This window comes from Sinohyriopsis cumingii, chromosome 5, assembly GCF_028554795.1.
Source record: "Sinohyriopsis cumingii isolate HCF-2022 chromosome 5, ASM2855479v2, whole genome shotgun sequence".
Taxonomy (NCBI): domain Eukaryota; kingdom Metazoa; phylum Mollusca; class Bivalvia; order Unionida; family Unionidae; genus Sinohyriopsis; species Sinohyriopsis cumingii.
In genome coordinates this window covers 55,539,773-55,683,951 of record NC_142965.1, presented here as the reverse complement: position 1 = coordinate 55,683,951, position 144,179 = coordinate 55,539,773, and the positions used below count along the sequence as shown (strand labels likewise).

The 144,179-nt window shown below is 34.6% G+C and overlaps 2 protein-coding genes across 4 annotated transcripts; one reads left to right on the top strand and one right to left on the bottom strand.

Annotated features, from left to right (window-relative positions):
* Positions 1 to 3,060: 3,060 nt before the first annotated feature.
* LOC149799217 (uncharacterized) lies at positions 3,061 to 19,816 on the bottom strand. Of its 3 annotated transcripts, none has more exons than XM_089958486.1 (2): positions 19,784 to 19,816; positions 3,061 to 6,380 (listed from the first exon to the last, which is right to left on the bottom strand). In XM_089958486.1, exon 2 carries the CDS (start codon positions 6,353 to 6,355, stop codon positions 5,360 to 5,362), a length of 996 nt encoding a protein of 331 aa, XP_089814612.1. In that variant the 5' UTR covers positions 6,356 to 6,380; positions 19,784 to 19,816; the 3' UTR covers positions 3,061 to 5,359. The 3 variants fall into 3 exon arrangements, with proteins under 3 accessions (XP_089814612.1, XP_089814611.1, XP_089814614.1); XM_089958485.1 differs by lacking the exon at positions 19,784 to 19,816 and adding an exon at positions 14,350 to 14,724; XM_089958488.1 differs by lacking the exon at positions 19,784 to 19,816 and adding an exon at positions 8,305 to 8,391.
* A 14,841-nt stretch (positions 19,817 to 34,657) lies between these two features.
* LOC149799216 (sodium/hydrogen exchanger 9-like) lies at positions 34,658 to 120,616 on the top strand. Its single transcript, XM_089958484.1, has 18 exons — positions 34,658 to 34,934; positions 43,210 to 43,406; positions 54,589 to 54,666; positions 59,916 to 59,992; positions 64,920 to 65,023; positions 67,510 to 67,615; positions 74,299 to 74,440; positions 78,060 to 78,165; positions 80,940 to 81,028; positions 85,919 to 86,032; positions 89,677 to 89,788; positions 92,433 to 92,586; positions 98,171 to 98,207; positions 102,080 to 102,157; positions 113,511 to 113,596; positions 116,149 to 116,257; positions 116,858 to 116,998; positions 120,521 to 120,616. The coding sequence occupies exons 1-18, from the start codon at positions 34,664 to 34,666 to the stop codon at positions 120,581 to 120,583; spliced, it is 2,064 nt and encodes a 687-aa protein (XP_089814610.1). The 5' UTR covers positions 34,658 to 34,663; the 3' UTR covers positions 120,584 to 120,616.
* Positions 120,617 to 144,179: the final 23,563 nt, after the last annotated feature.

The following is a 144,179-nucleotide window of genomic DNA, read 5'->3' as shown; positions in this document are numbered from 1 at the left end:
GCAACACTGTTGCCGTTTATCCCCTAATGTTCAGTACAGTGACGTCACTGACGCTGGAAATTTTGAGACTATAAATATCGACTTGGGGATTTCCACATTTTGTAGCTATACATATATACTAGAATTCATAAACAGGAACGTCACTCAAGCTGAGGCTATAAAAAGATAGTGGGATTTTCCAAAGGAAAAACCCACAAGTTGGAGCTATAAATAGATAGTGGGATTTCATAGGAATTTCAGATGATTATAGATACATAGGTATTTATCCACGATCGTCACAGAAGTTGATATTGTAAGTAGTTACTAATTTTATCCATTTTAGTCTAAACCATTGTAACTTAATTTTCGGGGATATGTTTATTTTCCTTTAAATTCTGGGACAATTTCGTCATTTTAACGTTACTTTTAGTCACATCCATTTTGTCGTTGAGCATTTCCTTGATTATAGCTATTTATAGCATCATTACAATTATGCAAATGTTTGAACACCCCATCAAGATTTCAGGTCTTGGTAATGCTTTATATATAAATCTCACGCTTGTACTACTGTATGTATGTCTCTGTCTCCGTTGTGTTTGGCCCTCTACCATCATTGTCCCTAGACAGGCCCACCATGTTAAATTCGTGTGTGTGTGTGTGTGTGTTTTATATCCCTCTCCCCTGTTCCATTTCCATAGACCCATCAGGTCGGGACCGTATTAAAATAGGGTCCCAACCCTATTCCATTTCCCATGTTAATTTCCCCTTGAGGCTATACAGTCCCACTATCTATTTCCATGTTCAATTCCCCTTGAGGCTAGAGTGACCCAAGACTTTTTCCCATGTTCAATTCCCCTTGAGGCTAGAGTGTCCCAAGACTTTTCCCATGTTAAATTCCCCTTGAGGCTAGAGTGTCCCACGATTTTTCTCCATGTTAAATTTCCATTGAGGCTAGAGTGTCCCAGGGGTCTCTGTAATGCTAATTCCCATTGAGGCTAGGGTATCCCACTTTACTACTCGTATATGCTCATGGTAGTACCCTGTCAGCGAGGTAGGAGTATGGGTACTAATATTAGTACTAAGTAGTACAGTCGAAGTAAACATTGCTTTTCACACTTTGCACCTACCAATTAGCACATAATGGGTTTCAGCTAATGGAAACCAGCTCATGACATTTCAAAGCTGTGTCACGTGGATGAAAACTTTTAAGATCATGCAATTCCAAAATCACGTGGTTTGCAAACGTTAAGATTTGAGAAAGAACAAACAAACAAAGGATATAGTAAGTAGTTTTATGCTGGGATTTTATGTTGACAGAAAAACTAGTTCTCTCTCTATAGGGGCAGGATAACAGTCTCATGTTATCCAAGGCCTCGAACTTCTCTCTCTCTCTCTCCAATCTGCAGGGTAACCACACAGATAGTACATAAAATCCTTAATTTCATCCCTAATTCAAGAACATGTCCCGCAGTTAGACTAAAATAATGGCAAAATTTGTAAAAGAAGCTCCAATAATTCGAAGTATTATCATTTTCATAATCGTTTCTCGAAATGTTTCTCTCTGTTTGCAGTATGTTCAAGTAATCGTTTGAAAAGAAAAGGAAAAGTAGATACAGGATTTGGAAAGAAATGATTATAGTTCTGTAATTTTTGCCGTGAACAAAACTCCGCACTTTATTTATTATCCGTCCGTTTCTCCGCAACAATCGCAAAAATTCCTGAAAATACGGAAAACATTCATGGATGTGGTCAGCCAGAAACTGAGGTAATTTATGAATGTCTTTATTCGCTCAGCATTAATTAATTAATACAGTAGATACAAAAATGTGCCTTGAAGTACTGACTCTTTATTGCCAGTCCTGCTTCAACCACCCGCTTAGTGGGGTAATGTGTTATCAATTGATCATTTTAGCTTTTAGCTGTGCAACGACAGAATTCAGTGGCTGAAAGGCCGCGTATGTACATGTCATTATAAGAGTACATCAAAAGAACATGACGCAATAGCTGGGCGGCAAGTTGAAAGACTTAGACTAGCTGATGAGTGGCGGGAAAATGTGCTGATATTTACAATGACTGAATTCAGAGAAAGACTAAGAGATATACATGTGGTCATTATAAGAGTACATCAAGTGAACAACTTGTGCCTTCATTATCTTGATAGTGCAGCCGAATTAGTAGTGCATATGACCGCAAAATAAAGGCATGTCAATTACTTCACACTAGATAAATAAGGGTCCCTTGAAGGGACTGACGCTAAAACGGGGGGAAAGAATTTCCATGAATTCAAAACAAGACCAGTTCTTCATTTTAACTGTTGAGAGTTGAACTCATCTCCGTTATTCTTCAGCGATAACAAGATTTTCAAATTAGCAGCTGTGGTTGGAAATACTGGATGTCAGATAGGCACCATTTACGTTTAAGACGAACTATATACATCTTTAGACGTTTTTTCTTGAAAACCTTGTGTCATAAAGATTATCCATTAAGGGGAAGTAGTGACACGATTTTTAAAGTTATTATGGCAGTCATATTAGATGTATGACTGAGACTATTATAGTCTAGGCCCAGCTGGTATCATATGAAGGTTATCGGTGAAAACACAATGTTGATATGACAATCCATGCAGAAGAAGCAATAATATTTTCAAGATGATCGATGTGGTGGCCACATTGTGCGTCAAATTGGTATCATTTTCATTTAAGATTGAACTAGCCATCATAAGAAGTCTATTAATAGAGGAATAGAACTGTCTGTTGTTTCGACCATATTGGATCTCAGATCGGTACTATTTTCATTTTGGACCAACTAGACCACGGGATGAATGTGTATAAAGTATCATGGCAATCCTTAAATGAGGTCAGGAATAGTAACGATAACAAACTTGTGCTAACGGACGGAGGGACGACGAACGAACTACAGACAACGGATGAAGAACGAAAAACTGACAACGGACGAAGTACGGACGACGGACTACATACGAAAGACCATCACAAGAACTTTTCTGTTCTATGACCAGTAGAGCTAGAAACTTGCTTTTCCAATTCGTGTAATTGAACGAGATACAAGTTTGGAAAACATATGGACAGTTAACTTTTTTAATCAATCAACAGCAAAAGAGCAAATTCACTAACTTGTATTTGTTAAACAACATAAATGTCATTTGGCACGTATTGATTACATTACCTTGTATGTAAACTCCCTGAAGGTTTTGCTTTTTTCGGGATCGAAATAACCAATAATACAAACACAAACAGTATTCCGTATAAAAAAAGCCCGCTTGACTGGCGTTTAAGCACAGTATTCATACTATTCGTCTAAATATATGTATACTTTTCCCAGGTTTCGGATTTCATATTAAAATTTGTTTTATTTATTTGCATACCTAAAGTACGACTTACGTGCGAGAAAAATGAGTCACTCTTGTCTAAAGCTTTAGCAGTAATGGCTCGTTTCATTTGTCAACTCAGAATTGAATCAATTTTGTTTATATTGAATGAATAATCTTATCAAGACTCGACAGATTCATTTATAATCTCGCCACCAGTTTACCTCAGAATAACTCTTACTTGCAGCATATAAAGCCAACTGACATTGTGGTTAGGAAAATTTGGATCAGTGGGCTAAAGAGGCTTACCCAGTACAAGCAATGGACGACGAATTTTGATACGTATATCGCAGGCAGCGCTAAGAAATATATAAACCGATTTTTCATATATGTTGGTCTATCCTGGATTCGTTTGTGGCCCTCATACTGACAATGTTATCGTTTAAAATTTCACCCGAAAGAGCATATTTATTGACCGTCGTTATCTCTTGTTCATGCCTTAGCTGTGCAATCACAAACATTAGTGCGTAAAGTAGGTCAATGTGATTTATTTCGCTAGGCATTATGCTTATGGCAACGTCATAAGTAGATAAAAGGAACGTTGTTGTTGTTGTTGTAGGGTTTAACGCCATTTTTCAGCACAAGATAGGCTATACATGGTGGCCAGTATAACTGGTGGAAGAAGAACCCTGGAAAACCCCGGGAAGAACCACCGACCCACGAGAAGCTACTGGCATATAATGAATGTACTGAAAATTAAGAAAGCCATCAAAACAGTTTAGCCAGCACATTAATAACAACGTAGGTAACCGTGTACAAGATACGGGTCTGGGGTGTTTGTGCAGTTTTGTTTCGAATGATCTAGCGCAAAAGCAAGGCTGAATAGTCAAAATTCATTCTCGTCTCTTCTGTTGCATACCAGTACAAAATCACATAATTAAATCAGAAGACACTTAGCATGGTCTCGAATTTGAAGTCTTTGACTCTGTTTCATTGTTGAGCACGGTCAATGCAGATCTTGATGAACTATGGTATCTCCTTGATAAAGTTTACTCAACTTTCGAATAATAGATGTTACTTTCTACTTGAAAATCGTATGTGTACAAATGTTGACTTTTTTATTGGTCAATATATTTTCTGGCACGATTTGAGGTGAAAGAAAGGCTTCTGGCCGATTGGCCAGGTTTGCTTAACAGAATAAAAGCCTATTTGGCAGCAGAATACTAATTTTACCCTAGAAGCTAAGTCACCGCTATCCAATTCCAGCCCAACAAATTTTCTGTTAGAGGCTATTTCAGTATGTACCATATACGCCTTAGCAATCATGTGAGTGCCAATAGCCAAACCTGTAGCATGTAGCCCGTGCTTAACAGCGGCCTAGCGGGGAAAAAAATTAAATCTGGTACACATTTTACAATGAAAATAGAATTAAAAAGATGAAACAACGTTGTCCCGACCCGCATTTAAGCTCTCTGTAGGCCTGCAGTTTCTTGTTTGTGAATCAGATGTGAAAATATTGCTGTACTAACACGCTCTGCGTCAACCGATAAGTATTCTGATATTATTCGCACTTCATGTATAGAAGAAGGCCAGTAAACTCGAAGCCAAGCTCTTATTTAGACCTAAGTTTTCCCCGAGTTCATATAAATGGACCTTCCTCCAAATATAAAATTCTTAACATTCGCTGGTATCAATAGACTGTCGACCAACAGTATCGTTTGCGAATGTGTTCAGCAATAAGGCAATTACAGGCATACTGGTAGCCATCCGATATTAAAGTCTGATGTCCGTCAAATAACCAACTGTTTGTCTTTACCCGATTCTTAAAACAGATAAATTCATACTGTCATAATTGTAACATTTACAACCATTATTCAAGAATTTTTCATGATATGATGTATATTAAATATCTGTACAATTTTATACAGGAGTAATTATCAAAATCACATTAGCGTTATATAGCATGATATCCTAATGAGCAGGTGTGACGTTATTTATCTTGGCTCTGGTTTAATTGAAATAAACAACACTAAATATCACTGTCTCTTTATGACGTCACACCATTTGGGGCTTTAAGTAGTATTTCTGTTTAATGCCAGGCTTTGGTACACATGTCTTCTGTCCACGCTCACGGAATATTTGGTTCATAGTTCCTCTGCTCTTTCGCAAAATTGCAGAACCTTCCGAATATCTCACTCTAGGTGGCATTCTTGGAGATTCTGGAAGACTATCTACACTGTGCATAAGTCTCTCCATTCTAAAACCTTGTCCTAGTCTTGCGTTATCTTCAGCTTCTTTCTTTACCCTAGGAACAGCTTTGGGAGACAAAGGAATTATTCCGTATTTGTGAATAATTGTGTTCATTCGTTTCCCTTTCCCAAGTTCTGCATTTTCCTCGGCTTCCAGCTTTACTCTTGGCACGGTTTTTGGTGACCGCGGTATGTTACCGTACCTGTGTATTAAAGTATTCATCCTTTTTCCTTTACTTACATCAGCTATTTCTTCTGCCTCTGGTTTGACCCTCGGAATCGCTCTCGCTGATAATGGCAGCCTACCGTAACTATGAATGAGATCGTTCATCCTTTTACCCTTTGACACCTCCGCCGTGGACTCCGCTTCCGGTTTCACTCGAGGAATTTTTGGTGTTGGCGGTGACTGACCGTATTCAGATATCAATTGGTCCATACGTTTTCCTCGACTTACAGTGGCGATTCCCATTCCTTCTTGTTTGATTCTAGGTGGCGCTGTTTCCGGTCTAGGAGTCGCTGTTCCGTCTAAGAGCGGTCGTATTGTGCCATCTTTTCCGAGTTTGTAGTTTCCTTTTGATTCTGAGGTCGGGCACCTGGGAATAGGTCTAGGAGATTCATATGTACTCTTATGACCGTACATCCATTCGTGAACGGAGCCTCGATTTCGGTTATAGTATGCCTGTCCTTCAAACTTGACACGCAGAGGTGGTGACTCTGGTCTGTAGCTACCTTCAAGGTCAAAACCGGGGTAGGGTGGTACTGGGGTTGGAGACCGTGGAGATTGCACAGCCAGAATGGTCATTTTCTATCGAGCCAGAGGAAAAATTCTGAATAAATAAATAAATGAATAAATAAATAAATAAAGCCGTATACAACACTGCAACAACTGACCCCAATATTGTTCACAGAAGGGTTATTGTAAAGAAACAAAACAATCAATATTGCATTCCAAACTAGAATGGCAACGAATATTTATTCTATACATTTGCATCAAGTCAATAAAAACACTTTAAAGCCCATCGCTGGAATCAAGATTCATAATTTCTTAAGCATTATTGATTATTATCAGTCATACAAATGAAATTCAAACGCAACGATTTAACCTCGCAAGATTTCTACTGTGTGTGATGAGCAATGAAATATTAATAACTCAAAGATAGACATTTAAACAGCATATGCATGTCAAAAATTCGTCCAGTTCTGATCTAATCTTTGAATGGTTTTACGATTCCAAAATGATATGAAGTATTATTTGTAAAGCAGTTTTCACTTATTTCATTTAATCAATACATTTCTCTTTTGTGTCTTGGGATTATGCCTGGCATAACCATGAATACTAGATCAAAAGCTTAACGTCAGGAGACTGTAGTCTAGAGAGTAACGTCAGGAAAGTATTGTCTAGAGAGTAACGTCAGGAGAGTAAAGTCTAGAGAGTAACGTCAGGAAAGTACTGTTAAGACAGTAACGTCAGGAAAGTTTTGATAAGACAGTAACGTCAGGAAAATATTGTCAAGAGTGTAACGTCGGGAAGGTATTGTCTAGGTCTAGAGATTAGCATCAGGAACGTATTGTCTAGAGAGTAACTTTACTGAAGATAATATACAGACACTTCCACCCAAGCCTGTGCTTAAGCTGCATTTCCCTCCCCCACCCACCCATCCATGTTACTTGAAGGTAATAATTTTTCTTAACCCATCTTCACGACACATCTATTCACTCTGGGCCCCGACCAGAGACTTTATCACACACCTAAGCCACTTTTACATGTTTTTGGAACTCAACTTCTTAGTGGTACTATATCGCCAGGATTGTACTGATGTGCTGTTTAAACATGCACACATTCATTTTGTTAATTTCCTCATACGATTCCTAGTTACAACCGGACTTTTAAATTTCTGTGATAAACACAAAAGGAACAAAAACTGAGACATCGCTCAAAATCGGCACGGACGAGAAGAGTTATTTACTCGCCTTTTCTTCAAGATGCGCGATGACAACAATGACACTTCTAAGACAATTATAATCGTCTGTGTTCGTAATTAAACCATTATAGGCCCCATTTTTGGTAATACATTTTATAATGAAAAGGCCCGTTCTCTTTTCATAAATATATTTTATTATACGACAGTGATTAAAACAGAAATACAATAAACTATCTGCGCCCACTAACAGAACCAAAGGAAGCTTCAGGTCACGTAGACCGTTTTACCGGGGTATTATTATTTCCCGGTGGTTCATACTATGGTACTTTTTCACTATACCTTGTACGTCGGTAGTTTCCGTCAGTAAAGGATTTGCGGAAATTCCCGAGGAATGAAAATGGCATTTATTTTTCTTTTAATCACATATTTGATGCATGTCACGTATGCCAAAGCCATGGTGAAATTAAATGTTTTGAGACATATTCGCGCCAAATCCAACTTTCGGAAATATTTCCGATTAAAAAGAAAACCAAAACCATGTCATGTCATATTTTAATTATTTACTAGCGTACGTGAATGTGATAAGTATACGTATTCCTTTGTAAGACTGCGAATCATCCTATGATTTTCAGGAGTGCATTTGTTTTCTGTCTGAACTTTACGTAATTTCTTAAGTCCGCGAAATCTTTTCTCGTTTAATAAGTTAGCGTGTTTTATGTTTACTGTTCATCTCTGATAATTATCTTGCCCAGTTGTTGGCATCCCATTCAAAAATATACTGCTTCCTGTATCAATTGTGTAACAAGAATATTGTTGCTTCAGTACTCACACTTCCTTGATCTTTAATGTCAGCATGTCTCGTCGGTATCAGCTCTAGTGGAAGCTGAATCAACCCACTTTTGTTATAGCTTTTAGACTGCAACCTGTGTAACAATTAACATACACATAGCGATTCATCTTTTATAAGGTACTGGCCATTTAATTTTCAGGGAGATGGGCAGTGATTTTCTTTCAAACTGAAATAGTTTTCAGTTCTTTTATCTCAAGTACTTGCATTCTGTATTAAAAGTGGTCTAAAACAGACATGTAGAAAACTCCTGTCAAAGACGAATGCGGTGGCTGGAGAAAACCCCGCATACTTAACAGTGACTAGTTTAGAAGACATTTGGGGTGGTTCTGATTTAAAACATTTGGGGTGGTTCTGATTTAGGACATTTGTGGTGGTTCTGATTTCCCTTCCATTTATCAACCTCATTTACTCGTGTAAAATAGTGCATTTCGGGGGGGGGGGGGGGTAAGCCTGAAAGGTTGGCGACCGTAAGGAAGACACTACTACTCCTCCTAAAACCGAAATCTTATTAAAAGAAAATCGTGTCCCTACCCCTGCTTAAAGTGCATAACTATATGTTTTGTTATTTCATACATAAATATCGAAATGAGAAGAAAAAAGAAGAATTTTAACCAAAGAATGGGAACCTCTGTGAAAACATCCTAATTTGAAATGACAAGGAGAAGCGGAATCAGATATGTACCTAGGTATTACAGAACTCTATGCACTAATTCAGCTCCCATTGTAAACATATGCAAACACCATGATATTAAAAATTCATTAACTTTGAATTTCTGGATGCTCACGATCAAAACCATATTCATCAATACAGACCCATCCTTGGTTAAACTTGTGTGTGGTGAAAGCCATTTGCTTAATTTACGTGTTTGAAACATTTTTGTTTTTAATTCCGCTCTAAAGGATCAGGTGCCAATTTCAATAATTAGTTTTGCAAACTCGAGTCTGCAAAAGGATTGAAGCTCCATCAATTAAATATTGCCTCTATTTTTCCCGTTACAGCTAGAATAAGCTCTCAAAAGATTATTTTCACTACAATTTTACTTTCATTATTAACCAGTCGTGGTCAGTCAACCCCATATATACTCTATTTTATGTGCACCCATTGCTATACTGGTTCCCATTCTTCCCCGTAATTAGTATCATGAGTCCTACATAGTTAATTGATTACTACAATGGCATTTTGTGTAAAATGATCACCTTCTCCTCACCTAGTTTAAGATGCTGGAAGATGCTGCTATAACATCCAAGTCAGCCTTTCCAAATTTTGTTTACCAAGTTTGACCTGCCTATTCTCAATTAAACGACTACGTCATCAAGGTAAGCCGATTAAGTAGCAACCGCCTCCTGTTGTGGTTGAAAATATATGACTCAATGTCAGCACAGACGGCTTGTGTACTGCACCTGAGAATTTCAGCTAAAAGCGATACTAAAGCACACAACAACATTTTCGCACTTCCTGAAACTTAAATATTCATCAGTCCACTTCAAATTAGGAGTTCACGGTAGATATACTACGCATCTGCAATAACTCGTGATGTTTGATCCAGCCATAGAATAAAATATATTCAATACAATACGGGGCAAAGTACGTGACTTCCTATTCTTGGCAACTTCAATTTGACAACCTGGATTTTGGGTCATTATAGTAATGTACCATTAAGAGAATAGACAGATCTGATCATATTATCCCAACTTGCATTATGCCACATCTAACTTCAGCTGTATTTGTAAACGTGGGACACAATACCGCCATCGACCCTTAGTGCTAATGAAGTAACAAAAGTCGATACAGGCTCGACAGTGGTTTTCCTTTGTTTTGTTTTTTATTTTACGACTCTATGGTCATAAACTAAGTAACCAAAAGAAGCAAAATCAGCAAGTTTTGTCAAACTTAACAGAATCTTTAATTATCAATGCTATAAAAATGAAAAGTTAGGAGGAACTTACATTATTGTGAATTATATCTAAAATATTCTTGAAAAAGTTGTATTGAAGTCCAAAAGAATAAAATGTTCCTTATAAATTTGAGATCAAAGAATATACAGTAATACCTCGAACATTCGCGAGGTTAGGTTCCAGAACCAGTCGCGGATCAGAAGGAATCGCGAATGTTTGGTACGAGTCACTAAAAATGCTAATAAATGCTTATTTCTAGGGTTTAAACCCTAAATGTGACCCAAATTATGCTCCCAAAGCACTTTAATTTCATTTAAAAGTTAGCTTGATACATTACCCTTAAAAAGAGAAATAAATAGTTGACGTAAAACTAGAGTACAGTATCGCCTAATGGGTATTTGCCACACTAGCGCATTTACAGTACGGTATACTAATATTACCCCTATACTAATTCATTGGCTGCCGTTTTCTTTTGCACTCACAGTAAGGTAAAACCAAGTAACGAATGGGACTGTAAACTTAATGACTGACGTTTTCTTTGTCATTGTCAGGAAGGTAAACTAGGTAAACTTCATATGTCACAGAAGTCATATAACGAAGGTACAATTCAATAAAATAAAGAAAACATGTACGTAGAGGGTACCAATGAAAATTTCGCGAATCCGTGAATTCGCGAATCCAGAAACGCGAATGCACGAGGTATTACTGTACTGGTCTGCAACAGTACTTATGTGTCAGAACCGTGGCGTCCGGAACTCCTTTGAATAATTCACAATAAACGAACAATATTATAGTCTAATGAACATTTTCTATTTCCAATGAATAATCGTGAAGACAACATTAAACACAATTGCAGACTGATTTCAACATATCCAATAAGAATCCGAAAAGGGAACGAATCCAAATAGGAATGAATCTGATTGATCGGTTCTCTCATCATACACACCTTCAAAAGCCTATTGCGATTATATGTCGCAATATTCCCCATGTGACAGATACAACTCAATCCAATATTCCAAAACAACTATTCATGTGACCTAGCCCATCCAATGAGAAATAATTCTTCTATCAACCCACCTGACCTAAACCCGTCCAATGTAAAACAACCCAAAATTTCTCAACATGTTCACCACTACCATTATTATTAATAACTGTCAACACGAACGTAAGCATCTTTTTATAAATCCTACGCAATGTTAATTTCATAATATCTAAAAATAGAACCTATACGTGTACTAAATTTATATATAATTGTAGAGTTCTTATCTGTTATGACGTTTGAGAAATAGAAGATATCAAATGGGTAATGATTTAATATTGAATTTATTAAACTAAATGAGTAATGTCCAGCTTTTGCGAGCTTTGACGAGCAAATGCTCGACATTTATCAATGAGTTCTTCTGATTGTAGTTTATATGCCTACACGCATGCGCACGCACACACACACAGACTTCTTGAAACTAAAGGTATCTTTTGTTTAATTTATTTTAGATTTCTGGACATTTCGTCAAGCAGGGATTATAAGAGAAGAAGGTGTTATTTTTGACAATTTGGTATACCGTCCTCGACATCGCACAGTTCATTACTACTACCTGCGACCCCACCCCACCCACTTCTCTCTTTGTTTTACATGTTGCATTTGTATGGATCGTTCCAATGTGAAATATTTAAGACAGACACATGTCTCGCAAAAATGGAGGTGACCGCTTTTTAGTGTCTTATTTATGTTTACTGTTCGGTTAAGGTTTGAATTTGTCACTCTAACGAGGTCCGGGTCGACTATCGCTTCGTTTCTATGGGAAAGGCGGTTAGCTCCCTTTTCCTCTGCATGATATAGAAAATAATATGAGAAAGCGCCGATAATTACCAAACGTTTGATTGTCGTATTAAAGAGTAAGAAAACTTATTATTATTATTATTATTATTATTATTATTATTGTTGTTGTTGTTGTTGTTGTTACTAATTTTATTTTGTCATGTTATAAACAAATCGTGGAGAATATAAGATTATTGCTAGAGGTTCATTCATTCGTACAAAATGATTGTATGTATGGCATTTCTCTCTTACAGCTCTTTTGTGTTGAACAGTTGTGAAACACTTATCGATCGATCTCTCTTTTATAACGCTAGATCATATATTTTTCAGAGATAGGTATGTGGTAATACAAAATCCTTTAATGGCATATTGTGGTACAGACGAAGGAGCAATAAATCACTCAACACAAGCAAATATTACTACGGGTATATTTAACGTTTATACTTGTTTTTTAAGTAATTTTGGAGTTTGTAAATGACATATCGTAGGTTGAATCGAGAAATCAAACAAGTCAATGTAATAAGATGGTTTTCTTGAATCCAAATGTGATTTAGTAATCTAGAGGTCTACCACACACTAATTCAATGTCTGATCGATGTACCGGCAAGTATTCTGCGGAATCCAATGTCTCTCCTGCGTCCGTGCAACGAAATATCCCCAACGGTATCTGGTTTGCTAAAATTAGAACATCAAATCGTCGCCAGAAAATTGATAACAATATCCAACTTCGCTTAAAATCGTACTGAATTTCTTCCAAGAGAGAGGGACGGAGTGGGAAGGGGAGGGGAAGGGGGATATAAGGCGGAATCAGAAAAATTCAGACATAATTAGAAATACTGGGACTCGTTGATGGCAGATAAAACGCAGCAGAACTCCATTTATCTGAACTCATCTGAAGACAGTGAAACAATCTACAAAATGAGAAAGCTGGAATGAACGAGCTTTTATCAGCCAAAAAGTCCGTATAACCCTGGACTAGTAGTTTGTGTACTAAATCCTCTCATTTGGGAAACGTGCTTGCCGAGTGCATGATGCAGCCGTGTTACACAAACACGGAGACGGAGACAGTTGCAGCGCAATTTTAAGAACTCTCATCCGTTTCCATTAACCCTTAAGAGACTCTGATAGTGCTCAGACATGTTGTTTACAGCAAATTAATGTAAATCTTGGCAGGAAATTATGGTACCTTCAACAAAGGAGTGATACTATTTCTTAGCATAGCAGCTGGTATGAAACGTTGTCATTCCTATAAATAGCCGTGAATAAATCGGACGTGCACTGAGGTTCTTTCGCGTCCGACAGAAATGGTAAGTTGTTGTTGTTGTTGTTGTGGGGTTTAACGCCATTTTTCAGCACACGATAGGCTTTGCATGGCGGCCAGTATTAATGGTGGAGGAAGAACCCGGGAAGAACCACCGACCCACGAGAAGCTACTGGCAAGCTTTCTCACATACCCACATTGGCCGAATCTTAGACTCGAACCCACGCAGACAGAGGTGAGATGGCAGTGATCCGTAACGGAGAGCGCTTTAGGCCCCGAAATGGTAAGTGGTACTTCAATTTGGCGACAGCGACGGACTTGTAGAAAGAAACCAACAAAAACAAAATATAAAAAATAGAGATATACATCCATATGTACGGGTGGAGACGAGGTATATTGTCAAACCTATGTATAGTTGATACCTGTGTAATATAAAGAAAATGGCATCCTAAGGCAAGGGGTTGCTTAAATCATTTGATATAATGAACAAGGAAAAAGTGAATATTTAAGGCAGATGATTGCTTGGCATACGTAAACTTCAAGACAGGCTTGACTACATGTATATTCCCCGATAAGAACCACCAACCAGCTGGAAGCTACTGGTAAGCTTTCTCATGCAGGCCTAACCATTGTGGCTGAGTCCGAGACTCAAGCCCACGCTTTTGTGTTAGTAATTAACAAATAAAGTACGTCTCTAACAAAAGGTTGCATTACGTCTGACAGTGGCGTCTTAAAATCTGTCAGCACCGAAATTGGCCTCTTGTAGGGTCCATGTGTTTTATAGCGGGCATTAAACTGGTACAATACTTTTGTAACACACGTTTTCAATAAAAACACACGTCCGTTGGTACAGCTGTTTTCCTCCTCTTGTAGAATAGAATGAACTCAAACTATTAGTACAAGTTATAAAGAATGTGGGAAAACAATAGTGTTTAAGTTATTTTAAATTAAATTTTAAATTTGATCAAATATGTATAAACAATTGCAGATTTGCAGTTATCTTGTATAATTTACAAATGCCCCAAAAATATTTATTTAAATAATTACTTACCAGAATTCCCTTGGAACAGTACAATAGTAATCCGTTAAAGACCTCTGTATTTAATGCCTTCCTTTCCTGAGGTTAATATTCCATTTAAATAACATTACAATAGAGCCGTGTAGTTGACCGCACTTTGAGATAACGCCTTTATTAGCAACACTGAGGTCCAAGGATTTATTTACAAGTGTACCATTATCCCATAATAGATTACTCAGTCGTAACCAGACGTCGATCACGTGACTTCGATTGCCCTAAGAGAAATATTCATTCAAGTGTATGGAGAGACTATCGATTTTGGACATGTATCTAGATATGTTATGGAAGGGAAAAACAAGAACTTGTAAATGTTGATTCAAGACAACAAAGCTATTCAACTTCAATGTTTTCTCGAGTTTTCTATGTTCAACTCCACTTCTAAGTGCAGGCATTGATACTGAGGTCACGTGTATACGTATTCATTGTATAAACAGCAGACGTTGACACTGGGGTGACATACGTACGTGTAAATGGTATACATAGTGTGGTCACGTACATACGTGTTCATCGTATATTGATATTGGGGTCATATACGTGTTCTGTTCTTGGTATGAGCAGCACACATTGACACTGGGATCATGCACTTACGTGTTAATAGTATACTGACACTGAAGTCACGTACATATGTGTTCATGATAAAAGCAATTCTTCCATATATTAATCTAATATTGTAGCATGAAAATAAAATTAGAATATTGAGAATGCGGTCCCGTACATACGTGATCATGTATAAGCAATTCTTCGAAATTTAAATCTAAAACTCTAATATGAAAATTAAACTGTGCTTGTATTGCGTGTTTTCTTTTTCCAGTCATGTACAATTGTACAAATTGATTTACCTACCTACTTACCTATTTACTAATACATACATACATACATACATACATACATACATACATACATACACTGCTCCGGTGACCTAGTGGTTACAGCGTCCTCCTCGAAAGCGGGAGGTCGTGGGTTCGAACCCTGGCCGAGTCATACTAAAGACTTACAAAAATGGTACTAACAGTTGCCTCGCTAGGCGCTCAGCATTAAGAGGTTAGTGTTAGGACTGGTCGGCCTGGTGTCAGGATAATGTGAATCGGTGGGACATCATGCTACATGTCTGCGGCATGATGCCCCAGTGCTAGACATCACTTTAAGCTGCCACACTACAGACATCGTAACGATATGACCGGAAAATTGTTAAAGCTACGTTAAAAATCTAAATCACACACACACACACACATGTACATACATACATGCATACATACATACCCTCAGTCTTTCCGTCCATCTCCCTATCTATTTATCCATTTATGTCTGTGCATCCGTCCGCTCCACCTCTCACCCTTTATATATGTGCCTTTCAATCGATCTTAAAAAGAGGTGCATGGTTTATGACACGTGTTATAGGTTACGTATATAAATAATTGGAAATATGTCAGACATTGGTTTTGTGTCTGAATCAATAACGAACATTCACGAACTGTTGTATATGTTGTGCAATTGTACGGATTCCAGTTATCGTGAAAGGACAAAACATTCTTTGTAAAAGCACAACACTAATTATACTAACTGTACTACAGCAAAATAGCTCTTCAGACTACGAAACGGATAGAAGGTGCGAGATGGAACATCGCTAAATAATTTGAATTAAAAAAAGTCAGACATGCCTGCAAGGGTATGCGTACATTTAAACAAAACTCCGACAAATGGCACATACCTCTTGCTTGTTTCACCGTCATATACTAACCAAAAAAATAACCAAAGGAAAAAAGCAACAACAAAGTAAAAAAGATCACTAGAGCAAGAAAACTGGTTCAATGTGACCTTCTTTTGCCAGGGTATATATGTAGAAACACAGTGAAAAAGCAATAAAGAATCATGAATGTACGTACCAAAGTGAACGAGATGTCCAGGTAAATGCAAAATATACAGTAATCACTTGAGCACGATCAGACACTACGAAAGAACCAATCAGGTATCATTATTGTACGTGAAAAAACGAAAGAGTAGTCAAGCTAAATGGAACATGCAATGTAATCACTAAAGCGTGAAAAGCGAGTCACCGGGACATACTTTTGCCGGGGGTAGGCTTTACCGTCCAGATCAATTTAATCCGACTTTATGACTACAACCAGCAAAGCCAGAAAAATGAAGCTCAGTGCAGTAGTTTAACAATAAAACATGTGTCAATAACATATCCGTTGTGAAAGTTATATATATATATATATATATATATATATATATATATATATATATATATATATATATATGTCGCCCACGCTTTGCAGGCAAGATAAAAATGGTTGTGATTAGGTGTTCATGGCAGATTTAGTTAATATAAATGAGATTTAAATTTGAACAGTATATTGGCAACCGCTAGGTTCCTATTATTTACGCGTATTAAGTTAAGCCAGCTTATTATTGTCCCGTTTCGGTACTAACGGGTGTTTTGAACAAACTTGAGTTTATATATCAGCCCTTTTAACCCGTCATAAAAGGCACTCGCATACATTACAGAGGGAGTGAACTTCGTAAGAGAAGGAAAAATCAGCAGGAAAGATAGAGAGTTGCTCTTTCTGACGAGTACCTCGACGATATATCAATACTGACGAAAACATTTGTAAGTTGAAAAGATGAACTTCTTAGTGCAATCGAAATAACCAGTAAAGGGGTCCCTCGTTTTAAAGCAAAGTAGCATACCACTGCTGCTCAAAGGAAGGATGTTTTTGGTCACGTTTAGAATTTTGTTTTGTATGGAAAGCCATCGCCGCCAAAAATATATAATTAAAATAATATTTGTAAATTTAAAATAAACCAAGAAAGCCCTCAATGAAACAAACATGCTTGTAAAATAATAATGATAAATCTCAGAGAACAAGATCAATACTCAGATAAAACAAACGAGGCACAATGAAAACAGACATATCTCTAAAGAAACAAAAACATACCAATGAAACAAGCAAACGCCAAACGAAATAAACGGTATTTAATCAATAAGATCAATACTCAGATTAAACAAACGAGGCACAAACAAAACAAACAAATATATCTATATATATATATATATATATATATATATATATATATATATATATATATATATATAAACAAACAACATATAAATAAAAGAAGAAAGAAGCAAAAGTTAAACGAAGAAGTAAATCGTATTTACATGAAAGAAACAAACACTAGCTGGTTAAGCTAGCGTCAAATGATGCAATGTAATAACAGGAATGTCAATAAAAAAAATCAACATATATATACAACACCCATGCGCAAACACTGCTGAGAAAAGAACGAAACACGATAGTCAAATGATCAACTCTGTTGAAAGAACAGAGGGCGCCCCTGCATTTCAGTGGATATTACAGCCAAGAGCGCAAAATATTTTACATGACGTAGAAGAACAGGAGTTAACTAACGGTGGCGTTGGGGACATCGCAACTTTTGGTGGCATCCGCCCTCGTGATAACAAATCGTTGAGAAGCCTTACAGCGTTAGTTATGTCCTGTCTTCTTACGTCATGTGCCATTTTGAAATATTTTGATCAGTTGGCTATCGTGTTTCGCTCATTTCTCAGCGGTGTTTGCGCAGGGGTGTTGTATATGTATGGTGATTTTTTTTATTATTGACATTTCTGTTGTTAGATTGTTTCATTGTACGTTAGCTTAACCAGCTTGTGTTTGTTTCTTTCGTGTAAATACCATTTACTTTGTTTGTCGTTCGCTTGTTTCGTTAGTTTTTTGTTTGTTTCTGTAGATATTTTTCTGTTTTGTTTGTGACTCGTTTGTTTTATTTGAGGATAAAAATTATTGTCTAAATACAGTTTATTTCATTGGAAGTTTACCTGTTTCATTCTTATTTTCTTTGTTTCTTTTGACATCTGTCTGTTTCGTTGGTGCATCCCTCGTTTGATTTGAATATTTATCTTACTGTCTGCGCTTTAATATTACTATTTTACTATATTTGTTTCATTGTAGGTTTTATTGGCTTATTTTAAAGTCGCTTATATTATTTCAGTGATATTTTTCTGGCGGTGATGGCTTTCCACATTTTTGGTCTTTGAGAATCCAATATAATGTGGCTTCACATCATTTAACATCTTATTTGGTTTGTTTGTTTTGTGCAATACTATGACACCGCCTTTTCTAACATACCTCGGTATAAAGAGACTTTACTTATCGCGCGGGTCCGTTTCATGGATATCATGAACAGCGCTGTGTAGTGGGAACGCTGCATGAAGGGTGAAAAACTACACCAGAAACTAATTTTTGGTATACGAGTAACCAAAAATGTGCACCAATGGTACATGCTTTTCTCAATTATATTCTTGTATTACAGTTTTAGCTGTGTGTGTGTGTGCGCGCGCGTGTGTGTGTGTGTGTGTGTGTGTTCTTTTGTACGGTTCTATTTTTCAAGTTTCAATGAGTGGTCTCCTTGCCCTAGTCCATCATAACAGACGTTATTTGTCAATGTTCATAACATCAGTACGAGAAAGCATTTTGTAGATTTGTATAATGTCAACCAGGAATCCATTGTAGTATAAACCTGATAGGCCAAGATCATGCAGTATTTTCGAATATATTGTTCTTAATGCTTTTATGTTACAGGTCTGAATGTGTGTGTGTGTGTGTGTGTGTGTGTGTGTGTGTAGGTTTTGCTTTTGTGGGTTTACAGCCAATTTTCAGCACATGAAAGGTTAAACATGGCGGCCAGTATAACTGGTGGAGTACGAACCTAGGAAACCCTCGGGGGAAGAACCACCGACCCACAGAAAGGTACTGGAAAACTTTCTCACATATCCACATCGACCAAGTCCAAGACACTAGTCCACGCGCACAGAGGCGAGATGGCAGTGATCAGTAAAGGAGAGCGCTTTAGACCACTCGGCCACCCAGGTCCCATAATGAGCAAGGAGTTGGACAATCAACATAACGCGGAATGGGGATGCTGTATAGCTGGACTATCCTGACTGTAGTGATTCCACTAGAAGATTAAGTTTAATCGCTATTAGTTTGTGAAATATCCATCACGAAAGATGACGATTCATCACGAAAGATGACGATTCATCGAAAACAGTATATAGAAAGAGCATCTAGATATATTGAAGAAATATCCTCCTCCAGCTTTTCAATTACGAGATTTTTGACCGTCAATTACAATTATAGTGAATACAGATTATAATTTTTACTCTTTCAATTAAGAAATCAAGCAGGTAACACGTGGGCAAAAAAATTAAAGAATACCGATACAAGAGAGTGCGGATATTTTCATGGTTGTATTTGACGTAACATAGCGATGCGATATGTGACCTAAAATTCATTACGACGTGTTTCTAGTTCTTGGACGTTTAAATATGACACTGAACGCGAAAAGGTTGCAGATATTAGGCTGAATTATTCAGTGCATTTCCTACCTTTTGTGTCAGAATATGAAGTCCAAGCTTTTTTTCTTTAGTCCTGGTTCGTGTGTATTTCTCAGTTAACTGCTTCGCTATTCACGACTGAATATTAATGCACGTGATGCACGTGAAAATTACAGTTAATTACAAGATTGCATCACTCCTACGAAAGATCAACGTATATGCATCCAGATTAGAGACTAACAACCTAATGCTTAAACCATTTGATGAAAAAACGCATGAAATCCAACAACAATTCTGATAGAGATACTATCCATGAATTATGTTTAGAGAGATATACCCATTAATTATGTCCTAGGGATTTTTTGTTGTTGTTGTTGTTGTGGGGTTTAACGCCATTTTTCAGCACACGATAGGCTATACATGGCGGCCAGTATTAATGGTGGAGGAAGAACCCGAGAAAACCCCGGAAAGAACCACCGACCCACGAGAAGCTACTGGCAAGCTTTCTCACATAACCACATTGGCTGAATCCTAGACTCGAACCGCCGCAGACAGAGGTGAGATGGCAGTGATCCATAACGAAGAGCGCTTTAGACCACTCGGCCACTCGGGGCCCCATGTCCTAGGGAAATATTATCCATAAATTATGTCCTAATGAGGCACTGTCCAATAATTATATCCTATATTTGAATAATAGTTTCGCTATTTCTACACAGATGCATTCAAGCTTTATTCACCAAAGTGTTTGGTCCTATCAATGATTGGTTTAACAACGTTTAAAGCGCTTGGAAAATAGTCCAATAGTCGCGATAAGTTCAGTAATTCGAGATTATATTGCATATTGTAAACAGTACCAAATAGGTGAACAAGCCGTATTTTGTAATTAGGGTACAACAAATCTCCGAATATGTATCTCAGTTATGAAGGTACTGTTATGTAATCTGAAACATTTTAGGCTGCTTAACATCCCAATGTCAGATTTCATGTTCGGAGTTAATACACATCCCAAACGACGTACACTGACGCCGCTTACAACATTATAAGTCGTACACCTTTCCGCAGAGTGACATGCACAACTTTGTTGTGTCCATTTACTTTCAGAATGCTCAGTCTCGCCATCTGACGTAACAATCATCTAGATCACTTCGGGCTTTTGTATCAGCTTTAAATCTCAATCGATCTATTTCAAACAATTTGAGCCGCTGAGACAAAAAAATAAAATAAAAATACTTTAAAGTCTTTGGTGTGCTATATTGTGTACATAAAACATTGCTTACAGAACAAAAACAAAAAAATACCATCTTCGCTAGCCAAGGTTCCGATAACCCTATCTACACATTGGATATCGAGCTGATATTTCTGTGCTTCGGATCTGTGAATTTCATTGAATGCAGCGACAAGCCACCGCATCCAATCAAAATTAAAATGTTCAAATTTGAACACCGTTCTACGTGATGGAGACAAGGAGAGCACACAACTTGAATGACTGATAAATAAGCAATTTTCCAGTGCCGGTCTGGGTTTGCACAAATACCTTTCATTCAAATCGCAGGAGTCTGAAGTTTATCAATAAAGTTCGATGAAATCTCTGACAACACGAAATCACCTTATCGGAACTATAAATTAATACAAGGAGTGCAAGCATGACCCCATCCCTCCGCTCGATTCGACTTTTGTCATGCGTATTTTATCGCTTCAGAATCGCCAAAAGACTAAAAAGCTACACATATCCATTCAAAATACAGTAACATATCAACGCATAACTCTCGGACGACCATTGCATGAATCTAATCCGGGAATTAACCTATATTGTCACCATTTCGGCCACAAAGTTCTTCTGCAGAACTGCATTAGACAGAAGTAGCCCATTCTGCCACGGGATGAATAACACTTTGAAAGTAATTTCACAAAATAAAATGTTTGACTTGTCTTTTATATCAGATTGTATCATATGATATTTTTATATAAATTTCCTGAATAGAAATTTCTAGTTAAAGTTAGGATAGTAGAAATGACGGTTGATGGCGTCATCACACATCCAATATTAAAGCCGAGACGAATGCTGGATTCGGTCGTATTAAAATATAATACATACGCTGTTCCGTGATCGGTACGAGTATTAGACCATAACGCTTATTTACTACAGGGTAGAATCTGGCGAAATAGGCTTCTTCCGCCTGATGGTGTCCTGTAGAAAGACTTTGTGACCCGTAATGGTGAAAATAAATGTTAATTCGCCGGATTAGATTCATGCGATGGCTGTCCGAGAGTAATGCGTCAGAACGTTACTGACTTTTAATCACAATTAGAGAAATTCATAAAGTCATAATTATATCATAATTTCGTCGGTTTGTTTAAAAATGGGCAGAACTGAACAGCCGGTGATTTCAAAGGAGTTTATGTGTCCCAGTAGCTCTTGTGCAGTTCGCTATTTAACCTAACTGAGCTGGTCTACTGTATATACGTGACGTATTTGATGTGGAGTCACATCATTTCAACATGTATGTATAAGGTTTAAGGACTTCTGGAAATGCACACTTTAGTACAGGTGGGTGGGAAGGTACTCTGATTGTTAAGAAATGGCTAAAGATTATGGTAATAGTGATGTCCCATATATTTTAGTTAAGTATCATGCAACATTTAGCATTGGCAATTCCATACCATTTTGTCCACAGACTTTGCTGCGGTGTACAGTAATATGGAGTCTGCATGTGGTAAAAATTAGATGCTACTGACACTTTTGATTAATCCATTTTGTGGCAAGGAGAAGTGAAGAAAACTTAGATAGAACTTGGAGAAATTGAACCTGAACTCTTTGTGCACATACTTATTGCAAACCAAATGGATTCTAGACATTTCTGAACAATCGTGACAGTAGTTCTAAGGTAGGAAGACCTGTATGTGCCATAAGCAGTATTTCATGATGAAGACTACAACACAGTTCTCAGTGTATTTCGGAAATAATATTAATGTCACAACTTTAGTCCCACACATTATGATGTTCCCCAAAATTAATAGTCTGGAATATTCATGTTCTCTATTCATGTCTTTCTGTACATGCTGAACAATATATTATATCACAATTAGTAATTCAGTTTTTGAAACTTTATTAATTAAAGAATTTTGAGTTTAAATATCTAACCATTTTGTTGGTATCCTAATGGGTTCAAGGCAAAATGTACGAAATCTAGGACTTTGGTCTAATATTTCAACGTTATGTAGACCCCCAGCCACATTAAACTGCATCATTGATTGTGTCCTGGTTTCTAAAGCATCCGTGACCTTGTGTGACGTCGCCCTCGTAGAAAGAGGGCTGGTTAATTGGGTTTGGCTGGCGTTATCCAGAGGATGACCTCCCTCCATATTATAGCCCGGCGGGAGTGAAAGAAGAATGGAATTTCAACAGAGAACTGAGCGAGAATACTGGGAAGAAATAAAACAATACGAGCCCCCTTTGACAAGAAAATAACAAATTTAATCAGAACAAATTAATACCGGCAATTCAAATTCAAGTTAGATTATATAAGTAGAATTTAATCTGGATTTATTAGATCATCATAACGAGAGGTGAAAAGAGCGCAATGTCCACCATCGATTGCATCACCTACATTCACTTTGACCGTATATCGACGTCTCCTAGTTCATTCTTCCAAAACTCTAGGTTCCGCCCCTTCATGGACTTCCTGGTCCTTCTATTCTGACCTCGTCCTTCTTTCTTTCTTTTCCCCGTACTCCTGTCTTCGGACTGTCTCGTCTTCCTCTCCGAAAGCTGTTCCTTAAAGGACAAATTTACCCATAATACTGTATACCTTCTGTTCAGAGTCACATACAATTCACTTAATCGTTATTCAGAGCCTGTGGCCATCCACACATCGCGTAAATTCTGACTTAGTACGGTAGGACATTGACCTAGCTTTCCAGCAGCTAGTCTTAAATTACCACGTGAACGACTACTAAGTATTTACATATGCTACTACATGTTCGATTACTATTGCATGAAATTCAAAAGAAATGTAACTCACGGCATTCCTTAACTACAAGATTATCCAAGCATTACAAAATCAGATATAATTAGGTAATTATCGTTAACTCACGATGATCTGTATCGTCCTAACAACAAAGGACGTTATTTCATATAACCATATGAAATCTTACACATATGAACATTTGGATCGTATGCAATGGATTCTACCAATGGACTAATAACTGTATAATCAAAAGGTAAGTTGCATAACAATTCTATCATCAACACTTTACATGAAATTGAATAAAATATATTGCATAATAACTCTAACATCAACACATTTCCATGAATTGAATAAACGATACATAATATGGAAACCTAGTCATAGCAAACATTTTTTTGCATAAAACAAGCATCAAATAATAGAATATTACGTGAAACTAAAATTGCGTACCTTGTCGCTATATATTTTCTTTCCTTCCTTCAGGACTTGTGCGTCCTAGAACTAAACAAGCCTTTCTTTTTACACGACGACAAACTGGTCCCTTTTCTTGTTTCACGAGGAAAGCACTAATCTTTAGGCTTCGGAATCGATACAAAGTTTCCTCTTCTAGGAAATTTCCAGGCTAAAGAATTTACGCTAGGGTCGTCACTTTAAAGTCAGATTGCTCTAAAGTGTACGTCCTAATTTATTCTACCCAATCGTAGGCGGTGGTCCCTAATCTTTCCCAAAGAAATAATTTCTTTCATCAGATTTAGACAGCTCAGAATCTGTGTACGACAGTGCGTGACAATTTTTCCTTTGAAAATATGATATGTGGACATAGGTTCCTACCAAGCGGTTGGGGTTGGTTTCTCAAATGTGTACTTTCTAAGGACCATGTTAAGATACCCCGGTCACTTTCACTGGGTTGGAAATATTGTTCCTTTGAAGTTTACACTGACATGTGGGAGATGCACGACGAAAGTTCGAAGTGACCTTTCACAAAGACTTCTCTGGCTTAACTGTGATAAGACTTTAATTGCTAAATGCATTCAACTTTAAAATTTCTGTAGTTCAAAATTCGACACTGCATACGTTGTAAATGACTAAACTGTGCAACGTTAAAATTTAATTTATCCAGTGTTCGAATGTCGTACCAAAGACAACACACAAACGGCTAGTTATCACGAATACTTAACATGTCACTAAATCAAGAATAATATGTACATAACTAATTGTGTGTGTGTGTGTGTGTGTGTGTGTGTGTGTGTGTGTATATATATATATATATATATATATATATAAAAGTGTAAACTCTCTTTCTGTACGTGGCCTATTCGACATGCCGTACAATCTAACAGCACATGGATATATACATGAATACATGTCATATTTATCATTATTAAGCATGCTGCGCTACTTCCATCAGAAATGAACGAAGTACCAACTTGTAAGGTATGCAGCTGGTCATATCTCTCAATTTGTAATCTTGTTTAAATGTGTCTTTTTCTTAATTTATTAGGCAATATTGTTTTGCATGAAGCGCCTTCTCACACACTAGCGGAAATGCATACCACAACTAGAATAGTCCTCATATTTGGAATCAAATTCAATATACATCCCATTTATGCATACACATAAGATTTATGTAGCATCAGTAGCTTACGGCAAGTATGTTTCGTTACCTTTAGTCTGGTTTTAAGAACGAAAGACTGATGATACTTAAAGATATAAACTTTGGCTGATTAATAATTACAGAGGTACATGCCACGAAAGATGTGATGAAAAAACGTAAAATGTCAACAAGAAGTAAGTCTTTTATAGTATGCATTTCAGGAATGGTTTGCAATTATCTTTGCTATTATCAGTACAGACATTAACTGAGCTATCAATATGGAAAGTTTGATAGCCGTGGGGTTACAGGTGTGCGTGTAATATGACTGTCAGTCAGCGGATCGGAATGACGGGAAGGAGACCAATATGGCAGCGCCCATTGCTTGGCATCGTGATATTTATCACGTGCATTGTACGCGAGGCCCAACGTATATGAAAAAAATGTAACGCTCCTTGCATCTTGATTAATCTTCATACAACAACATAATTACAATGCAATAGATCAATACTATGTCAATACCACGATTTGTTGCGCGTAATATAGTATCATATTGCTTAAATGCATTTTCCGAAAAACGAATTGTACCTACCATTTTAATCAGTTTTTACAGTTAATATTATATAACTTTAAACTCACGATACTACACCCACCCACCCGTTAAGCCAATTCGTATTAACAATCGCCATTTAATGTGACATCAGCATAATCCGTTAATATGATGCAGAGTAAAACAATCGATGGGTAAACGGTAACAGCGTCAAAATGCGTATTAATATAGTTCTTCCCGTTTGCCTCTACAGTGTATTTAGACAAATGAAGAAATATGTAGACATATAATTCGAAACCTTTTTTGCAAAAAGTATATATGGCTCCCGGTGATCATCAATTTTCATTAATCTAAGAATCTGATAATTTGTTAAATATTATCTTTTCATCAAGGGATTATATGTCTTCTTGCTGGAAAATACAACAGCATTTACTATGAACTTTACGGAGGAGATGGGTGGAGTGGAAGTTTCTGATTTTGGTTAGACTTCTTGCCACACTGCAATAGTGGAAATATCAATCGCAAATATAGTCTCCAGTTCTATTAGCTGTGTTATTTTGTTGTCTGCCTGAAAGGTTGAACGGCGTTAACTTCAGTATTTACCTTTCATTGCCAATATCTGGAAATGAGATGCGACTAGTTCGAGAAAAGTCTTTATTTACGATTCGACTTTTCCTGAACATCACCATGCCTGGATTATTATCTCTACTACCAACGTCAGAATCTAGTTATCAGATGGCAGTTTGACGCGGATTGGTTTTGTATATAACTGTATTGATTTCCTGAGTGAAGAAATGCTCTGTCTGAAGCAATCAGAATAAAAACCTAGTTTCCGGAAATTCCACTCACCATGCTAAAACACACACACACACACACACACACACACACTAATGTACAGTCACACGTCACTTGATATTTGACCATCGTTTTACTCTTGCACACGTTTACTGGGTATTATGCACACTTTGTATAAATATACACATAGACTTTTGCTTTCGAGGAAAGTCAGGGCCCTTTTGAAAATTTGGAATCCATTCCCCCACCCCAACACATTGCCTGATCCGGCCTTGTCATGTGGCGAAAAAAATGGCATTCAGCAGGCAACAGAAACAAGAATCGGGTCTTGAACCTTAACCACGGTTGTTTTTAACCTTAACCATGGTAGATCGGGGATAGAGTAAATAGAATGGTTAAAATTCTGAACTATATAACGTATCAGATCAATATGAATAACAAAACGTGTGGAGGGTATGAGAGTGGTCATATGATAAAGTGCCCCTGAGTTAAGTACATGTCAAATATTGTGTTTCAATTTTCCTTCATTCTTATCTTGGAGCCCCAGTACATCAGGTGCGTCAGAGTCGTATTTCCCACGTCTTAGATCCCTGTTTGCCAGCCCAGGTCGTCTGCAGTGGCGTGTAATTGGGAAAGGCATTTAGCTCCCATACGGTCCGCATGACATTGCATAATAATATGTTAAAAGTGATGTTGAAAACCAGCCAACGTCTTTTTTTTCTGCACATAATATTTTATGAAAAAGGGAGTTTACTCGTTACATCAAATCTACAAACATATTGAATTACTTCCCCTAAATTGATATTAGAATTTTGTGGATAAGGTAATTATTTGGAAAGGTGAAAAGGAGTCCTTATTTTTTTTTTTTAAATGACACTATTTGTGCGTTTTAGAAAAAGATGGAAAATACAGTTAAGAAATCAAACGTTGCGAATAGTGCCGGATTTAGGCATAAGCTAAACAATCTACAGCTTAGGGCTTCACATTCTGAACTCACAGGGGCCTCTCAAATTTCTTTATACCAAATAGGGCCTCTACAGCTTCCCATAGCATAGGGTCTCGCTATGTCTAAATCCGGCACTGGTTCCGACACTGTTCGTGCAAATTACGTATTCAAGAGTCCAGTGGCGTCACTAGGGTTGGTGTCACCCAGTGGGTAACTCGTGGTGTCACCCTCATGGACCTCCTTCCTGCACAACAATTCAACATTTTTATAGACAGTCATGTGCGTTAACTCATGGTGTCACCCCCATGGACCCCCTTCCTGCATAACAGTTTAAAAATTGTATAGACAGTCATGCGCAGTATCTCATGGTGTCACCCGCATTGACATCTTTCCTGCACAGAAATTCAAAAATTTTATAGACATTCATTTTGGTGTCACCCTCTCTTTGATGGTGTCACTCGGTGCTGTCCGCATCCCCCTAGTGGCGTCACTGTTCTAGAGAACTACTGATTATTAACACTATAATCATGAGAAGGCTGGCGTTTTTTTTTTTTTTTTTTTTTTTTTTTTATTGTTTTTTTTTTGTAATGACATTTCTTAGCGCAAGATAGTCCATTCATCGCGACCAACATAACTGGAGGAGGAAGAACCCGGGAAAACTCCAGGAATAAGCAATGACCCACAGGAAGCTACTGGCAAGCTATCTCGCATACCCACATTGGCTGAGCCCAGACTCGGACCCACGCGGATTGGGATCAGATGGCAGTGATCGGTAAAGGAGATGGCTATTGGCAACTTGGTCACCGGGGGCCACTAATCCGTCCGGCGTATCTCTATGGCGACGATTACAGAGGGGGAAGGTACATTATGCTGGAGAAAGAAGGGGAAAAAATGATTTATTAAAATTGGTGTCATCAACGGAAAAAAAATCCTTTCACACATAAAGAATGTTGTGATTCCGTTTGTGAATTCGTTCATAAGTTAAAATTTTGTTGATCACATCTTATTTTATAGCCCACATAAAAGTCAATAATTAATGGAATTTCAATGCCATTTTAAACACAAGTTTTAAAAATCTTTTAAAATCCTGAATTTTGATTTTATTTAAATGACATATCGTATGTAATTGTACTAAGCAAAACATTTAAAATAGAAAATGTGAAGAGGTGTACAATAAAGTAACCAAATGTGAACAATTATGTTGTTGTTGTTTGGTTTAACTACATTAAAACATTGGTCAGAAGAATAAAGCGCTTTTGTAATAGGTACAAAATAGAGGTGAATCGATGTACAAAGACACACATAAACAAACACGCACACCCTCCCCCGTGTAATCAGAAATGTATAAATTTCTGACAGTGCTAGATACCTGAATTCTAGTAAGCATATTTATATACATGTACAAATGATATGATATGTGCAAAAAGCATACATGTATGAAATATGGAAGGGAATAAATCCACCAACTGTACAACAGCCTGGTTCAAAATGAACCAGTTACTAACTCTAGAGGAGTAAAAGGATGATCGATTCGTGAATTGTTGTTGTTGTTGTTGTTGTAGGGTTAAACGCCATTTTTCAGCACAAGATAGGCTATACGTAGCGGCCAGCATTAATGGTGGAGGAAGAAACCGGGAAAACTCCGGAAAGAACCACCGACCCACGTGAAGCTACCGGCAAGCTTTCTCACATATCTATATTGGCCGAACCCGAGACTCGAATCCACGCAAACAGAGGTGAGATAGCAAAGTTTTATTCGATTCGTGAAGGGTCAAAATTGGGAGGGGGGGGGGCAATTAAAAAACTATCAGACTCAATTTAATTATTCAGCATCCGAAACGTAAAGTTAAGTGAATTCTTCCGAAGACTGGTAACAGGACTGCACAGAGCGAATGATATGATTCAAATACAAGTTTATCGATTATACGTGTTTGTTCTTTGTAAAAGGACGTTCGCTGTTAAATGTTGTCCAAGATTATTCTTGTTGTTGTGTTTCTGTCGTGGGCTTAACGCCATTTTCAGCACACCATCGGCTGTACATGCCGGCCGGTATAACTGATGGAGGAAGAACCCAGGAAAACCCCAGTAAGAACCTCCGACCCTACCCACGGGAAGTTATAAAAGCTTGAAATGTAGATATCTGCAGTGATCGAATAATACGGGCCTGTCGGCATTAAATGCACGAAAAATGCATAATGAAAATAGAGACCCATTGATTCTGTTCTATTCCTCTCATAACTGTCCATAATAATTAATTATAAAGAAAGAGTAGAGCAACTGTATAAGTGGACAGGTATGTAATATTAACAAGACTGGGGTATTCCATTATCTGACAAGTTACAAAATTTATCCTTATCGCTATTCGTAGCATTCATCGTCACACTTCGGAATGTTTTACTGTTTAATGTATTCAGTATGTTCAAGAAAGAAGACACGTCCTGGCCAACTTCCCTATTTTATTGATTATTTCAACAACAAAAATGATTTACAGCCTAACGAATATTTTTTTCTTAAAAATAACATTTCAAAATTTCCTTCCGTTTTTTTTTTTTTTTTTGATATTATCGGTTGCTCTCGATCTAAGGTCGCGTTGATGGATAACAAATAAATGGGTATTAGATAGTAGATAATTACGAAAAGATATAGACTAATACAATGTTTTAAAATCTTTCTGACAGAAACGAAATTCAGCGTTAGTTGGTTGCTAACATGACTCAAAATGCAATAGACTAATGTTTCATTACGACAACAGAGGACTGATTACGACAACAGAGGCCTGATTACGACAAGAGAGGCCTGATTACGTGAATAACTTTACATGTGATAGAGATTTTCTTTTTAAGATAAAAGCAAATCGAAAATATTTATGACATAAAAATGTTTAATCGGTTTATGAAAATAAACGAACACATGGCTATGTTCATATAGTTTTCAGTCTATGTTCAGGGCTCTAAAAAGTTGAAGAAAAAAATTAAAATCTTACTTCTTGGTCAGTAATACGATAATCATACAGAATTCATAAACGCTTTATAGTTAGTATGATATTTATTTTAAAAGTTAAACTCCATAGTGTCATCATTGATTTGTTAACAAAGTTTCATGTGGTAAATTCGGCACTTCACACAACAGTTTAGATAAGCAGAACACCGTTTAAGCGAGGAATGTTTCGATTCTAACTATTTCACAAAACCTGTGTGTTCCATAAACAAAAACAAATACAAACAGTAAACAACATCAAGAACAAACAATATTTTTAACTAAATGCTTGAAAAGGAATGACGGTGGTGGGGAAACGGGCAAAAGGCATTTGCGATGTTGCAGGTAGGTATAACTACTTGTCATAAAAATAGCAGCAAAACAATCCACCATTTCTACATTATAATTGCTGTTTACATGAGATGAATCAAACAAATAAAAACAAAATGCAATCAAATAAACTAAAATATACTATTAGTTTTAAAACGATAGGGTGTCAGCCTAGGCTTTCTTCATTAGATAAGCCTATCAAATTCCTATGCATTTTATTACATATTACCTTATTTGAAACCGAAACATACGTAATATTAGAGAGTTGTATCCAACAAAAAACAGATACCCCTTTAAGACGAATTTCAATATCAACAACACATGAAATAAGTTTGGAGGCTATTTGGAACGAGTTATATTTACAGACAAAACGGACGAACAGACAGAACGTGTGAATCACAGAATGACACTCAAGCGTGTTCTAAATCTTATTATAATAAGCAACTATATCTGATGATTAACCTATTTTAGTGAAATTGCAATGAAAAGTATCTGATTCCAGATCATCTCTCTCTCTCTCTCTCTCTCTATCTCTCTCTCTCTCTCTCATGCTTTGAATCTGCAATATAATGGAGTCAGGACAGTTCTACCTCTTAAGTGATTAATCTAACAGCTCCGTCCGTTGTCATATTGGGTCATTACAATAATGCACACTTAGGACAACAGATGGTGTTGATTACAATATTCCAACCAGCATTATGATATCATTCTATTTGTAACTTGCACTGTGCTCCATTCTAACTTCTGCAATGTTGTGTATTTTTACCGTTATGGTGATTAATATGTAATGAAATGGACTGTCAGAATGTATGTACATGGAAGCTGAAGGTACGAAATTGCAGCATTCCAATATCATGCATATCAAATATAGCAAGTACTATTGACAGATGTTCAGATGCAATCCTGACTGTACTTCTTACGAACATAGAAAATTCAAAATAGAATAATGCAAAATAGAATATATAGCATATACTGATAAATATACACAGAATTAAGGCGGCAATTCTCCTCCATGCTAGATAACCTTTACAATGGCAAACATAAACTTTGACTAATAATTCTGGCAGCGAGTGTCCGGGTGGTCTAAAGTGCTCACCGTTAAGGATCACTGCCATCACACCTCTTTGTGAGTTCGAGTCTCAGACTTGGCCAGTACATGAGAAATCTTGCCAGTAGCTTCGTGTTGGTCGGTGTCCCGGGTTTATCATCCACCAGTTATGCTGTCCACCATGTATAGCTTGACGCCTGCTATAAAAAATGGCGTTAAACCCCATAACAACATAACAATGGCTAATAATTCTGCAACACAGAACGTCGTTGATTAGTTTCTGTTTTCCGTGGAAATGATATGATTGTTTCATTATTAATTGAATTTGATTGGCATAGGATATCCCATTCTCTCTCTCCTACCCTGTGTGCGTGGGATGGTAGTTTTGTTCAAACATAAGAGAGTAGTTAACGGTAAGGACATTATAGACGGTGGTAGAGCTTTTTTACTTTATAATTACGATTATAGGGTGGTAAAAAGATAATGAAGTTTGTTTTGTTGATCTAAATGGTATTTTATACTGCTTATTTTACATCTAAAGCTGTGGAGTCAGTAGATGAGTGGGTGTTGATATGCAAGGATCATGAGGATGATAGTTTTCTTTTTGAAAAGGAGGATATATGTTGGGTGGGGATATTACAGAAGTGGGAATATATTTTAACTTTATTAGTGTTCCAGAGAGAGTTGGTTGTAGATAACTTGGTTAGTGGATAACAAATAAATAGGTATTAGATAGTAGATAATTGTTTAGCGGATAGTAAATAACTTGGCTCTGGACAGTATATAATGGGGTGTTGATAGTTGATAACTGGTTTGAGTATAGTAGATTACTGGGTACTGGGTAATGGACAGTAGAGAATTGTTTTGTGGATAGTAAATCACTGAGTGCTGGATAGTAGATAACTTTGGGTTGATAGTAGATTATTGGTTGATGGATAGTATATCCCTGGTTGATGGATAGTAGCTAATTGGGTGTTGATGGTATATAACTGGATGGTTGATAGTATAACACTGGATGATGGATATCAGATAACTGGATTCTTATGGTAGATAATTGACAACATATCATAGGGTGATGGATAGTATATAATTGGATGTTAGATATTACATAATTGGGTGTTAAATAATAGGTAATTGATCGGTCGATACTAGATAGCTAGGTGTTGATAATTTATTATTGGTTGATGGATAGTTCATATGTGGGTGCTGGATATTAGATCACTAGGAAGTGGATAGTAGATACGGATATTGATATGTAATGATCATGAGAATGGTAATTTTATTTTTAAAGAGAAGGGTAATTGAAGGATAGGAAGATAATATAATACGGTACAGATTGTAACTTTATAAGTGGTCTGAACGTTGGGCTTTGGACAATAGATAGATGGACAGTAGATAGGGTGATTCATTCTCCTTTTTCATCCTACCCTTGGTGCTCAGTATAAATGCATGATTCCTCTACGGCAGTTCATTTAGAGCGCATACCAGCTCATATTTTCCCGACTGACCAACTCGAACACATTTTATTTCCCTCCGAAACAGAACCAACTTGTTCCAAACAGACAAACTCCTCGTGTGCAACGCGTGTCATGATACAGCATATAAATTCGAGAGCAGACAATCACTTCTTGGCGGCTTAATTTTAATTTCCCGTTTATTCCCATCAACACACAACCTTTTGTGTATTTATACCATTACTTTGCCCATGTTCATTGTTCCTTTGTACCCTGATTATTTAACCCTATTCAACATGGGACCCCACCCCCCCACCCGTTCTTTCCTAAGGTGCCATCCTCTAGTACTTATGAGGTAACAGAAAGCAATTTACTGCTGTCGCCCATGGAATGGCATCTTTTTAATGCAGTGTAATGTATCCTCCATGGAGTAATGCGATTTTGATCGGCAGTAATTTAAAGCAGTAGGTAAATTTAATCGTTTGTTGTGTAATAAGATCGTTTACCAAGTAAACGTTTACGCTCTCTCTCTCTCTCTCTCTCTCTCTCATATATATTGTAATTTGATATATGTGGCATTCGTAATTACTCTGTTGCTCAGTTTCAGGCATATTTATGCAATTCAAAGTTTGCATTCATATTTATCGTAAATAAAAAGTAAATTGAAATTGCAAAGACGCAAGTTTCTTGTTGAACTGGCTACCGTAAGCATTTCGATTATTCACTATATTCATACGAAACAGGTAAAACATCGACGTAATTTCCAGTTGGTTCATTTTTTGCCCAGACTTTAAAATTTGCATCCAATTACAAGAGGGCAAGAAGCGAGAAATATTTAATTTCATCAGAATTTATATTTCTTACAATGTTTCACTCGCGTCCAATTTGGTACTTCTGAAAAGACGAATTCTGTTTTTGTTATACAGATGGACCATAAAAGCCATCCACGTACCCTTTAACACTGACCGGTAACTGGCCTCTATTTCGTCTTTCGGTGGTTTTTAAATAGTGCAAAATCACTTATATGATATCTTATTTAGAAAAATTATATATATTTATATATACACAACTGCTATGTAATTCCAGTTATTAAAAGGGGAATGAAACCGAACCACCCTGACAACAATGTTAACGAGTTAAACAAGAATATAATTAGTAAGTTACAAGATACCGAATAATTTTGTATACTCGAAATATGTTTGTAATTATAGGATATAAACTCTAAAGGAATATGTTTATCTTAACACATTAACATAGGGGGCGTTATTTCAAGATGGCTACGTCCAGGAAAATTTTGATGTTTTTTAGCTTCCTCATGACAGTTATGACAGTGAGGATGGCTAATAGTCCTGATGTTCCATTGACTCCATCAGATGCAGTGGCAGAGGCAAAAACTGAGGAACAAGTAACAAAAACGCATCAGACGGATAGCTTGACGATTTTGATGTTGCTGGCACTTCTTCTCCTAACTGTTTTGACTATCTGGCTGTTCAAGCACCGTCGGTTTAGATATGTGCACGAGACCGGCCTATCAATGATCTATGGTAATTTGGCGCACTGACACCCTTATTAAAATGTACAGCGAGATGCTTTCCACAGAAAACAAATTTTTTTGCATGTTAGAGTTACCCGGTTAGAGAGTCCTACATGTAAGACCATGACGCCGATGTTTATGTTGTGGGCGTCAAGGTCTTACAGCCTAAGTAACGGCGCTGTATAGCTTGTTTTGATATCGACTAACATCGTTACGAAAGTCAAATTTTCAGGAATATTTCACACAACTGACAACTAAAATAACTTCACTTTTCTATAAAGTAAAGTCATAATGTTTTAGTCGGACTTTACTTAAAGATTTTTTCTCTAATAAATTTAAATTCTCGCAGAAGAAATAGACCTGTTTTCAACTTTTATTGGCCTTCATTTCAGTTGGCTGGAAAGCGATGAAAGCTGGGAATGTCGAAATCAGGTTAAGTTGAAATATTATTTAACGAAACGAATAAAAAATATATTATGCTCCAAGAAACATATCTCTAACATGTACCTCCTTGAACTTACTTCGACATACTTCGACTACTGTCGCATTGCAACATATTCAAATGTATATCAACGGAACGTAAAAATGCCTCCATTTGCTAGTATCATATTTTCTTAACGCCACGACAGGGCTCGAATTTAACACAAATTTCTTTGTAGCCAGAAGGACTAGTATACTGAGAAATTTACTAGTCCTGCCAAATCTTTATTAGTCCTGTCCACTAAACAATGTCACAGACTTGTATTGAGATTAACAACAATTTTATTTCATAAATAACATTATCATATGAAATGCAGAAGTACAGAAGTATAAATCTCGCTTCAAATCATCAATCAGTCAATTCACATTTCTTGTTTCTCAAGATAACCTGGATCCAATTCCAGAAAGGGATCCAGGTTCCTTTCTCATCCTCTGCCTGCACTCGGGGTCCATATGGGGTTTGTTCTGGTCTACTTACCCGTCTCCGTAAAACATTGCAGTGCAGTGGTGATCACCTTCGGGATCCCTTCTGCCTTTTCTACATTATCAATTGCCAGGAACGATTATTTAATCTCTCCTCCTTCGCGAATTCTAATTCTCTTTGTGTTGCCCACAGCTTTCATGTACGTTTACTGATTCAGTTTTAGAGTTCGAACAACCGGCAACAAAACTGGATGTTTTCTCTGTGTTTGTTTTTGCAAATTCCGTACACCAGTTAGACCGCATAACATTCTTTTCCTCATCATAATTCATCCATTCCCTCTCTTTTGTCCATGTCTTCTGAAACATTTGATTATGCTTTTCCCTATCATAAGACTTATTCCTATCTTTCATGTCATTTTCATTCAACTTTTGCTTTTTTCCTGTGGCTAAACACTTTCTATAAAATGCCACATTTTGCTTGTTTTATAAGGAGGGAATTGTGCCTTTTGTTGAAATACAAGATGTTACAGTATAGCTGATGCAAATTAGTTAAAGTGAGAAAAGGAATGGCACAGTGTCCTTTATATCAGAAAGTCAGAGCAAGAAACACGTTTCAAAACACGTGCCTTTGCCCCAACTTCCCCTAAAATTAAATGGCCTCTCCCTAATAAAGACTTGACTTCAGCGGATGTTCTGCAGGATCAAAGCAGTGGCTATTGTAAACAATGTTATAAAACATTAGCATCAGAAGATGATTTTAGTTTCAGCTTGGAAAAGGTGTGTTCCCATTAAACAAATCCATCTGACTCGTCGCGATGTATTTAACAGCTCCAATTACAGTCTCATCATTAATAGTGTAAGTTTGGTAATTTTTCCTAATTAATCAGACCTCAGTGTATTGCTGAAATTAATAAGGCGGAAAATTTTCAAATCTTAGATGCCCATGCTCAGAGATTTTAATTCCCAACAAATATACGACATTCTGCTATCAGACTAATTAGGATCAATTACCCAAGTCCCATTGTTAATGACGGGACCATAACTGGCACTGTTAAGTGAAATACACAAAATTGGATGGCTTCTAACGCACATTTTCGAGGCATAAATTGACTTCATCTTTTCATGCTAATATTTTATGACTGTGTTTACAATGGTCATTGCTTTGGTTCTTCTGCTGAAGTCAAATCTTTATTAGGGAATGGCAAAAACCAAACGCTAACTGTTGATAACCGAAACTTACTAGCCCATCGGACTATTAACATTATGAAAGTTACTAGCCCGACCGGAAATCTACTAGCCTCGGGCTAACGGACTACCGCTAATTTCGAGCCCTGCATGATAAAGACAGCACAATAAGTATATTAATTACACATAAATTAGTGGAAGAGTATTGATATAGGTTGCCACGTGTGTGTGAGATGCTCCTGAAACTTTGATTACTCATTCTGATGTCAACGACATCAAACACGCTATACAAGGCCGTTATTTGAATAGTAAGGCATAGCACTAAAACAAAAACATGTGCTATGTCTTACATTGTAGGACTACCCCGTTAGATAATTTTTTTGGACAGTTATATACAAGCATGATGTCAGAGAATGTTACTCTTGCTTCTTTTGATGGAACACTGTTGATTAAAATTCTATTTCACTGGTACATTTTATTGGCATCGAATTCATGTTATTTTCCATTAAAATTAATGAAGAACTTTATTGTGCCAAAATTGCCTACTGCATTACCTGCAATGATCTGAGGGTTAGATTGCTGTTAACAAAGGTTTGGTTTACTTTTAAGAGTGAGGTCTAGAACAAGTCAACCAGCTATGTATTTGGGGGAGCGTCCACCTTGGATCTGATAGTTGTTGGTTCAAACCCCAGCCGAGTCATACCAAAGACTTAAAAAATGGTACCAACTGCTGCCTCACTAGGCACTCAGCATTAGCAGGTTAGTATTATGTCTGGTCAGCCTGGTATCAGGATAATCTAACTGGGTGGGACATCATGCTGCATGTCTGTGGCATGATGCCCCAGTGCTAGACATCACTATAAACTGCCACATTGCAGACATTGTAGTGATATGACTGAAAAATTGTTAAAGCTATGTTAAAAATCCAAATCACAAACAAAACAAAACACAATTATTATTATTGGATATTTTTTCTGTGCTCGATTTTAATGACAATCAGTTTCCCTGCAGTTACTGACATTGCTTCTGGATCACTGAAAACCATCTGTCACTAATCCATTGGAGGAGTGAATTACTTCATGTTATCATAATAGTTTAGAAGTAGTAATGGTTAATATAACTGTTTATTGTACCAAGCAACGTCCTGCACTTGACAAGTATACTAAAATCTCTTGGCAAGCATTAAACTACTCATCCACTCATCAAGTAAACTGGTGTTATTATATTTATTGATTGTTACAACAATCATGCACATGTTGAACTTGCAAGAACTGATTTCATTACTGATGATAACAAAAAATGAAAGGCTACAGGCTAGTATTGACCAGTTGGAAAAGATTGCATTCGCCAGCTCAGTGAATATGCAGAATAATCAGAACAAGGTGTTTAAGTATTTATGTCTTTGTTTGTAAATATTTACTGTATTTTGTATGATGACAATTGTAAACCTGTGGAACTATTTGCAGGGTGTGCAGTTACCAAGAAAGTGGCAGAAATTAGTTGATGATAAGAGAACACATGATCAAAAGTATGATCAAGATTAAAGACTAAGAATGTACTAGAAATGCTGAAATTTTTAATATCAATGGCTGAAGTTTGACTCTGGAGAGGCTGTGATGTGCACTTTTTGCACTGAGGGGACAGAAATATGATTGTGTGTTTTGAGTTAATTTTAAAGAATAATAAATGTTGCATTAGTAGCTTCTGTTTAATTATAGAAGGATCGGTCAAATTTATATAGGTTTATTTTAAAAAAATGATTTTTGGTAATGCTTCTCATTATTGACAAATTCTAATTCAAGCCCTGTGTATTTTACACCCTTGTTGCTGGTCCTAAGGAGGGTACTCATGAAAATTATGTATGCTTGACCCAGTAAGAAATCTAGCTGATTTCAGCATTGGCACCAGAGTCTGTATCTCAGTAACAAATATTGACTCACACATTCATTGTTTGCAGATTTTAACAAGGCCAAGACTAGTCACATGATCACATGAAATGAGGGTGGAAAAATAAATCCAATAAAAGAAAAACAGAGTTTGGAATAAGGTCACTGAATGTTGATTGTTGGGGGAAAAACTATTTGTATATGTCTTTCTTATAGTAGTCTCACCTACTGTGAAACAGTATGAGATTTCTTGTTGACATAATAAGCCATCAGTTGTATCACTTACTTTATTCACTGCAATGAATGGCTCCCTCTTCTTTGATAGATATATCACAGTACTAAATTAAAATTCAAGTCCTTATACTTTGTGCCTCAAGTAAATTGATTTATTTACAGAAAAATATTTCAATAATATCTTTACACATTACTTGGGCTTTAGGAAGTACTACAAAATAAACTAGCTCATTACATGATAGAGTTTTCACATTAGCTGAATAAAAGATCACCTTAGAATACCCAGATATTAAAACTGTTCTGTAAGTTATCCATTGTTAATATCTGCTGATGTTGATGAATTTGAGGGACAAATAGTTATGAGACGATCTTAAAAATTTTTAAAACATAGCTGGGTTTTCAACAGCTGTGTACCCTTAGGTTATGATGAATTAGAGGGACAAATAGCTATGAGACGGTTTAGAATTCTGTTAAAACATACGGGGTTTTCAATAGCTGTGTACCCATAGTTTATGATGAATGAAATTTAAAAGCAACCCATTTTTGATGCATGTAAATGCCAGCCTGTATTTTGTTTTACACATATTGATTTGGGTTGGGGTATCAGTCTTGAATACTCTAGATTAATAATTTCCTGCTGAGTGCACACAAATTTATGGTATTTGCCAGTGATTGACATTTGCATGACTACTGTTTACATCTTATTGGCCAAACTTATGTTGATGTAAAGTCAATATGAACTGAGCAGTGCTAACAGAATACAAATGTCACACTGATGTGTGCATAAATGAATCGAGATTGTTTTGAGAATATCTTTCTTGTTGATGATACATAAAGAGTAAATAATTCTGATTTTTGACCAAATTTCGTCAGTGTGTTTGCCATTCAAATTATAACAGCTTAGACAAAGCTGTGGAAAATATAGCTGCTCATGACACCAGTTGTCAAAAAGTAAGTAGACAAGATTTAATAGTGTTTTTGGCAATTAATTTGCTTTAGTCAGATGCTTGCATATCCTCATGGCTCATTCAATGTGCAACAGATAAGTAATCTCTGGCCCAATTGGTGTGCAGTTTTGTATATAATGTACTCTATTTTTTTATATATAGAAATTTCTTTGTGGGGTTCAGAATCCTGCAGGGAGCACTGACCATTGATTTTAGGCTTTATGATGGAGCAATAAGAATGACAAATGTCAAATCGGTTATGTTGAAATACTATGTTAGGTAATTACTGGTAGGTGGTAACACTTACAGTGGACAGAGTTCCATTGGAGGTGCACTGCTAAATAAACACTGGGTTATATGCCATGGTAAAGACCTCTTGTTTTTAATATTGTCAGTTACAAAAGACCTCCTATTTAAAATATTTCTTGTCACAAAAAGACTCCAAATGGTCAACTCAGATGCGCTATATACCCCTCTAGAGTTGTCCAGCATGCAAAAGTCAACATTGGAACTCAGCAAGAATACACACAAGTCCAGTTTTACGCATTGATTAGTGCTCAAAGACCTGTCTATTTATGAGTAGAGAGTTCAAAAAGACATTTATTTATAATATTATTCATAACATTGTAGTATTTATGAATAGAGAGTTCAAAAAGACATTTATTTATAATATTATTCATAACATTGTAGTATTTATGAGTAGAGAGTTCAAAAAGACATTTATTTATAATATTATTCATAACATGGCAGAACACATACCTACACATTTAGTAAAGTAGTGCTCTCTATGGTCACCATGTACTGTTTCAAAGAACTGCAGTTTATTTTTCTGGGGTTATCTATAATTTTGACAAAAAATAGGGATCTGATCTATTTACATTGAATTCTTGATATGGTTTATATATGTGAAAGTGAGAAAATAGGCCAAAATAGCATTTTAGTGTCTGAATGCACATTTTAACAAATAAATTCTTTCTAATGATTGTCATTATTTGATATTTATTGACCCAAAGGACTTATTAGTTGGTGTTGTTGTTTTTGTAGCGTTTAACACCATTTTTCAGCACATGATAGGCTATACATGGTGGACAGTATTAATGGTGGAGGAAAACCTCGGAAAGAACCACCAATCCACGAGAAGCTACTGGCAAGCTTTCTCACATACCCACATTGGCTGAACCCGAGACTCGAACCCACGCAAACAGAGGTGAGATGGCAGGGATCCGTAACGAAGAGTGCTTTAGACCAATGGGCCACTCAAGGCCCCAGGACTTATGGGATGATGTGTTTTCCATGATCAGTCCAACATGCGTCATCTGTCATTCATCCATCTGTTGGCACAAGTTTGTTATCGCTACATAAACTATTTTGGAAGATGGCCTTCAAAGTTCACACACACATTTATCCCATGGTATAGTTGGTCCTGGATGAAAATCGTGCTGCTTCTACATCTAATATGGCCACCACAGCAACCATCTTGAAAATCTTTTTGCTACTACTCCTGAATGGATGGTTGTACCAACATGGGGTTTTCACCAGAAGATTTCTTATGATGTCTAGTTGGTCCTAATTGAAAATGGTGTTCATGTGACATCCAGTATGATCGCTCTGTCGGCCATCTTGAAAGTCTTGTTATTGCTACTTGTCCTGATTGGATGGTCATATCAATACTGTGTTTTTCTCAAAGAGACTTCTTGTGTAGTTAGCAGTGTATTTGATAGATGGAGTATTGTATACCCAGGAAGCACAGGCCCTGTGACTGGCTTAAACTTAGGACCTATAGTGACAGAGGCCAATGTGCTACTCATGTTTTCCATTTCCTTGCACTTCATATCATGTACGAATTTTTTCTTTGGCTTTGAACATACTGAATTCACTTAAAAACCAGGTTCAGGTGTAAGTAACATAGACACTGATGTGCCATCTCATAATGCACTGGCAGATCAGGGTCTTTGTTGTTTTCTACTGATTATTCCTTACAAACTGCTTAAACATAGATGTCCTGGCACATTATGCAATGACAGATATGTATCTATGTAGTTTGCAGTTGGATCTGACTTGTATGCAGATTATGTACATCAAGTGCTAGATAGAGCTCTGCATGATATAAATCAAATTATCCATTTTTGAAAATAGTTTATTTTTGTTGTGTTTTTTTTCTCTCCCAAGCTCTGTACTTTTTTCTTGATCTGGTAAATTAAGTTTATTTACTCTTATGTTGATCACATGGGCTATGTGATGAATTAAATGTTAAATATAGCTGTACTTTTTAAATATGCATGCATATCTCAATATAAGATGAATACGGATTTTACTTCCATTAAATAAAATTGGTCCAGCCATCATATTCAGTTAAAGTTATTGTATTTTTACTTTTTCTGCGAGCTGCAGTAGATCAGTGGTTGGTGTGCTGGACTTTTGAATGAAAAGATTTGGGTTAGAATGCTACCATCAGATCAGCCTGGCCTGGTTGCCATGTTGAGTCCTTGGATAAGGCACATTGTTCTATTTTCCTTGGCACCAAATAACCTACGTGTGTTACTATGTCAAAAGTATCAAACCAGACCAGGTCATGTTCCTTTTTAGTGACTGAAAACTGGACATGTTTTTAATTTCATCTGGGTCCTCCTTTTCATCTAATATGGATCCTCATTAGACTGTCAAGAAAAATGTCATCTTGATGTGTTCATTGTTTATATATAACTGTAAAATGTTAGATTCCTGTTGGTCCTATGATGGCCAGGAAGGACACAAATTGAAGAAGTAAGTGAATTTTCCTTTTGGTTGTCTTATGAGTCAAAAATATCGTACCATTGCAGAATTGAAATTAAAATCTGTTTTCATAAAATAGTTCTCATCCACTACTTTTCTGTTCCTTTTCTCAGCCAGCATCAGTTGTTTATTTTCGAAATAAAAATAAATACTTCCATTGTCATGAGTGTTTTGTAAGGCAGTAAGTCACTGAAGAGCTACAGCATTAGATTATTCCCACTGTCATTGAGTTTGTCATTACCAGTCCATCACAGGTCAGTACAATCACATATATTACTAATCCATGCTTCCATGCTTTAGTTTTAAAATAATCATAATCAATTTGTTACTCATATAGCTTTGTTTTTGTGTTGTGCAGGTTTAATTGTGGGTGCAATAATAAGGTACTCCAACAGTCCAGTGAAAGAAATAATTGCAGAGGCAACTTTAAGGAACTTCAACTTATCTGAAAATCCTGAGACTATTTACATTACAAGATACAACCAAACACTCAAATATGATTTAGTTGGTTTAGTTAAAAAAGTTGCACTTGAAGAGGTTCCCTTGGAGAAGACGGTAAGCATTATATAATAGCACTTGATAGTGGAATGCATAATTATAGAACATGATAGGTGAGTGGTACACCGTTGCATAATTATATAACATGATAATAGAATGGCACACCATGGCCAAATTTATAGAACATGGTACACCACTCCCTTGATAACTCACGAACCTGCTTATAACGCAGAATCAGGTGTGGATTCCACTTTTTAAACCAGAAAATACCAATAACTTTATCCCTATTTCTTGAACTTGAAGAAAATCGCGATCAAAATTGGTAACTGAAACATTTATATGTCAGTCGTTTTGTGGTTGAAAATGGTAGATAGGACCTGTTAATTTAATCAACATTTTGAAATTATCAGCTTTTAATTAGAAGTCATATAAATGGGTACATTTTCTTTCCAAATGACATTCTTAGCATACCATAATTAAAGATATCCAAGGAAATTTTTGTCAATTAAAATGTCACTTATGCCTAGTGTATGTTGTACATTAATATTTAAATGCCAGGTAAATAATTTTTAAAAGCGAAATTTGTGTTTTAATTCTTTCTTAGTTCATCTTAAGTGTAATCATCATAAATGCATCAATCTACCGTAACAACTATGTCCACAAGTATTTCTCTGAGAACCTAATTAAGCAGGGCCGGCACCAGACCCGGCCAGACTATCTGGCGCCCTAGGCAAGGTTAGATTCTGGTGGCCCCCCCCCGAAAATATCAATTTCAAAAGTTATAAACAATAAAAAAAATTAAAAATGTGCCCCCTGAAATCAGCGCCCTAGGCGACTGCCTGATTTGCCTATATGGTAGCTCCGGCCCTGTAATTAAATGCTGACCGTGTTTAGATAACTGACTTGCAGATGTATTTATCATATTGTTGCACGGAATTAAAAGCTGGCCTCCTTTGTATTATCACACTAATTACGTCTTTTGAATCAAATACAAAATGTGAAATAAAAGAAAAGTTAAAACTAAAAGGCATTCTAATACTATGTACCTAAACTATAAAATGTCGTATGTCAGGTGAACTCATTTCTGTTGATCAGTTGAACACTATTACAAATTTTATTGTGTATGTAACATAATTAAACCTTAAGTTTGGTTTCACAGATATGGACCATTGTGGGCAAGCGAGTCTCAGAGAATTCCTGAATTGGCAATTAGAGTTATGCTCAAGGACGTTAAGAAGTTTCACTGTTACTTCCAATGAAATTGTGACATCAATATTCTACTAATTGAACAATACAAAAATTGAGTTTTGATGTAGATGATTGTCTCACAAAATAAATGTCGCTAGTTTTTGAAGAAAGAAAAATCTGGTTTGGCGGTGTATCAACAGTTAGTCTAGTTCCCTGCTGCTTTGACTCCTGACTTGGCACTATACAATTAAATACCACTCCAGGAACCAGACTAATCAGCAAAACAAAAAGCAGTGACGTAATACACAGATGATTTCATGTACACGTGATGGTTGTTGAAGCCAGTAGAAACGATCTTTCACATGTTGGATATTTTAAAATAAATGTTATTTGTACAGAATAACAGACAACTTCATTAGGAAAAGCACATTATTAACAATTATTGACAGGACTGTAAAATGTGATTTCATTCTTTAAACAGCCCAATTCCCTACCCCCCCTGGTTTTCACAATGTGTGAGCATTTTTTTGGGTACTTTTGGAGGTCCCTCACGCCATCGCTTATAGTGCGGCCTGTGTTTGTGGACTCCGTTGTGTGCGAGTTATCGAGGGAGAGGTGTAGTAGAGTGGCACACCATTGCATAATTATATATCATGATAGTAGAGTGACACATCATTGCATAATTATATATCATGATAGTAGAGTGATACACCATTGCATAATTATATATCATGATAGTAGAATGGCACACCATTGTATAATTTATACATCATGATAGTAGAGTGGCACACCATTGCATAATTATGCATCATGATAGTAGTGTGACACACCATTGCATAATTATATATCATGATAGTAGAGTGGCACACCATTGTATAATTTATACATCATGATAGTAGAGTGACACACCATTGCATATTATACATCATGATAGTAGTGTGGCACACCATTGCATAATTATATATCATGATAGTAGAGTGACACCACTGCATAATTATATATCATGATAGTAGAGTGACACCATTGCATAATTATACATCATGATAGTAGAGTGACACACCATTGCATAATTATATTATGATAGTAGAGTGACATACCATTGCATAATTATATATCATGATAGTAGAGTGGCAAATCATGGCATAGTTCATAAAATGATAGCACCCTGGCAAACCATTCTATAATTATATAACATGATAGCACAGTAGCAAACATTGCATAAGTATATAACATAATAGCTTAGTTGGAACCATATAGGAAATCCCTTTTTAATTTCTCGAGAATATCTTAGCCAGTTTCATGCAGTTTGGTTGGAATGTTTGTTAGAATATGCTATGTCAGAATTATGACCCAGGTGACTTGATTAGCAATGGTGTGGCAATCTTTGCACTAGAGTGGGAAAACTTATTTTCAGCTACATGTATATGTGGTCGATAAACGCCAAGCACATTATGGGCCAACAACATTGTAGCAAGAATAATAAACAGTTATATGAACATGTTTGTTTTTTAGCTGATGAATGCCAGTTGGAAATATAGAAATCATTTTAATTCCTGTAACTTCATGTATATACATTCAAATCATGGTTTACATGTAAATTTGTCAAAAGAAAAATGTTTTAAACTGGAAATGAAGTTGTAATACTTAGCTTCCTGTTGTTTGCATTGAACCCATGATATTTATTTGATTGACCGATTCAAGTCAAACCCATCATACATTATTTAATAGACGAATTCAAGTCAGACCCATCATACATTATTTGATGGCTCAATTCAAGTCAAACCCATCATACATTATTTGATAGACGAATTCAAGTCAAACCCATCATACATTATTTGATGGCTCAATTCAAGTCAGACCCATCATACATTATTTGATGGCTCAGTTCAAGTCAAACCATCATACATTATTTGATAGACGAATTCAAGTCAAACCCATCATACATTATTTGATGGCTCAATTCAAGTCAGACCCATCATACATTATTTGATGGCTCAGTTCAAGTCAAACCATCATACATTATTTGATAGACGAATTCAAGTCAAACCCATCATACATTATTTGATGGCTCAATTCAAGTCAGACCCATCATACATTATTTGATAGACAAATTCAAGTCAAACTCTTCATACATTATACATTATTTGATTGACACATTCATGTATTTGCTAGACCAAATTCTTTTGGATTACTTTTTTTTTAGCTAATGGAGGTTGAAAATCTTAAATTTATTGTTTATATTTTTATTTAAAAGTATTTTATATGTTTGGTCAGGGGCCTCCTTCATTACTGTGGTATTTTGGGAATTGCATTATAATGAAAGGCATTACATTGAGCGAGAGCTATGTTGTTGAACCAGTATTTCTTCAAACACATTACACAATCATAATATATACCTCGAGAATTACTACTACATGTACTTCACATATCTGGCACTCCCAGGTTAAAACTTGCATGCTTTTACTGCATTGTAAATTTTATCCTATCTGTAACTCTGTAATATTTTAGGTCAACATCATCAGCATCATTAATTGTAGCTAAAAAGTATATAATTCATTTAAAATACTTCATGTGATTGAATTTGGTACTTTTAGCTATATTTAATGTGCTTACCTGAAAAAATCTACTGAGTTACTTATGTGATGCAGTGTGGAACAAAGTGTATAACAAACAAAGCTGTACTGATTTACTTATGCAGTGTGGAACAAAGTTTGTAACAAACAAAGCTGTACTGAGTTACCTATGTGATGCAGTGTGGAACAAAGTGTATAACAAACAAAGCTGAGGTATTGATCAGACCCTGTCCTAAACTCAGACTTGACTTATATATGGATGAAGGAATAACAATTTATGAAATTTACAGTTTCGACTTATGCTCTGCATCACATTATAGGCCAGCAAATATGGTATAGTCATATTTAAATTCCAACTTTTCTGTTCTTCCTATCATAGATGGCAAAGTTTCCTAACTTTCAGTGTTATCACTTTGCTATCTTCACATTCACATAGTTGCCTATATACCTGCGCTGGTCGTTCCCACACATTGCTATAGCCATATTAATACATCCATGTGTGGTGCGTGATATAGAAAACTCATTTAGTATTGCTGTGTAATTTGCAGTGAGTCAGGACACATGCAGTTAAGTTTCTTTATTAAATTGTCTTAGCATCTAATTTCATATGCATGACACCTTACTGATTTCACCTCTATAGAACATCATTTGGCCTTTCCTACAGTTAGCATGGTCTCATAATGGATATTTCAGTGTCTACTTTGTAAGTATTGGTTTCTTTTTTATGTGCAGGTTTTGTGTGTAATGTAGAAAGCTCGTTTATTTTAATGTATAGCTACTGCTGTGGTTGGATAAGTACAGGTAAGTTTTCTATACATTATTTACTCAGTAGTGTCCAACTCTTGTGTAATTACAGTGGGCAATGCTTCATTGATTTTACCTGTATATGCAATGAAAAATTGGCCTTCATACAGGTAAGTTATTATTAAAATTGATTATTCAGCTTCCACTTTGTACATGTAGTTACTATAAGTGATGCATAAGTGATTTTACCTATATCGGCTGTCAGAATTGACCTTCTGATAGGTTACTTGTTACTAGAATTGATTATTTTGCATCAGGTTTGTAGTATTAATATCAGTACTCTAATTCTCTACCTGTATAGGTCACATTTGCCCATTACAGGTATTTATAAAATTGGGTAACTCTGCATGGACACTCATAAGGTCAAGAAACAGGTCATCAATACATGATGTGTATACATGTATATTGTCAATTCTGTTTTGTCGTAGATATTTAGACCATGAGTGAGTCCAGTCTGAAAAAACACTCAACATGTAGTTTTCTCTGGTTGTCATTCCTTAAATACATGTTGGATTGATTGAATTAGGTACTTTCAGTGAGTGGCAATTCTTCAGGCACTAAGGGCAAGGTGCAGAAGCATAACTAGAGGGATGAGAACATCAGCTTGCACACAAGGGTCCGAAACCATGTCATTTATTTACTGGGGTATGAGAGCAACAGCCTCAGTTACAGTCTCGCATATCAGAATTATGGACCAGCTACATGGATCAATATTCTGTACCCCATCTGAACCTCAAGAACTTGATGTCATGCCAGTCAAGATGGACATGTTCCTTCATGACTGGACTGTCATATAACTCTGATTGCAGTGAGCCACAACCACAATTGATCATACAGTATCTGAACTTGTCCAGTTCTATGAGTTGCCTAGTGCTGCAAGGCACTTACTGCATACAATTCCCGGTCTAGTGTCTTAATACCCAAGTATCCAATTCGTGAAAGCAGTTATGCAGCAGATTAACCCACATAGTGCTGCTAAGCACTTCCTGTGGACGGTGAAAAGTTCATTCAGGCACTGTCTTGGATCAGTCTAACCCCCATAGTGCTGCTAAGCTCTTCCTGCAGATGATGCAAAATCTATTTAGGCACTCTCATGGATTAGTCTAACCCACATAGTGCTGCTAAGCATTTCCGGCAGACAATGCAAAGTTCATAAAGGCACTCTCATGGATCAGTCTAACCCACATAGTGCTGCTAAGCACTTCTGCAGACGATGCAAAGTTCATACAGGCACTCTCATGGATCAGTCTAACCCACATAGTGCTGCTAAGCTCTTCCTGCCCCCACACCTCCTCTTATCACAGATCCCACTAGGAAGAAGGCTTCAATTTTTATTTTCTGAAAGGTGAAAATTTACCATGACATGTGGATCTGATAAATGGTTTCAGGAGTAATCTATATCATGTTCAGTGCACTCCTTTGCCCAGAGTACTTTCAGCTACAGTGCAGCACTTGTCACTTGATCATCAACCTAAGCACATTCAGTCAACTCTTTTATGCACTTGGGTGTGTGATTGGATGCAGCAATGGGTTCTAATATTGTCCATTGTAGAGACTTTGCAATCAGTGCAGACTTGGAAGAGGTGTGGCTTCATGTCCCCACTTGGACGGCTTCCAGAATTTTTGTGATTGCAAACAACAGTCTACAAAACATAAGGCTAGTTATTTTCTATAGCAAGACATGATTTCATGGAATACCCTCCTTCTTATTCTCAATCTACTCAAGAAAAACGTTTACAACATTGTACCCTTTCAAGGTAAGGTTGACTAGGTCTGGAACCAATATTCAGGTGCGAATGTTTCCCCTCAGGAATTAGAATTGAATTAATGCAATGATAGATTCATTATCTATACAGAGTAATCCATCTGAATGAAAATTCATATGCTTGCTGAGTTTCACTCTTTGCTCAATGCTGCAGCAGATGTCTATGTCTTAGGTTGCTTTCTTGGGCTGCCATAACAATGATTCTGTAGTCCAAATGGAGACCAGACCTTGATCATTGGACCAACTTTAACAATCTGCACAATATGACTTGCATTTCAGAAGCATGGATACCACTCTGGACTTGCATTGGGGATGCCTCTGCAGGTACAATCCCCAACAATCAAGATAGTACCAATGCAAACACAGGACTGGGGGGAGCAAGTCTCCTACAATTTCAGGATGCCATAGGAATGTGGCCCAGTCAGGATCATTATTTACATATCAACATTCTTGAGATGAAAACTGTTTTGAAAGCTTTTCATCTGTGCCTGGAGAACCTGCATGGGAATGGAGTTCATTCTGTCAGAAAACTCCACTTTTGTGACTTGTCTCAACAGTAAAGTAGAACCAAGTCCCAAGACCATTATATTCTTGTTTGGGATTTTCTAAAATGGTATCTTCAATGACAAGTCTTTGTTTAAATTTGACATATCCAAGACTGATCAATGTCATGTAAGCAGGAAATTTATGCAAATGGAATGGGCTCATCATCCATCAGTTTTTATTTAATCGTTGCACAGTGGGGTTGACTTATGATGGACCTATTGGCGACAAGGTAGAATGCCAAATCCTAACTTTTGTCTCACCAGTCTTGGTTTTAAAAGGTCTGGATAATCAGTGTTCTTTCTAAGGATTGGAATAGCCCATTGTATACACTTCTTGGGTTCTGGAGATAATACAGGAATCAAAAGAATCAGTGTCTCATCCTGATTGCTCCACTCAGATGGGAATCTTGGATCTTCCTCATCAATCTTGCAACATAATTGTCAGGAATCTAGATATTCCCTCATCAGCATAAAGCAACTGTGATTGCAGGTGTTTCATCCTAACCCAGAATTACTAAACTGGATGTTCGGATTTTATTGAAATACAGCCTTAAGAACAAACAGTTCTTACAAGTGGTAGAGAATTGCAAGTGAGATTGCCATCCACCTTAGAGGTGTTTGAAGGCAGTGGAATATATTATCAATGGAGTACACACTGGCACATTGTTATCATGGAAGAGAGGATATCAGACAAACTAAAGACCTATTCAATCTTCTGTTCATTTTGGATTTCACCTAGTAAATGACACTGGATCATTGCCCAAGTGGAATTTATAATGGTGATTAACCTGGCTGAACAAGATACCATTTGAACTGCTCTCAAGTGCTTAGTTAGTTCACCTCATAAGTTCTGCCTCACTGCTTTGGCAATCGGCAGGCAGAATCATTGAATACATTTTGTGTTGGTTAACCCATCTACATGCAGTACCAACAATATGGATCAGTATCACTCTTGAAGACCCCAGCTTTCATTGATAAGAACAGGCTACCATTCTTGGGTATTCCGATATTGGTAATAATTCCTGTCATCTTTGGGCACTTCATCTCAAAGTCACCTACAGGACCCAGTGCAAGGTCTGAAGTGGTATTTCAGGAAGAGTGGGTTGTTGCATAGAGGAAGTTAAGGGACTCATTTGCCTTCAAAGAGCAGAAAGACAAAAAGGGCTATCTGTTCCGCATATCAGATTAAACCCATACCAATTAATTTGCATTGAATATTTACTCACATAGTTAGGACAGTTGCCACAGACATTGCATATGAGAAAAACTGTTCTCTAACTGTAATTATCCCTGCCATGAGATGGAGATTTGAGTAAACTTCTCCATTTTTTATGAGATCTTTTGTCCAAAAAAGCTGAATTCAATCAGGAAGAACCTTTACCCTTTCAAAGCCGCTCGCCGACATTATAGAATCTATTTTCCATTCAGGTTATCTAGAAGCTGTCTCATATACCTTAGGGGACCAGAGATGGTCTCTCCAGGGTATGGGGATGTATCTCCCTCCACCATTTACCTATTCTCCTAAGGCATTATGATTGGGTAATGTATTTGAAGAAGAAACCTTTTGTTCCAGTTTCTTTGAAAATACCTACCCAATCATAATACACAAACACCCTCCCAGCCTCTTCACAGTTAGATCCATATATAGAGTTTGCCTGATCAATTCATAAGATTTCGCACCAATCCCTGTATCAAAGGGAGATCACTCTAACTTCCACCTAGGTGAGCAGATAACCTTTAGCTATTTAGCAAAACAGCTTTAACTGGAGAGTGCTGGATTTGATGTAGTAGCAGTTCTTCTAAAGTATTTATGATTGTACAAGTATTATTCAAGAAACATATTTGACTAAAAAAATTGATTTTACTTTTCATGTTAAGTTATCATGATTATCAAAGATAGTACAATTAAGTAGACAGTAATTATACATATTGAGTGCATATACAATAACTATACATATTGAGTACATGTACAATAATTTTATGTATACATTGTGTATACAAGAATTATACATATTGAGTGCATGTACAATAATTATATATATACAGTGTATATACAAGAATTATACACACTGAGTGCATGTACAATAATTATATTTATTCAGTGTATATACAAGAATTATGCATATTGAACATGTACAGTATATAATAATTATACATATTGATTGCATAGAAGTCATGCATGTAAAGCAAGAAGTTCACTTGAAATATTATAAAATGCTATAGTATTTGTCAGCCACCCTGGCAGCTTGGAACCCTCTTAGAATTTAAAAAATGGAAAGCATTAAGGATTAGAAAGTGCACAAAACTTAGTATTTTCGTTAATTAATTTACAGTTTCTAACCAGATTGTTGCAATGGGGACCCTGATACTTTTGTTTGCATTTCATACTAAACAGAAGTTCAGGGTAAACAACGAGCCTGTTTTCTTGTTCCCTGGAAAAATCCATTTTCAGTGATACATAGAAGTTAAAAACTGTTGTCTGCATCTAGTATTTGTAATGTACAACTTTGATAGATCTCTAAAAACAAAAATATTGAAACGGCAAGTAGTATAACTTTTACAAAAGTTTATTCAAAGAGATGTAATGCCAAAGTTACAGACATTAATGGAATAATTTAGCACTTATCAAAGACGGTAAACAAAATCACTTTTATAGTTTGAAAAAGTACACTTGCTCATGCAAATATGGCAGCCATGCAAATAAATGCAAATAAAGAATCTCCTGTTTAGTTTGATATCCCCAAAAGTAAACAGTGTTAGTGACCCCCTGGCAATGGTCAGGTTAGAAGTCATACATTAACGAATGAAACAACTTAAGTTTTGTGCATTTTGTTTAAATTGTTCCTTTTCATATTTAAATTGGTACAGGGGATACAAATTGCCAGATGGCTAATCAGATACAATAATTCACATACGTAGTGCAGGTACAGTATCCACCATTTATGATGATGACAATTATTATTATTATTATTATTATTATTATTTACTGGGGGTATTATTATTGTTTATGTTATGTGATTTAACGCCATTTTTCAGCACACTATAAGCTATGCATGGCTTCCAGTATTAAGGGTTGAGGAAGAGCCTGGGAAAACCCTGGGAAGAACCACTGACCCATGAGAAACTATTGGCAAGCTTACTCGCATACCCACATTGGCTGAATCCTAGACTCGAACCCACTCAGACAGAGGTGAGATGGCAGTGATCTCTAAGGGAGAGCGCTTTAGACCGCTTGGCCACTTGGGCCCCATTGTTATTGTTTTTATTATGTTTAACAGAATTTGACCAAATGAGATAGATAGTGCTCTGGCAGAAGGACTTTTCAGATTGGTTCAAATGATGCTGATTATGCCATCAAAAATAGTAGCTGCCACAAAAAAATAAAAATATGATCAAATTCGTTTTGCATGATCATGTACAAAACCACAGTATGTATCATGCAAAACAAATTTGATTATATTCCTATAAATTGGCATGTAAATTCATTTCACTGTAAAGAATTAAAAAAATGGGGCCCCAAGTGGCTGAGTGGTCTAAAGCGCTCACCATTTTGGATCACTGCCATCTCACCTCTGTCTGCGTGGGTTTGAGTCCAAGGCTCGGCTAGCATGGGTACGTGGAAAAGCCTGCCAGTAGCTTCTCGTGGGTCGGTGTTCTTCCCTGGGTTTTCCAGGGTTCTTCCTCCACCAGTTATACTGGCTGCCATGTATAGCCTATCTTGTGCTGAAAAATGGCGTTAAACCCTAGAACAACAATAACAGAATAAAAAATTCTAACTTCATTGTGCTGACCTGCATTATGTTGCTAAGTGGGAACAACATAATGAACATAATTTAGTTTTGTTTCTTTTCAAACCTGTGATAAATGTTTTGGAGAGTCTTGAAAGAGAAACGTCTTTAGATTTAGAAAATCCGTGTTTTATAATATAAAATAGTCTTTAATTCCATTCAGTAATGGTCATATGTGAACCTTGAAAAAATTAATTTCATCCTGGAAAACTCCTCGAAATGACCTGGAAATTTATTTTTAGAAGAGCATGGGAACCATGCTAGAAACACCTTTTAACCACGTTTCAAAAACAGAAGTTGACCAGAGTTCATAGAAAGAATTCAGATATAAAACGTTAAAAGTTTTCATAAACGATGCAGATCTGCCATCCATTATGGCTGTTGTTACTAAATCATGGATGAAAAAAACTTTTAAATGTCAGAAAGCATCATTCTGATCCAGATTTATCAGCCAGCTGCCATGTTTGTACTTTTAGGTAGATGCCAGCCAGGTGATTGATCTCAGGCTCATTTGAGCCTTGTATTATTATTATTATGATTATTATTATTATTATTATTATTATTATTATTCTGCAGGTTACTTTTGATTCAGAGATATTCTTCAATATTATGTTGCCAATCATCATATTTGAAGCAGGATACAGCATGAAGAGGGTAAACAAAAGTCTTTTTTATTTCTTGGTAACAAAATAAAGCTGTGAAATTTAGATTAAGAGATCACTTTTCAGAGAAAGACTGACCTGAAGTACTTTAAATTACACACTAATAATGTTTGTATCACTGTTGTACAATTTGAATTCATGTGGATCAAGTGAATGATTTGGTCAAAGCTCTCCCTGAGACAATCTCTGAAATAAGACTATGTTCCAATGACATCATTGTTTTGTCATTGATATTATTTATGTAAAAGAGAAAACTTTGCCACATTCATTTACCTTTATTGGGACACAATAATATAATATTTTTTTTCCTGTCCCAGAACTTATGGTGAATAGGTCATATGTCCCAAGACCTAAGAAACAAAATATATTTGTGTTGAATTTGTGTGCCCCCCCTCCCAGCATGATGCAGTAAAATAGATAAGCAAAACGTTTATTTGATAATAAAATGAAAGAAACTAACATTGTTTTATTTACATTTATTCCTCTTTATTTTCACCAAATTTACACCTTGTCGCGAGCCACATAGTTCATTAAGCAAAATAAGTAATATTTGAAATAGCAAAAACAAAAGGTTTTTCTAAATAACATCTAATTAATTTTCAGTTGTTAATATGTTGTTAATATTTGAAAACTTAAACTTAAACTTCAAAAGAAGCGCATTTATCTGATAAACAGAGTAACATAAACAGTCAGTGCAAATGATGACTTGTTCCTAGGTCGCATGAAAACCCTTGGCGGGCTGCATGAAAGCCCTTGCTGGGCCGTAGTTTGCCCACCCCTGATATAGTGTATATGTAGCGTAGGCATCCATAGTGTAGCGTGAATCGCTTATGTCAGATAATACATGACACATTGTTCATTGATGCGGACATAGAGAAACAAATCGTGTACCTTGTACTCAAAGGTTTGAACATGTTGTCTGACTGAAAACTGGATCCAACAAAATCACAAACAAGTGGGAAATAATCAGCTGATTACCTGAAGGCATCTGCCATTCACACATGACACTGTGTTAGATGCAGAATAACCAAGAGTATTATATCTAGGTCAACTATATGACAGTATCTTGCAAGTAAAAATCATTATTTTAAAATTCATTCACTTGAGTGCAAATGACAATCTTTGCCAGCATGGGTCACAAAAATTATTAAGAAAACAAGTTATTGCTGTGTATACTATTTACCTGCAGACATCAGTGCCCATATGTATTAATTATGACCACAGATTCCAAGCAGATAAAAGCCCGGGTGGTGAATAAACACAACTGGCAGCAAGCAGTAAACTCATTGTTTGAATATGCCAACAGGATATCAAAGACATAGGATATTTTTATTACAAAGCAAGCCAACCTTGGAAGCTGATTTTAGATAATTTTATGTCAATCTTTTATAAAGGATATCAATACAAAGGTTTTTTTATTACAAAGCAAGCTGGCCTCGCAAGACAAATTTAGATTCTTTTAAGTGTGCTAACATAAGGAAGTTTACTTTGGTTCTTTTTCACCAGTATTCACAGGAATATTGAAAATAAATTGAAACAATGGAACAGTTTTTAAAATGACACAACATACTGCTTCATGCACAGACATTGATGACCTAGCATTGCTCAGAAAATTTGTAGAAAATAAAATCATTTGATGAATTCGTGAACCAGAAGAAAAGAAGATGAATTCACCAAAAATATGGTCATTAACATCCGTGTACTTTGATCTCATTCCTGGATGGACTGTTGATATGATGGGGGTTAAAAGTATGAGAACTAGCACAACCGACGCAGATTTTTTTACAAATATGACTTTAGTCCTTGCAGTTTCCATTTCAGGAGATGTGTTGCCTCCAGTGATAATTTTTCATGGCATGAGAAAGCTAAAATATATTCATACACCAAAAGAATGGATCGTACATGTACAGGAGAAGGGTGGGTTGATGAAATGATGATGATGCAGTGGATTAAAGTTTTACATCAAGTACAGTTTTATATTTTTTAAAATAAAATTTAAGTTGGAGTGCATTTCTGATATGTAATTTTTGAATAATTTAAAAGGTATCCCACAAATTATGACTTCAAAAAATATATGTGTCCCAGAACATACAGTGCACAAAAAATTACTTTAAAAATTAAATTATGGTATCCCAACAAATATTTTGTCCCAACATTTACAGTAAATACAGTAAGCAGGTTTTATTGTAATAAAAAGTGACTTAGTCAACATAGGCAAATTACTAATCAATTCAGTTAATGCAGGACTGGACTAAATTAATGTAAGCAAATTAGGACTAATCAATACATGTAATGGCAGGTCTAAACTATATCAGTGAGGGAAAATTAGGACTAATCAATTTAGGTAATGCAGGACTAGACTAAGTCAATGTAAACAAATTAGGACTAATCAATACAGGTAATGGCAGGTCTAGACTATATCAGTGTAAGCAAATTAGGACTAATCAATACAGGTAAGGGCAGGTCTAGACTATATCAGTGTAAGCATATTAGGACTAATCAATTCAGGTAATGCAGGACTAGACTAAGTCAATGTAAACAAATTAGGACTAATCAATACAGGTAATGGCAGGTCTAGACTGTATCAATGAAGGCAAATTATGATTAGACTAAATCAATACATTTCCACTGAGTGTCTGTTTTCCTCATGTTTATAATATCTCATTTTATTAGCCTCTCATCTCTCTTCCTTCTGTCTTGTTACACTGGACAACAAATTTTTACAAAAGTCATGTTACTGAAATAAAATTAGTCAATTCTTATCAATTTTTATGTGCTGAACACGAATATGACAGTCAAATTGCAAAATTGGCTCTAGTTTTTTTGTAATCTGCAAGAAATTAATGTTTACATAACGAAATGCATTCCAATAGTAAAAGGTCAACTGTAATAGCCTACCTATAAAAAATCAAGTCATTGACTACATCTTAGATTTCTTCGCCTGTCTCTTGTACAGCTGTTCGGGAGCATCTCTGAGGAGTGTCCAGCAGTAGTCAGCCAGCATTGTAGTGGACCATTTTCCCTGGTATCTTTGTTCCATTGTTGCGATATCTTGATGAAAACGTTCGCCGTGTTCATCACTAACAATACCACAGTTGCTAGGAAAGAAATCCAAATGGGAATGAAGGAAGTGAATCTTTAGAGACATATTGCAGCCAAGTTTCTTATACTTCATCAACATGTCTTCTACTAGTTCCTTATAGTTTTCTGCCCTAACATTTCCGAGGAAGTTTGTAGAAACTAGGCGAAAAGCATTCCATGCTTGTTTCGCGTCACCTTCCAGCAAGTTGTTGAACCGGTCATCTTTGAAAAGCTCTCGAATCTGAGGACCCACAAAAACTCCCTCTTTAATCTTTGCTTCGCTGAGTCGAGGGAATTTTTCATGCAGGTATCGGAATGCTGGCAAAGTCCGGTCAATGGCTTTCACGAAGTTCTTCATCAAACCTAGTTTGATGTGAAGGGGTGGTAGCAAGATTTTCTGAGCCTCAACCAGAGCTGGGTGTTGGATATTCTTCTCTCCAATGGCTACATTCTGCCTGTGAGTCCATTCCTTCCTCATGTAGTGCATTTCCCTTGCTCGGCTATCCCACTCGCATAAGAAACACATGTATTTTGTATATCCTTGCTGCAGTCCCATTAAAAGGGCAACTACCTTCAAATCACCACAGAGGTGCCAGCTGTACTTGTTATACTCAATGGAATTCAGTAGCTGCCTTAAGTTATCGTATGTCTCTTTCATGTGGACAGCATACGCTACTGGAATAGATGGAAGAATGTTTCCATTGTGCAAAAGCACAGCCTTGAGACTCAGTTTCGAAGAGTCCACAAATAGTCTCCATTCTTGTGGGTCATGAGTGATTTTTAAAGCATTCATGAGGCCCTCAATATCGGAACAGAATATCAGATTACTTTCCTTTCTGAAGAAAGGCTCCAATTGCTGGTGGCGCTTTCGATATGCAGTAATTGTGACATCTTCTTCTAGAAGATTCCATTGTTGGAGTCTTGATCCTAGCAATTCTGCCTTGTTCTTTGATAAGTCCAAATCACGAATCAGGTCATTTAGTTCTTCCTGTGTTATTCTGTGTGGGGTTGATGATGCACCACAGTGAAAATCTGGATCACTGCATGCTGATGGACCAGGAGAAGAACAGGTCGACTCACCTTTGTCTTCGTCAGATGAATCAAGAGAATATTCTGCTGGAGGTTCTGGAATAGGAAGTCCCTCACCATGTGGAACTGGTCTCAATGCAGACGGAATGTTTGGGTAGACTATTCTCGACTTCTTTCGCTTCGTTATTCCGCCGGAAAGAGGAGGCACCAAGCAGAAGTAACAGTCATTTAGGTGGTTGCTTGGCTCTCTCCACACCATTGGGACTGCAAACGGCATTGATGACCTTTTGCAATTCAACCACTGTGAAAGCTGTGTTGTACATGTAGCACAGCATATATGCGGAGCCCAAGGCTTGTCTTGGTCACCAACCTTGCATCCGAAGTAAAGATGATATGCCTTCTTCACTTGAGAATTGATACTTTTCTTCTGGTTGGCAAATGTCACTTCCCCACAAATATAGCAAAAATTGTCCGCGGTATTAACACACTTTCGAGGCATTACTGTTCTTTATTGTACGTAAATGGATAAAATAATAAGTTTTATGTAACAGTAGCTTGAACTGTCTCGGACAACGTCTAAAATATTTTAAATGCTGAACCTATCTGATTGGGCTTTATATAGTACACTGCTTACGTCAGCTTCAGCAGCCGCCTGGCATTAGTATAATAGGCCTACACATGTATAGTACACTGCTGACGTCAACTTACTTCAGCAGCCACATGGCATTAGTATTGCATTGCATCAGAAAATGATGCAATCAACTGTGGATGATGTGAGCATGATGGTATTATGCAATGTTACATCATTATTCCGGATGTTGCTGCAGTCCTACTGGAGAAATTTACACAGTGAAACATAGAAAATGAGGTATATGAATATCTTCAAAACGAGAGCCAATACAAATTTTTCACGGTTATATTCGTGTTCGGCACACCAAAATACTACAGATTAGGGCCTTTTCAAGTCAGTAATGATTTCACTGTTGACCAGTGTTATTAGTCAAAACTATTGTTACAGTACTCTGTTATATTGATGGTTTTAAAACAGGTTGCACCATAGATTTAATTTCTAAGAATGACATGTGAAATGAAATCTATGGTAAACACAATTTATTCTTTTTTTATTTTCAGAGACATTTCTTCCGAAACATTGGAGCCATTATGACTTATGCCTTTCTTGGAACTACTATTTCCTTCTTGGTAGTGGGGTGAGTGTACAAGGAGTGGGTACTAATTCTCTTCATTATAAGGAGATGGTAATTTTCAGGTTCCAGAGGGCTTCAGAAAATTCTTCCTATGTTCCACAGGGTCACTGAGAAATGAAAATAATGACCCAGCTTAAATTCACAAGCCTAAGATAGGCAATTTAACATTTTAATATGAAATTGTTTGTTTTAAAACTTTTTTTTTTTTAACATTTTAGGAAAAAGTGCAGACTGTCATGATATTTATATACATGAATTAGCTCAGTGGACTACATGAATTTGTGTTAGCTCTGAACAAGCATTCTGGTAGCAGTCTGATTTTTGGACATAATTTGTATTGGACCTTGAATATGAACTCCTGGCTATAGGGCCATGATCCTGATGGTTACTAAGAAAAGAAAAAAAACATTCAGATGACTTCTTCTCAAACACTGCTCAGCAAAAGTTTACATTTGATGGAAAGTATCCTGGCATGAATGTCTTTCAGATTTATTTACATGGTGCCAATCCACCATCAGTTATGGAACAGAATTTGATTAAATTTAACAGAATGTATTCTGGCATAAAGGTTTTTCACATTTATAAAAATAATACCAATCTACTAATACGGCTGCCATTACAAAAAGTACACAAGGTTTTAGTGAGTTCTGAACAGAAGCTGCTTAGTCAACATTGACAAAATTTTACAGAAACATTTTCACAGTAAAGGCTTTTCAGATTTGTACAAAAAGTGTTAGTTTGCCATTAGATAAAGTCACTGGTACTGTTACTAAAACTGAAAAATTCTTTAACACAGCTCCTTTTCAGAAACTACTAAACAGAATTTGACCATATTTTAGTGAAAGCATTCTGGGTTTAGGTCTTTTAAATTCATGCAGATTATGCCAATCTGCCATCAAATATGGATGCTCTTACTAAAAATTAAACACCTTTAAATCTTATTTTAAATCACTACCTAACAGACCTTGATCAAACTTGAAACACTTGACAAATAAGTAACACTTGACTAGTAACACTCTAAATTGATATAAGTATGATTGTTTTATAATGTCTTTCTTGATATGATTGCCATCTTTCATCACATGACTGCAGTCTTTTCATGACATGGCTCCTGTCTTTCATCACATGACTGCTCTTTCATCATGTGACTGCAGTACTGTATTACATCATGTTACTGCAGTTTTTCATCACATGACTGCTGCATTTCATCACATGACTGATGTCTTTCATTATGTGACTGCACATGACTGCTATCTTTCATTATATGACTGCTGGTTTTCATCACATGACCTTCTGTTGTCAGCATAATGCATACCAATGGCAAAAACTCTCTAATTTCCACATCATGAGCATATCTTCACAGTAATCCTGATAGGCATTAATGGCTACACATTTATTTACTAAAACTTGAAGTGGTTGAAGTTAGTGTCATGCAAAAACAGGATGTTTTGCACCTTTCAGACATGCTACAGATAAAGCTTTTCTGTAGTCCAACTTGAGTTGAGAAGTCCATTGTTGTAATTGCTATTTTTAGCTCTGCTTATCAAAGACTAGAAGTGTCTATGGGATGGCTTTTCATCTTTCTATTATCCATTAATTAGCACAAATTTTTTTAATCACTATCTCTCCTTAACTACGTGGAAGATTGCCATGAAACTATACACACATATTCATCCTAATTGGTCCTTACTGAAAATGGTGGCAGTCAACATAGCCACAATGGCAGACATCTCTAAAATCATGTTATAACTACTATTCCAGAATGGATGTTCATATCATCATGGGGTTTTCACTAAAAGACAGCTTTAAAAAAATGGAAATGATGCTGATCTGATGTCAGATATGGCTGCAATAGCAGCTATCTTGAAAATATTGCTTTTGCTACTCTGTCTGAATGAAAAGTCATATTGACATCATGTTTTTGACAATAGACTTGTTATAATGTTTAGTTAGCCCTAACTGAAAATAGTGCCAATCTGATGTCTGATATGGCCACCATGGCAACCATCTTAAACATCTTGCTATTCTTAGATCTCATTATCTTGATATGGTTTTCACCAGAAGAATGTTGGTGATATCTAGCTGGTCCTAAATGAAGATTGTGACAATCTGGTGTCAAATATAGCTGAAACAGTAGCCATCTTGAAAGTTGTCTCACTTCTCTTGAACAAATGGTCATATTAACATTGGGTTTGACTAAAAGACTTATAAAGATGACTATTTGTTCCTGTGTGAAAATGGTGCTGATCTGACATTCACTATGACTGCATGTCAGCCATATCAAAAGTCTTGTTTTTGAACAGAAAGTCATATTGACATGGTCTTTTAACCGGAAGACTTCTTATGTCTGGCTGGTCCTAAATTAGTGGTTTCCAACTTATTTTTGGGCAATGACCCTAAATTGGACACCAAGTGAACCTCTCAAATCTAATGCTAATTTTCAGCAGAAAAAAGGAAAAACCAGTCTTTTTCTGATGACCTGACTGAGCATTTCCTCCTCCACAACCCTCATTTTGTGATGTGACCTGACATTGGAAACCACTGTCCTGAATTAAATGGTGCAGATCTGATGTCAGATGTGGCTGCCACTTCTGCCAAATGGAGGATCTTGTTATTGCTCCTTCTCCTAAATGAATGGTCAGATCAGCATTTACTAAAAGCCTTCTCATGATGTCCATTTGCTCCTAAATGAAAATCATGATGATCAAATTGATTCTTATTGTGGTCACCATAGTGGCCATCTAAAACATTTTATTATCTCAACTTCTTCCAAAAATGTTCTGGTTATATCAGCATGTTCCAGTTTTCCTGGTTTCTTTCTTTTGATGACCCATTCAATTTCATTGCCGCCACAATAACAAATGAGCATTTGTTTGGCCATCCAAAGTTGGCCTTGGCGGCGCCTTTAATAACACATGCACTCTTTATAAAAGCAAGCCGTCTACACCCTTCATCACAGGAAGTCAGCACCATAAATATTTTTGTTTTCTAATTTCCTCAGAATTATGTGTGAGGCAATAAGAGAAGTAGAGTCCCAATGTGATTTAATATTGACTCAGTATGGAAAATTAGCAGATGAAGTTATCCAATAGACAATCATCCCTTGAAATGCTTCAATAGAACAGATGACAGACTTGATGAAGTGTTTTGTTCCGACCTTTCCAAAAGAAAGGAATACATTGAACTTTGGAATGTCCTTCAGAAAATGTTGTTGTTGTCACATTTGCAGGCAACAGTAGAGAGAGGATTTTCTATCAACAAACAGGTATCTGTTGAGAACCTCAGCAGAGAAAATCTAGCACAAAGGCTAATCATTGACACAATGAGAAAAGCAGGTGGATCTTTGGAAATCATCATTAGCAATGAAATGATGATATTTGCCTCCTCTGCAAGACATTAGTACCATGCCTATCTGGATAAGAAGAAAGCAGACGAGGAGCATGAGGAGAAAATTAGAAAAGGAAAGAAACAGGAGTTTGCCATGGATGAAGTGGAAGAACTTAAAGCCAAAAAGCTGTGTCTTGAAGCTGACATTGCCAGCCTACATGCTTCCTCTGTTCAGAAGGCAGAAGAAGCAAAGTTAAAAGGACTTATTGTGCTTGTCACAGAGTCAAATGCTCTTAGGACAAGAGCAGAGGAAAAGATGACAGTGGTGGCTTCTCTTTCCAAAATGATTGAAGAGAAAAAACAGCAACTATAATAATGCATTTAAAGCAGTGCTGATGTCTGTTAAGAGAACAGTTTATTTTGTATTAAATCTAATGCATAATTTACATATTTCTGAAATAATAAGGAATGTTAACCTATCTTCCAGATTATTATAAAGTAATTTTATATTTTGAATTTCATCATTAAACAGTATTGTATTATTTTGCATTCTTTCTTTTCTCATAACCTGTATACAAAATGTTAGCAAAAATAAGTCTTGAAAATCTGTTTGTGGTCTTTGAAAGTTTGGGAAAAGTCTTTGAATTTATCATTCAGAGTTCAGTATGAACCCTGTATATACTCATTTTGTTTTGCTACCTAGAACTTAATAATAAATAAATTCACTACAAGAAACAAAGTAATTTAATTTATCCTGTATTTCAAAATAAAAACACAACCAAAGATTCATCGTTACACAATAACAATATTAATGTGCACATAGCTCCACCTAGTGACCTTTGAACTTTATTGCATGCTCAATGTTAGTTTTAAAAAGTTATAGTCATATTTTGAATGAATACGCATAGAAAAAACTTTTTAAGTTTTTCAGGAATGGATGAATTTTGTTTTTATGTTGATCTAACTCAATTCTGCTTTACTGATTTATATGAACTAGATTTATTAGGTCGATTCAGTGCAGTAAGGAAAATGTGATTTCAGTTGGGTGTAGTCAAAATTCCGTTAGTTTCATTGTGTGTCAGGTTTTGCAGGACATGTCATTCGGATTTGTGGTTCTAGCTAAGAGGAAATTCAAGATGCAGATATATTTATTACCATTCTTATTATCAGCTTTTGTGTAACAGTCCATTAGCAAGTATCAATTTCATTTGTATGATGCTTTGAAACTTTAGTTTCTGACTCGGTGAACTCATCCACATTGTTATCCTTATCATCTGTACTTTCAAAGGGATGAAACAGCTTGTTCATTCACAAACAGATCTAGTCAACCAAAAGTTAAAGTGTCTACTACACAAGTGTACATGGTTTATTAACAAAGTAGTTCCTAATACACTATACTATTTTTCGGCACACATATTGTGCACATGTCATGCAGTATAAAGGTGTTCAGTATCATAAAATACTGCACGTTTCTGACAATTTAAATTTATCAGAGAAAAAAATGAGCATATAATAATATAAATTTTCAAAAGTCTACCTCTTTATTTCTAATTACTACACTGATATGCTTGGTTGTTTAAGCTTCATTTAATGCTTGTTTCAGGGGTATAATGTATGGACTGACACGAGTGAATGCAAATGTTAGTGACCACTTTCATCTAAATGACTGCTTTTTCTTTGGAGCTATAATCTCAGCTACAGACCCAGGTATGACTATTAAACATAGTTTCCCTTCTACATTTTTTTTCAGCATTGCAGGCATCCCATGGGATTTGTTGGTATCTTGGTTAAATATCAGATGTTAGCTCACTTGGCTGTAAGGACAAGTGGGCTGATGATATAATCATTTATCCATTGTGCATCACCTGTCCACAGTTCTTTATAGGTTGTTTTAAAGCTCAAGAGAATTCTACCAAATATGAGGCTCTTTTGTATTTTTTCAGTTCACGCTGATCTGCCTTGAGGTATGACCACTGTTGCTAACATAGAAATATATTTAAATGACTTTCTTTCAAAATCCATGCAACAGAATTTGCTAAAATTTGAAAGAATGCATCCTAGCCTGAAGGCCTTTCACATTTATACAAAGGATGTCTATCTGTATCAAATATGGTCGCCATTACTAAAAATAGAAAACACTGATGCAACAGTTAAATAAAAGTGTTTTAATTATTATTGGACCAATGATGCTGATGTGCAGTTGTATATAGATAAAAATAAGCAAACTCAAGGAAACTTTGAACAGTTCATTTCATAACATATATAATCAATGGAAAATGGTTCACAGAATGCTTGGCTGTTAGGCAGATTTCAGGCAGGTGAGTGATCTCAGACCCACTTGAACCTCTTGCTTAAGTTAACATGTGTGAAGTACAAGAGTGCTTAATGATATTACCCTGGTGGTGTTGATGCCAGCATCAGGGTCCATAGACAGCAGGTTAACGTTTGTGTTGAAGATCTTGTATATTTAAATTTCATTGCTGTTTGTTCATAAGCATGTGCCTGACCCTATCTTATACTTACATACCAGTTTTATTGATTTAATTCACAACTTATGGGGAAAAGTTTAAAGCTTGCGTTTCTGAGAAATGAAATTGGAAATCACTGATTTCTGCACAGTAACATTAGTTCTGTAGGTTTGTTTTAAAGTAAATTCCTTGCCCAAACTGTATGGATGGCTTCCATTTTGGGTGATAAAGAAACCTATAGATTCTGTGGTGACAAGGTCAGAAGTCATGGTCATGGTAAGTCCAGAAAGAAAGTAATTTCTCTTTGTACATTAAATTTAATGTTTGAAGTGCCTGCATAGTGGGCTGTTAAATGGAAGGCAGACTGTGCTGTTTATAGTGCTCTTTATTTTTAACTGGAGTAGATTTTGTGAAAATCTCAATACTAACCTGATTTTTATTTCATTGTGATATGGTGTCAGTGCTGTTCCATTTAAAAATGCATGCCCTAGGAAAGGCACTTTAGTTAAAATATATACCAGCGTTTTCTGATAATTCAAAGAGTTCATATGAAAATGATAACATAATTTTCAATTGCATCTTTCACAATGCCTTCCCTGGGTCCCTAGTAAATTTTACTAGAACAGCCTTGACAGTGCTGTTTCCTATTCATTTCTATGTAATGGATCATATATAAATAAAAATTCTCAAAACCTGAGGCAAATTATATACACAGCAGTCTATATATTGTCATCTTTAATGCTTTTGGATGACAAAATCTTTATGTAATGAATGAAAACATCAAAACAATAAATAATAGCATGGTTTCACTGAATTCAAAATCCATCAGTTGAGTGTAAAATTTGGCTTTGTTAGAAACAGTACCAGCAACATTAAACAGCACAAAACCTAGGTGTCACTCTTGACAGTACGTTCTCAGTACAACAACATCTAATGAACATATGCAAGGCTGCATATATGGATTTGCAATGCATCAGCTCCATTCGCAATTACCTTTCAGTTGATATCACTAAAACACTTGTGTATTCCTTAGTACTTCAAGACTGGACTATTGTAATTCACTTCTACCTGGTTCATCTCAGTATCTACTAGTGAAACTTCAAAATGTTAAAACACAGCTGCTTAGATCATCCTTAGTGTACTAAGAACTGAGCACACCTCCCCTGCTCTGTAAGCTTTGCTGGCTACCAATTCAATCCAGAATCAAATGCAAAATCTATTCACTATGCTACATTTTGTTGACTGGATCCTGTCCAGTATACCTATCTGACCTCACCTATGAGAAGACCCTATCTAGAAGCTTACTTTCCTCTTCTTACACTTGCATTCTTATTGTTACCACTGCTAAAATGGAAGTCATATGGACAATGCTCTTTTTTTTACCGGGGCAAGCTCCATGAAACGAATTGCCCATAGATCTTAGACACAAGGACACTGATCTCATTCAAGAATGCTCTTAAAACTCACCTATTTTGACTACAAGAACAGATATAAAGACTTAATAATGTTTAGTTCCTCAGTTATTGTTAGCATAATTCTTATTTGTAATTTCACTGTGTTTGTTTTTGAAATCTTGTTGTTGTATATGTTTGTATGTATTATGTAATATTGTAAAGCACTTAGAGCTTCTAAAGATTTGACGATGATCTAAGTCGACATTATTATGATTGTTATTATTATTATTATTATTACATAATTTTCTCATGATACACCTTTCCTTAACAGTGACTGTGCTGGCAATTTTTCATGATCTGAATGTGGATGTTGATCTGTATGCTCTGGTGTTTGGAGAGGCAGTCTTGAATGATGCTGTATCAATTGTTCTATCTGGGTAATCATTGATACTTCTTTATATTCATTTAGTCAGCACCAGTCTTAATCTAATGTCATCGACACTATATATAGTCAGCTCCTGTCTTATACATAATGACATTGACACTATATATAGTCAGCTCCTGTCGTATACCTAATGACATTGACACTATATATAGTCAGCTCCTGTCTTATACCTAATGTCATTGACACTGTATGTAGTCAGCTCCTGTCTTATACCTAATGTCATTGACACTATATATCAGCACCAGTCTTATACCTAATGTCATTGACACTATATATAGTGAACTCTTGTCTTATACCTAATGTCATTGACACTATATATAGTCAGCTCCTGCCTTATACCTAATGTCATTGACACTATATATAGTCAGCTCCTGTCTTATACCTAATGTCATTGATACTATATATAGTCAACTCCTGTCGTATACTTAATAACATTGACACTATATTTAGTGAGCTCTTCTTTTACACCAAATATGAAGTTGCTTTTTAAAGTGCTTGTCATATTCTTAGTATGCATGAAAATAGATTTTTGACTTGGATGGATTGACTCAAATCTTCCCTATGCCAATGGCATGCTGTTTACTCTTCTTTTACTAAGAATAGTTTGTTTTTCTTTTAATAAGACACTTTATGTATTTTGTTCTTTTGGCCTTGAAAAGCTAGTCAAACTTTGCAATGGGACATAAATCATATTCTGATCCTAAGAGGTAATGATTAGTCTGAAAGTGGAAACCTACATTGATAAAGTTTGATTCTTTAATGTATTTACTGCAGAATCATATTAATGCAAAATGCTAAAGTAATTGCTTAAGTAATTTCAAAATATTTTATTACTTTTTTAATCAGGTTAGAACATACAGAGACAAAATGACTTAAAGATTGTTCAGATTTCATGCATATAGCTGAATATTCTGTTTAATCATAAAAATAACATGATCAGTAATTTATGTTCTCCATTAATAAAAGTAGAACATCTTTTTAATGACTTTTCAAAAACCACTTGATGCAATTTTAAAGAAACCATTCTGTCTTGAAGGACCTTTGAGTTTGTATAGATCATTCCAGTCTGCCATCAGATCTGGCTTCTGCAGCATTCTCAATATATAAACTAGGAAATATTAGTATATATATTGAGAATGCTGCAGTATTCAAATTTAGTAATGTCTTGAGTAGTATACAAATTTAATAATGTCTTAAGTAGTATAAAAATTTAGTAATGTCGTAAGTAGTATAAATAATTTAGTAATGTCTTAAGTAGCATACAAATTTAGTAATGTCTTAAGTAGTATACAAATTTAGTAATATTTTAAATAGTATAAATAATTCAGTAATGTCTTAAGTAGTATAAGTAATTTAGTAATGTCTTAAGTAGCATACAAATTTAGTAATGTCTTAATTAGTATAAATAATTTAGTAATGTCTTAAGTAGCATACAAATTTAGTAATGTCTTAATTAGTATAAATAATTTAGTAATGTCTTAAGTAGCATACAAATTTAGTAATGTCTTAAGTAATATACAAATTTAGTAATATTTTAAATAGTACAAATAATTCAGTAATGTCTTAAGTAATATACAAATTCAGTAATATTTTAAATAGTATAAATAATTTAGTAATGTCTTAAGTAGTATACAAATTTATTTATGTCTTAAGTAGTTTACAAATTTAGTAATGTCTTAAGTAGTATAAATAATTTAGTAATGTCTTAAGTAGTATACAAATTTAGTAATGTCTTTAGTATACAAATTTAGTAATGTCTTAAGTAATATACAAATTTAGTAATGTCTTAAGTAGTATAAATAATTTAGTAATGTCTTAAGTAGCATACAAATTTAGTAATGTCCTAAGTATTTTACAGATTTAATAATGTCTTAAGTAATACACAGATTTAGTAATGTCATAAGTAGTATAGAAATTTAGTAATGTCTTAAGTAGTATACAAATTTAGTAATGTCTTAAGTAGTATACAAATTTAGTAATATTTTAAGTAAAAATAATATAGTAATGTCTTAAGTAGTATAAATAATTTAGTAATGTCTTAAGTACTATAAATAATTTAGTAATGTCTTAAGTACTATAAATAATTTAGTAATGTCTTAAGTAGTATACAAAATTTAGTAATGTCTTAAGTACTATAAATAATTTAGTAATGTCTTAAGTAGTATAAATAATTTAGTAATATCTTAAGTAGTATACAAATTTAGTAATGTCTTAAGTAGTATAAATAATTTAGTAATGTCTTAAGTAGTATACAAATTTAGTAATGTCTTAAGTATTATACAAATTCAGTAATATTTTAAGTAAAAATAATATAGTAATGTCTTAAGTAGTATACAAAATTTAGTAATGTCTTAAGTACTATAAATAATTTAGTAATGTCTTAAGTAGTATAAATAATTTAGTAATGTCTTAAGTAGTATGCAAGTTTAGTAATGTCTTAAGTAGTATACAAATTTAGTAATATTTTAAGTAAAAATAATATAGTAATGTCTTAAGTAGTATAAATAATTTAGTAATGTCTTAAGTACTATAAATAATTTAGTAATGTCTTAAGTACTATAAATAATTTAGTAATGTCTTAAGTAGTATACAAAATTTAGTAATGTCTTAAGTACTATAAATAATTTAGTAATGTCTTAAGTAGTATAAATAATTTAGTAATATCTTAAGTATTATACAAATTCAGTAATATTTTAAGTAAAAATAATATAGTAATGTCTTAAGTAGTATACAAAATTTAGTAATGTCTTAAGTACTATAAATAATTTAGTAATGTCTTAAGTAGTATAAATAATTTAGTAATGTCTTAAGTACTATAAATAATTTAGTAATGTCTTAAGTAGTATAAATAATTTAGTAATATCTTAAGTAGTATACAAATTCAGTAATGTCTTAAGTAGTATACAAATTTAGTAATGTCTTAAGTACTATAAATAATTTAGTAATGTCTTAAGTAGTATACAAATTTAGTAATGTCTTAAGTATTATACAAATTCAGTAATATTTTAAGTAAAAATAATATAGTAATGTCTTAAGTAGTATAAATAATTTAGTAATGTCTTAAGTAGTATACAAATTTAGTAATGTCTTAAGTATTATACAAATTCAGTAATATTTTAAGTAAAAATAATATAGTAATGTCTTAAGTAGTATACAAAATTTAGTAATGTCTTAAGTAGTATAAATAATTTAGTAATGTCTTAAGTAGTATAAATAATTTAGTAATATCTTAAGTAGTATAAATAATTTAGTAATGTCTTAAGTACTATAAATAATTTAGTAATGTCTTAAGTAGTATAAATAATTTAGTAATGTCTTAAGTAGTATAAATAATTTAGTAATATCTTAAGTAGTATAAATAATTTAGTAATATCTTAAGTACTATAAATAATTTAATAATGTCTTAAGTAGTATAAATAATTTAGTAATGTCTTAAGTACTATAAATAATTTAGTAATGTCTTAAGTAGTATAAATAATTTAGTAATGTCTTAAGTACTATAAATAATTTAGTAATGTCTTAAGTAGTATAAATAATTTAGTAATATCTTAAGTACTATAAATAATTTAGTAATGTCTTAAGTAGTATAAATAATTTAGTAATGTCTTAAGTACTATAAATAATTTAGTAATGTCTTAAGTAGTATAAATAATTTAGTAATATCTTAAGTACTATAAATAATTTAGTAATGTCTTAAGTAGTATAAATAATTTAGTAATGTCTTAAGTACTATAAATAATTTAGTAATGTCTTAAGTAGTATAAATAATTTAGTAATGTCTTAAGTACTATAAATAATTTAGTAATGTCTTAAGTAGTATAAATAATTTAGTAATATCTTAAGTAGTATAAATAATTTAGTAATATCTTAAGTAGTATAAATAATTTAATAATGTCTTAAGTAGTATAAATAATGTAGTAATGTCTTAAGTACTATAAATAATTTAGTAATGTCTTAAGTAGTATAAATAATTTAGTAATATCTTAAGTACTATAAATAATTTAGTAATGTCTTAAGTAGTATAAATAATTTAGTAATGTCTTAAGTACTATAAATAATTTAGTAATGTCTTAAGTAGTATAAATAATTTAGTAATGTCTTAAGTACTATAAATAATTTAGTAATGTCTTAAGTAGTATAAATAATTTAGTAATGTCTTAAGTAGTATAAATAATTTAGTAATGTCTTAAGTAGTATAAATAATTTAGTAATGTCTTAAGTAGTATAAATAATTTAGTAATATCTTAAGTAGTATACAAATTTAGTAATGTCTTAAGTATTATACAAACTTAGTAATGTCTTAAGTAGCATACAAATTTAATAATGTCTTAAGTAGTATAAATAATTTAGTAATGTCTTAATTAGTATACAAATTTAGTAATGTCTTAAGTAGTATACAAAAATTCAGTAATGAATCAGTCAGTCATTACATATTGAGGGGGTTGTATCATCTCTACATGACTTTTTTTAAGGAGGTTGTGTATATCAGCTCTACATGACTTGTTTTTATTTGACTTTTTTTAACATACAATTTTGTTTAATCCTGTGAGGGAGATGGTACATCATAAAGCAGTTTTTTTTGGTGGTGAGACAGTGTTTTACACAACCCTTGTTTTTGTATTTTATTTGTTGTTACCCCACATGACATTAAGGCCGTGCTAGCTTATTGTATGGACCTGCATCCATCTTGTAGTAGAGTGTTGTTACTTGTCCTTTCCTTAACCCAGCTTGGATGAGTTCACAAATTCACAAGAGTTGATCTTGCAGCTATTGAGCTTGTTACCCACTCTGGAGGCAATATTTTAAATTCAGTTTTGCTTAAACTTGGAATATCAGCTTATATCAAGTTTTCGAATGAGATCAATAATGAGGGAGATCTAAGCATATTAATAATGCACAGCTCATTGATTAAGCTTTTACCCACTTGCCAGAATGTATACTTTCTGATTTGATTTGATCAGACTTGGTAAATAGACTTAGATCATACAGATCTCATACACATATTAATGAGGTAACCCTGCTTCTGGTTGACTGCATTTCTTACCACTCAAAGCATGTTATTTCTACCGATTTTGATCAGACTTGGTGAATAAGCTAATATCATCAAGATGTTGGATGAATTTTATTATAAGTGAGACATATGCATACTAATGACATGCTCTTTCATCTGATTGATTGCGGTTTTGAGGACTAGAGTCTTTATTTGATAGAATTTTTATGTCATCAAGATCTCATATGATTATGATTATGAGTAAGATCCATCAGTTTTAATGAGGCAGATGATCTCGCATCTTATTAGTCATGTCAACATTCAAACAACTTTAGTTCTGATTAGATTTTGATATAACGTGTTAAATATTTATGCAGATGTTGAGTGAGTTTGATTGAGTCAGATATACGCATCTTTACGAGATAGTATTGTATCAGATTGGTTGAGATTGTTACCAATCTGGTGAATAACCTTATGTCATCAAGATCTCCAATGAGTATGATTGTGAGCAAAATCCATGAATTTACATGAGGCACATGATCTTGCATGTTTTTTATTTTTCATCTGATTTTGATAAAACTTTGTAAATGGGTAAATGCCATCAAGATTTTGGATGATTGAAACCTATGAGTGAGATTTATGCATATTTTCAATGCCTTATAATACAGAATCTTGTAAAAAGAAATGGAAACTTTTAATTGATAGACACTCACTGTGTCTTGGAAGCTACTTAAAATATTTTCATGGAATATTTGTATGAGCACCAGTTCTGAACTATTTAATTGATTATCTTTACATATTTGTAAATTCAATTTTGCACATCAGATTCAGGCTATTTTGTTATAAGACAGTCTTTTTAAAAAGTACAGTACATCCTTTGTATTACTACATGTCTACCTTTTGGTTGTGAATTGGTTTTTATGTCATAGAGTTTATATCTAATGCATTTGAAGTTTCACCTTAGTTACAATCTCATTTGGGATTTGTGAATTTCTCATATGGCTGTGAATGCAATCTCAGTTATGTATTGTGTTAAACATCCACCAATATACTTGTTACACATTTCTCTTCTTTTTTTCTCTCCTGATTTTAAGCAAAATTCTCAGTTTAATATTGCCTTATTAGATAAAGCAGCATGTCTTGTAGATGGAAGTATAGGACACATGGTACTAATTATACGGAAGAACTGTGAACCAGTCTAGAAATGGGTGAACAAATAATAGAGTATTTATGGGTTTGGTGGTCCATAATTGGTTAATAATGAAAATTAAAATTTTAGTAAAAGTATCTTTTGAGAGCCTATCCTATATGTAATTTAAAAAACATATAGACAGATTTCTACTGATGCAATTTTAGTATTTTTACAGGCTTGACTCGGGAGTACTCAATAATGAAAGTAGCACCTGATTCATTTGGTGCAGAATCAATAACGTGTTTCATGCACATGTAAATAAACAAAATGCCGCGGCTCATATGGTGTTCTCCACACATAAGCTTGCATCAAGGTTAGATGTGCATGGAGAATTATAGGTCTCATCATCAGCACCCAGAAATTTTAAGTTATTGAATTTTGAATATGATAATGTTTCCATATGTTTACTATTGGAGTTGAATTAGTACCATGAGTCCTTTATTGTTTTTCAGTTATCCCATGTTTTATTTGTACAACATAATTTACTCTGCAGGTCAGTTGAGGAGTACAGCAAAAAAGCTGCCAATGGGGAAGGGTTCAGTGCTGAAGCTTTCTTTATGGCTGTTCTGAACTTTTTGGGCTTCTTCTTTGGATCATTTGCCATAGGGTCTGTTATTGGCTGCATCACATCTCTGATATCCTTTTTATATCTGCACTGCAGTGCAGATATATTGTGTTAGGTCATGTATATCTATGCATCCATTTGTCCTTTCATCACTGTGCATCCATTTGTCGTTCCATCACTGTGCATCCATTTGTCCTTCCATCACTGTTTTCTTTACAACCTGAACGCCTGTATCCTCAACAGTTGAGGAAGAGGGATCATATTTGGTATGATGGTTTTAGAATGATGAGTAGATAACAGTGAAGGTTTCAGGTTCTTAATGCAGTCCCAGGAGGAGAAGAGGCAGGTATTGCAAAGTTACATTTCTTCTAAAAAGTCTTAATCTACCTTGATATGTTAGGAATCCATCAACTCGTTTTACAAATCCAGCCCATGACAAAGACTCTACACATGTCTGTTGGCTTGTTTTAATGATATCATTGCAAAAAGTCATCCGTTTGCTGAAATGGAAATCAGATAAAAGTGGTTCCCTTGAATAGAGTGACTGGCATCCAGATCCTGTTTTTAGCCAGCATAAAATATCAGTGACTCAAAATAATTGGGATTATCCCAATTTATTTGGTTGCGACCATTTGTTTGAGGTATAAATGTAAGTACAGAGTATATAGATCAGACAGACAGTTACGTGAACAAGATTCACAAAATCAATAATATCAGCATTTCATTATTGTATGTATGAATGAGGCTCACAAATCCAATATAATATCAACATTTACTAAATACATGATTTTATACCACATTTAGTCAAGACCACAATAGTGGGAAGTGAGACATAGCAGACATTTTTAATTACCAGTGTCTATGGCTTTCAGAGTTTATCAAAGTTTTGGTTAAAGGTTTTGTATGCATATATTTCCTGAACCCTTAGTTTGATTCTCATCATACTTGGCATGAATCACTTTGGTTCTCTGACTCTGGCTCACCCAGCCCTTTTACCCTGTGGCAAAGGTCAGAGTCATATAAAATTTGCATTAAGGTTTTGCTTTTCACTTGCTTAAAATTCTTAAACTACTTGATTATTTCATACTTAGGATTCATTTTCTGCAATTTGCCTGCACATTCTTTTGACCTTGGGGTCAAGACTCTGGCCTTCATGTTAGAAGATTAATATATAAATCTGATGAATTGGATAATTGGTTGATATTTGGCCTAAGTATCGTATGTATTAATGTATGTTATGGTCTGTAAATCACATTACCATTGTTTTGAGAATGGAGGACACTATTTCTTCCTTAGGGCTATGAGTGAAGGTAATGACGCACTTCCCTTAATATGGATGTTGAGGGTAATTCAGAGTGTTCTAACTTCTAAGTGTTCTAAGACGCCCAGTCTATTTAAAATTTGATGGGTATTGTCGGTGACGTCTTTGAAAAGACTTTCAAACTGTTCCTTTTCATTTAATACTGGAATACCCCTTGATCTTCCACTTTGGTATATTCTAATGCCTTATTGTTGTTGGGCCCCATTTTCATGGAAAAGCAGGATGTATAGTGTCTTGTTTGGTGGCTCTGGTTGCCTTTTCTTCAATATGTGGGATAACTCAGTATGGTACTGTATGACATGTGGGATTCATCAGTATGGTACTGCATGATATGTGGGATAACTCAGTATGGTACTGTATGACGTGGGATTCATCAGTATGGTACTGTATGATATGTGGGATGAATTAGTATGGTACTGTATGATATGTGGGATGAATTAGTTTGGTACTGTATGATATGTGGGATGAATTAGTATGGTACTGTATGATATGTGGGATGAATTAGCATGGTACTGTATAATATGTGGGATGAATTAGTTTGGTACTGTATGATATGTGGGATGAATCAGTATGATACTATATGATATGTGGGATAAATCAACATGGTACTGCATGATATGTGGGATGAATCAGTATGATACTGTATATGTGGGATAAATCAATATGGTACTGTATGATATGTGGGATAAATCAGTATGATACTGTATGATATGTGGGATAAATCAATATGGTACTGTATGATATGTGGGATGAATCAGTATGATACTGTATGATATGTGGAATAAATCAATATATAGAGGATCTCAAATGGGTAATGATTTAATATTGAATTAATTAAATGCTGCACTCTTCATTATTTGCGATTAAAAATATAGTCACAGGTGCAATTTCATAACAATTGACATCTAAAAGTAGACTTTTTATTTACAAATTATAAATCAAAGATCAACTGTCCTTCCCAATAAAAAGAACATTTGACAGAGACAAAGTCATTTTGTAACACAGAATGTCAATGTGATGTCACAGTTGACTCATGTTATAGGATAGACGATCAGTGTTCATACTTAATGCATGTTAGTTACATCAGTAAGCGTTTCCAGTTATTGGGATATTCATGTGAAAGGATGACTACTGGATGTGGCAATTCCAGATTTACTGTCATGTATTTATGCAATATGATATTTGGGATGAAGCAGTATGATGCAATATAATGCTTGGGATGAATCAATATGATGCTTTACAATACTTGGGATGAACAAAAATGATGCAGTATAATTCTCTGGGATGTATCAAAATGATGCAATATGATATTTGGGATGAATCAATATGATGCAGTATAATTCTCTGGGAGGTATCAATATGATGTAATATAATGCTTGGGATGTATCAATATGATGCAATATAATGCTTGGGATGTATCAGTATGATGCAATATAATGCTTGGGATGAATCAATATGATGCAGTATAATTCTCTGGGATGTATCAATATGATGCAGTATAATGCTTGGGATGAATCAATATGATGCAATATAATGCTTGGGATGTATCAATATGATGCAATATAATTCTCTGGGATGTATCAGTATGATGCAATATAATGCATGGGATGAATCAATATGATGCAATATAATTCTCTGGGATGAATCAATATGATGTAATATAATGCTTGGGATGAATCAATATAATGCAATATAATGCTTGTGACACATCAGCATGATGATAATGCAGTTTATTCTGCAACACATTCATTACTCTTTGGGCCTACATGTCAAGATATCAAGATGTTTAGCAATACTTTTAGTGGAAACTAAATTAATAGCCCCTGGGTTAATTGATTATATTTTAAGAGTAAGTTAGACATGATACCTCTGGGTTAATTGGTCATTTTTGAGCACAAGTTAGACATGTGACCCTGGGTTAATCGATCGATGTTCTGAGAGTAAGTTACATGTAGCCTCTGGGTTAATTAATTAATTTATTTAGAACAAGTTAGTCATATGGCCCTGGGTTAATTGATCATTGTTTTAAGAGTAAGTCATCTAGCCTCTGCATTAATTTATAAATTTAGAATTTAGCACAAGTTAGACATGTGACCCCAGGGTTAATTGATCAATGTTTTGAGAGTTAGCTGGACATGTTGTCTCTGAATTAATTCGTCAGTTTAGTGTAGAACAGGTTAGACAGGAAGCCTCAGGATTAATTGATTAATATTTTGAGAGTTAATTGATCAATGTTTTGAGAGCAAGTTAGACATGTAGCCCCTGAGTTAATTGATAAACGATTTGAGTGTGAGCTAGACTTGTGGCCCAAAGGTAAATTGATCAGTGAAATTGCTTGATATAGCTGTCTTCCTTAACCAAACATTACCTCACCAAATTCACCAAGATTAGAGATTTTCCACTGCTGGAGACAGGGATGTTTTTCCTGATGTCTTACATGTCATTCCAAGCTGCTGAATCTGCTGGCCTTACAGGTAGGCACATCAGATCATGTAAATTAAATAAGTAGTGTACAGTAGCAGTTGCATCATTCTACCTCTGAAATTACACTGCAACGGTAAGTTAATGCAGACGCTGCCACAGGTATTTGAGTCCCCAGGTATGAGTCGGGTACAGATTTCAATCGAGTTCTTCTTTGGGGCACAAATACTCAACAGATCAACATGACAGCTCCTACTGAAAACCCTTTTCCCACTTATTTTGTATAAGTTAATCTTCTTTGTGGTAAATGGTTGTTGTTGTTGTATTTTCTGCATATCCTGTATTTCTGTATACAACACTGTTTTAGAATCATGAGGGATGATGTTTCCATAACTTTATGATTGACATGATTTATCTTGCACATCATGTATGAATTGGTCAATATTGATCTTTCATGTCTATGGCTTAGCCTTGTTGCTGTTTTCTGCATTTAACTGCTTTCATCGATCCATGAACAGAGCTGCATCAATTTGCCATGATTATGCAACTGGATAGTGACCTGAAAATAATGCACTGTGGTTGTCATGGTGATTCTTATAATGGATGTGCAGTATTAGTATGCATATACTAAACCTATAAGGAGAATTCTCACTTCAAATTGACAGAAAAAGTGTGAATGTTTTGCATTTAAATTTTTGAAAATATCCAGAAAAAGAGAATTGATATGTTTTCTCACTTACTTTTTAAAAGATCAGAAATAAATTTGGCAGCAGTCATCCTAACTTTGATACCCATTGCTGTCCTAGTGAATGCCCTTTCAATAATGTTGGTTTGTTCTGCATTCTTTGGTTTCCTCATTGTCAGAAATCACAACATGTTGATATCAGAGCTGTTGAGAGTATGTTCTGTTGTGGGAACTGGTTGTGCAGTTCATTTGTTAAGGTTTCTAAAATGATTGCACGTGCTTTGCATGGCTGCAGTCCCTAATTCAGTCATCTCCTTCATATACATTATCAGATCATGATATGTTAAGAGAACTTCCAAACTTCATTCCATCAGTGCAGACTTTTGTAATCGGGAAAAATAAAGTCATTATCAGTGTGTGCAAAGTTAAAGAAATTAGTTGGTATTTTGCATGCTGTATACTGTATAGATGTACCATTTTATTTTTTTACCTGTGTGAGCATCCACATCACAAGTGTTAACCTTGTGATATACATAAGGCTGCACCGTCTTCTTAAAATAGCATTCTTTAACATTGCACTCACCGTTGACGAATTTATTTTCCAAATTACAAAGGTTTACTCTGATTGAGCAAGGTTTGTTAGTTTGAAATTTGTAAGGTTGAAGTGATTAGATAATCCTTAGCTAGACTGTAATAGTGCCAATTAAATACTTTTGAAGACCAGATGTGGAGTATGATTCATAATGAAACTGCAGCTAGACTGTAATTGTGCCAATTAAATACTTTTGAAGACCAGATGTGGGGTATGATTCATAATGAAACTGCAGCTAGACTGTAATTGTGCCAATTAAATACTTTTGAAGACTAGATGTGGGGTATGATTCATAATGAAACTGCAGTTAGACTGTAATTGTGCCAATTAAATACTTCTGAAGACCAGATGTGGGGTATGATTCATAATGAAACTGCAGCTAGACTGTAATTGTGCCAATTAAATACTTTTGAAGACCAGATGTGAGGTATGATTCATAATGAAACTGCAGCTATACTGTAATTGTGCCAATTAAATGCTTTTGAAGACCAGATGTGAGGTATGATTCATAATGAAACTGCAGCTATACTGTAATTGTGCCAATTAAATGCTTTTGAAGACCAGATGTGAGGTATGATTCATAATGAAACTGCAGCTATACTGTAATTGTGCCAATTAAATACTTTTGAAGACCGGATGTGGGTATGATTCGTAATGAAACTGCCTGTTACAAATTATGGTCATGGACATATTTTATTCCAACAGTTGGTTTCTAGAAGTACATAGATAACTTGTCTTCAACTTGCACTGCATGTCAACATCCAATCAGTTGAAAATTTGGGCATGTAAGTTATTGGAGCAGCGTTTACACAGTCATTGACAGGTAGATAAATGCTAAGCAAGTTTACAGACCCTGTCATTGACATGGAGATGGTGAAAAGGTGGGATATAAATTGTTGGCACTAAGTTAATAATGCAAACTAAATTTATAGACCCTGTCATTTTCAGGAGTATAATGAAATGTTGGGCGTATAAGTTGTTACAACTAAGTTTATGACCCAGTCATTGACAGGGGGATGATTGCTCATGTGTTTTTTGTAAAACTTGTTATTTCAGTGCAACTGAATAAATTTTGTCCTAGCTTTGGATTTATGTGCCATTATTTGATTTGGATTTATGTGCCATTATTTGATTTTCCTAACACCAAGCAGCAAGAGGTAATCTGTTTGGGATGTTGCTATGTTATTTGATTGTAACTTGAGAGAGAAAAATACCTACTGGAACAATTTATATTTTAATACTGTTAACTCAGTTTGATTTTCTTTGGAGTAAAATGGCTCTTTTCTTAAAACAAAAACAACAAAATACAACCACCCATATAATTGCAGAGTCAGGTAGAATAAGAACACCCCAGACTTAAAATGAACGATTTTTTTGTTTTTCCAATTTAAATATGGAAGAGGTCATATTTTTCAGAAGAAATTGTTGTTTAAAAAAAATATATGTTTACAAATTTATTTAGTGTCAGATAATTTGGAAACACATGTTAAATTCTAAGTCTGATATAAGGACTTTGTATTTTTTTCACATTTTGGCCTTTTCTTTTGCAGGCATTGTAGCAGTTCTGTTTTGTGGGATAACACAAGCCCATTACACATACAATAACCTCTCTTCTGAGTCCAGACAAAGAACAAAGCAGGTCAGTGTACCTACTCCATTTGGATTTTTTTTAAAGGATTACACTATGCTTGATAGATTAATTTGAATTTTGTCTTTTCTTCATTAGTGGATAGCTACACATAGTAATCACTTTGCTGGCAATGACAGCACCACCATTGTTGTCATTGAATACCATATAATGCTCGCATACAAGTCAAGTCCATCTGCAAATTGAATAGACCTTGATCTGCCATCTCATAATCCATTGACAGATCAGAATCTATTTTTTTTTCTTTATCCTGATTACTTCTGACAGTCTGCATAGACCTAGATCTGCCAGTGTGTTAAGTGATGGCAGATCTTAATCTCTGAGTTTACGGTTGGACTTCACTTATAAACAAGTATAGACTGTATTTTAAAACTTTGTGATAAAGCAACTGAAAGTCATGTGATACTATAAATCATAAGATCAGGTTTTGTTTGTATTTCGGATTTTATGGCACAGCAACACACGTTGGTTATTTAGTGCCTGGACAGTTGGTGTAAGGACACACCAGGCTGATCTGATGGAAGGAATCTAACCAGCACTTTACCCACTGAATTGCCAGAACTACTGCTTCCATTTGTTTGTTGCTGCCTAGCACATTCAGGAGAACATAACAGGTCTATTTAAAATTCCCAAAACTCCATTGGGTGACAGCATTTGAAGTTAAGACCTGGCATAATTTGTTGCAATCTTACGATATGTATCCATCCATATTCATGTATTCAAAGCTTATAAAGGAATATGAATGAGTAACTGTTGGCTTGTAGCTTTATTTCAGCAGAAATTCAAATGGATTTGATGGGAGTTATGGCCCTTTATGGTTTAGGTGTAAAGGACTACTATCATTATGCAACATTACCCAACTGCAGAGAATCACATATCCCTGGTCATACACTAGGGCCTGACAGTGATGTACTTAAAAATAAAAATTGACATTAAACATACTTTATATTATTAAATAGGAAACTACACCAAGAATGACTTACAGATTCTTCTTTTATGGAAAGATAATGAATTTATAAAAAGTTTGATCTTCAAAAGGTTGATCAAATTAAGATTTTGCTAATAAAATAGTTGCAAATATTGCCATTGTTCAGTTTATATAACTAAAAACTTTATATTCTGGTAAATATTGTGCAAAAGTTTGTGTTTAAATCTATAACCTAATGTTATTGACATGCTTTATGTTTTTCTGGTAAAATATGTTTCTTTGAGAATACTTACCCAATCATAATACAAATACATACTCCCAGCCTCCTCACAGTTACATTAGTATTAACTGATATATACTTACTCATTGCCAACAAGTCTTACAAACCTGCCAACTCTTGCATGGGGCCCAGAGTGGCCGAGTGGTCTAAAGCGCTCTTCGTTACGGATCACTGCCATCTCACCTCTGTCAGCGTGGGTTCGAGTCTCGGATTCGGCTAATGTGGATATGTGAGAAAGCTTGCCAGTAGTTTCTCGTTGGTCGGTGGTTCTTTCCTGAGTTTTCCTGGGTTCTTCCTCCACCATTAATACTGGCCGCCATGTATAGCCTATCGTGTGCTGAAAAATGGTGTTAAACCCTACAACAACAACAACCAACTCTTCCGATTTTGCCGTAAGTCTTATGAAAATTACCCTTAAAATATGGACTTAAGGCATAAAAGCAAAACCTACAGAAAAATGATCATTGCCGAAAAATCTTGAAAATTTGTTCATCCGTGTTTGATTTGGATCCAGGTTTCATATTAGAATTAGTGAAATTGGTCAGGGAACCAGACTAACTTTACAGCAGCGTATTAGACACTTTAAACTGCACCTATTTGTTCATGGGAAGCAACTGCGTGATTAAACTGTTAATCATAGACTTTTTTTTTTAATGGCATCCAGCAAGCGATGCATGTTTAAGACAAAAGAGAAAATAAGCCTCTTGAAAAGTCTAAAGAATCAACACAGGGAAAATAAAGAAGATTATTCAGATTCTTGTGAATAAAAGCTGGAAGGGACACAATTATGTTTATTGGACATCACATGACAATTTGGTTAGAGGGTCTGACTCAGAATCAGGATGTCGTGAGTTCAAACCCTGATCGAGTCATACCAAAGACTTACAAAATGGTGCTAACAGCTGCCTTGCTAGGTGCTCAGCATTAAGAGGTTAGTGTTAGGACTGGTTGGTCTGGTGTCAGGATAATGTGACTGGGTGAGACATCATGCTACATGTGTGCGGCATGATGCCCCAGTGCTAGACATCGCTATAAACTGCCACACTGCAGACATCGTGGCGATATGGCTGAAAAATTGTTAAAGCTACGTTAAAAATACTAATCACACACACAAACACATGCCAATTTGAGTATGACTCATGGTGGGAAATATGATTGCCGCCATCATGTGAAATGGAAAAAAGAATTTCCAAGAATTACATCAAGTTGAGAGACAGCAACAAGCCATGGAGCTGCATAGGGTTTGGAACTAAAATCTGTGCAACTGTACAAGTGGTAAACAAAGTCTACATGTACTTTACAATTTTTCAGTTGAACATAATGTTTATCTTCACTGCACATTTTGAATACCAAACTTTTAATTATGTTTTCCAGCTTTACAATAGCAGTTTATGATATTTTGTTACACCTTACTGAAAACTGCTCAAACTTATGGAAAAAAATCAATTGCCTTACTGAGACAGACTCATCAGGGTTGGCAGGTCTGAGTCTTATAGGTAAGGGGAGATCACTCTTCCCGACCACCACATGGGAGGGCTGGATTTGCGAGGTAGTGGTAGTACTGCTAAGGTATTATGATTGGGTAAGTATTTTCAAAGAAACATATTTTACTAGAAAAAATTGGTCATTAATGAGTTTGGCAGATAGATTGTTATAGCTGTATGATGCGAGAGCACTATAGGTTATAATGTGCAGTCCCTATCGGTTATGATGCAAGGTCCCTATAGGTTATGTTGCAAGGTCCCTATAGGGTATGATGCAAGGTCCCTGTAGGTTATCATGCAAGGGCCCTATAGTTTATGATGTAAGGTCCCTATTGGTTAAGATGCAAAGACCCTATAGGTTATGATGCAAGGTCCTTATAGGTTATGATGTGAGGGCCCTAAAGGTTATGATGTGAGGGCCCTATAGGTTATGATGCAAGGGCCCTATTGGTTATGATGCATGGTCCCTATAGGTTATGATGTGAGGTCCCTATAGGTTTGATGCATGGTCCCTACAGGTTATGATGTGAGGTCCCTATCGGTTATGATGCAAGGTCCCTATAGGTTATGATGCAAGGTCCATATAGGTTATGATGCATGGTCCCTATAGGTTATGATGTGAGGGCCTATAGGTTATGATGCAATTGCCCTATAGGTATTGATGTGAGGGCCCTATCGGTTATGATGTGAGGTCCCTATAGGTTATGATGTGAGGGCCTATAGGTTATGATGCAAGGGCCCTATAGGTTATGATGTGAGGGCCCTGTAGGTTATGATGTGAGGGCCCTATAGGTTATGATGCAAGGTCCGTATAGGTTACGATGTGAAGTCCCTATAGGTTATGATGCATGGTCCTTGTAGGTTATGATGTGAGGTCCCTATCGGTTATGATGTGAGGTCCCTATTGGTTATGATGCATGGTCATTATAGGTTATGATGCATGGTCCCTATAGGTTATGATGCATGGTCCCTATAGGTTATGATGCAGGGAACCTATAGGTTATGATGCAAGGTCCCTATAGGTTATGATGTGAGGTCCCTATCGGTTATGATGCAAGTTTCTTATAGGTTATGATGCATGGTCCCTATAGGTTATTTGAGGTCCCTATAGGTTATGATGTGAGGTCCCTATCGGTTATGATGCAAGGTTCTTATAGGTTATGATGCATGGTCCCTATAGGTTATGGTGCAAGGTCCCTATAGGTTATGATGCATGGTCCCCTATAGGTTATGATGTGAGGTCCCTATAGGTTATGCTGCAAGGTCCTTATAGGTTATGATGCAAGGTCCTTATAGGTTATGATGCATGATCCCTATATGTTATGATGTGAGGTCCCTATTGGTTATGATGCAAGGTTCTTATAGGTTATGATGCATGGTCCCTATAGGTTATGATGCATGGTCCCTATAGGTTATGATGCATGGTCTCTATAGGTTATAATGTGAGGTCCCTATTGGTTATGATGCATGGTCCCTGTTGGTTACGATGCATGGTCCCTATTGTTATAATTCAAGTCCCCATAGGTTTACAGATTAACACTTTCATGGACATACTTGTTGATAAATGAGAAAAATGTATCATAAAAATTATGATCTTCTAATGTACACATTTGTTAAAATGAGGACTTCTAACATGTACTAGTTTCCTGGGGACCATTTTAAAAGATTTAACATTTCTTTCCATCCGTCGATCTATCTATGTATGTGTCCATTCTAGTGTCATATAACCACCAAAGCTTACCAATCATTGCACATGTCATGGACAGCCTGATTTTAGATGATTCCTTGAAGGAATTGGTTTTCAAGCATTCCAAGTCATCATTTAGAGGAGTTATGACCCCAGAACTTAAGGCATTATGGAGCAGATTGTAGTGAATGGAGTTCTTTGACATACATTTAACACTAGTGGACCAAGAAAGACACCCGCATTCAGTTGTATACATGCTTATATATTGCATACAAATCCATACTTTTGGCCTTTTGCTGTAGGGTATATATCAGCCATGTGGCTTCTTCTTGTTATTACAGAGAAATTGCCCTTTAATGGAATAAATGTTTCTTTTAGTACAGGATCAAAATATCTCTTTTGTTTTACATTGCATTGATTGGTGCTTTTAAATCAGGCAATAGTTGCCTGAATAAGATCATTTTTAGAAAATATTATTGACAGATATGTGATCTTTTTTCAGCTTTTTGAAATTGGTAACTTCCTGGCAGAGAATTTTGTATTCCTGTACATTGGTGTCTCTGTGTTTACTCTACAAAAGACAAAGTGGGATCCTGGCTTCATATTTGCAGCATTTGTATCCTTTTGTGTTCATATATAAAAGGTTGTTGTATCCCAGCTTGTATCTCATGTAAATTCAAATAGTCTTTTTAGCAATGTACAATCTGCATATCGCCCTTCCCACAGTACTGAAACAACTCTTCTAAAAGTAGTTAATGACATTGTCTCTGCGTTGGATAGCGGAAAGATTACAGTCCTCACCCTCCTTGATATGTCTGCAGCATTTGACACAATAGACCATGATATATTACTTCACCGTCTCCAGCATGTATTTGGCATTCATGATACAGCCTTACTGTGGTTCAAGTCCTACTTGGTCAACAGAACACAGATTGTATCTGCAAATGGAATACACTCCAGCCCAGTTGATCTATGTTGTGGTGTTCCACAGGGGTTTGTTCTTGGACCTGTTCTCTTCATTCTGTACACTCAGTCGCTCTCAGGTGTCATAGATCATCATCCACTGTCTCACCAATTGTACGCCGATGACACCCAAATATACAAATCTAGCCACCCAACTGAAGTTGATGCTACCATCCAAGGTGTAGAGAGGTGCATTTCTGATGTGAAATCATGGATGACTTGTAACAAGCTGCAGATGAATGATGATAAAACTGAGGCCATTCTGATCACAACACAAAGACTTTCTCATTCACATCCTTTACCTCAAACAGTAAATATCAGTAACGCCAACATTAAATTCACACAATCAGTATGAAACCTAGGTGTTACTCTGGACAGTACTCTCGCATTGCACCAACATGTCATGAACATATGCAAGGCTGCATATCTTGAGCTGAGATGCATCAGCTCAATTTGCAAATATCTTTCAGTTGATGCCACTAAAACACTTGTGTGTTCATTAGTACTTTCAAGACTGGACTATTGTAACTCAATTCTGTCTGGTTCATCTCAATATCTACTCCAGAAACTTCAAAAAGTTCAAAACACAGCTGCTCGGATCATACTTAGAGTACCACAATCAAAGCACACCTCCCCGCTGCTCTGTACCCTACACTGGCTATCCATTCGATCCAGAATCAAACACAAAATTTGTTCTCTGTGCTACATTTCACTGTCAGACTTTAATCCAACATACCTGTCTGACTGCACCCATGTGTACACACCAGCAAGATATTTTACGCTCCTCTTCTGACAATTGTATACTCATTATTCCCACTATGAAAACAAAGTCACATGGACAGCGTTCTTTTGTATACCAGGGCCCAGCAACGTGGAATGAATTGTCCACTGAACTTAGACACAAAGACACTGATCACATTCAAGAGGGCTCTCAAAACTCACTTATTTCGACTGCAAGAACAAACTTAAAGACCTAATAATGTTTCCTACCTGAAATATTCTCAGCATGTTTTTTATTTTTTAATGTTTTTCTAATTTCGTGTTGTTTGTTTTTGTAATAATAATATTATGTTTCTTGTCTTATAGGTGTTGTCTAATGTCGTAAAGCGCTTTGAGTTTCTAAAGATTAGGCGCTATACAAAGTCCTCATTATTATTATTATTATATGTAACACTAGTACCATGTATTCATGTACAAGTCAAGTCCAACTGCAAACAGCATAGTCCCTGTCCTGCCATCATATAATGTGCCAGCAGATCAGGGTCTGTCTTGTTTGTGCTACTGACTAATCCTAATAAAGTGCATAGACTCAGATCTTCTGGCACATTATGCCACAGTAGATCTTGGTCTTTGCAGTTTTCAGTTGGATCTGACCTTTAAATGAGTATGTATGGCATCAGTAACCATTTCTTTGTTTGGAAAGTCCTAAAGTGCTTCAGTACTTGCTTATATGCTAACTGGAGTCATGATAATTTATCAATGTTTTAAGTTAGTTTCCTGTCATCATTACATATATTGGAGGTTGTTTTTTTATATATTATAGAGTCATTTATTTTCATGACTCTCAAGTTCTCAAGTTTTGCTGTTTTACATTTTTCTTCCTACTAAAATTCTTAGATGTGCTTCTAAATGACTTCACTTAAGGATCACTGTTCATTTTGGTCTTCACTGAAGGATCACTGTTCATTTTGCAATGTCTTCTCTGAAGGAACAATATTCATTTTGGTCTTCTGTGAAGGTTCATAGTTAATGTCAGTCTTCACTGAAGGATCATGGCTCATTTTAGTATTCATCGAAGGATCATTGTTCTTTTTTGGTCTCCACTGAAGGATCGCTTTTCATTTTGGTCTTGAATGCTAATAATATCATATAAATCCAGTTATAAAAATAAACATTCAGAACTTAAATTTCATGAAAACATAAGATAAAAAAAACTCAGTTTCAAATGGTTTTTCAGGAAGTAATTTAATTTTCATATAAAATTATGGAGATTTTAAAATAGCAAATTTTATTTTACAAAAGCTATTTGCTCTATAATTGCAGCAGACACATTTTGAAGAAGAGTCATTATAATTAGTACATGGGCTGTGAATGCATTTATTACATTGTGGTAAATGGACTGTGAATGCATTTATTACATTGTGGTTTTGCAAAACAAATTATTTTCGTTGCTGCAATGGAGAAGCTTTAAAACACTTCAGTGTCCTTACTATAAAATAGTTGTGGATCTCACAATATAGATTCTTGATATAAGACAGCCCCTGCTATATAACATAGGTACAGTCATAGATTTCACAATAAAGCTCCTTGATATAAGACACTTCTTGCTATGTAACATAGGTACAGTCTTGGATCACACAATAAAGCACCTCAATATAAGGCAGCCCCTGCTATATAACAAAAGTATAGTCATGGATTTCACAATAAAGCACTTTGATATAAGACAGTTCTTGCTATATAACATATGTATAGTCATGGATCTCACAATAAAGCACCTCGATATAAGACAGTCCTTGCTATAACATAGATATAGTCATGGATCTTCCAATAAAGCACCCCGATATAAGATGGTTCTAGCTATATAACATAGGTATAATCATGGATCACACAATAAAGCATATCAGTATAAGACTATCCTTGCTATGTAACATAGGTATAGTCATGGATTTCACAATAAAGCACCTTGATATAAGACAGTCCTTGCTGTAACTCGGATATAGTCATGGATCACACAATAAACACCTCGATATAAGACAGTTTTTGCTATAACACAGATATAGTCATGGATCACACAATAAGGCACCATGATAAAAGACAGTCCTTGCTATAACACAGATATTGTCATGGATCACACAATAAAGCACTTCAGTATAAGACAGTCTTTATGGAGCGGCCAGATCATGTGGTAAATAATGTGTCAACAAATTAAGGTCTTCACTTTCGTTCTGCTTACAAATTAGTGTGCATGGCATAGACCCCACTCTGCATGTGCATTATGTTACAGCAGATTGGGATCTTTATTACAGTTGGTTGCTAATTGTGTATGAGAAATTGCAAATTTTAATCATGAAATAATGACTTGAAAAGAGGTATCATCACTCATGGATCAATGAAAACTATGCAGTAGTGGAAACAGTATTTATCTACTGAAGTACATACATCATTTCAAGTAATTATTTTCATTCTGACATGACAGCTAACCAAAATTCAGGTTGTGTGAAAGGGTTTTATGTTAGAAGGTATTTAGTATCCATAACTACCATGCATCTTTTCAGAATTTTCCTTAATGACAATTAGTTTGCTATTATTGTAGCCAGGATAGTTAACATTTACCCCTTGAGCCTACTTCTGAATGCTGCAAGGAAAAAGAAGATCAATTTTAAGATGCAGCATATGATGATGTTTGCAGGTAAATTTTGCTTTCAAGAATACCTTTGATGTTTGCAGGTAAGATTGCCTTTTGATGTTTGTAGGTAAGATTTGCATTCAAGAATACCTTTGATGTTTGCAGGTAAGGTTGTCTTTGATGTTTGCATGTAAGATTACCTTTGATGTTTGTAGGTAAGATTTGCATTCAAGAATACTTTTGATGTTTGCGGGTAAGACTTGTTTTGAGAAAATACCTTTGATGTTTGCAGGTAAGATTTACATTCAAGAATATGTTTGATGTTTGAGGGTAAGATTTGCATATAAGAACACCTTTGATGTGTCAACCCTTGCAAAATTTGATACTTAATACAAAATTGAGGGTAGTGACCATATGGTACTAACATTAAGTAACATATAAATTGAGTATAGTGGACCATAGGGTACTTGCCTAAGTACTATACAAATTGGGAGTAGTGGACTTTAAGTTACTGATATTAACTGGTGTATTAATTGACTGTGGTGGACCATAGGGAACTTGCATAAGTACTACACAAACTGAGCGTAATGGAACATAGGTACATGTGTTATGACTCTGTGGTCCTAAACTAATTAACAGAAATAACCAAACCCTACAAATTTTGTAAAAGTCAACAAATCATTTTTTCCCTACAATACAAAGTAAAACTTTAAAATGAACATTCATAATTGTGAATTAAATCCGAAATAGTCCTAAAAGTTCTATCACAAGTCCAAATGTATGAAGTTCCAAATTGAATTCCAGTTGTGTTCCAAATAAGTTAAATATTGAAAGTGTTGATGTGCCTGTAGTCTTTAGCATGCTGATGTGCCATTGGGCTGGAGTGTGGCAGTTTGTTAACAGTCATTTAATGTATTATGATAATATAATTAAAAATGTCCTTGTCAAAATTCATTATAACTCCAAATTAATGTTTCTGTCCAAAAAATATTTTGTATAACTTTGTAATTCCCGTGAATAATAATTGGAATAAATAAATCCACTAAAATGAAAAAGTGAACACAACAATAAGGCTGACTCTGCTTCAGATGTTAAGGCAAGAATGAATAATTCTTAAGCAAGCAAGATTATATACCCTTTTTTTGACCTAGGTCGCAATTACCATTTTCTGAAAATACTTGGTGAACATATAGGAAAAAATTTACATTCTAGATGTTTCTAAAGTCAGAATCAAGACTATCTTTAACTTGTTATGTGTTTAGGCTCAAATAAACAATAACACAGAAAGAGTGAAACAACAAGCTTTTTAAAACTTAACAAATAATTTATTTTCCTGGAAAATTCTGTAAAAATGAAAAAGGAGAAGAACTTACGGTTTCAAGAATCAAATCCAAAAATCTAATCTTAATCTACAAATTAAATTACAAAAGTCCTAGTAATAATGTTCTAATAATTTCAAATTTGAATACTGATGTAAAATCCAAGATGGATGACGATGACATATGCTGTAGTCAGTACTGTGCTTATCTACAGTTCCTTGTAGAAATACAAATAATGGCACTCCAGTATTGGAAATCCAGATTAAACTTGTAAACAATGTCTTTCCAAAATCTGTGTGAGCACTCTTCAAATATTTCCAGAGAATAAAGAATTAATCCTTTTGAAATCCAAATGATCTGAAGATAATTAACTCAAAATTTGGCTACAACAAATTAATTTGACATCAGTTTGAAAAATCCCAAAGCTGAGAAATCTCTCTCTACACATCTCTATTAAAACTAACAGATGCGTAGTTATGGAAAAACCAGAATTACGAAATCAAAAGGGGGGGGGTCATGTGATCATGTTTATATCAGGTACACAGAATATGGTCTTGACCAATGATTTTCTCTCAAATAAATAATTTTAAAAAGTTGTTTACATCTTAAACCATGTAGGCCCATCATGACCTTGGAAACAGCCAATCATTTTAAAATAAAATAGAACTTTGTTTACTAATTTAATCAAGGTCAGAATTTAGATCAACACCTGGTGTTTATAAACTAACAATCAAGGTCAAACAACTTTCTGAAAAAGTATCATCTCTAGTAAATAAATTTACATTACAATAGCATGTAAGAAAAATATATAAAAATATTTAAAACTGACAAACAATTAAATTATAATAAATATATATTAAATCAGATATACGTAACAAACTCAAATTGAAGTGATCATATTTACAAATAGTAATGATTTGAATATTTATTTCACAATGATAGAGAAATATTAAGCTATGTATTTTGTTGTTTACAAGATAAATGTCACTGGTCAGGTACACCATGAACTTTATTTTGGACAAGGTGAAGTACAAATTGCAGATACATAACATATAATCATTAAAAAATTTCAACAAATAATTCAAATTAAATGTACATAACACTAGCATAAATACTATACAAATTAAGAGTAGTGGACCATAGGGTACAAGCACAAGTACTAGGGTACTAGCACAAGTAATATAAAAATTGAGAGATGTGAACCATAGAGTACTAGCACAAGTACTACAAAAATTGTGAGTTCTTAAGCATAGGGTAGTAGGATAAGCAGTGCATATTGTTATGTATATCAGTATTATGTATGTTATTTTCTGAATAATGAGTTTATTCAGGATCATTTAGTCCATCACAGGACATAATGTAATTAATATTTGTGTTCAATATTCTAGGCCTAAGAGGTGCTTTAGCCTTTGCATTGTCCATAAGGGATGTAGAATCAGAAGCCCACCAACTGATGGTGGTTGCCACCATGATGATTGTGCTGGTAACTGTGATACTGTGTGGAGGCCTTACCACCCCCATGTTACAATGGCTACAAATTCGGTAAGATTATTTTTCACACTGCAGTGTTAAAAAATTTAATTTTGAATTTGAGCTGAGGCTTCATAGCTGATGATGCTTGTGAACATGATAACAGTGCTGTGATTTGATTATGGCTGGAGGTTGTACCACACCCAACGGCTTCAGATGAAGTAAGGGCTGTTCCATCAAAACATACATTGTAATCCAAGAAAGAGGTTTGAAATGTGTGTGATCTTTCATAGATGCAGTTACAGATTTGCATCAGTTTCATTAGGGATTTGCATCAGTTTCATTGAGGATTTTCATCAGGGATTTGCATCAGTTTCATTGAGGATTTTCATCAGTTTCATTAAGGATTTGCATCAGTTTCATTGAGGATTTTCATCAGTATCATCAGGGATTTGCATCAGTTTCATTAGGGATTTGCATCAGTTTCATCAGGGATTTGCATCAGTTTCATTAGGGATTTGCATCAGTTTCATTGAGGATTTTCATCAGTTTCATTGAGGATTTTCATCATTTTCATCAGAGATTTGCATCAGTTTCATTGAGGATTTTCATCAGTTTCATTAGGATCTTGCTTCAATTTCATTAAGGATTTTCATCAGTTTCATTAACTCATTCGGCCCCAATCCCACCTGTAAGTGTGATGAGGCTGTACTCTATTTCCGAGCTCTGCAGCATCAGGGTCATTTAAGATAAACCAAAGTGGGTGGTATTACAAAAATGCAGACAGATATAGCTCTACAATGATACCAAATAATCTGGAAGTTCTAGTTGCACTACAAAATACAGAGGGAAAAACATAATTTTTTGGACCTTTTTTTTTCATCCAAAATTTGCTTGTGGTCGGAATGCGATTTTGTGTCCAGATTTTAGACCTGTTGGCCTCAGATCTGAGGCAGACTGGTATGAACTGCACACAAACAGGTGAACCTTTACAAAAACTAGGATAAGGTGGGCATTTGGAATAAAGAGTGGTCTCCATATGAAAATGATGGGTCCATTAAGCAAAAATAAAAAAAATAAAAAATTCAAGAACTCCAATTTTTACCCTTCTGCTCATGCACAAGCAAAATAACCAGTGGAAAACTGATGTTTCTAATACAACTAGGCATTAGTGTCATGGAAAATCTGTTGAAAGCTGATGTATTACGATGTATTTAAAAATTGCACCCAAAATGTCTTTCCTACTCGCATTTCAGGCAAAAATGACAAAAACTCTGGGGCAGAATGAGTTAATGGGAGAATTTTGGTGACATCACCAGATCTGAATATTACTTATTTATTTGATCATTTGTGCATCAGTATTAAACATAAATTACAAAAATAGACATTCTTTGACAATTTCTAAGAAATTTCCCTAAACTTGGTTAACTCATTTGGCCCCAATCCTGCCTGTAGGGTGATGAGGCTGTACCCTATTTCCAAGCTCTGCAGGATCAAGGTCATTTAAGATACACCGAAGTGGGTGGTATTACAAGAAAGCAGACAGATATAGCTCTACAATGATACCAAATAATCTGGAAGTTCTAGTTGCACTACAAAATACAGAGGGAAAAACATAATTTTTTGGACCCGGTTTTTTTCGCCCAAAATTTGCTTGTGGTCGGAATGCGATTTTGTGAATGGATTTTAGACCTTTTGGCCTCAGATCTAAGGCAGACCGGTCTGAACTGCACACAGACAGATGAACCTTTACAAAAAATAGGATAAGGTGATCATTTGGAATAAAGAGTGGTCTCCATATGAAAATGATGGTTCCATTAAGTGAAAATAAAAAAAACAATAAAGAAACAAGAACTCCAATTTTTACCCTTCTGTTCATGCACAAGCAAAATAACCAATGGAAAACGATGTTTCTAATACAACTAGGCATTAATCTCATGGAAAATCTGTTGAAAGCTGATGTATTATGATGTATTCAAAAATTGCCCCCCCCCCAATTTTCCTTTCTCGCATTTCAGGCGAAAACGACAAAAACCTCAAAGACCAAATGAGTTAAGGATTTGCATAAGTTTCATCAGGGATTTGTATCAGTTTCATTAGGGATTTGTATCAGTTTCATTGAGGTCTTGCTTCAATTTCATTAAGGACTTGCTTCAGTTTCATCAGGGATTTACATCAGTTTAATTAAGGATTTGGGGCCACTAAATATCTGACTTGTCTAAGTTATATGTTTCAGGGGTTACAGAATCAGACAGTATTGCATGTAGGATGGATATATGCATCTTCCTCTTGGGTACAGACCAAATAAGTGGTTTTAAAGCTACAACCTGTGTTGTAAATAAACAAATAAAAACCTGCTAGGCCATTGTCAGATGTAGCTGTGTATAGAGTTATTGTACTGTTGCTGACTGGTTATCCATGTTCTTTTTACAAAAAATATGGAGCTTGTGTGTGTGTGTGTGTGTGTGTGTGTGTGTGTGTGTGTAAGCACACATGTGACATCAATTTCTGCTTCATTACAGGATACAAAGTTGAAACCTCTGGCCTTTTAGTTGATGGTCTGTACATGTGCAGAACATTTTATCATGTTGATCTTCCCTGGAGATGGAATTTGTGGCTTGAGAACAGATTTGTATCTGTGTAAATATGGCCTACTTGTACAGGGTGACAAGTTGTGAGGTATCAGCCCTCTATTCCAGCTTGTACAGGGTGACAAGTTTTGAGGTATAGGCCTTCTCTTCCTACTTGTACAGTGTGACAGGTTTTGAGGTATAGGCCATCAGTTCCTACTTGTACAGTGTGACAGGTTTTGAGGTATAGGCCATCTGTTCCTACTTGTACAGTGTGACAGGTTTTGAGGAATAGGCCTTCTCTTCCTACTTGTACAGTGTGACAGGTTTTGAGGTATAGGCCTTCTCTTCGTACTTGTACAGTGTGACAGGTTTTGAGGTATAGGCCATCTGTTCCTATTTGTACAGTGTGACATGTTTTGAGGTATAGGCCATCTGTTCCTACTTGTACAGTGTGACAGGTTTTGAGGTATAGGCCATCTGTTCCTACTTGTACAGTGTGACATGTTTTGAGGTATAGGCCATCTGTTCCTACTTGTACAGTGTGACAGGTTTTGAGGTATAGGCCATCTGTTCCTACTTGTACAGTGTGACAGGTTTTGAGGAATAGGCCTTCTCTTCCTACTTGTACAGGGCGAACTATGAAACCAAATGTTCTTGCACTAGTAGTCAGTCTATACACATCCACAGAGTAAAAACTCACTTGTAATTGAGCTAATGTTACAAAAAAATTGCACTCCTTTTAGCTCATGTGTGAAGTGTTGATGGTAAAATCAGAGATTTTGAATGTATATACTGGTATAAATAATCATTAAACACACAAAAATGTATGAAAATGCATGATAAAAACTTTTTAAACTGCTTGACATTGCTCATTAAAACAAAAAAACACAAGAGTTTATCTTATTTACAAAGTTATAAATCTTTTGTATGGTCAGACTTTCATTCTATTTTTGAGCAGAATAACAGACAATGAGGTGAAAATTTCTGTTGATTAGCATCCTAGTGTAGATCTTGTATCCATTTGTGTCCATCCAACAGCCCCACAAGAATTTGGGTTATGTAAGATAACTAAATTTGGAATTGTTGGATTTTAACCAAATTTAGTGTTCAATTTTATATTTCTGAGATTTTGAACTATTCTTATTTTTAGCCATTTATGTCTTCATTTACAGGAGTTATATCCCCCATTTGCCAATTTTCATTTTCACAGCAAGGAAAGCTGGACTTAGATCAGCTTTGGTATGCAGTTTTATAGTGAGGAGACCTTGAATGAGTTTGATTTTCAGCATTTTTAGAATTATTTGCAGGAGTTATGTCCCCTAATTTCTCACCTTCCAAACTTGGGTTTCCACAGCATAACTTTGCCAAGGTTTCTTGGATGTCAACCAAATGTGGCATTATATGGATGATACTTCAATGAAATTATCTGACTTCTAAAATGTGTTTATTAGAGTTATATCCCCTTATTTCTTCACATGAGTTCTTCTGTAGTACAGCCTTTACCAGGGTTTGTTGGAATTGATGTAAATTTGGTATGGTGTTTTATATTGATGAGAAATTGAGTTTGATTCCATGTTACCATTTACAGGAGTTATGCCCCATGAGTGCCTGTTTTCTTGACTTTAGTTGCTGCAGAATTTCTTTACCATGGATTGTTGGATTTCAACCAGATTGACATGCACCTTTATATTGATGAAATCTTGATTGAGTTAGATTTCTAGCATTTCATGTCATCATTTAGGGGGTTATGCCCCCAAACTTTGGTTTCCCAAACATTTCTTTGTGTAAGGTCCTCCCATACAAACTGTAGCGAGTGGGGCCCTTTGTGATTCACCCATTTTTAATAGATGTAGTTGTCTTTATATAGTGGGACATTTTGTGATGCAGCCTTCTCTGATAGCTGTAGTTGTAATAGTGGGTCACTTTATGGTGCACCCATCTCTAATATGCCTTTTTGATAACTTATTTCTTATGTGAGGGAAGCTATTCAGCACTGACAATCACTTCCAGGGACTGTGAAAATCAACAACAGTCTAAGGGGATAAAGGAATCTTAGAAATTGATATCACATAGAAAGACAATTCTTCAAAAGGTATGATGATATGATATATGGTTAAATATTAGAAATGATAACATTACTTCCATGAAAATTGTATTAAAATATTCCTCTGTGATTAACACAAGCAAGATTGGTTATCTGTTGTAGCAAAAGCCTCCAAATTACAAACTTTTACAATTTATAAAATGGGTCTCCAGTTGGAAGAATATAGAAAATAAAAAGTATCAGATGTTAAAACAATGCTTTGGCTGACAAATTCCACTACCTCTTTGAATTCTTGAGGGAGGCTAGACTTCTGACTGGATTTGATTAAGTAATAATATTACATATGACCTAATACTTTAAAACATCAACATTTAATGACAAATAAGAACATAATACTTGTAAAAAATGTAATTATATTTGTTAGCAAAATTATGAACAAATTTGAACTGAATAAAAGATTGGATAGCTACCTAAGCTGATTTCAAATTCCATCCATTTGCAGCTCTTTCATATATTATGTGAAACATATCAAAAGCATTTTCATTTATTAAACATCAGTGATCACTTTTCTTTAGATACTTCTTGTACTTGTAATATTTAGATTGTCTGTCTCCTAGGCTGTGTTTTTTTTTTCACTTCTCCCTCAGGTGTCTGTTAAATATGATGGCCTCATATCTAATAGAACATTGATGGTACTTGACTCACATGCCTAATATGTATAACCTGAGTATGGGTATTTTCAATAAGTCTTATTCTATTTTGGTAGCTAATCCATTTTTTTAAAATAATTTAATTAGATTAGCACTTAGCATCAAGTGAACTGGAGAAATATGACACTTGCAAACTCCACCAATGTCCTGACTCAGTCATAGTGCTTTCTCTTTCTTCAGTTATTTCAGCAACTATTTGTTATGAGCAATTAACTGTTTCAGTATTATTATAATGTGTAGACTGTATCTTTGATTTTATGAAAGTACAAATGGATGCTCTGATGGATTGTAGATGGATATTTATTTTTATATGAATGGTTACATTTCAGGGTGGGAGTCGAGGAAGAAGAGCAAACAGTGAATTCTGTAAGTATTCTTCATTCCAGGATTATTAACTATTGTATATTATCTCCTGACTTTACAATTCAGCATTTTCATATTCCTTCCTCCCCCTCCCCTCCTCCTCATCCAGGACAGAATCCAGTCAAATCCTATTTACAGTCCATTTAAGAGGGTTATATTTATATGATATCCCATCCCCCAACCCTTTTTTTAACTCTTCATTTTGAATCAATATCAGTGATCCACTTTTTAATTTATTGCAGTATAAGCATTTCTGGAATAAGGTAATTTGATTAGAGACTTTGCAGATTAATATTTCAGGCTGATATTGCCCAGAGTTCATTTCATGGTTGGTGCATGTTTTCTTTTAATAGTTTTAGCTTTTCTACTCCAAAAACACTCCCTTTCACCCACTCTCAACACCCCCAATGAAATGTTAAATTCAAAGGAATTTCGTGTTATATTTAAATGGTTCTACCACTTGTCTTTTTTTCTTCCGACATCATCTTCTCACATCATCACAGATTCAGATTGACTTGAATGTTTTCAGCCAGCTACTTTCATAACTGAAAATACAGACTGTAGAATTGATTTTACTACCACTCCACAGACTGTAGAATTGATTTTACTACCACTCCACAGACTGTAGAATTGATTTTACTACCACTCCACAGACTGTAGAATTGATTTTACTACCACTCCACAGACTGTAGAATTGATTTTACTACCACTCCACAGACTGTAGAATTGATTTTACTACCACTCCACAGACTGTAGAATTGATTTTACTACCACTCCACAGACTGTAGAATTGATTTTACTACCACTCCACAGACTGTAGAATTGATTTTACTACCACTCCACCCACCAGTCTGCCACATCCAAGAACTGACCATTGATCTGTCAGTAGTGATTGCTGTTAAGATCCAATTAATCTCACACACATTGGGTACTTAGATGTATTTTTGTTGAATTATAACTTTGAACATTGATATATAAAAGAATTAAGGGCAGAAATGAAATGTGTAGGTTAAATGCACTGTCAGGAGGCTGTTTCATCTTTGAAAATTTCATCTGTAAATTTGAAAAATATAAAAAGGAACATGCTGAAGGAGCAGGATGAGATAAAGGTCTTCTGTGGTAGAGTCTGTTCCACACTGATATATGCATTGCTGCAATGGTAGTTCGATCAGGCCCTGCTCTCACAGAGGTGCCACGCATTAGTAATTTTTAAAAATATATCTGTAGAGAGATAGTAATTTTAAAGCAGTGGAAGAAAATTTTAAGTTTAGTATCATATAAAACTTATTTAAAAGTTTTATTTCCAAATGACATGCTCACAGAGGGCCCTGCATGTACATCCAAGGAGGTTCCGCAAAAATGATCCAATTTGGGCCCCTCTTTGCTAAGGCCATTACTGATGTACACACACACCACATGTGGTCACTTGACTCGTCTTTTGGTACTGACCTGACCTTGGTTGCTTTGATTTTATTGACTCCATGTGCACAAGAGAAAGTTATTGCTTAAATTTATTAAAATCAATGAAAGTTTCTAGTTTTCCATTGGGTGGAATTAATACTAAAACATTTGTTTTAAAAACATGTTCAGATTTAAAAACGTTAAAATATATTGTAATTATTTGCAGTTTTTAGCTCTTACAGTAATAAGTCTAATGTGCTTATAGTATGGCCCTGCATCCATTGTCCATTGTGCCGCTCAAAAGTAAATGTCTCTGATCCAATTTTAATTACAGTTATGGGTTATTTTACCAAGTTCTCAGACAAGTGCCATAACGTGAAAGGGCCATGCATATTAATGAGATGACTATATATTTAATTATCTAACCTTGTTACAACTCTGGAGGCATATTTTCTAATCCAAGTTTGAATATATGCTTGTATTATTAAGATCTCTGTTGAGTTCAATAATGAGCAAAATCAACTTGTATTACTTGGGTGATCTTGCATGTGATTGGGTGACTTTGTTGCCATTCTGGAGGCTGTATTTCACATCTGATTGGCTGACTTTGTTACCACTCTGGAGGCTGTATTTCACATCTGATAGGCTGACTTTGTTGCCATTCTGGAGGCTGTATTTCACATCTGATTGGCTGACTTTGTTACCACTCTGGAGGCTGTATTTCACATATGATTGGCTGACTTTGTTACCACTCTGGAGGCTGTATTTCACATCTGATTGGCTGACTTTGTTACCACTCTGGAGGCTGTATTTCACATATGATTGGCTGACTTTGTTACCACTCTGGAGGCTGTATTTCACATCTGATTGGCTGACTTTGTTACCACTCTGGAGGCTGTATTTCACATCTGATAGGCTGACTTTGTTGCCATTCTGGAGGCTGTATTTCACATCTGATTGGCTGACTTTGTTACCACTCTGGAGGCTGTATTTCACATATGATTGGCTGACTTTGTTACCACCTGGAGGCTGTATTTCACATATGATTTTGATCAGACTTGAAATATACATTTATATTACTAAGATCTCGAATGAGTTTGGTAATTAGCAAGATCCAGGCATACTTGAAATATAAACTTATATCATCAAGGTCCTTGGTGGGTTCATTGATGGGGGAGATCCATGCATATAAACAAGATAATCTTGCATCTGATTGGCTGATCCTGTTTACCATCCTGGAGGCCAGATTTACAGTCTGATTCTTATCACACTTTGAATATATGCTTATATCATCTAGATCATGTAGAGTGAGATACATGCATATTAGTGAGTTGATCTTACATCTGTTAGGCTGAGCTTGTCACCACTCAGGGAGTCATATTTTTTATCTGATTTTGAACAAACTTAAATATGGACTTATCCTGGGTTTTTTATGGGTTTCATCATGGGTGAGATATATGAATACTAATGTAGTGATGTTGAATCTGTTTGGCTGACCTTGTTACTACTCAGGAAGAAATTTGTAATTGATTTTGATAAAACATGGAAAGACTTGCTCCCATGGTTTAGTGGTTAGAATGTCCACCTCCTATGTGGGAGGTTGCGTGTTTTAACCCCAGTTGAGTCATATCAAAGAGTTTTTAAAAAATGGTACTAACAGCTGCCCCGCTTGGCACTCTGCATTAAGAACTTTAGTGTTAGGACTGGTCAGCCTGGTGCCAGGATAATGTCACTGGGTTGAAAGAATCTGGATATAGTTAAGTAGGTCAAATCAACTTGATATAACATTTTACTGCGATAGAGCTGTGACATCATCTAGGTCAATGATGAAAGCCCTAACACATTAAGTGAATGCTTCAGTATGGCAAATTTCTCATAACAATGAATTTATTTTGACCCAGAATTGCTTGTTATAGCAGTGGACTTCTGTACATGGTATTGCTTCTGATTTGTGTAACATTAGTAATAAAGTTCCAAATCTTGATACATTCATGTAAATTATGAAAAAGCATGAGAGTTTCTCCATTTTAATGGTCTTATGATACAAGAAAGTTATAAGACCTATATGTGATGTTTGTTACTTATAAGGAGACAGGCTTGGTCCTATATTTATAATAGCTTGCTCTTATATTTATAGTGTTTTGATCCTGTATTTATAATAGCTTGATCATGTATTTATAATAGCTTGATCCTGTATTTATAATAGTTTTATCCTGTATTTATAATAGCTTGATCCTGTATTTATAATAGCTTGATCCTTTATTTATAATAGTTTGAACTTATATTTATAACAATTTGATCCTTTATTTATAATTGCTTGATCTTATATTTATGACAGCTTTATCCTATATTTTTTATATTGATCCTGTATTTATGATAGCTTGATCCTTTATTTATAGCAACTTGATCCTGTATTAGTAATAGATTGATCCTGTATGCATTTACCCTTGCATATCTTTATATTCTTGTTCCAGGCTGTATCATACCAGAGACAGTATAGCACCATGCAGAATTCATCAGAAGCACAACTACAGTCAGAGAACACCTCATCGGTTTGTTTTTCTTTAATCTCAGGCTTATGTCTTGATTTCTGGTTGTGGGTTTCTCTAAAAGCAAGATGTGGAAATTTCTCTCATCATGAAAATATAACTAATTTTTTGCATGCATTTTTCTCTCATACACATAAACTCATGTCTTTTCTCCATACAAAAATGATATTGAAAGTATTATTACTCATATTTGTTTACATCAGTGTCAGATATACAGCCAAGTTTTTCCACTAATATTTCCTTTTCCAGTTTCTGACTTATTATCATTTCTAAGTCACCACTCTGGTGGCCTAAGTGGTTAGAGCATCCACCTCAGATTCCAGAGGTTGTGGGTTTGAACTCCGGCTGATTCATACCAAAGACTTTTTAAAATGGTACTAGCATTTACCTCACTTGGCGCTCAGCATCAAGAAGCTAGTTTTTGGACTGGTCATCCTGGTGTCAGGGTATTGTGATTGGGTGGGACATGATGTTACATGTCCGTGGCATGAAACCCAGTGCTAGACATCACTATAAACTGCCACTCTGCAGACAGCTTAGTGATATGACTGAACAATTGTTAAAAGCTAAATCCAAATCGCACACACACACACACACATCATATCAGTGAGCTTTCACTGGTGGTAATGTCAAAGTGCTATTTTGATTAAGTAAGTATTCTTAAAGTGGTTTAGTTTTTGTGCATGTATTTGGAGACATGAATCAACATTTTCTCATAAAAGATGCATTAGAAGCCTGCATATGCATGCATGTGTCTCTGCACCTGTGGATACATGCACATGTTTGTGAATGTGCTTAATACATCCTTTGTTCACCCACTCGTAAATTCACTGTGTTCCAGCATTCACTTGTCCCACACAAAAAAGACAATTTTTTTTCTTTTTTAACCAAACCTAAGGTTTTCAGAAACTTAAGCCACAATTGTGACATATAAATAGAATACATGTGTAAATGGAACTTGCATCCTGTCAATAACATGGCAGCTTGCCTTTGTAAATGTTAATTTTGCTGTGAATAAATTCTCTTTTATTGAATAGACATTTAAATAAAATAAATCTTTTTTTTATTGAATACACATAAGTAAAATGCATGTATCTACTCATCCATTTTAAAGCCTAACCTATACCTTAGCTTCAACATTTTACTTTCCTAAAAATATTATCATAACAACTATATTACAGTGTTGTTTTATTCAATTTATTTTATTTGAAAATCAGTTCACTTTAATCTTGCTTTGCAGTTTCTAACTGAATAAACAGTAAGTGAGCGTAGCAGACAATCTTGTTTAATCAGCAGATTGATCATTTTTCTGTGTTAATACAAGCATTGTTGGTCAGTGAACAATCAGAACTCTTTTTCCACAAAAATAACTAACTTTGGACATGTACATTATTTGTAAATTTTCTGATACGTTTTTGCATTTGGTTTGGGTGTTTTGCATCTTGTATAAGTGATGTTTTTTCTGAAGTCATGGATCATGGTGAAGGGATGCATCTTCACTTGTATTACACTCTCATCACAAAATTATATCACTTTGACCAATATATATTTGTGTATGACTTTAGTTCAGTTTTATGTTTTAAGTTTATTTCTTAATTGCTGTTCATGCTAGAATAATCAAACTAAATGATTGTATGCTTCTTTGTTTGTACCACACCCTTTTAGAAAAAGGAAGTTACTGTGATCTACAACTTATATTTTACTGGCTAAGGTTATAGGTTTTTAGAACCTTGTATATGTACTTTTATGCTAAGAATCGTGAAACTTAGTGAGGAGTATGTTTTGATGAATGTACCCTTATGGAAGTGTGTCATTGTGATCCATATTTCTTGCTTCACTGACCTGGATTCAAGTTTGTAATTTAAGTTTCTTTCTCAAGCACTATTAGTACAGCACCTTTGCAACAAAAGGAGGTCACTGTGACCTACATTTCACAATTTACTAGTTGAGTTTTTGCAATTAGATCATAATACATGGCTTTTTTGCATCCTGTATAAAAGTGTTATACTGGAATCATTATGGTTGGCAGGTGAATGCATTTTTATGAGTACCACATAAAATAAAGTCATTGAGGCCCATATTTCATGCTTAAATTTGTTTTAATTTTTTTATCCTTGAATCATTTAACTAAATCATGATATACATCTGTTATTACCACACCTTTGCAGAAAGGTCACTGTGACCTACATTTCAAAGTTAATGGCTTAGTTTTGGCATTTAGCTCATGACTTGAGAGGTCTTTTGCATGCTGTGTATAAACTATTCTTGATAAGCACAACTCGCACATTGCCAAAGTCAGTCGTTATGGCCCACATTTTATGCTTCCTTGACTTGGGTTACATTTTGTATTTGATGTTCTTTTCTTAGGCACTGTTCTTACATGAATCATGAAATTGATGATATGCAACTCTGTTATTACCACACCGTTACAAGAAGCTTGAGATGACGTATATTTAATCTTTTATTCTCTTTGGTTGCATTTTGCTCTTACCTACACTTGTTTGGCATGCTATATTCCAACCAACTTTCCTTGAATTATACAACTTTATGAGGGATGGCTGTTGACAAGTAATACACACTTATTCCAAAATGAGGTGAAACAATGAGTGAATGATGAGGTAAAGAATAAATGAAAACCAGTAAATGATGAGGTAAACAATAAATAAAAAATAGTAAACGATGAGGTAAAGAATAAATGAAAAACTGTAAATGATGCGGTAAAGAATAAATGAAAATCAGTAAATGATGAGGTAAACAATAAATGAAAAACAGTAAAGGATGATGTAAACAATAAATGATAAACTAAATGATGAGATAAACAATAAATGATAAGCTGTATATGATGATGTAAACAATAAATGATAAACTGTAAATGATGATGTAAACAATAAATGATAAACATTAAATGATGATGTAAACAATAAATGATAAACAGTAAATGATGATGTCAACAATAAATGATAAACAGTAAATGATGATGTAAACAGTAAATGATAAACAGTAAATGATGATGTAAACAATAAATGATAAACAGTAAATGATGATGTAAACAATAAATGATAAACTGTAAATGATGATGTAAACAATAAATGATAAACTGTAAATGATGATGTAAACAATAAATGATAAGCTGTATATGATGATGTAAACAATAAATGATAAACTGTAAATGATGATGTAAACAATAAATGATAAACAGTAAATGATGATGTAAACAATTAAGAGTTTAACGTTTTTTCTGAGTTTATCATGGTATAAACTGTCAGTTGCCAACTCACACTGCAAATAAGGCCCAGAGGGCATTATGTAAGCTGAGTCGGCAACTGACAGTTTATACCATGATAAACTCACAAAAAACATTAAACTCTTATAATTGAAATTTCATTTATTCATTATGTTATTTTGTTTGCATTATTACAAAACAGAAATCTTAATTGAGCGTAGTAATACATGTTTTGGGGTTTTCTGTTATATAGCTATTTATAGCACTTGGGATTGTCATGCTTGATCGTAATAAGGTCATCATAATACCAGCCCTTCAACCAGTGGCAGCCAAATTTATTCAATTATTTTTTTAAAATTGTTAGAATGTTCTTTTTCTTTAATGCTTACTTCATATCTGCCTTAACTAGCAGTATTTATCTGATGCTGTACACGTGACTCTATTTATAAAAGTGGGTATTCTTAGAAAAGTAGTTCTCCTTACAGTTCCTACAGAAATAAATGCAATTCATTTTGATCACGTGGTAACATTTTGACCAATGGAAATGTTACTTTCCTTTACCAGCTACTGGCATTACAATTATTAAATGATAAACAGTAAATGATGAGGCAAACAATAAATGAAAAACAGTAAATATTGAGGTAAACAATAAATGATAAACATTAAATGATTAGGTAAAGAACAAAATTGAATGGTGATCAATGAGATAAACAATAAATGATGAATGGTGTATGATGAGATACAAAATAACTGATAGATGAACAGTAAATGAGGTAAACAATAGATGATAAAAATGTAAACAATGAGGTTCTTGCTTAAAAACAAATCCTAAATAAATGCATGAACAGTAAATGCAGAAATGTTCAACAATAAGCACTGAGATTGTTGCTAAAACACAAACACTAAATAAATGCATGAACAGTAAATGCAGAAATGTTCAGCAATGAAGATTGTTGCTAAAACACAAACACTAAATAACTCCATGAACAGTTGATTCAGAGATGATCAACAATGAGCACTGGGATTGTTGCTAAAACACAAATACTAAATAAGTGCATGAACAGTTTATTCAGAAATGATCAACAATGAGCACTGAGATTGTTGCTAAAACACAAATACTAAATAAATTCATGAACAGTTGATTGAGAGATGATCAACAATGAGCACTGAGATTGTTGCCAAAACACACATAATAAATTCATGAACAGTTGATTCAGAAATGATCAACAATGAGCACTGAGATTGTTGCTAAAACACAAATACTAAATAAATTCATGAACAGTTGATTCAGAGATGATCAACAATGAGCACTGGGATTGTTGCTAAAACACAAATACTAAATAAGTGCATGAACAGTTTATTCAGAAATGATCAACAATGAGCACTGAGACTGTCGCTGAAACACAAATACTAAAATAAATTCATGAACAGTTGATTCAGAGATGATTAGCAATGAGCACTGAGATTGTTGCTAAAACACAATAAATTCATGAACAATTTATTTAGAAATAGTCAACAATGAGCACTGAGATTGTTGCTAAAACACATACCAAATAAATGCATGAACAGTTGATTGAGAGATGATCAACAATGAGCACTGAGATTGTTGCTAAAACACAAATACTAAAATAAATGAATGAACAGTTGATTCAGAGATGATCAACAATGTGCACTGAGATGGTTGCTAAAACACAAATACTAAAATAAATGTATGAACAGTTGATTCAGAGATGATCAACAATGAGCACTGAGATTGTTGCCAAAACACAAATACTAAATAAATGCATGAACAGTTGATTCAGAGATGATCAACAATTAGCACTGAGATTGTTGCTAAAACACAAATACTAAATAAATTCATGAACAGTTGATTCAGAAATGATGAACAATGAGCACTGAGATTGTTGCTAAAACACAAATACTAAAATAAATGCATGAACAGTTGATTCAGAGATGATCAACAATGAGCACTGAGATTGTTGCCAAAACACAAATACTAAATAAATGCATGAACAGTTGATTCAGAGATGATCAACAATGAGCACTGAGATTGTTGCCAAAACACAAATACTAAATAAATGCATGAACAGTTGATTCAGAGATGATCAACAATTAGCACTGAGATTGTTGCTAAAACACAAATACTAAAATAAATGCATGAACAGTTGATTCAGAAATGATCAACAATGAGCACTGAGATTGTTGCTAAAACACAAATACTAAATAAATTCATGAACAGTTGATTCAGAGATGATCAACAATTAGCACTGAGATTGTTGCTAAAACACAAATACTAAAATAAATGCATGAACAGTTGATTCAGAAATGATCAACAATGAGCACTGAGATTGTTGCTAAAACACAAATACTAAATAAATTCATGAACAGTTGATTCAGAAATGATCAACAGTGAGCACTGAGGTTGTTGCTAAAACACAAATACTAAATAAATGCATGAACAATTGATTCGGAGATGATCAACAATGAGCATTTAGATTTTAATCTTAAACATACACATTAAATAAATGCATTTCAGGTGCACATGAATTGCAAATTTGAGGAACATAAATATTTCAAGGCCTGTAGGCAGTTAGAATATTTTGCCTAAACACAGAGGAAGACATTATTTCAACATATTTTATAAAAGTTTTATTAGTGGGTAGTGGAGGAGGAAAAACGGGTGGTAGTGGTAAAATAAAGTGGAAAAAATAACTCATTTTATTTAGTAGGGTCCATTTCAATGCTTGATACCCGCAAATTTATACATGGGACTGACTTTGACCCCAGGATTCATCATTAACCCAAAAGTGATTGAGCCCCAGTGTCAGAGCATAAAACTTATTTAGATTCCCACCTGATAACCATGCTTTGCTAGCATGAGAAAATAGACTTACCCAGCTGTCTGTTTGCCTTGGGGAAGTCCTTACCCCAAGGACCTACCTAAGAGGCTCAAAATTTAGGGTTGAGGTTTAAATACGGCACTACAGGGATACATGCTTTAGAAATACAAAGGTTTGTAATGAGTAATTGTGACAGGATGAAACTGAAATTAGTAATTGTAACAGGATGAAACTGTAATTAGTAATTGTAACAGGATGAAACTGTAATTAGTAATTGTAACAGGATGAAACTGAAATTAGTAATTGTAACAGGATGAAACTGTAATTAGTAATTGTAACAGGATGAAACTGTAATTAGTAATTGTAACAGGATGAAACTGAAATTAGTAATTGTAACAGGATGAAACTGAAATTAGTAATTGTAACAGGATGAAACTGAAATTAGTAATTGTAACAGGATGAAACTGTAATTAGTAATTGTAACAGGATGAAACTGAAATTAGTAATTGTAACAGGATGAAACTGAAATTAGTAATTGTAACAGGATGAAACTGAAATTAGTAATTGTAACAGGATGAAACTGAAATTAGTAATTGTAACAGGATGAAACTGAAATTAGTAATTGTAACAGGGTGAAACTAGATGGTATTCATTGTAGTGAAAATACTTAACGTTGTTAAGCAAAAGAGGTGTTTAGATGGAATACACATGAATGAATAAGTCTGACATTTTACACATGTGCACAAAGTTCAACAATGGATATAACAAAATGATATTGTTCCTTCATGGATACAATCAAAGCATGGAATTTTTGCAGATAGTTACAAAATGATTTCATTTGTCAATGGATGTGATCAGTGTATGGAACTTTTCAACAAAAATTACTGATGAATGGATCTGTCAGCAGGTATGATCAGTGTTTGGAATTTATCAACACATATGATCAATGCATGCAACATTATCAACATCTGATTGATGTATGGAATTATCAACAGATATGATTGATGTGTGGAATTGCCTGGTCCTCTCGTAGCTTGTTGAAGGGTATCCTAAGAACCTCCCAATTCTATGTACATCTTGGTCCAAAACCTTTGTTGCTTCACATTGAGTAAACCAGTATGATCCCGTGAACAAGTGTCATTAATGACTGCAGTATCCAGGTTACAGAAAACAACTCCCCATGACAGCTAAAACTACAAAGACTGAGCCATGTAATATATGAGACATTTAGGTGCAAAAATAATGAAATACATTATGCATGTGCACACTTAAACTATCTCCATGACACATTAAATTCTTTAATTTTAAAAGCACTATGAGATTACTATTACTGTGACTATGTTCTTAGTTGAATCTGTCTCCAACAAGAATAATCACACTGGATTATGCAACTCAAACATGCCTTATTATTTAATACATGCAACATATAATTTATTTCAACTTGTCCAAAAATGTAAAATGTCTTACTGTATTCTATACAGTGGAATAGTATTATGTAACAGGTGTGACTTTATAGAATATTTTTAAATGTTAAACAGTTTATCACATTGAATTGAAAGCAAGAAAAAGATTATGGATTTTATTTTCACATATCTCTACAGCTGAAGATTACTTCTATAAAGTAGAGATCTTCTGACAAGACTTGTATAATAGAGAGAGAATTCGGTCTATAAGTATTGTGGTCATGGTTGCATCTGTGGCCAGAGAACTTGGTATCTCTTTTGGAATCATATTCAAGAATTTGAAAAAGTGATAATCTTGGCCAGTTTAGGATTTCTGATGATTTCAAGATGGTGGTATTTTTTTCCTCCAGTTTTATTTTAGAAAATTTACTTTTAGACATGATTGTCATCGTCATAGGCTGTCCTTTAAATAGCTTAATCAGTGATGAATACATTTTAAATATCTGAGGGTTTTATTACGAAGATGTGAATTATGGTTTATATTCATCATTTTTCAAAACTTTACATTCTTAAAACATTTCTATATTTCTTAACATTTTCTGTCAGTAGAGAGTGTATAAAATGTTCATTTCAGTGCACAGGGAGTGAATCCAATCATCCAGCACTTCAGATAGTGCCACTACTAGAGGTATATCCCCTTTAAATATCAATGTTTTCTGTTGATTAGCCATGGTCATAAATAAGTTCGCAGTTATGAAAATCCTGTATGAACTTATTTTGTACATGATGTACCTTTATGTGTTAAAAGTATAAAGCAAATTTCCAAGACAATGAATTTATCTATTTGGAATTGAAACTCATTTTTAAAAGCAATATCTATTTGATATCAAATGAGCCAATTCTTTAGGAGTCCAGTTAATATATATAGACCATATAATAATCATGACAGTTTAAATCCAAGTTGCAAAATATTATGTAGCACCTGTTTTTTTAATCCTATTAATCATCATATATTTATAAAATATTTCAAGATTTATTGATAAATTGTCAGACATTTTCTAATTTAATGTATTCAACTAAATCTATGGAAATTACCAAAGACCAGTTTTTGAAAAATGACTATTACATGTACAGCAGTATAGATGTCAATCTGATATTTGCAAGTGGAAACTATTTTGGCTACAGACTCTTTATATTTGTATGCCCAAGGTTAAAGGATTATTCTTTTCTGGTAAAGAGATGCCTAGTTTCTGAGGTCATTAGTTTATTTCATTGTAGGTCAGTCATTTTCTATAATGCTATGTACCATAAGTCAGTTTAGGTCAATTAGTTCCATTATGTAGTAATTTAGTGTAGGTCAATCAGTTCATTATATGGTAAATTAGTGTATGTCAGTCAGTTCCATTATATAGTAATTTAGTGTAGATCAATCTATTCTCTTTTACTGGAATTCAGTGCAAGTTATTGTGTTCCCTTGTACTGTAATTCACTGTAGATCATTCAGTTCCCTTGTACCATAATTGATACCAAATTGTTTTAGATGAGATGGTTTTTTTTACATGATTTAAATGCATTGATTTTTTCAATGGCTGTAGAAAAGCTGATAAGCATGCTGTATGTATGTGAGTATGTGTCCTTTGTTAATGTCTATATTTCTGTGTGAAGTCCTGATGTATGTATGTGAGTATGTGTCCTTTGTTAATGTCTATATTCTGTGTGGTGTGACAGTCCTGATGTATGTATGCGAGTATGTGTCCTTTGTTAATGTCTATATTTCTGTGTTGGTATATAAAAAATACACCAAACATTTTGTGCAAATAGTTTCACATTTATGCTTCATCAGTTAAAAAATGTTTTGAAAGAAAATGGATGATGTCTTTTATTTGAAAATAACAATTACGTCATTATGCAACATCATAAATGATATTCTTTGTCATAATTATTTTATATATGTATGACAGGATCAAAAAGATACACAAGTCTCTAATGAAACCTGAATCAGTAAAATAATAGAATAAAATAGAGACAAACAGTCATACGTATAATTATATTGGTATAAATGATATACAATATATCAATTAAAAAAAATAATATGCAATTACATATACATAGCGCATTCATATTAAGGCTGCTAGGATACAAAGTATCAAACTTATGAATCCAGTAAGTTTCTTTTATGAGTCTGTTCATGTCACCATGCACAATATCTATTGGCATGAAAGAAAAATCGAGTAGAGAGTGATTATTGGTGTTAAAGTGTGTTGAAATATTAGAGGAAAACAGAGGATCTCTGTAATATTTTATATGAAAGCAATGATTATTCATTCTCTTAGAAACTTGTTGAAGTGTTTTTCCAAAATATTGCATGCTACTTGTTTTACAGGTTATCAAATAAATCACATCAGTTGGTATGCAGTTAGTGTTTCACGTAGAAAAAATACCTCTTTTATATTAGCACTACTGAAAAAAGTACTTTCTCTTATGTTTGCACATGAGAGCATCGGTGTCTGTTACATTCAGATGATGAAAACTTTCTTTTTTTATCATTTTCTGTCTGTTTAGTTCTAATTAGAAAATCTTGCAAATTCTTGGGTCTTCTGTAAGCGAGAATTGGTTTATTTTTGTAAAGTGATTTTATACTGGTTTATTTGATCAATTTAGGAGACTATAATATTTATTAATTATACGACCTATATTAGGTATTCAAGGATTATATTGTATTGTGAAAGGAATTATATTTTTCTCTATTTTACATTCTGCTGTGTTTAAAGCCTCATGTTGAGTAAGATTATGGGCTTTGTTCAGTGCAGAATCAATTATATGTGTGGGATAATTTCTATTTTGGAAATATGTTTGTAATTTGTTCAACTAATTTTGTAATTGACAATCATCTGAATAATGTGTTGGCATCTTTTGGCCTGGCTATATGGTATACTGTTTTTACATGACATGGGATGACATGAAGAATATTCCACATATTGGTGGATATTAGTTTCCTTGATATGAATATTTGTAGAGATAGTGTTATCAATATTTTTCAATATTTTTTATTACATTTACATCTAAAAATGAAACATGCGTACTAGATGCAGTAAAAGTAAATTTAATCGTTGGGTGAAAATGATTTAGGCGATCAATACATTTTTTCAGTTCTTCAGTTGAATGGTTCCAGATCATAAATATGTCATCAAAAAATCTGAACCAAACAGATGAATCAAACTTTTCATTTTGAAGAAAATCATTTTCTAATTTACCCATGAAAAGGGAAGCGTATGAAGGAGCCATAGGACTACCCATTATTTGGATGTAATTCGTATTATTAAATTGAAAATGATTATTTTCCAAGATAAGTTTTATTATTTTGCTAATATCTTCACTAGATAGTGTACTATTATTAGGATTGTTATCAAGAAAATATTTACACACTTCAGTACCATCTGCATGCAGAATGTTGATATATAAATAAGGCAGTCAAATGTTTATGTAGACAGGGCAACATAATACCATATGTGTTTGTCAAAATAAGATAATCAAACGTTTCATGGCTGCTGTGATTTTCTAGAGAATCTCATGATATCTGAAACTCATAAATCAGAAAGGTGCTTAATATGCTGATCCAAATTTAATAAATGTTTTTCCTTGATTTAGAACACAGATTTAATATTCTGATACAGCTTTTATACCTCCCATGAACTAGATGTGTTTTTCCTTGTTTTAGAACACAGATTTAATATTCTGATACAGCTTTTATTCATATCTCCCATGAACTAGATGTGTTGGAAATATTTTTTAGAACATCAACTACTTTTCCTTTATTTTGGTCCTAATAAATACTAGTAGAACAATACCTGCCATGTAAGGAGAATCAATGCTTTATTTATTTATTTTAGGGACCAGAACAAGCTGATCAAGATATTAAAATAAGGAGCTTTGGAAAGGCCTATCTGATCAAAATCTGGTATAATTTTGATATGAAGTGAGTATACCATATGTGGTACAGTCAAACCTGTACTAAATTCTGTCTCTGTTTGATATGAAGTGGGTATACCAAATGCAGTACAGTGAAACCATTTTGATATCTGATATCCATTTGATCTGAAGTGAGCATATCCAATACACTGTACTGGATCTGGTATCAGTTTGATATGACGTGAATATACCAAATACAATACAATCAAACCTGTACTAAATCTGGTATCAGTTTGATATGAAGTGAGTATAGCCAATGCGATACAATCCAATCTGTACTAAATCCAATATCAGTTTGATATGAAATGAAAATACCAAATACAATACAATCAAACCTGTACTAAATCTGGTATCAGTTTGATATGAATTGAGTATACCAAATACAATAGAATAAGAATCATGTGAAATATGGTATCAGTTTGATATGAAGTTAATATACCTTATGTAATCAAACATGTTCTTAATATCGTATATGTTTGATATGAAATGAGTATACCCAATATAATAGAATCAAACCTGTACTTAATCTCATCTGTTTTATATGACACGAGTGTACTAAAATGCATTGCAGTGAAATGTGTAAAACCTGGTATAAATTTGATATTAAACAAGCAGACAAAATGCAGTCAGTCAAATCTGTGTAAAACCTGGTATCAGTTTGAGTTATGTTAGTATACTAAATCCAGTACAGTCCAGTTTGCACTAAAACCACTAACTCATCTAAGAGAGCTAGACCTTAGTTTTATAACTCAACCTTTATTATAAACTTAGCTCATATTGTACATACAGATTTTTAGGTAAACTACCGTCGATAAAATTTTTCAAAATAAGCTGGTTGTGAATGTAAATAAAACAACCCCTGCAGTTTTTTTCTTCTTGAAAGTAAACCTGCTGTGAAAATAATCTGCTAATAATATTTTTAATTACAAATTTGTATATATTATGGAAAAAAGGAGACACAGAAAGAGAGAATGGTTGAAAAAGTATGTTGGCTATGAAGAGAAAATATTGTACATTTTTTAAAAGTAATATGGAGTGATTCAGATTCCAGTTCCTTTAGAATTTCATGCTTGTGCAAAACTAGCAAAGCCAGTGCAGAAAATTATAACTACGGTTATAACACGATTCGTTATCATGCGTTTCTGCTTATAACGCATCAGCAGTATGGCTCCTATTTTTTAATTTAAGTTGATCTCTCTTTTAACAACCTAAATACATGCTCTCAGAAAAGCCGATTATTCATATCCTTAGCAGATTATATGATCAAGAGGTTAGTTAAAACTGATGACATTAACATTTCAATGCACATTTTCTCTTGGGAAGTTATTCAGAAAATATATTGACATGATCCTGCTTATATCGTGATGTGATTCTTTGGACCACAAGCATCACATTATAATGGGTTTTACCTGTATATGTTAACAAGTACAGAATAAAGTCAATACCGGAACCTGTGCAGTAAAATTATGCAATTATTAATGAGTCAATCCAGCCAACACAAATTATCAATCTACAATGAGTTGTCTCCCATATGAAAAATAATTGTTTCCTGTCTTGAAAACCAGAAAGGAAGCTGTAAGGATAATGTGCTGCTCTACTTTCACTATTTTGAATTATAAAGCACAGATTGAATATTTTAAAGTATGATGGGTGAGTGATGTCACTTCTTACAACCATTTTTTTTCTTTTTTTACTCTACTGTGTAGCATATAGAGTACTGTCATTGATTTTGACTTTGCCAAAATTAATATCTTGGATCCTATTTCACCTACACTCATGAACATTGCTTTTATATTCATCTCAAGGAAATTGACTCAATCATACCAAAACTAGGCCAGTGTGATCTAATTTACATACTTCAGTGATTTTTTTAATGTTTTTAGCTATTTATTTGTTACACACATATTGGACCATGTTTTACCTGCACTCTTGAAAATTGATTTGTAGATGCATCTCAATCGTATAAAATCTAGATCAGTGTCACTCAATTTTCACACATGAATGAGTATAGTATTCATAGCAATCTGTTCATTACACCCTAAGTATATCGGATTATATTTCACCTACTCTCATGAAATTTTTTTATGCAATTATATCAAGGTGATTAATCCTACTATATTTAAAGTTATATCATTGTGACTTAGTTTTCTAGCTTGAGTGACTTCTATGTTTTCAGGTATTCATTCATTATACCTTCATTATGTTTTACCCTATTTCATCTATATTCAGGAAACATGGTATGTTAATATCTCTCAAGGAGGATAACTGAACCAGTTCCAAAACTAGGTCACTGAGGCCTGATTGAAATGCCAAAGTGACTTTTATTTTTCAGCTTTCCATTTGTTACACCATTAGTGTCTTGGACATTATTTCATCGGCACTCATGAAAATTGGTTTTGTGAATGCATCTCTAGAAGAGTAAGACCAAAATTTGGTCACATGGACCTAACTTTCAGACTAGAGTGATTATTTTATTGTCAGCTGCACCATTTCTGCTCCTATTGGCAAAGGGATTCATGCATGAACATCTTTAAAAAATGATGCCTTTCTTTTCTCCAGGTATATGAAACCATTCCTAACCAACAGTCGACCAACTTTGATGGATACTTTACCCAAATGCTGTCTACCAATTGCTAAGTTGTTGACAACATCAGAACAGCTTTCACAGGTAACAGACCTAAGCTTCTCTCTTGGATATTGCTCAGCTGATGAAACAACGATAGAAAAATCAGTTAAAAGAAAATTAAGCTAATTTCTCCAATTTTTAAATGTTAATATAAATTCTCTAGTGATATGAAAAGAAAAGAAAATGTAGAAAAATAGTCAGATTATTATGCACTGTGTGTTTGTAAAAAAATATGAATAGCAGCATCTTCTTTCTCCATGAAATTAGTATCACATGAAGCCTAGTATTTTTAATAATTTGATGACCAGTGAAAACAATTTCAGCAAGTTTTTATGTCTAACAGTGTCATGATTTATCATTTGCCAAAACTGTAACAACATCCTTTATTCCATAAATTTTACAAATTAAAATTAAGAATTAAGATATATTATTTCAGTGGACAGCTTGGGAATCACAGGTTTGTTTACAGTCTTGCATGCATTTTGCCAAGACCAAAACAGTTCTGCTGGTGATACCTTCATTCATTGTAATTATTCATGACAAGATTTGCAGTAGCAAAAGAAGAGCCAGTTTTGTAAAGATTATTTTTAAATAATGATATATATATAGTTACGGTTGAAATCATTATATGGTTCATTTTAGGGTACTGTTGGAGGAGGAACAGATGGGGATTCAGATGCAGAAATGATTATTGATCACAGCGAGACATCCATTGGAGAAAATAGTTATGTTAGTCCCTCACTGAATTCCCCAACTGATGGGACAACACAGGATCCTTTGGAGGTAAGTTGTTACAGTTGATGCAGTCTGCAATGCATTTATATAAATGTGCATGGGAAGTTAGCTTGTTTGCATTTTTAAGGAAATTAGTTATTTATCATACAATGGGAAATGAATCATACATGTACAAAGTCCTTTATTTTGGCCATTGTCAATTTTACATGCCAAGGAAATGTTTCAGTAAGAAATAATTAGACCTCGTTAAGTTCCATTTAATGATGATTATTGATGTCAATTACCATATCATCCCACGTATTAGTTAAATCAAACTGCAAACAGCTTAGACCCTGATCTTCCATCACATAATGTGCTGGTGGATCAAGGTCTGTTTATTTGTTCTACTGATTACTCTTGACAAACTTCATAGTCTTATATTTGCCGGTACATTATGTGATGGCAAATCTAGGTCTATGCAGTTTGCAAGTGGAACAGACATACAAATACGTATATAGGGTAGACATCAGGAGTCCTCAGAATATGATCTCCATTATTTTAACTGTGACTCTTAGCTTAATTTTATGCCCCCAATATACCTATGTCATGCAAAATAGCATTCTTTTGATAAGCTATATTTTATGCCCCCTGATATACCTGTCTGAAGCAAGATGGCATTTTAATAAGCTTAATTTTATGCCCGCTTATACACCTGTCTGAAGCAAGATGGCCTTCTTTTAAAAAGCTTAATTCTATGCCCCAATATACCTATGTCATTCAAGATAGCCTTCTTTTAATAAGCTTAATTTTATACACCCTGATATACCTGTCTGATATAGCCTTCTTTTATAAGATTAGTTTTAAACCCCCAATATACCTATGTCATTCAAGATAGCCTTCTTTTAATTATTTTATTGACTAGGCTGCACTCATAGTATCAGTTAGAAACCTTGACAGGTCTGGTACACAAGCTGGCAAGGAAGCTTGTATGGCTGCCACAAGCAAGGGATTAATCACACTGAACAATGTGCAAGTGTCAGACTGCATACTTTAATTAACAAAGTAATGGTGCCATTTGAAGGTTACTGTGCCAAACACAGTTGGTAGCTAGGAACAGGTGTAAATGCAGGATTGATTTCTTAGGGAATTAGTATTGGAAGGTACCGTTATTGATCCTTTAATTGTTAATTGTTTTGAAAATGTTCACTTTGCAATTTTTTAAAATATTTGATGAAGTATAATTATTTTTCCATGTTCAAGGCTCAAAATTTACTCTAGCAAGATAGCATTTTGATTGTTCAAGTTTTGATGTGTAAATTGCTAGCTGAAAAAAAATAGAACTAGAAGTTTTTTGCTGGTGTTATTTTGTATCATAATTTCAGTTCTATTGAAATATTCTAATGGAGATTGAAAATATCCTGAATTTTGCTCATTGAAAATATTGCAGCTTACAAAAAAGTAAATTTTATGCCCCGACGTTACGGTATGCTTTTTTTGATAAACTTAAGAATTTCCTGAGTTTGGGACTTAGCCATCACAAAGCATTCCTTTGTTTTGAATGCAGTAATTATGAACATGTGTTTAAAGCTTCATTGTTTTTCTTAATACTTTAATTCTCGTTCCATAATAAAATGGCAGATCTTTGCACATACCTGAAGTAATGTTAAGTATTTTTTATTGCAAAGTTTTAGTGAGCATAAAGTTTGTATAATTTTAGAAATAAGTTGTATATTATTTTTTTGTACACTAGTTTTTATAATTCTTTTTGAAGTAAGAGAAACAGCATAAGATATATGAAATATACATGATGTGGATATGTAATTAAATATTTTATTTTGTGAATATCACAGCTGGACTGAATTCACAAAAGTTAAAAATATTTTTGTGACATTTCCTTTAAATGACATGGATGTGTCCATTACCGATAGGTCATTTACAAATGAAATTTCTTTCAGATATGTCAGTAAAGTGCTGGAAATAAGTATGAAGTATCACAATTTCATTTTATCTCAATTAAAAGCATCATTATCACATGAATTTCTTGATATAGCATTATAGTTTTAATAAAAATTGTGTATGTCTGTCCTTGAAGCATTTGTCCTTTTGACCTTCAAAAGCATGTCAGAGGTCAGGCTCTTGGATAAGCAGCTGCATAAGTATGCAGACATGTTTTTTGCATTAACCATTTGTTGCACAAGATATTTCTCTGAAGTAAATTATATGCTATAGGTCTGACATGCCACCTAAAGTAAAAACAAAGTTGTCTAAAAGTTGCATGATAATATAGAGTAATTGTTTAAAAATTATAAAATGCATTGCAAATTACCACAAGTTTTTTCTGTGCCCCCACTGTAATAACATGTGTTAAATGGGCTTTACTGCTGTTCTACCTTACATCCATCCCAGTTCCATTGAAATGTGACAGCACACACAGTATTAGACATAGAGCCTTTAAATGTGATACACTTTATCATAACTCAAAATCTGTTGGACATAGGGCCTTTAAATGTTATAAACTTTATCATGATAACTCAAAAATTATTGGACATAGGGCCTTTAAATGTTATATACTTTATCATAAATAAAAAATTATTGGACATAGAGCCTTTAAATGTTATACACTTTATCATGACTCAGAAATTATTGGACATAGAGCCTTTAAATGTTATAAATTTTAACTCAAACCTTATTAGTCATAGGGCCATGAAATGTTATAAACTTCATCATGATAACTCAAAAATTATTGGACATAGGGCCATGAAATGTTATAAACTTTATCATGATAACTCAAACATAATTGGACATAGGGCCTATAGGGCCATTAAAGGTTACAAACTTTATCATGATAACTCAAAAATTATTGGACATAGGTCTATAAAAGGTTACAAACTTTATCATGATAACCTAAAAACTATTGGACTGAGAGCCATTTAATTTTACAGATTTTTCACAGTCATGAGCAGATGGCCTAATTAATTTTCAGGCCATTACAGCAATTTTTCAATTTAGCTCACATTTTAAACCTTTCTGGATGAAAAAATCTTGTTAGCATAATTATGTAAAACCTTTGGGTAGAAAAATAAATTAAGAAAACATATTTGTGATCACACGCAGATGACCTGATAGGTTAATTTTTCAACTTTTGGGCATAGACCCTTTTTGGCAAAAGCTTTGTTAGGACAATTAAACAAAGCCACTTAAGGTAGACGGATAAAATTTGGTAGGCATGTTTATATTCATACATAGATGACCTGAATAAATTATCAGATCATTATAGCTATTTTAAACTGGGGAATAATACTTGTGAACACAAATTAGCAAATATCATGAGTGATAGACAAATTAAATTTGGATTGCCTATTTGTATCCATAAATATAAGACCTGAATAGATTTTCATGCCATTGTAGCAATTATAAATTTGTCCTACAGTTTTTGATATTTGGGAACTTAAGACTTTCTCGATCTGCATTGCTTGCAGTGAGGGAATACATGTTTACAAATTTTGTGAAAATTAAGTTTTATGTTTTTTTATGGCTGGCTTTTATTTTTAATTGCTGTTTATTTTTATTTTCATGTTTTTACTTCTTGAGGTTGTCCATGTGGAAATGCAAGATGTTGATACCATTAATGATGACAAAATGTTAGTCCTTTGACCCTTGACCTGCAGGCATGCAACGCACAAATGCTCACTAGGACCACACCAGGTGAAGTTTGTAACAATGAAATCCTCATGCCAGATATATATATATATATATATATATATATATATATATATATATATATATATGCACATTTAAGCCTCATTGCTCAAGCAAGTTATGCACTCTGCTTATGTACATAACCCATCAATTGGCTTGATGTTCATTTCCTTCAAATGTAACAGCTGCTGCATCTAAAATTCTGGTCCAAAGGCAAGAGTCAATGCATGCGACTGTAGTCTTTTTGGACAGGATCAAGAGTCAGTGCACACAATGCTGATGACTTTGTCTGGGATCAAGAGTCAGTGCATGCGACTCTAACCATTTCTCACTTGTTCAAGATTTGAAGAGACTGTTCTTTTTGTATTAATAGCAACACAGAACAGAACAGCTTTACTGAACTTCACGATCAGAAAAGATTTTTACTTTCTTTTTTGCAGTCACTAACTGAAAATTTTTCGTGCAGAAGTATATGCATAGATACACTTTTAAAGCAATCAGTGTTTTCATATTCATTAGCAGTTTCTCAGTTCTGTGGACTTTTTAAAATATTTCCATCATGTTAAGATTGCAGTCTATCTAATGCGAAACTGTAATCTCTGTGGATCAGGTCTTTTCATGGTGTGTGCTGCTCTTAATTATATACTTAATTATCTTAATTATCTGCTATATAATCTACATAATTATATACTTAATTATCTACTATAAAATCCACATAATTCTTAATTATCTACTATAAAGTCCACATAATTACATACTTAATTATCTACTATAAAATGCACACAATTATATATTTGATTATCTACTATAAAAACCACATAATGCTTAATTATCTACCATAAAGTCCACATAATTACATACTTAATTATCTACTGCAAAATGCACACAGTTATATATTTGATTATCTAGTATATAATCTACATAATTATATACTTAATTATGTACTATAAAATCCACATCATACTTAATTATCTACTATAAAATCCACATAATTCTTAATTATCTACCATAAAGTCCACATAATTACATACTTAATTATCTACTGCAAAATGCACACAGTTATATATTTGATTATCTAGTATATAATCTACATAATTATATACATAATTATGTACTATAAAATCCACATCATACTTAATTATCTACTATAAAAACCACATAATGCTTAATTATCTACTATAAAGTCCACATAATTACATACTTAATTATCTACTATAAAATGCACACAATTATATATTTGATTATCTACTATAAAAACCACATAATGCTTAATTATCTACTATAAAGTCCACATAATTACATACTTAATTATCTACTATAAAATGCACACAATTATATATTTGATTATCTACTATAAAAACCACATAATGCTTAATTATCTACCATAAAGTCCACATAATTACATACTTAATTATCTACTGCAAAATGCACACAGTTATATATTTGATTATCTAGTATATAATCTACATAATTATATACTTAATTATGTACTATAAAATCCACATCATACTTAATTATCTACTATAAAAACCACATAATGCTTAATTATGTACTATAAAGTCCACATAATTACATACTTAATTATCTACTATAAAATGCACACAATTATATATTTGATTATCTACTATAAAAACCACATAATGCTTAATTATCTACTATAAAGTCCACATAATTACATACTTAATTATCTACTATAAAATGCACACAATTATATATTTGATTATCTACTATAAAAACCTCATAATACTTAATTATCTACCATAAAGTCCACATAATTACATACTTAATTATCTACTGTAAAATGCACTCAATTATGTATTTGATTATCTACCATAAAGTCTGCATGATACTTAATTAGTTACTATGAAGTCTACATAATAATATACTTGTATATTTAATTATCTACTATAAGATCTACATAATTATATACTAAATTAGCCACTATAAAATCTACATAATAATATACATAATTAGCTACTTTAAGATCTATGTAATTATGTACTTAAATAGTTACTATAAAATCTATTATATACTTATTTATCTAATATATATATATATATATATATATATATATATATATATATATATATATATATATATATATATTTATATTTGTGTGCAAGTTGGATCCAACTGCATAGATCCAAGTCTGTCATTGCATAATGTGATAGCGGATCTGGCTGTATGCAATTTTTAGGAGTAATCAGTAGAATAAACATAGACGAAGATCTGCAAGCTCATTATATGACAGCAGATCAGGGTGTGTGTTGTTTGCTGTTGGATTGAACTTATAAGCAAGTAGATTATGTATGCTTTTTAAAAAATTAGTGGAAGTCATATGAATAAATATTTATCTGCATCTGTTGAAAGTGAAATGTATCATGACCATTTGTTTGTAAATTTCAGTGTTTATTTACTGCTGTGATTGAGTCAAGGATGAAAAGATATGAAAAATAAGGAATAAAACAAAGTAAATAAAGTGCCTCATTTATCACTGCATTAGGAATTGGGATTTTTATCCAGAGAAATTTGTTTTAAACTCTATTTTTCCTCATGCAAATACAATCACATTAGTTTGATAATAAATATCTAAAGGCTAGAATTTGTTTATTTCAGTTTGATACATAAATACCTGAAGGCTAGGGTGTGCTTTTTTCAGTTTGATACATAAATACCTGAAGGCTAGTGTGCTTATTTCAGTTTGATACATAAATACCTGAAGGCTAGAATGTACTTATTTCAGTTTGAGACATAAATACCTGAAGGCTAGAGTGTGCTTATTTCAGTTTGAGACATAAATATCAGAGGGCTAGAATTTGCTTATTTCAGTTTGATACATAAATATCTGAAGGCTAGAGTGTGCTTATTTCAGTTTGAGACATAAATATCTGAGGGCTAGAATGTGCTTATTTCAGTTTGAGACATAAATATCTGAGGGCTAGAATTTGCTTATTTCAGTTTGATACATAAATACCTGAAGGCTAGAGTGTGCTTATTTCAGTTTGAGACATAAATATCTGAGGGCTAGAATGTGCTTATTTCAGTTTGAGACATAAATACCTGAAGGCTAGAATGTGCTTATTTCAGTTTGAGACATAAATATCTGAGGGCTAGAATTTGCTTATTTCAGTTTGAGACATAAATATCTGAAGGCTAGAATGTGCTTATTTCAGTTTGAGACATAAATATCTAAAGGCTAGAATGTGCTTATTTCAGTTTGAGACATAAATATCTGAAGGCTAGAATGTGCTTATTTCAGTTTGAGACATAAATACCTGAAGGCTAGAGTGTACTTATTTCAGTTTGAGACATAAATATCTGAGGGCTAGAATGTGCTTATTTCAGTTTGAGACATAAATATCTGAAGGCTAGAATGTGCTTATTTCAGTTTGAGACATAAATATCTGAGGGCTAGAATGTGCTTATTTCAGTTTGAGACATAAATACCTGAAGGCTAGAATGTGCTTATTTCAGTTTGAGACATAAATATCTGAGGGCTAGAATTTGCTTATTTCAGTTTGAGACATAAATATCTGAAGGCTAGAATGTGCTTATTTCAGTTTGAGACATAAATATCTAAAGGCTAGAATGTGCTTATTTCAGTTTGAGACATAAATATCTGAAGGCTAGAATGTGCTTATTTCAGTTTGAGACATAAATACCTGAAGGCTAGAGTGTACTTATTTCAGTTTGAGACATAAATATCTGAGGGCTAGAATGTGCTTATTTCAGTTTGAGACATAAATATCTGAAGGCTAGAATGTGCTTATTTCAGTTTGAGACATAAATATCTGAGGGCTAGAATGTGCTTATTTCAGTTTGATACATAAATACCTGAAGGCTAGAATGTGCTTATTTCAGTTTGATACATAAATATCTGAAGGATAGAATGTGCTTATTTCACATATTATCTATATTTTAAAGTTACATAAGGATCACCCATAGACTTACTGTTTGCTTGATACATGTTGACTTATTGTGATGTTTTATGCTTTACCTGTTTCTGTATGTCAAGTGTCAAACTGCAAATGTAATTTTGTAATAAGGTCTAATAATACAAACAGATGCTTTACCCGTTTCTACATCTAAGACTGCAAATGTAATTTTGTAATGAGGCCTGATGTTACAAATATTTACACAGATTTAACTCTACAGGCACAGCTATTTCTGCTGTATAAAAAGAATTCATAAATCCAGATGACTTTAAAAAATTTTATTCAAAAGTTTAAGACCACAAAAACTGTAAATAGGTTACAGATTTAAATTTTAAAAATATTTACACGCTGGTAAAATAGACTGTATGTTTAATGTGTATTTTGCATGAAACCATTTATTAATTTTTAAGGTGCACACTTTTACCATGTCAGTTTTTCACGTGAATATCATCTCATATAATTATCTAACAACATGGCTTCCGGTTCTGCTGTGCATGTTCCCAAAAATTCTGAGACCAGTACTTTTCAGTGCAAACACGACCTTTCGGAAAATTTATTGGGTGTTGAAAAGTTGTAAGATCAATCTTTGGGATCAAACTTGATATGTTTGAAATAGAAGGTGCACTCAGGGTCATTGTTGAAGTATTTCAGTGATAACTTGAGGGAGTCTTTGAAGCATTTCTTCTGACCCCCTTGAGTTCACTTTCCACTCCTTCAGCACACTATAGAAGATCCTTAGAAGTCATCTAATGTCCTGGTGATACAGCCTGCCCATCTCGTCTGTAATTTCATCATCAGGGTGTGAATACTTGGAATGCCTGCCCATGTGAGAAGCTCAGTAACCTTGTCCTGACATATCATCAGATTCCTCAGGCAGCTTATATAAAAAGGGTTCATCTTCTTGGCAAGGCTTCTGTACATGATCCAGATCTGTAGATCTTCCATTTTGTTTCCAGACTTATACCTCTGCACTCCCACACATTTGTGCATAGTCTGCTGAAGGATGCATATGCTTTTGTGATTGTGGAATTAGTTTTTCGTCAGTGTGAACTACATAAGACCATGTAATGCTGTTTACTACCTGGAGGATTTAACCACTAACTGTGATGGCAGACTCTACATAAGGCTTTCCTGGTGCGAGTTGTTGCATCACAAATGTCTTCTTGATACTGGTTGTGAGGCCAAAATTGACAAAAGCTGAGCAGAAATTGTCCATGCATTCATTTGTCAGTAGATCCTAAACAGTCACATCCTGTAACTGCATCTTTATTCGTAATCTCATCAGATTCAACAGATTGTATTGAGTCTGATAGCTGATGTCGATCCCAGCATCATTGTCATATAAGGCATCAGTAAGTGTGGCAGAGAGCATCATACTTAAAAGGTTTGGGGCCGACACAGACTTGTTTTACTCCATTGGTGACTAAGATTGGTTCAGATGACTAACCATCATCCACAATGCAAGCAAGCATGCCATCATGAAATTTACAAACTATTATGATAAATTTCTCTGGGCAGCCAGATTTTGCAATGATCTTCCGGAGGCCTTCATGACTGTGTCAAGGATTTTATCCGGTTGATGAAATTCAATTATGGGTTGAAGTACTGTTTCAGAAATTTCACATGGAGTTGACAAACTACAGACATGTCTTTGATCCCTCATCTTTTCCTGAAGCCACACTGACTCTCAGGTGGGAGCCCTTGATGAAAGTGATGACATTTATCAGCATAATTATGGCAAGGTTTATGCTAGCTATTGCCAATAAGAGATGCCCATGTTATGCTATTTCCAGTGAGGAGATGGCCCTGTTATGCTAGCTATTGCCAATAAGATATGCCCATGTTATGCTATTTCCAGTGAGGATTTGCCCCTAATATGCTAGCTGTTGTCAGTGAGGATTTGCCCCTATTATGCTAGCTACTGTCAGTGAGGATTTGCCCCTTTTATGCTAGCTATTGTCAATGAGGAGATGCCCCTATTATGCTAGCTATTACCATTGAGGATATGCCCCTATCATTGGTGCAGGATTGTCTGTTGCTTTTCCACTTGTAAAAGTGGGGAGGGGATATACTTGAATGGTATAGTTCCTTGAGTCCACATCGACTTCAAGAGTAATTATTTCATATATGTCACTTGATATCTCAAATTGTCATCATGAATTACATAGTGAGAGCATATTTTGTTTGCTTTTTCTTTTTTTATAGAATAAAATATTTTAAAAAATAAATATTGTGTAAAATGGGAGTTTAAAATATATGTATATATAAATTTAAGATACCTCCATTTGTCTAAAAAATTAATCATATAACATATATCTTGACAATTCATTTGAGTTTTTGATCCATGAATGTGTGAAGCTTGGATAATTCTGTTGAGGTCTATGGAAATAATTTTACTTTAGGATACTTTGTACTACAGTAGTCCCCCTCTTATAAGGCCACCCCAGGGAAGTGGCCTTATAATGAGGGTGGCCTTTCTAGAGGGAAAGACAAGTGCAGAAAGTAAATACAAATGAAGAAAGTCACAACTACATTTAATTCCAAAACATTTAATATTTTCATTTAAACATAACTTGCATGTTGTGAAATCAACGTGAAACAAACTTTCATCATTTTCAAAAGAATGTTATGAATAGCCATTGATATAGTTTTAAAACTGTCTTTGTAATAATGTCTTGTCACAATTAAAATTATCCTTGCTGTCATATACCCTGCATATATCATTCAGTCTTTTGTTCCAGTCTTCGACAACTTCATTATTAACATCAGCTGATTCTCCACTAAGGACAGAACACTTAATATTGTGTCGGACTTGAAATCTGTGCAACCATCCATTAGTTGTGGTAAAGTCATCATATCCCATTTCAGCTGACAAAATTGTTGCTTTTTCTTGACTCATTTGACCAGTGAGTGAAATTTTCTTAGCAAGCGCAGTGCAAAACCATTCAAAAACCTTGTCATTCAAATCTAAATACAAACATCTGGCTCTAACAATCTTCCTTTTTATGTCCATTCCACTTTCCCATTCCCACAGAATTGTTTCCCTATCTTTCATGATATTGTATATTTGAGTCTTTCTGACATCAATTTTTTCTGCATGGGTCCATGAACTCTCCCCTTTTTCGGTCAGTTGAATTACTTTCATTTTCTCTTCTAAACTAAGATTTTTTCTTTTCTTCGATGACATGTTGATCTTTTTGCAGTAACTTATTCCAATGTTGCCATCTACAAGACTGATAACACAATATTTCTGCATTTAGGCAAATTGCCATGTGTTTTGAAAGGAAGTGATCTTGTCACGTGATTCATTAGTTGCAGTCTGGTACCCTATTGTTTTTATACATTTCTTTACACCAAGTAAGAGAAGCCAAAACGACTTTGATATATGTACCATTAACATCACGCAGATTTGACCTCGTTGTCAGTAGTAATAGCCACTAATTATCAAAGTGAACAAGCTTAATATCTTACTAAGGGAAGCCATAAAGGCTATCAAACCATTTTCCTGCTGACTTGTGTATTGTACATCGATACTGCCACTTCTCAGCTGTTACTACTGTTCAATAGTTGTAATCTTGACAATTATCAGAGTAACTAAACCAGACAGCTCATGATAACACAACAGTAAAGCTAATTGGATTACATGTACTTACCCTTTAGTATGGATTAAAATTTAGATTTTCTCGGTTTTATGGAATAAATGTGGCTTCTCGCGAGGCGTAAATGATATAATATTAACCTTAGTGTTACATGTACTTTAGTCGACACTTTCAGTAATGAAAACCTGACTTCAGGAAACAGAAATCGGATTACTTAATACACGTTATGAATAAAATACTGGTTCTGGATACATAATAAAATAAAATGCGGCCACTTGTGAGGGGTACATTTTATATTATTGCACAAATATGCTGGCCGCTGGTCATGTTAGCGGGGTGGCCTTTCGTGAGGGGTGCTTTTGAACACAAACTCATCGGTGCCAACAGATTCTGGCCGTAAGGAGCGGGTGGCTGCTGGTCAAGTTGGGCTGGTCAAGAGGGGGACTGCTGTATATACCAGTTAATTTCCTTGGCCCATGACAGCTGCATTTCTTGGTATATCATCATTATAAATGTATGTGTAGCCGGACATCATGAAAATACTTAAACTACAAGTGAGAAATTGTTTATTGTTTTTCTCAGAGAATTAAATTTTTTTGTAATTTACTCAGATTTGTATGGTAATAATGGTGTTTCTCGACACATTGCAGTACATGTCGCCAGGTACAGCAAATTGTTCTCTACATCAGAAAGTATACTTTGGAGATTTATACTGTAAATATGCCTTGGAGAGATATGCTGTAAATATACTTTTGAGAGATATACTGTAAATATACTTTGGAAACATACTGTAATTATACTTTGTAGACTGTAATTATACCTTGGAGAGATATACTGTAATTATACTTTGGAGATAGACACTGCAATTATACTTTGGAAACATACTGTAATTATTCTTTGGAGATAGACACTGTAATTATACTTTGGAAACATACTGTAATTATACTTTGGAAACATACTGTAATTATACTTTGGAGATAGACACTGTAATTATACTTTGGAAACATACTGTAATTATACTTTGGAGAGATATACTGTAATTATACTTTGGAGATAGACTGCAATTATACTTTGGAAACATACTGTAATTATTCTTTGGAGACATAATATAAATATGCTTTGAAAAAATACAGGATATATACTTTGGAGAGATATACTGTTATTATGTTTTGAAGACATACTGTAAATGTACATAGGAGACATATACTGTAATTATACCTCGGGAGACTGCAGAACTATTACATTCTGAGTATACTTTCCTCCTTTGTGTGTTGTTAACTAACAGTTAGCATATCTGGTTTGGGATAAAGTGTTTTCAACCACAGGTGTGTGTGAATGCTTGTGCACTTAGTAGAACTTACAATGAAGGACCGCCCCTTCTGTCAAGTAACTCATTACCATGAAGGACCACCCCTTCTATCAAGTAATTCATTACCATGAAGGACCACCCCTTCTGTTAAGTAACTCATTACCATAAAGGACCACCCCTTCTGTCAAGTAACTCATTACCATGAAGGACCACCTCTTCTGTCAAGTAACTCATTACCATGAAGGACCACCCATTCTGTCAAGTAACTCATTGTTCCTCAAGACAAGTTGTTTCTCATGACAAGTCACACAGTGTATAAAATAAGTATGTGTGCACCAAGGATTTGATCCCTCTCATAGCTGTGGTCTTTCAAGACAAGTTATTGTACATAATTACTTAATACTGAGCTTACATGTTTTCAGGGGAAAGGTCTTGAATTGAAGATCTTGCCATCAGTCTAATATCCAATATAGAATCTAATATCATAGTCAAGGAAGACGTCTGTAAGCATGGCAGAGAATGTGTAGTTGGTCTCAATTAAAGATGGTGCTACCTGGATATCCAGTATGGCAGGTACAGCAGCCATTTTGAAAATCTTATTGCTACTCCTGAATGGATGACCATATCAACATGGACAATTGACAAAATGAATCTGGCATCCAATGGCTGTCATGGCAACCACCTTGAAAATCTTGTTATTGCTATTCCTTCAGAATGGAAAGTTATCAATATACCTTTTCATGTTTAGACTTATTATACAATTCAGGTGGTCCTAAGTGAAAATGGTGCTGATTTGAAGTCTAGTATGGGCACCAATGCAGCCATCATGAAAATCTTGTTATCACTAGCTTTTTGATGAATGGAAAGTTGACAATGGGTTTTTGCTAGAATACTTCTTACAGTTTTGACTTGATCTTAAATGACGACAGTCCTGCTTGGACATCCAGCATCTTAAAATCTTAATATTTCAACTCCTTTTGAATAGATGGTCAAATTAACACAGGGTTTTCACTTTAAGACTTCATTTCCTGTCTAGTTGATCCTAAATAATATTGATGCCAGACTGATGTCTAATATGGAAGTCAGATTGACATGGGGGGTTTTGCATGAAGACTTCTTACTTGAGATATCTAGTTGGTTTCAAATGCAAATGATGCCAGTGAACATCTCTTATGACCACCACATGGCTATCTTGAATATTTTAACAGATTATTTCAAAATGAAGCTTACACTAAAATATTTCTGATAATGTATACTTGGACCTAAATGAGAATGGTGCCAATCTATCTTACATCCCATGTGGCCAGCGCCATGGCAGCCGTTATGAGAATGCTATTATTGCTACACCTCATGAATTGATTATCATATCAACATGGGATTTCATGGGAAGACTTCTTATGATGTCTAGTTGGTCCCGTATGAAAGGCTGCTGATTTGACCTCCATTATGGCCACAGTAGTGGCCATCTTGGAAATCTTGCTGTCAGTACTACTCCTAGATGGACGTTCATATTGACATTGAGTTTTCACAAAAAGTCTTCTTGTCATGTCTTGTTGATCCTGAATGAAAACAGTACTGATATGGCATCTGATATTGTCAGCATGGGGTTTTCAAGAGAAGACTTCTTATGATGTCTGTTTGGTCCCCTTTGAAAATGTTGTCAGTCTGAAATCCAATATGTCCACCATGGCAGCCATTAATTACAATGTTGTGGCAATAGAGAGAAAAGAAGGAATGTTTTAAACTTTCTTAAAAAACAAATACTTGGTATATTGTTTGTTTATGTATATAAAAAATCATTTTATTGAAATAAGATCAGAACTTTATAAGAAGTATTTGTGGATATAATTGCTTGTTTAGTATTGGAATAAATCAGTCAAGAGTTTAAAATTAAAATTCATGTAACTGAGAATTTTTTTCACATTAGATGTTACAGTCTACAATAAGCAGATTACATTAGAGAGAATTAACTGTGCAGAAAGGTGTTTGACTTGGAGAACTACCCCTTTCAAGCAAGCAGGACTCTATTTATTTTCTTTTTGACATTGGAAAACTTGTTTCTTTAACAGTTTCATCTTGTCCATATAGAACATGGCTACCAAACAGATCAAATGTCATTTAAGTTTAATAATTTAGGAGAGAAATATCGTTTTGGAAATTTAGTAACTCTCTGCTGTAAGATAAAGCATATGTTGATACTATTGAAGTTGTAATTATTGAAACAAAACATTACACAGTTATAAATAAGGATAAATGTGTATTTCTCCTTGCAATATTCCTTGAATTAGTAATGATCAGTATTTGTTGAAGTCCTAATGAATAAGATAATAGGTAAAAAATGTATTATATTCTTCATAGGAACCTGAAAGGTACAAGATTGGACTATTTTTAAATCATGGAACTTTAAAGGTACAATATGGGATTATTACTGAATCAAGGAACTTTAAATATATTAGATGAGACTGTTTTTAAATCAAAGAACTTTAAAGGTACAAGATGGAACTGTTTTTAAATCAAGGAACTTTAAAGGTACAAGATGGAACTGTTTTTAAATCAAGGAACTTTAAAGGTACAAGATAGAACTGTTTTTAAATCAAGGAACTTTAAAGGTACAAGATAGAACTGTTTTTAAATCAAGGAACTTTAAAGGTACAAGATAGAACTGTTTTTAAATCAAGGAACTTTAAAGGTACAAGATGGAACTGTTTTTAAATCAAGGAACTTTAAAGGTACAAGATAGAACTGTTTTTAAATCAAGGAACTTTAAAGGTACAAGATAGAACTGTTTTTAAATCAAGGAACTTTAAAGGTACAAGATAGGACTGTTTTTAAATCAAGGAACTTTAAAGATACAAGTTGGGACTGTTTTTAAATCAAGGAACTTTAAAGGTACAAGAGGGGACTGTTTTTAAATCAAGGAACTTTAAAGGTACAAGATAGAACTGTTTTTAAATCAAGGAACTTTAAAGGTACAAGATAATATAACTTTTTAAATCAAGGAACTTTAAAGGTACAAGATAGAACTGTTTTTAAATCAAAGAATTTTAAAGGTACAAGATAGGACTGTTTTTATATCAAGGAACTTTAAAGGTACAAGATATAACTTTTTAAATCAAGGAACTTTAAAGGAACAAGATAGAACTGTTTTTAAAGGTACAATCTGGGATTATTACTAAATTAAGGAACTTTAAATATACTAGATGGGACTGTTTTTAAATCAAGGAACTTTAAAGGTACAAGATAGGACTGTTACTAAATCAAGGGACTTTAAATGTACTAGATGTAACTATTTCTGAATTAAGGTACAATATTAAGTGTAATTTTCTTAATTTGTATGGTGTTATTAGGCAATTTAAATATTTAATATAAGTTACCTGCTCAATACTTGGATGAGAAGCCAATAGACCCAATAACAAGGTACCAAGTAACATTAATCATGAAATATGTTTAAGAGAAACTAATTGATCCTATAATAAGGTTCCAAGTAACATTGGTCATCCATTATGTGGAAGAGAACAGTACTATTAATCATGAAATGTGTGGAAGAGAATCCAATCAGCCCTGTAATAAAGTACCCAGTACCATTAATCATGAAATGTGTGGAAGAGAATCCAATCAGCCCTGTAATAAAGTACCCAGTACCATTAATCATGAAATGTGTGGAAGAGAATCCAATCAGCCCTGTAATAAAGTACCCAGTACCATTAATCATGAAATGTGTGGAAGAGAATCCAATCAGCCCTGTAATAAAGTACCCAGTACCATTAATCATGAAATGTGTGGAAGAGAATCCAATCAGCCCAGTAATAAAGTACCCAGTACCATTAATCATGAAATGTGTGGAAGAGAATCCAATCAGCCCTGTAATAAAGTACCCAGTACCATTAATCATGAAATGTGTGGAAGAGAATCCAATCAGCCCTGTAATAAAGTACCCAGTACCATTAATCATGAAATGTGTGGAAGAGAATCCAATCAGCCCTGTAATAAAGTACCCAGTACCATTAATCATGAAATGTGTGGAAGAGAATCCAGTCAGTCCTGTAATAAAGAACCCAGTACCATTAATCATAAAATGTGTGGAAGAGAATCCAATCAGCCCTGTAATAAAGTACCCAGTACCATTAATCATGAAATGTGTGGAAGAGAATCCAATCAGCCCTGTAATAAAGTACCAAGTACCATTAATCATGAAATGTGTGGATGAGACACCAACTGGCCCTATAAGGTACCCAATAAAATAAATCATGAAATATGTGGAAGAAAAATCAATTAGCCCTATAACAAGGTACCCAGTACCATTAATCATGAAATATGTTAAGGATTGTACAAGTATAGAGAGTCTTAATATACAACAAAGATATAAGTACTGTGTGAAAGAAAAAGACAAATCTTTGTAACTTTGAATAAAATCGATTCCTACTGGAGATGGTTTCAGTACAGACTTTTGAATAGAATGCCTTGAACAGAACAATTTGACAAACTAGGAATTAAAATGACAGTGATTCCACATGTTGCAGAAATCATTTATTATGACATCATAATATTTTGTTATTGTGATGTCATACATAATTACTCCCCAAGTACAGCAGTTTAATTATAGAGAAGGTGCATCATATTTTTCAAATGCATTATATCCCATGAAAATGTATTGTTGGATTTATTAAGTCAAAGAGGCTGATCCAGTGATAATATTTTATATACTCATATAAAACTTGTGTATATACATCACTCAGTCATTGATTAAAATATATGACTAGAGTAATAGTAAAATCTGAATATTTGTTTAAATAGAAATGGTTGAGATATATGACTCTTATTATCTTTCATTAATTATGTCTCTCTGTCTGTCCCTCTCTCTCTCTCTCTCTCTCTGTTCAATTAAATATTTTAAAATCAGGTATGTAACTCATTGTCACATGTTTACCTATGGTCACTCTTCCACCTGTTTTTCTTCTGTATGATGTTGATTAAATTATACGTATTTTTTTAAGGCTCTTATGAAATGGCACTTTGAACAGCTGAAAATACAGGGAGAATTAAATTAAAAAGTTGACAATTTATTTTTTTAAATCTTTCAACGCTTAAATTTAGTTTGAAAGTTTCAAGGACTAGTTTGTTTTGAAAACAATTATGTTGGTTGATGGCATAATTTGCAGTGATACCAGTAGTAAAGGTAATATAGTTCTTACAATGAGATTTGGATAAAACAATACAATTTCAGGGTTTCATGGGTTACTTTTACATTTATAGCTCCAATTTGTTTTCTTGATTCAGGGATTAATTCAGTTTTCAAAACGTGAATTGAGAGACTAACTGTAGTTAGAATTCAGACTTGAATCTGCTGTATGACAGTGTGGCTGACTTGACAGGCTTGAATCTTCCTTGTAACAGTTTGGCTACCATACAGACTTGAATTTTCCATGTGACAGTTAGGCTAACATACAGACTTGAATCTTCCGTGTAACAGTTAGGCTGACATATAGACTTGAACCTTCCATGTAACAGTTAGGCTAACATACAGACTTGAATCTTCCATGTAACAGTTAGGCTAACATACAGACTTGAATCTTCTGTGTAACAGTTAGGCTAACATACAGACTTGAATCTTCCATGTAACAGTTAGGCTAACATACAGACTTGAATCTTCCATGTGACAGTTAGGCTAACATACAGACTTGAATCTTCCATGTAACAGTTTGGCTAACATACAGACTTGAATCTTCTATGTGACAGTTAGGCTAACATACAGACTTGAATCTTCCATGTGACAGTTAGGCCTACATATAGACTTGAATGTTCCATGTGACAGTTAGGCTAACATACAGACCTGAATCTTCCATGTAACAGTTAGGCTAACATACAGACTTGAATCTTCCATGTGACAGTTAGGCCTACATATAGATGTGAATCTTCTATGTAACAGTTAGGCTAACATACTGACTTGAATGTTCTGCATAACTGTTAGTCTGCATCGACTTGACTCTTCCTTGTGACAGTTTGGCTCACATACAGACTCGAATCTTCCGTGTGACAGTTAGGCTAACATACAGACTTGAATCTTCTGTGTGACAGTTTGGCTAACATACAGACTTGAATATTCCATGTGACAGTTAGGCCTACATATAGACTTGAATGTTCTGTGTGACAGTTAGACTCGCATACAGACTTGGATCTTCTGTGTGATAGTTAGAATTGCATACAGACTTAGATCTTCTGTGTGATAGACTTGCATACAGACTTGGATCTTCTGTGTGACAGTTAGACTTGCATACAGACTTGGATCTTCTGTGTGACAGACTTGCATACAGACTTTGATCTTCTGTGTGACAGACTCACATACAGACTTGGATCTTCTGTGTGACAGTTAGACTTGCATACAGACTTGGATCTTCTGTGTGATAGTTAGACTCGCATACAGACTTGGATCTTCTGTGTGATAATTAGACTCACATACAGATTTGGATCTTCTGTGTGATAGTTAGACTCACATACAGACTTGGATCTTCTGTGTGACAGACTCACATACAGACTTGGATCTTCTGTGTTATAGTTAGACTTGCATACAGACTTGGATCTTCTGTCTGATAGTTAGACTCACATACAGTCTTGGATCTTCTGTGTGATAGACTTGCATACAGACTTGGATCTTCTGTGTGATAGTTAGGTCCACATACCGCTAGACTAAAAGGGCTGAAGCTTTCTTCAACTTTGGCAATCTTGGCAGTTTTATATGTATCTGTAGTAACAAAGAATGCAGTGATAAAAGAAAGTTATCCATTTACCCATTGCAGAACTCTAACCAGCTTCCTGTAATTACCATTGATCCGTTACTTAATTCTGTTTTTGTATTTGGTTTTGAAAGTTTTGCTATATTTTGATTTTTAATAATTTTGCATTGATCTGTTAGGTTGAACTTCATGCAGTTTAGAGGTAAGTTGATTAGCTTTTCAGGTTTTATTAACTTTATAGTGGCACTTGATTGCTTGCTGTATAACATTCTCTCACTTGTATATGTGTACAATTTCTATCACATGTATATATGTACTATTTCTGTCACTTGTATATATGAATCTTTTCATCGAAATTTTTGAAATATCTAACACTAAATATGCTGAGTCATGCCTACTGCAAATTCATCTTTCTTTGTGGGTATCATTTTGTGGCTTCATGACAAATGCCCTTTTCATTTGCACCTAAGTTCATGGATTGAGAAAGGTGGCTGAATCTTTCCACTGAAGGATTATTGTTCATGGATTGAGGCAGGGAACCTATTCTTTGCATAGAAGGATCACTGTTAGTGGATTGAGGAGGGGATCATATTCTTTCCACAGATGGATTATTGTTCATGGATTGAGGGAGGGGGCCTACTGATGAAGGGATCATATTCTTTCCATATAAGGATCACTGTAAATGGATTAAGGAAGGGGGCCTATTCTTTCCACAGAAGGATAATTGTTCATGGATTGAGGAAGGGGACCTATTCGTTTCACAGAAGCATTATTGTTTGGATTGAGGATGGAGACCTGTTCTTTCCACAAAGGGTTCATTGTTCATGAATTGATTATGGGGGCTGTTTCTTTCCGTAGAGATATCAATGTTCTTGGATTGAGAAAGGTGGCCTGTTCTTAATAAAAAGGGACCATTGTTCATGGCTTGTGGAAGGGGGCTTTTTCCTTCCACAGATTCATGGATTGAGTAAGGAGGGCTGTTCTCTCCACAGAAGGATCTTTGTTCATTTATTGAGGAAGGGGGCTGATTCATTCCACAGAAGGATCAATGTTTTTGGTTTAAGGAAGCGGTCCTGTTCTTACCACAGAGGGACCAATGTTCATGGCTTGAAGAAAGGGGCGTATTCTTTTCACACAGGGATCAATTGTTCATGGATTGAATAAGGAGAGCTGTCCTTTCCACGGAATTATCATTTGTTCATTTATTGAGGAAAGGGGCCTGACCTTTCCACGGAAGGATCAGTATGTATGGATTGAAAAATTAAGCATATTGTTTCCATAGAAAGATCATTGTTCATGGATTGAGGAAGTGAGTACTCTGTTCTTTATACAGAGGGATAATTGCTCCCTAGGTATTTAACTTTGTGGTACAGTGTATGTAGCAATCACAAAATCCATGAAAATGTGGAATTAACAGTAAATTGTTGAAACTTGCATGTAAGCAGACCAGAAATCTGACTGTTTATAATTTTGCCATAATACCTCCATTCTTTTGATGTAAAGATTCATGCAGGCCATCATCTAAAGACAAATGTGAAATATACCCCCCCCATCAGCGGAAAAGTGTATATAGTATTACCCATGTTGGTCAATTTTTTCCCATCCTATCACATCCTTTCTCTTTCAAGTTTTGTTTCTGCTTATTAACTTTTCAGGGATTTCATGCTATCAGTGGAAAGGCTAGTATACCATTACCCATGGTGAGCCATTCTGCCCCTCCTTTCAAATCCTGTCTCTGTAAGCTTTTGGTTTTGCTCAGTAACTTTTCAAGGACTATGTGGACTTCAACCAAACTTGATATCAGGCTTTCACAAAGTTATGGCCCCTGTTTAGAACCACCCTTTTATTGCATATAATTGGCAGCGGCAACCATGTCATATGGACAAATCTCTCATCTTCTTGTGAAATTATTATCCAGGCAGAATCATTCAAGATTTTCTTCTTAACTTTTAATATAAAAATTTTACAAATGTACAACAAGTTATGTCTGGATGCAACAAGACAGGACTTGATTTAATTCACCAACTGTCACCCCCTGCAGGCTTTGGAAGGTAGTGTAGGCATGATGCACCCTCCTGTATGTGATAAGAGTTGACTAATGGAGGCAAGAGCAATAGTTGATATAATTGCTGGACTTGTTACCCAAAGGGTATGGGCTCATATCCTCTCATTGGATCAGCCTGTGTCTGTTTCCATTGTGTCCTAGGATAAGACACTTTGATCCAGTCAGTTCGGCACTGAGTAGCTACTGGTGTTGCTTAAAACTCCAAACCAATCCAGCCATCAACATTATCATAGTTAACAAACATAAAACACCAAACCAATCCAGTCATCAATGTTATCATAGCCAACAAACGTAAAACACCAAACCAAGCCAGCCCTCAACATTATCATAGTCAAGAAACATAAAACACCAAACCAATCCAGCCATCAATGTTATCATAGTCAAGAAACATAAAACACCAAACCAATCCAGTCATCAACATTGTCATAGTCAACAAACGTAAAACACCAAACCAATCCAGCCATCAACATTGTCATAGTCAACAAACGTAAAACACCAAACCAATCCAGCCATCAACATTATCATAGTCAAGAAACTTAAAACACCAAACCAAGCCAGCCATCAACGTTATCATAGTCAAGAAACTTAAAACACCAAACCAATCCAGTCATCAGTGTTGTCATAGTCAAAAAACATTTGTTATTTTTCAATCTCGTAAACTGAGCTTCCAAACAGCACTGCTGCTCTTAACATACATGCAAGTTATCCCATTCAAATTTTTGTCATTTGTTTCCAGAGGAGTTGAGATTATTGTCTGTTACATTTCCTTATTGAAGAGTACTAAATTATATTTTTATAATTTTTATGTTAAATAGAGTAATTGGATTTTCAATATTTCTAAATGCATGTTCATCATTGACCAGTTTTGATTTATAACTTCCCTTTTGGACCATGTGATACTTTTGGCTGATCTCTGTCTTTATTAGATTGAAAGACAGTTAAGGGATACAGTATTGTGTGCAGATATATGAAGGCCAGAAGTTGTGTAGTATCTAGGGGCTCCTGTCATAAAGATCAAGTTCACAACTCCGGAGTCTAAAGTTTTTTTTATAACTTTACCTTCCAGTGAATACCTTAAGGGCCATTTTAGATTAAAAAAATGAAACCCCTTATACCTATATGTTATCATGTCTTGCATACACTGGGGGAGGGGGGCTTTATCATTGAGGTCAAGATCATGGGTGAATAGATTTGAGTTTTGTCCCATTCTTCCTTCATCTCTATAAGGTGGTAGCTGTTTCACTTGACTTATGTATTGTCACTAGAATATGTGTTGTCTCGGCTTTATGATTTATATCTTCAACAAGTCACAGGTTTTTCATCTGCTTTGCAACTCAAAGGCTGTCTAAGGTAGAGAGGTGAATAAAAGATTCTGCCTTTTAAGGTAAAAGTTGCTGGTTAAATTTGTAGCCCTTTCTACACATAATTATTCTAATGCCCTTTTGAGACAGAACCTTGAAACTTCTTTGCTTTCTGTTTTGTCCATTAAATCTGTGGCTGTTTAGTTGGATTGGTGTTCGTTGTTGTACACCTTTAGTAGTTTTATAATAGCAGATATGGGGCAAAAAGGTATAAAAAAAATTTCTATATTTGGAGTTTTACCACCAAAAGATATGTGTGTTACGTTTTTATCTACACATAGCACATTTAAAAAAATGTTAATTTTCATAGCATATCAACTATATGTTTTTCCTAATCATTTTTTTGAATCTAATTTTCTCCATAATTATTATTAGTACTAATGCACTAGCGATCACTTATCATAGTTATTATTTCTCTTTTTATCCAAAACTTTGTTTAATTCTAGTTAAGTCAGCAAAAGTTTGAGTTTGAGGTCCATTGTCTGTCATATGTCCATCCATTAGAACAAGTTTGTTATAGCTATTTCTCTGAAACTTCTTAGAGGATTGCCATTAAACTTTGCATGAACATTGATTGAAAGGTTGAGTTGGTTCTGAACAAAAATGGTACCCTTTGGACATCCAGCTGCCATCTTGAAAATCTTTTTATGGCTACTTAGGAACGTGTGATCAGATCAACATATGGTTTTAACTAAAAGACTTTTTCAGATGTCAAGTTGATCCAAAATGAAAATGGTGGTTATATGACATCAAGTATTACCACCATGGCAGTCAGCTTGCAAATAGTATCACACTTATTCCTGAATGGAATGTTACATCAACAAGGGGTTGTCACCAAAAGACTTATGATGTCTAGTTGGTAATGACTGAAAATGGGCCGACGTGTCCTATAATAGAGCTACTATGGTGTCCATTTTGAAAATCTAATTATTCCTCCCAAATGAATGGTCATATCAACATTGGGTTTTCACCAAAAGACTGAACTCAGTCCTCAGTGATAATGCTATCTATCTGATAACCAAAATAACCAGCATGGCAGCCATCTTGAAAATATTGCTTATCACTACTCATCTTAAACTTGTATCAACATGGGATTTTCACCAGAATTGTTATGGTGTCTGGTTGGTCCTAAATGGGATTTTCACCAGAAGACTTGTTATGGTGCTAGGTTGGTCCTAAATGGGATTTTAACCAGAAGACTTGTTATGGTGTCTGGTTTGTCCTCAATGAAAATGATGCTGATTTGACAGCCATCTTGGTGGCCATCCTGAAAATCTTGTTATTGCTACTCCTCTTGAATGGATCGCCATACTGACATGGAGCTTTCACCAAAAGACTTATCATATTTAGTTGGTCGTAAATTAAAATGGTGCCAGTGTTACATACAGTATGACTGCCATAATGGACATCTTGAAAATCTTCTTATCACTGATCGTCCTGAATGTATGGTTATATTGTCATGGGATTTTCACCAGAATGATTCTAATGATGTCTAATTGGTCTTAAATGAAAATGGTGCCTATCTAACATCCAATTTGACAAGAATGGCAGCCATCTTGAAAATCTTTTTGCTATTCTTCCCAAGATAGAAAAGTTGTAATGACATAGGGTTTTCACCAAAAGACTTCTTATTATGTACATAAAAATGGTGCTGATCTAACATCTAGTATGGTTATAATGCTTGCCATGTTCAGAAACAAAATGTATGATGGTTGCTTCACCTTATTTCTATTGTCATATTAACATGGCTTTTACCAAATGACTTCTTATGCTATCTAGTTGGTTCTGAATGGAAACGATACCAGTCTGACCTCCAGCGTGAACACCATAGCAACCATGTTGAAAATCCTGTTATCACTGCATCCAAATGGAAAGTCATATTGACATAGAGACTTCATATAATGTATAGTTGTTACATGAAGAAACTCTGTGGCAATGTACCACCTCAGAAAACGTTGGACATTATGAGGGAATGTAGTTTATATAACACACTTTTTGTTGATATGTTTTAGGGATTGTATACGTGTTACATTTATCTTTTTCATTATATATATTGTTACGTTTTAGGCTCTTTAAAACAGTAACAAGAAAAGAGTGAAGACAACAAGCTTTGTAAAATTTAACAAATAATTTATTTCCCTAGAAAAACAAGGCAAAAATGAAAAAAGAACTTATGGTTCTACGAATCAAATCCAAAAATAATCCAAGAATTAAAAAATAGAAGTCCTTGTAATAAAATGTCCTGTTGAAACTAAGTTTGATTTCCCGATGAAATCCAAACTGGAAGGCAATGACATATGCTGTGGTCATCGTCATACTGATGTGTTAGCAGTTCTTTGTTGAAGCACAGAAAATAATATTCCAGCATTTGAATTCTGTGCAAATTTCTATAAATCTCTTTGTCCAAGAATTAATTTAGAGCACAAGTATTTCCAAGGAAAAATAATCTCTTGGAATCCAAATAATTTGAAGAAAACAAACTAATTAGCCAAAAAAACTTGTTACAACATAAAACACTTTGACTTCTCAAGTGTTATGGCAAGAAGGACTATTCCTTCCCAATAATAAATCTAGCCATGGCGCAAAACAGATGCCCTGATGTGGGTCAGTCCACAGGAAAAACCAGTTTGAAACAATTGCTACATGTTATTTGCCATGTACTCCAAAAGTATGGCCTCGATTTTACTTTATGAATTTTACTGTGAGAAAGAATATACAATTTTTTTTATTAAAAGTTGTTTACTTCAACTCTTACTGATTCTGAATCAAGGGCACGAACTAGATCAGCATTAGATACAAAGTTTCTGTTATTGGGTGTTTATGAAAACAGTCAGGTCAAACTGAATTTCTGGAAAATGTCAAAATCCAGTAAATAAAGTTACATTACAATTGCATGTAATAGAATATATAAAAAAAATTAAAACTAACAAACAAACAATTAAATTAAATCAAATATACTCAACAAGATTTATATATATTGCCAAATGTTAATACCTTTATCTTGGATGCAGGAGGTTGTGGGTTCGATCCCTGTCCGAGTCATACCAAAGACTTACAAAAATGGTACCAACAGCTGCCTTGCTTGGCAGTCAGCATTAGGAGGTTAGTGTTAGGACTGGTCGGCCTGTGTCAGGATAATGTGACTGGGTGGGACATCATGCTACATGTCTGCGGCATGATGCCCCAGTGCTAGACATCACTGTAAACTGTCACACTGCAGACATTGTAGCAATATGACTGAAAATTGTTAAAGCTACGTTAAAAATGCAAATCACACACACACACACACTCACTCAAACCTTTCAAATTTTATCTAATGAAGAACATATTGGAAATTAACCAAATCCTTGTGGGTCAGAGTGAAAAGCAAGTCATGGTGCTCACTTGAATAATTTTATTAATGTTTTGGTTGAAGCTTTTCCTGTGAGGTGGGCATGATGTGCAGTCCATGGCCTCTTTGTCCTGGTATGAGATTGATTCTAAATACCTATATGCCATGATAGTAAGGGTAATGTACTGTAACTATTATTATGATGGTGGGGTTGTGTACCTATATGCCATGATAGTAAGGGTAATGTACTGTAACTATTATGATGGAGGGGTTGTGTACCTATATGCCATGATACTGTAGTAAGTTCAATCAAAAGACTATCATTTCTTGTTTAGAGAAAAACCTGCCTTAGCAGACATGTCCATATATAAGACACCTTTTGATAAAGGGCATTTTAGTTCTTGATATTTTACTGTCATGATATCACTGCTTTTCAAGCTTTGCTGAATCTAGCTTTGATAGGGATGAGACAAGCTAACAAAGACTGACTGACTGTGAGCTCTTCTGTTGTTCATTATGCATAATTCCTTAAGCACAAAGTATGTTTTTGATACTCCTCTTAGCTGCCAGGTGAATAGCTATTAAACTTTAAACACATTCATGGTCTAGTTCTTTAAAAATCAAAATGATATGCAGCTTGGATATCCAGTATGGTCATCGCTAAAACAATTTTGTGGCTACTCCTCCTGAATCAATGAAGATGTTGTGATGTCTAGTAGAACCTAGATAAGAATAGTACCACTCAGACATTCAATATGGCCATCAGAGTGGCCATCTTGAAAATCTTCTGAATGGATGATCATATCAAATAAAAGATTTCATATGATGTCTCACTGGTCTTGAGTAAAACTGGTCTGAGAACTAATAAGCCACCATGGCAGCCATCTTGAAAATATTGTTCTCCTCCTGACCAGGAAGTCATATTATCTTAGGGTTACCCAAACCAGTCCAAAAGCAAACTTTAAGACCGCTCCGGTGGCTTAGTGGTTAGAGTGTCCGCCTCGGATGCGGGAGGTCGTGGGTTTGATCCCCGGCCGAGTCATACCAGAGACTTCAAAAATGGTACTAACATTCAGCATTAAGAGGTTAGTGTTAGGACTGGTCGGCCTGGTGTCAGGATAATGTGACTGGGTGGGACATCATGCTACATGTCTGCGACATGATGCCCCAGTGCTAGACATCACTATAAACTGCCACATTGCAGACATCGTAGCGATATG

Excerpts from the sequence above, each read along its gene's own strand:
- LOC149799217 (XM_089958486.1), bottom strand. The coding sequence starts at position 6,355 with ATGACCATTCTGGCTGTGCAATCTCCACGGTCTCCAACCCCAGTACCA.
- LOC149799216 (XM_089958484.1), top strand. The coding sequence starts at position 34,664 with ATGGCTACGTCCAGGAAAATTTTGATGTTTTTTAGCTTCCTCATGACA. Across the intron at positions 34,935-43,209 it reads CGGCCTATCAATGATCTATG|GTTTAATTGTGGGTGCAATA; the intron begins GTAATTTGGCGC and ends TGTGTTGTGCAG. Across the intron at positions 43,407-54,588 it reads AGGTTCCCTTGGAGAAGACG|GTTACTTTTGATTCAGAGAT; the intron begins GTAAGCATTATA and ends ATTATTCTGCAG.